Source organism: Macrosteles quadrilineatus, unplaced genomic scaffold, assembly GCF_028750875.1.
Source record: "Macrosteles quadrilineatus isolate MER2022 unplaced genomic scaffold, UCM_ALF_1.0 Scaffold_1__1_contigs__length_201487025, whole genome shotgun sequence".
NCBI classification, from domain to species: domain Eukaryota; kingdom Metazoa; phylum Arthropoda; class Insecta; order Hemiptera; family Cicadellidae; genus Macrosteles; species Macrosteles quadrilineatus.
In genome coordinates, this window is record NW_026542594.1 from 2,449,491 (window position 1) to 2,593,669 (window position 144,179).

The following is a 144,179-nucleotide window of genomic DNA, read 5'->3' on the forward strand; positions in this document are numbered from 1 at the left end:
CTCTACATATTTATCTCTACGAAAATTAAGTCTTTACTTAAAATGGTAGGTTGAATAATTATAAAGCTCGATGGACCAGGTCAACAAAATCCATCCATCCATATATATAATACGCTAAGCCGATTTTTGTAAACAGAACTCCTCCCTCATTTTTGGACCGATTTTGATGATTAAAGTGTCAAAAGAATGGCCCTGATCTGTAGTTTTGCAAAGTGATTTTATTTGTTTGAAATCTTTATTAGTTTGGACTGGATTTTCCATCAAAGTTGGGTTTTCTCCCATAATATTAACACGGGGAATCTAAATATTTAATTAGAAACTTTTCCTCCGCTAATTTAAGAGAACGACTGGGCGTAGAAACTTGGTAGAGGTGTCCAAAGAACGGTCTTGGTCTGTAGATGAGTTATCAAAAGAAAAACGAAGTAAATTCCCTTAGGGCTCTGCCCCAGAAGCCTTTAAAGATCCCTCCACAGATTTGTTTACATTTTGGCCGTGTGGATAATAATTTTTGTTTTTTATGAAACAACTGTTAATTTTTAAATTGTATTTTAAACAACAAACACTTATTGAGAGTTACTGAATTGTCCAAAGGAAGTCTTTTTTGCAATGTTATTTTCTTGAACTCTTCGAGTTCCTTTGAATGTTACTAGCTTAACGAAAAAAGTGTTGTGCATGTTTACTGGCGCTACTCAGCAACAAAAACAATTTAATTTATCTCTAAAAAATATATTCTTAAAGTGCACTGAGCAGCAGCCTAAAACTCAAACTCGCATTGTGACATTTATGATTCGGCTTATATTTCTCCAACAGTTAGTTATTCATCTGCAGAAGAAGTTCAGTGTGCTCTTAACGTGTCTAATAACATCCAAACACACAAACCTTGCCTAAAATGGTACCTATTTTGACAAATTATTTGCAGTTGGGTCTATATTACGGACCGTGGCTCACTGGGTTGGTAACATTATTGAAAGTAACACGATATTTTGGCTGTAAGAGTAAATACTATTTAAGCAGATACTGTCATGACAGAAAGGTCATATTCCTTTTAAATCCTTTATAAGATACGTTGATTAACAATGCATGTAAATGTCAATATTTACGTAACAGCCAATTTACAGTATGTTTTTCGCTTAGGATATGCCACATTGCTATTTCATTTACATTATTTGTTGCCAATGAAGCTACACGACCATATAAACGAGGAGGCCGTCAACATTTTATTGAGGGTTTGCTTTCGGGCTTGGACAATGTAATCCCTTACTTTGATGATATTTTGGTTAAAGCAGGAACAATACACGAATTGATTACCACATTAAGACAAGTATTCACTCGTTTTAGAGATGCAAGGATTACACTCCAAAGCGAAAAGTGTTCTTTGTTATCTACATCAGTTGACTTCTTGGGATTTGTTGTGAGCTCTGACGGAATTCGTTCTAACCCGGACAAAGTCAAATCCATTCAAGATGCTCCTGAGCCGACTAACAAGGAACAACTGCAGGCATTTTTAGGTTTACTTAATTTCTATCACTGTTTTTTACCCAACAAAGCCAATGTTGCAGAACCTTTACATCGCTTATTGGACAAAAATGTTAAATGGCGGTGGGAGGAAAAACATAAACTTGCTTTCAATGCTTCAAAGAAGCTCCTTTCTTCCGATAGTATACTGGCTCATTACAATCCCTCCAGCCATCTTATACTAACTTGTGATGCATCTCCTTATGGTATTGGTTGTGTGCTTAGTCAGGTTCGAGGGGAAAAGGAAGTTCCAATTGCGTTTTATTCCTACGGGTCGACGGGTTTCACCTAGTATAAAATAAACCCTGATGACTCCGCTCAATGTTGTGGATGCCTCTGCGAATGCTACCTAGTTTATTTAATACTAGAGAACCCGCGCGGCTCAATGAGCCGCATAGTATGAAACATAGCGCCGAACAAAGCGTTAAGCTCATATTCGAGTAATTCTAGTTACATCTTAGAGTTACACTTGTTAGAAACTAATTATAAATATCTGTATTTGCGTCGTCAAGGTTCGCCTACATTATTTCTGCTCTCAGTTTTATACTGATAACTTCTAATAAATGCTAAACGATCTGCTTCAGTTCGAGTTAACATTTCGCAACAAAGTTATCACAGCATTGAGAATAAAAATTTTAAAAAACTGTTGCCTCACTGATAACCTGTGTTAAGTAATTTAAGTTGGGCCATTTTATTTCTTTGAATTGAGGCATCCCCTTGATCAAACGAATTTTCTCCGTAGAGAATCCTGAAAAGTGGGGTGATGGTGATATCAACCCTTTCATGTGCTCCATTTTTTACCCACAAACTCTGGGTTACCAACTGGACAGCCATAATCTGCTTTGAATAGGCTAAAGTAACAACAACATTGGGTCAACATTGGGCAAGTAACAAACGCAAATGGGTCGTTTAAGCAACTTTCAATGTTGTTGTTACTTTAGCCTATTCAAAGCAGATTATGGCTGTCCAGTTGGTAACCCAAAGTTGCTTAAACGACCCATTTGCGTTTTTTTTTTTCAATTGAGGTAGAGTGAGTACTTCTAAAGTTTACAATAAAGACATAAGGTCCGCCAAGATTTGGTATAATCTAACTTGAATTTATCACAGTCAAGGCATTATTATGATATATTATGAAATATCTCGATCTGTTAGTGTCAGAAGTAAAACATTTCTTGTATGCATTAATTTGATCTGACATTAAGCAAGTTAACTTTACCACCAAGACAACACTATGTGCTTCATATGTTTTTCACTTCTAAAGTAAGTTGCATAGCAGAACTGGCATATATCTTACCAAGTAAATGTGTATCTGGATGAGTATCTGTTAGAGCAGGCCTATTCTACTCTCCTCATACAGATAAGATATTTTATTATTAATTGTCTCCTCCTACCGTTATAAATATTTCTTATTTGAACTTGAGGCATTTCTGTTCTTCCAACAAAACTGACTAACCTTTTACTAACCTTTTAACTTCGTCTTAATCTACTGAATATTACAATAGCTATTTACATTACAAGTGTAGTAAGAGCGTTTTTACATCACGCAGGTGAATGTCTCTGTCTTAGTCTGATATAGAAGCTTGAAATATATTTTACCTAACCCGCCATGTTAAACTTCCCTATCCCAAGCGTGATGTATATAACTTCGTTACTTATCGAGTGATGTAAAGTTGAAAAAAAAACTCACTCGGTGATGTAATGAAACCCAGTTATAGCTATTTACATTACAAGTGTAGTAAGAGCATTTTTACATCACGCAGGTGAATGTTGTGCAACGAGCGAATGCGAGTTGCATAATTCACCTAAGTGATGTAAACACGCTCTTGCGTAACGTGTAACGTACAAGATTTTACCTGACCCGAAAATATACAGGGGGTTACGTTCAATATTTTGTATTATCCATTTCACTCATCTTCTATAGGTCTCGCCACCCTAAGTTGAGGCAGCCCAAACTGACCGGGAGGGTCGTTACCGGCTGTTCCCGCACGACCCTTTATAATCCGATTAGCGACACTTCCGTGAACGCTCTAGTTCAATAATTATCATTAACAAATTTTAAATCGGATGTATAAATTTAGTAATTTGCATTAATGACTTTGATTTAATACACATTTCCGTTTTCGTCCCATCAAAAACGGACAATGTTTACGGTTTGTGAGCTATAAACAAAAACACTACTTGGTTTTTTGTTTATAGCTCACAAACCGTAAACATTATCCGTTTTTGATGGGACAAAAACGGAAAAGTTTGTTAAATCAAAGTTATTAATGTAAATGACTAAATTTATACATCAGATTTAAATTTTGTTAATGATAATTATTAAACTAGAGCGTTCACGGAAGTGTCGCTAATCGGATTATAAAGGGTCGTGCGGGACCAGCCGGTAATGACCCTCCCGGTCAGTTTGGGCTGCCTCAACTTAGGGTGGCGAGACCTATAACAGTAAGGTTCTTTTACAAACAAAAGCTAGGTTAGGAAAATTCTTAAATCAACACAATAAAATTCAAGCACACAGCTGATTTCTAGCGTTGAACGTCGAGGTATATTTTTTACCTAACCCGCCATGTTAAACTTCCCTATCCCAAGCGTGATGTATACAACTCCTTCACGAGTGATGTAAAGTTGAAAAACATATAAAACATATTTTATATGAAAAACATATTTCTGGTTAGCTGGAGCGGAACCCGAAAGGATTTTTGAGGTAAGAATATGTCTATACGTTAATCGAGGATGTGAGCTATCATCCTGCCAAATTTCAGCCTGGTCCGACAAGTAGTTAGTGCGTGATTGAGCTTCAAACGAACAAACAAACACACAAACTTTCACATTTATAATATTTAGTATGATTAAAGAAAAGAATAGTATTCATATTTAAAAGGAATTACAGAATTTAGTTAGCTGTTTCAACTAAACTGGTTGGTTCTATGATATTCAATACCATTAAAAATTAAAAGATTTACCAACAGAGTGCAGCACTATTATTATTTATTTTTTTATTTTATGACAACAGTTAATTTGAATTAAGCAGCAACAAAAAGCTGTGATACACAATGAAAATTGCAAAGTAGTATTGTTTACATTTACGTATGCATTTTTCTTTTAATTAATAATTTGTGGTATTGTGCGAATGTTTGAAAATTTACTTTCTTCTATTATTTAGGTACAGTGGTAGAACATTATGTCTATTTTAGATTTGTTATAATAAACGCAAAGCATGAGTATAACTGCAATAAGCATTGTATTCGTATACGCCAGCCCCGTACGAAGGACGGATACTCTGCTAGTTTGTTCATATATGTAATTTTAGTTAAAAGTGATGATACTATCGGAGTGACGGTTTGAGGCGGTGTCAAGTTGTCGGCTGCATCGACGCTAAACCGCCACCTCTCACGCTCGCGTCTAGGTGTCACCCAGACAAGGTGTCACCTCCTCTCTTTGGAGGTGACGACTAGACGCCTTCGTACACGACAACCGGTCACCTCGCACGCTCGCGTCTAGGTGTCACTCCGACTACCTGTCACCTCATTCAAACGGTGACGGGTAGTCGGGAACGATGCGCGACAACGTGTCACCTCAAAACCTGTCTTAAAAGGTGACGGTTGGTCGGGGTGACTGGTTGTCGAGGTGACACGTAGTCGCTGTCCCCGAGACAACCTGTATGTAGACTAGACGCTTTGGTTTTTGCTTATTTCTATTAATGTCAATGGTGTTAGTTAATTTCTGTCAACTTAATTAGTACAAACAAGGGAATTGTTCTACTTCCTCACAAAATTTGATATTAAATTCAATGTCGTCTCGCATAGTGAAGAAACAACTCACAATCCACACACATAAACAACTCTACACAACAAGGTTGGTAAGTACAAGCACACTATACACAAGAAGGTTGGTAAGTACGGTATAGTACAATATTTGCAGTCCGAACAACGGGCGCGCTACGGACATACCACTTCCGATACGCCACGAGGGACGCCGAAGCGACGTGGCGGTGGCGGGAGGGCGGCCGCCCGCGCCACGTCACTTGTGTGTGCATTGACCAATTTTTTTACATGGGGAGGCGAGGAACGGACGTATATGTCCTTGCCACGTCCGTGCCACGTCTCCGCCCGACGTCCGTTCGGTGTGAATTGGGCCCTAGGATGATGTGACTTAGTCGTGAGTCACGTCTACTCCCACGCACCTGTCATAGTCAACTTGGGCTCTGGCACATTGTCAGACAAAACCAGAAGACACAATTGAAGTTTGTATATACCGACTTAAAAGTGTATTGTTTTTTAAAGCCAATAATTCAAAAGATACTCTTTGGTATAGGTTGTTTTGTGGCTGGATCTCTGTTCACAGTTTTTACATCTAAACAAATTTGATGTCTAAACAAAATGATCTAAACAAATCTAAACAACCATTGATGTCTTCGGGTACAGCCCAACGTGGAATGGTTTCCACCAATACTTCTGAAATGATTTGAGTCAAGGAAATGGGAATAACTTAACTTTCAATTCTGTTTTGTTAATATAGATAGAGACAATTGATTGTCATATTATACATCATACTAATATATAGTATTATGAATGTGTATGTTTGTATATTTGTAAGTTTGTTTGTTTGGGGCTCAATTACGCATTCTTACTGGTCGGATTGGGCTGATTTTTTGCATGATTGTAGCTTACATTCCCGATTAACAAACAACCTATTCCTATCTCAAAATTCCATTCGGGCTCCACCCCAGTGGTTCTGGAGTTTCAGTTTCCCTTGTTAACCGTATGAGTATTCATATTTAAAAGAACTTAAATTGTTTATAATTCAACAAAAAATATACTTATGCTTCATTTCTGAAACCCACTTCACTGATAGAAGTTTCTTCAAAATTCCTGGTTATATTGTTTACATTACTAAGCACCCAAATAACAGAGCTCAACTGCTGACCAGTGTGCAAAATCTAAAACACTACACACTGTGAACATCATGATTTCTTACAAGCCACCAGTATAGTTGTAGAATGCAGCAATAACACCTATCTTACACTGTCGGCTGTCTACTGTAATCCAACTCATGCAATAAGTAGAGATCAATTTAGAGACTTTTTCTCAACACTTGGTCCAACATTTATTGCGGGTGGGGACTATAATGCTAAACACACACACTGGGGCTCGAGACTAGTAACTCCAAGAGGAAGAACTCTTCACAGAGCTATAACAGAAATTGATTTGGATTGTATCTCTTAAGGTTTGCCTACTTACTGACCAACTGGCCGAAATATATACCTGACCTACTGGACTTTGTTGTTGTTAAAGGTATAACAATGAACTACACGAATATCGAATCACCCCTTGATATTTCTTCAGATCACACCAACTTAAAGACTTTCTTTTTTCATAATAATGTATAAAGATTTATTAAAAAACAAAATTATACGTCTAATAAAACATGTAATAATATATTTACACTTATACTGTTGACTCACAAGAAGATTGGAGTGTCTGATCGAAATCGATCACCACTTACCAACTTTTATATATATTTACCGTCTTGTGAGTCAACAGTATAAGTGTAAATATATTCGCTATTGATTCGCCTATTGGGTCTGATGATAATTGGAGTGTCCGATCGAAATCGATCATCACTTACCAACTTTTATATGTAGGCCCTATTTACCGCCTTGTGAGTCAACAGTATAAGTTTAAATATATTATCACAGGTGTTAAGACGTATATATATTTTTTTCAGGTAATTTAATAACACGTACGATGCTGATCAAGAAGTTAAAGATTTATTGTATTTGTATGTTTGTTTCCCCCCAAAAATAATATCTAGGAAACGGAGTAGCCTGTTTATACAGCTAGTTGCACAACATTCACCTGCGTGATGTAAAAACGCTCTTACTACACTTGTAATGTAAATAGCTATTAGTGAATTACTGATAAAGTCACTGACTTGGATGGAAATAACTAATATTATAGATGTGAAAGTTTGGAGTAGGTATGTGAATAACGTGAAAACTACTTGACCAATTGTGCAGATGTTTTTCGATGAATAGAGCCAACATACCACAGGCTTAATGTACATAATTTTATAGCGAATTTCCCATATCAGGGAATAAGCTATTACCGTAGTACTCATGGTAAAACCTGGACCCGGGGCCGATTTACTTATTTGTTTTGAGGTCCCTAGAGGCCAAGAACACCGTCCGTTCAAATTCATATATATGTGTCCGTTAGCAAGATAACTCGAGCAAAAATTATCCGATGGGGTTTATGGGGTAAAAAGTGGTTATTTTTTACCATAAAAACATAAACTTTTGCAATTTCATTCCAAAACATTTTGTAGAGCTTGAAAAACTATTTAGTATATTGAAGCATTATTGTGCGCCTAATGGTTACGGAGAAAATTTAAAAACAATTAAATTTAAAATCCCAATGTTCTTCTTATGGAGAATAAATAACTGTTGTAGTTTGCTTGTTTGTATTCTGTATATAAACATATTCTGATCAAATTTGGAAAATGCATTTATTTCATACTAAACTAAATACTGTATTAACATTTCACAATAAAACACTTTTAAAGGGAAGGGGTCAAACATTGTAAGCAGGAAGGGTTTGGCAATGTTGTGTGAGTAGGGTGGAGTGCATTTGATCTGGGGCTCAGTTTTCGTGTGAGTGGTGAGTGTGGTGCACCAGAGGACAGGGTCCTTCTGCTGGGGGAGCTGGAGCCCAGTGTTGAGGGTTTACCAAATTTGGGGTTTAGAGTCTTTTCCAAGTTGGGGTTTCAGTTTCTAACTAAATGATTTGTACAGTTCCCTGCCTTTTTGGTGGTTATTTATCTTTGTGTTCTTTGTGTTGTTTTGAGAAATTAATAACGTTGGATTTTGTAAGCGAGTGCTGAGCTTCATTCCTGAGCTACGTCACCCAAAGTGACAGTGGGTACCTCCATTGTGAAATACCTCCGTGTTACAGCAAACCTAAGTACTCGTTAAAATAATGCTATTTAAATAGGAAATAATTTCGAGATATTTTTAATGAGATATTTTATAGTGTAAATCTAATCAAGCAAATGGAAATTCGCTTAGTCTGCTTAGTCTGGGGTATTTTTACTCTTCTACGGGTGTGCCCTGTCGTCTTGCAATTTTTCTATGCCATTATTATTTATAAAATCAATATTAGAAATGCCAAATTGATATAAACCACTTAATTGAAAATGATTTTGACGGTGCGTTATCAAAATTGTGGACCTTATTATTACGAGTTAATAACTTTTCATGCAGCAGATCTATAGAATATAATGATTCTTTAGCGTTCTCTTCTCGTTGCGAAGCACGGATATTGCGGCTAGTTTAGAATATGAGGCAACATTGTGTGTTGCTAGCCTTAGGTGCGGGAGGGACGAGACTCCCATCTACCACTATTAATTTCAGGTCATATTGCCATTTACGGAGGTTGTGTATACAGTGTGTAAATTAAGTATTAAAACAAATCTGTATTTTTTGAACAGCAATAGATAAAAATATTCTGTTTGTAGCCTTAATTGTTAACAAAGTTTCCGTAATTATTTACATAAAAGATATTTTTAACCCCCCTAAAAAAACCTAAGCAGGGGTGACTTATTTTTTTCAAACAGCAACCCCTATTCAATGACCCCTCACCTCATTTTTAAGGATTTGTCAAAAGAAACACAATGATGCAAACTTGAGGTGGATATCTCACCCTTAGACAAAATGGCAGGTATTTCAAAATTTGATTTACTGCATGTAAAAAATCACCAATTTCACAAATATGGAAACAAATCTGTATTTTAAAAACCGAAATAGATAAAAATATTCTGTTTATGGAATTGATTGTTAATATAGGTTCCGCAATTTGTTTACATCAACAATATTTTTTACCCCTTTAACAGGGTAGGGGGTGGGGGTGATTTATTTTAATTAATAATAACCCCTATTGAGTGATGACCCCTCATTTTGAAGGGGTTGTCAAAAGAAAGACAACAACGCAAACCCGAGGTAGATATTTTATCCCTAGCCTAAATGGTTTGTATTCCAAAATTTGATTTATGCGAAAAAACACCAATTTTGGAATACCTGCCATTTTGGCTAGGGGTGAGATATTTACCTCGGGTTTGCGTCATTGTGTTTCTTAATAGGTCACTTAATAGGGGTTGCTATTTGAAAATTAGTCACCCCCTACCCTATTTTTTTTTGTCCTAAGGACGCTAGGCACGAGCCTGGGATTGTTTTTCACATTACTTCAGGCTAGACCTAGGGGTTGCGGCATTATCACTTAGATAAAATCCATTGGTGACTTGACGGGGATCGAACCCGGGACCTCAGGGACTGAAGTCCCGCGCTCTAACCACTACGCCAGCTCGCTCACCCCCTACCCTATTAGGCGGGTTAAACAATTATTTTGGTGTAAAAAATTGCGGAACCTTTGTTAAGAATCAATGCTATAATCTGAATATTTCTATCTATTTCGGTTTTAAAATACAAATTTGTTTCAAGACTTAATTTACACACTGTATAATCATAATGTGTTTAATATTTTCTATGTTTTGATTTCATTTTAAGCAGGGTTTAATGATTGTCACACTCACACAGCGTTCTCAGTCCAACGGGTTAACAAGTTTATTCAGCTTGATGCACAACAGGAAACGTATTACTGTAGTAACCATCAGTACTATGGAACTGAGAATACCAACATACTCTCTAAAATTGTATATGTTTTCATGTAAAAAAGGTAGTTTGTTTAAGTTATTAATTTAGTGTAATAACATTCATTTTTTGCTAATAACTTGTTCGTCTAGCTAGATATCTTATAGGCAAACATCGCCCTATTAGCTTCTGAAGCAGTTTTTAACGAACTTAACTGTTAAAAAAAAGGACCAACAGAGGAACAAATTAAAACCACGTTTAATATTTTCTGTTGAACAGGACTAAACTGAGGTCTTGCAAGGTTGGCATAACCTTTAAAGGTCGCCAGTTTAAACCTCGTAAAAGATACACACACACACACACACACACACGCACACACATTGCTTCAGTGGATCCCAAAACTGATATATACACTCAAAACTCAAACTCGCAAATTTTGACGAAACAATACTTTCTCCATGTATATGAGAAAGTGAAAAACAAAACGAGGAAAATAAAATATACATACCGTATAGTATTTCTTAACATTTATTAAGGCAGTATAGTATTATAAGGCAACAGTAGCTCTTCAACATATATCTTAGTGCTGACGAACACGCTTGTTGTAGAGTACCCTATCACACTACGCTTTATCAGTGCAGCAAATAAATAACTAATAATAACATTCGTTGTAACGAAACCGAAAGTTAATAAGTAATTAGTCCTTAAGAGATAACAACTTAGATAACAACTTAGATCACAACAAAGCGACAACTACATAAAACTCATGTTTTATAATCTATCTGTAACATTTGGTGTTTGCTGATATAAAAATTGTCTTACAATATTACAACATTAGACATTCACAGACAAAAACTTATATTCTAGTCTAAGTCACATTTTTAATTAATTAATAGGAATATTAAAGGTTTTGTTTGGTTTTACACTAGTATTGTATATTGATTATCTACGTTAGCAACGTTTATTTCAATTACGAATTAATTATTCTTCATCAAATTAAAGTACACAGTTTAATTAGACATTAATTAGGTAGTAAATATTTACTTTAGGTGACTTTCCTAGAATATATTTTAAACGTATTAAATCGATATAAATATTAAAGTCTTAAGGGTTTCCAAAGTACTCTAGGGAGTGACCGGATAAAGATTGTCATGATCATTCTTTTTATTTACAATCACTTAAACGTAAAGTAAGGTTATCTTAAATTATATAGTACATAAATCGTCCTTGTGTCCCCAAAATGAACGGTCATTGTTTATTAAGCTCGGCTAATACTTATAGTTAATGCAGTTTTCTATTCCAGTGAACGTTGAAGTTTAGTATTCGTCGCCATCTTCTACTTCGCCATAGTTAATGCAGTTTTCTATTCCAGTGAACGTTGAAGTTTAGTATTCGTCGCTATCTTCTACTTCGCCATAGTTAATGCAGTTTTCTATTCCAAGTGAACGTTGAAGTTTAGTATTCGTCGCCATCTTCTACTTCGCCATAGTTAATGCAGTTTTCTATTCCAAGTGAACGTTGAAGTTTAGTATTCGTCGCCATCTTCTACTTCGCCCTCAGTAGAGTCCACGCCGACCTGTCGACAGAAGAGGTTAATTAAATAAATTATCGAAAACTATTCGAAGAGTGATATATTCAACCCAGTTCCCCTTACCGTTATTTACTCAATTGGCGAACCTATTGCTTAAAGTGGGCTATGAACCACAGGGTGAAACAAATTATACATGACCATACTGAAGTCGGGATTCGAATCCGACTTTCAGTACATAAGCCACGTGTTCTAACCTAGGTTTTTTTATTAGCTAAATTTAACTGAGATTTATATTTTATATTCCAACTAGCTGGGCCCTGTGGCCCTTGATAAAATAAAACACCCTCTTATCAGGAAACTAATTAAGTTTTGGTAATTTCCTTTTTAAATTTAAAACTAATCGGGGTTTCAAAGGGAGCTAGTTCAATTAGAGCGTATAGAGTTTAATTGTTTACCGGTCTCTGTAGAAATCGAATAGAACATTTTTAGGCTAAATACATTTCACACCTTGTTTCAACTTCTGAAACATTCCCTAACGTCTAGCTTTTAAAAACTACCTGCTGAGAAAAGGTGAGAACGTTCTTCAATTACGTATGTAAAGTCGTTAATACCATCTATAAATGGTCAGCACGTTTAATAAAAATAGTATTCAGTGATAATTTGCCTATTAGTGGAGTTATAATAGACATCTTCTGATATACAAATTCACCTTTTGAATACCCTACGTAGTATTGATACCTTCAATAATAACTAGTATTGATCTATTGTAATGGATTGATATGTAGTTCTTTAATACTTTTCAAGTATAATTGGTGTAGGCATAATCCGTGGGAAATATATAAATACACAAACTTTCATCATCATTTCATTAAAATAAAAATAAATCAAGACAGTTGCAAACATAAAGTGTTTTTTGGGTTGAAATGTTATAATTATCCTCAATTTAATCATTAGGTTATTTTTAATTGGATTGGGGTATGTTTGGTTAGGTTAAAACGAAGACACAGACACAACTCAGAAACTACATATGGGACAGTGAATCATTGGCAAATGTCCATATTCGACAATATTATCGATTATTATAAACCAACGTGTTAGGTTGTTCAACGAGCATGTACATTATTCTATAACTTTGCCTATTGACGGACGTTTTGTTAGGTTTGCGGCCTCTTTACCTTGCATTTGTCCGTCCACAGAGGCATGTCCGTGGAACATATCAAGCAAACCAAGGAGTGCAGTAGGAGGTACAGTACGAAGGTAAACTAATTGTACTGATAAAAAGTAGGGGAAAGTACTGTACTAAGATGAGACCCCACGGCATTGCAGCTTTGAGCCCGAAGTCCCTGGTGCTACTGACTCACCGAGAGGAGACAACTGCATCTCTTTGTCATATCGAGTATATAAATAAAATTAAAACTAAAAAAAACGAATGGAGAAAATCAATTTTTGACATCAGCACATTCCTTGAGTCAATGGTTAAACACTTAAGGACCTCTTAACTGTCCAGAGTTAAAGGGGGGTTTACCTCCTCGTAGTCTTTCTCCAGAGCAGCCAAGTCCTCGCGGGCTTCACTGAACTCTCCCTCCTCCATCCCCTCGCCGACGTACCAGTGGACGAAGGCGCGCTTGGCGTACATCAGGTCGAACTTGTGGTCCAGGCGAGCCCAGGCCTCGGCTATAGCGGTGGTGTTGGACAACATACAGACGGCTCGCTGTACCTTGGCTAGGTCCCCGCCAGGCACAACTGTGGGTGGCTGGTAGTTGATACCTACCTGCAAGATTAGAATGACTCTGTATCAACTATTCAGGGAGAGGTTATGATGCCTCCCTGAGCAATGATATTTGCTGGGCTTATGAACAAACTACAAGGTTTGCATTATCGCAATGCATAGTTATTTGTCTTGAACGTAATTCCTTGAGTCGTTAGACACCATGGCTGAAAAGATACTGACATAAAATGATAAAGCAACTGTAAGGCTGTAATGTAGGCAAGACAAAATATCGACTCTTTTGTAAAGAGAAGTTGTTTAATTTAAGTCCACTCCTTACTCTCATGGATCTTATAGAATAGGACCTACCCCTAGGGTTACGTCGCACTTTAAAGAACTCGAAATAAAACTGAACAACCGTAGTCGCAGAAAACGTACCCGTAGTGCAGCATTAATACCCAACCATCAATATGAATACCTTTTCAAAAATCACAAAAAGGACAAAAATGTGCGGTAGTTAACTAATTTTTATCATAAGAACGAACTCAATCGTTTCAGGAAACCTAATAATTTTAACGTTCCTAACGATCTTTGTTTATTTAATATGAATGAGAAACAACAAGTAGTGTAAAAATATACAAATATATTTTGTAATATACATATACACTTTGATTACACATTAATCAAGATACGGTGCAATAACAGTAAATCTATAACCTGTATCTTTTATGTTGTAATGAACAACAATAATATAAGCTATTATCAAGCACAATCTTTATACTGTTCTATTAAAAACTTCGAAAATCAGACGGAATTATCTCTATGATTGTCGTTACTGCACTACAAACCACGACTGTACCGAAGAAAACGCAATTAGGCTCAGATACTATCTAGTGTTTGTTTTATGGGCAACAAAAGAAGCAATCACAACTAACGGAACCTAGCAGCTTCAGGTGCAGCCAACGTCGGCGAAGATCGTTCGTTCATCGATTAAATTTCTCCGCGTCAAAACATTCCTCCTCGTCCGTGTATGTGTCGCGCGTGGTTGGAACACTCAAGGGGGACTAATCTAGCATTGTCACAGTCACACTTTTCCCTACCTTGAAACCTGTTGGACACCAGTCTACGAACTGGATGGATCTCTTGGTCTTGATCTGTGCTATGGCAGCGTTCACATCCTTAGGCACAACGTCACCCCTAAAGGAAGAAGAAAGTCACTGTAGTCTAGTTTGTAGCATAATGTGTATGTATTTGTAAATTCGTATTGTTATTAAGACGTAATAAATGTCATATCAATGTGTATACTTCCTGCCATGCCTCTGTAAATGGAACTTTTGATAGAGAAGTATATCTTCCACTGCTTTAAAAACATCAAACAAGTTTTAAGTAATAATAGAGGATATTTACCATCATAATACGTATGTAAGAATCAAATTGCGGACATGGCAAATGTCCTCAATAGTTTCTTAAATAAAATAAATTCACCATCCCCAAAAATTTACTGAAACAAAGAACCACTTTAGAGGTCAAGTGTAGTAAGGCAGGCCTCAAGCTCAAGATATTTTGGACTCCGATAAACACTTTCAATGGGAGCATAATCAGATGTATGAAAAGCAGGTATTTTTTTTAAACATATAAAGTATGCAAGGCATAGAATAAATAAATCGTTATCATGTAAGGTTTTACAGTTTGGGGTTCTACATCAAACACCAATGAACAAACAAAATCAAGGCTATCAGCTTACCTTAACATTGTGAGAACACCTTGATAGTTTTAATAGCTCACTGCTGTATCAGAATACCCTCTATAAGATAACTCTTTCCACTGTGTTTCAGCAGTTAGTTAATTACCTGTAAAGCATGCAGCAGGCCATGTATTTGCCGTGACGCGGGTCACATTTGACCATCTGATTAGCAGGCTCGAAGCAGGCATTAGTGATCTCGGCGACAGTCATCTGTTCGTGGTAGGCCTTCTCTGCAGAAATGACGGGTGCATAGGTGGCCAGGGGGAAGTGAATGCGGGGGTAGGGGACCAGGTTGGTCTGTAAGAAATAAAGTGTTTAGTAAGCAAGATGTCTTAAAATTATGCAAGGAAAACTAAATAACTTTGAGAAATACACCGAGCTCTCACGTAGCCCGATGTATCATGGACGGCGCAAAAGAGGATGATCCAATAGAGGTGTAAAGTGAATTTCATCTGGATAAAACTAAACTAGTGACTTTGGAAGGGTGAAAGGTGCTGAGGGGTCCATGCGCAATCACTCAAATGTTGGTTTAAATGCAATGGACAAACCCTCGCTGTTACTACATGATTTATGACGTAAACCGGGATACTTGAAACTTATAAAGCTCGCCGTGGAGTATGCCTAAGACTACCCTTTCCTTATGAAAAGGATGGGAAGTGCTAACAAGCATTAGATGTGACAATCTTGATTATTTAATTAAGGTCTTAAATTTACTGCCATGTTACTAACCTGGAACTCTGTGAGATCAACATTGAGAGCGCCGTCGAAGCGCAGAGACGCTGTAATGGATGAGACTATCTGCCCTATGAGACGGTTGAGGTTGGTGTAGGTGGGTCGCTCAATGTCCAGGTTACGTCTGCAGATGTCGTAGATGGCTTCGTTGTCTACCATGAAGGCGCAGTCCGAGTGTTCCAAGGTGGTGTGAGTGGTCAGGATGGAGTTGTAGGGTTCCACCACTGCAGTGGAAACCTGTCAATTCACAATGGCTTAGCTTAAGGTTATATTTATTTCTTCAGTGCATGTTGTTTTTTAATTACCTCTGATTCACTGAGTTAATAAATCATTTTGAGTATCTTGGTGGTGAAAGTAGAAGGTCGCAGGTTTACAACGGAATTGTGCTAAGCACGCGATCCAAGTGTCAATATTTAGGTACTGCACGGGACATTCTGTATTATTTAAGTTTACTTTTTAGTCTGAAAAATGTAAAATGTCTTGAATTACATACACGCACAGCTTTACAAGGATACGTGTTTTTGTCAACAGGAAAAGCCAATCGCTACATAACGTAGTTTTTTGATAGAACATCACAACGTCCATTTCAAAACGCAATTCACGCCAAAGACTTAATCCGAAAAATCTACATACGTATACTGAACACAGAACAGTAATAAAATAATTATAGTTTATACATTTTTACAAAATTAAGACGATGCATAAGGAAAACTATTTCGCCATGTGCTATCTTTGGCTAGCATATTACACTATGCACTATAAATTAAAAAGCCATGAGCCATTTATTTTCGTGAAAGTTGAGTTAAGATTTCTTATCACGATCTATCACAGTAGCCGAAAGAGTAATGGACAGAGTCTTAGGTAGGCATTTTCAGATTCTTTAGGCTTCGTTTCCGATCCTTTTACCTGAGGGGCCGGGTAGATTGAGAACTCTAGTTTGCTCTTCTTGCCGTAGTCGACGGAAAGTCGCTCCATCAGCAGGGATGTGAAGCCAGAGCCAGTCCCACCTCCGAAGGAGTGGAACACGAGGAACCCCTGTAGGCCCGTGCATTGGTCCGACAACTTGCGGATGCGGTCCAGGACGATGTCCACGATCTCCTTGCCGATAGTGTAATGGCCTCTCGCGTAGTTGTTGGCCGCGTCCTCCTTACCAGTGATCAGCTGCTCGGGGTGAAACAGCTGACGATATGTTCCTGTCCGCACCTCATCTACAACACCCCACATGTGGTTGCTGTGTATGAAGAAGCAACATTTGCACGTATTTATAGATTACAGATTGGTAAATAGTAATGCTTACAGGAAGCAGGTTTTAACATCTTATAATGTGCGACGATATTAGTTTATAAATGTTAACCGCGAATCGGTTAGTTGTCGCACTTCAGTTTGGGAATATATTTGACATGATTTGTTTGGTTCTTAATGTGAATTAGTTATCAATGTCAGTTAGACAGAAGCATATCATATAAATATTATAACAATTGATACGTATGTGGGGCGATAATGAAGGCATGATTCAGTTTCATTATGATTCACCTGGTGTGTACCGTTATGTATTGTATTAACAAAAATTGCCCTTATTGTAAAAGATTTTTAATTGAAAAACTATAAATTTTAACAACAAACAATATCGCAAAATTGAATAATCCAAGCAACAACGTCACATTGTCGATGAAGGCCTACATCGGTAGATCATGCGAGTCTAATTCTCTATCAAGGCTGGTAACCAGGACAGGAAAGACAGCTGTTCGGTCCCGCAATTTCGCGATCCTTTATGTGATTTGACACCTTTATTCACAACACCAACTGATTTATGGACCGAGTTCACAGAACTTTGCACAACAGATTGATTCATTTTGCAGGTTACTAACCAGAGTATTGACTGATCTGATTTTTGCGATTTGGTGTGGATTAATCTCATAGAATATCGCCTATCTGTCATCAGAATATAAACGCAAACTCAGAATATAATATACTAGTGTACATGTTGCTCAAATTCGAGCAATTGCAGAGAAGTACAGGAGTTATCTATAAACAAATGACTTGTTTAAAAACTAATAACAGTAATAATTTCCGATGATTTTTAAAGAGTCGACTAAAAGATTATTAACTAACGGAAATGCTCACAATTTACATTACAGTTATATTCCAGTTTAAAGGGTTAATTTTTAAATATCAAACTTCACATGGACGGGAAAAGGTAAGTCAACGAAAAAAGGCTGCCAGCTTTTATAATGTACCATACCTAAGTTATTTAGCCAATTTGTAGACAATAAAGTGTAGGCTATTTTAAACTCTACAGAATAGAGTTAGGCAAAAACTGACAGAACTCTGAAATTGTGTTATTTATCATAGACATACTCATATGCCAAATCCTTAAAATAAAAATTCAATAATTAATAACTTATATCATTAAACGCAAACCGACATCCAAAACTATACACATTTTTAATACAACATAGATAATTTACACATTGACTGTTAACAATTAACATATGTTTTTCTTCTCACTTTAAATTTCTGCTTCGCAACGGGAATAATCTGTTTCATAATCGTTGAAATAGATTTATAAGAAAATAGTGGGGTCGTATAGCTGCATATAGTGGCAGAATATTTCAGTTCTGGCAGACAGGCTGCAATTTTAGGTGGTCATAGTATACAAGTTTCTGAACCTAAAACCGCCCAGACCCCAATTTTTAAGGACCTCGGTCGTCCGTAATGACGTCATCAAAATGGCAGCCGTAAGAGGATGCTGGGTCCCCATGAATTGGCTATAACGACCGAATTCCTGAACCGATTTTCATGAAATTTGGCACACAAGTGCTTGAATACATTATCTCGGCCTGGGTTGAAAATGGTCAAGTTTCATCAAGTCATTTAAAAATGGCGGCTATTCAATACTAAAAAAAATTATGAGGAAAATAATTGTGAATTGTTTTATACAGGGTGAGTTTTAAAAGAGTTCCCCCCTACCCATTTTGGATACAAAAATATTTTTTCAAATGTAAAGATAGGGTTGTGACCCACCGTTCCAAACAAAACCTTTACGCTGAATACGATGCTGCAATCCGTAAAAAAAATGTTGATCCATTCTAAAGTTATGAGAACTTATTATAACTTTATTTTTAGTCCATTATAACATTGTGCGTTTACAAACTAAGGCCATAATCTCAAAATAGTGCTAGATAAAGATAAGTGGACACCACCATTCATTGTTGACCTATTTTCACTCGGTTATGACGGATGTATTTTTTTCAGCCGCCATCTTGGATCCGCCATTTTGAAATGTGATAAATTATTTTAAATATGAAGGGGGTGTTGTGACCAATCATTTTGAACTACTTTTTTATGTTGAATTCAATATTGCAATCCGTTTTTCATTGTCATGTTTGGTTTTTGAAATATTGACATTTTAAATCAAAATAATTGTTATATTTTATCAAGAAAGCTTGATAACAAAAAACGGATAAAATAAAAACTAGTCGAAATGAAGTAATTGCTACTCTACAATTATCTGGCGTGGTTCGGAGTTGATATCTTAAGAAATGTATAAAAAAGTAGGGAGGGGAACTCATTTAAAACTCACCCTGTATAAAACAATTCACAATTATTTTCCTCATAATTTTTTTAGTTTTGAATGAACGCCATTTTGAAATGACTTGATGAAACTTGACCATTTTCAACCCAGGCCGAGATAATGTATTCAAGCACTTGTGTGCCAAATTTCATGAAAATCGGTTAAGGCATTCGGTCGTTATAGCCAATTCATGGGGACTCAACATCCTCTTACGGCCGCCATTTTGATGACGTCATTACGGACGACCGAGGTCCGTAAAAATTGGGGTCTGGGTGGTTTTATGTTCAGAAACTTGTATACTATGACCACCTAAAATTGCAGCCTGTCTGCCAGAACTGAAATATTTTCCTGCTACCCAACCTGACTAAAATAATAATTTATCATAAAGTTTAAGATTGAATAAACCTACCACATAGTTGTTTTATTTTTTCAGCTGTCTGAAATTGTGAAATAGGCATTTGGCAGTTCTGGTTGTTTACATTTAAATATCAAAGAAATTGTAAACATTGTGAATTTTCTAATGCTTCCATGGAAACCAATTATTAATATTCCATTTTTAGCAACAACAGCTGGAGTTTCAAAACAATGATTGTTTCCCATGTTAATCTTATGGAGAAATACGAAACTTCAAAGGGCCCCAGGGCCTCACTCTCTAATTATTTACCTAAAAAGGAAGTTTCCTGCACAACTTCACGTTACGCTCTTTCCAATGACACCAAAAACATGTCAATCGGTTCAGTAGTTTCGGAGGAGTAATTGTCACAAAAATCCTGCTTGCGTATTAAATAAGTATAGATTAGGCTATAATTATATAGAATATACTATTACTATTTTTTGCACAATGAGAGAAGCATACATACATACAACGTGGGGAGCAACGCGTGTGTTTGTGCCGCGTGCTCAGTGCGTGCCTCGTAATCATTTGCTACTCAAACATTGTAGACTATCCGACGTCGATCTTTCTATGCATGACGTTACCGCTTCAACGAAACAATTTCACCTGCTGCTTCTCAGTCAATATAACGGGGATATGCATCCATTCATGAGGAGTTAGACGATTTCAGCAAAAAAATACATCAGAAACATAGTTAAGTTATTTATACATAATTTGCCAGAATCGTCTTACTTAACATCCATATTAATTTGTATGCTCTCGGAGTATTGCTATAAATTACAAATTTATACTAACATAACCTTGCAACATTATCCCTCGATTGGAATTTTAAATATTTATAAGAGGACATGATTTGAAACCGCAAGAAGAGTAAACAGCAGGAGTATTTTTTAATTCCAAGAACTTTTAATAGCCTAAATTAGGACCTTGCGAGTTTGACTTGACCTAATAAGATATATACAACGTTATTTTATTACTTTTATTTGTATGCTTCAATACAGTGTTAAACAATTTACATAGAAGCAGTTCGTGCACTTTAAATTTTACTTGAGTAGGTTTCTTATTCTTGTGTGTTTTCACTTCACTTAATTATCTATTTATGGAAAGCACTCCTTAATTAACAAATTAATTTTGCAGTTAACCTCAATTTTCTTAAATTGAAATTGTACAGTATATTCTTCAATTTAGCATATTTAAAGTAAAATCCCAATGGTTAAAACATCGGCGGACGCTGCATCTAGTGTTCTTAGGATACTTACATTGACTATCAGTCAAAGATACTACGTAAAATGGTTAAACTGACCGACTACGGTCGGCTCTAGGTCGACGAAGACTGCCCGAGGGACGTGCTTGCCGGACCCCGTCTCACTGAAGAAGGTGTTGAAGCTGTCGTCTCCGCCGCCGATCGTCTTGTCGGACGGCATCTGTCCGTCAGGTTGTATGCCATGCTCCAGGCAGTACAGCTCCCAGCAGGCGTTGCCGATCTGCACGCCCGCCTGGCCGATGTGCACCGAGATGCATTCCCTCTGTAACACCAAACAACACATTAACACCACTACAGGACCCCAGCACACAATCCCTCCAGGCAGTACAGCACAGCTCCCAGCAGGCGTTGCCGATCTGCACGCCCGCCTGGCCGATGTGCACCGAGATGCATTCCCTCTGTAACACCACACAACACATTAAAGTGGCTCATAGTATGGACAGTAGGGACGACAAATCGCTCTCTGCAACTTACCAAGCACTTGCAAGTACTTGCAACCAACTTGTCGTATCTACTTTCCCTGTCTACAAGCTGTTTCAAATCCAAATTGCTATTTGAGGGAAGGATTGTGTGCTCGAGTCCTGTAGTGGTGTTAACGCTTGACTCCGAGTAGTCTGACTGGAGTGAGCAAAATAGTAAGGAACGATTGTCGAAGAGAAGATGATAAGGGTAACTAGCTTATCTAGGGCCAAGAAGTGTTGTACTTGAGGGAATGACTACTAGTAGTGTGTTATTACACGTAGCTACTGCAGTAGTGAGATTAGAGACATACTACTGTAACCTAGAAAACTATACTGTACGTTTGAGATATATGACGTTGTATGTTTGAGATATACCTGATTTCAATAAAGAATGTTAACCTAACAGTTTTGAAACATTTAGACAAACGGCAATGGCAAGATAATATTCAAGGAACGACTGTGTTCCGACCTATGTTACCTCATTTAACGGTTGGAAGTGCACAGGCTTTTGAATTGAAAATATTAAACAAAACTTGATTCCTCTCTGTAAACGAAAGTTGAACTGAAATTTTTTCCGAGTCAGTTCAACTTTTACGTCAGACAACGACGGTGTGACGGTCAGAAATTACTAGAGACAGGAATGACTGAGAACTAAATTGATCTTTCCTTAGGATCGAAACATGGTATTTCAATGCGAGATTGTTATACTAATTCATTACCACCGGGGTACCGACATCTATCCTAAATGACAAATAATAATGCATGGTTCATTGTCAGCATTCCAATCTGTTGACGTAGGCTTTCTCGTACATGTAAAATCACCAATTTAGCTTAGAAATAAAACTTGGAAACAATAATTGTAGTTTATTATTCAAAACAACCTCTTGATGTCGTGTTTCCATGTACAGTAGAAGGGCAATGCATCTAATCGTCCTCTACCGCTTGCAACTCTAAGGTTCATCACGCGATGGTTCTTAATGACAAGACCAATGATTTCATGCACATAGGAAAACTAAAATATTTGTAGTTTTAAAACATATAACTTGCAACATAAATGTAGTTGACTTGTTGCTTCACGTAGTAGCCTAGTGAAATACAAACACTTGATGCTTCAGTGGCCTCGATGCATTATCGATCTTTGACAGACAATCTTGTTGACACGAAAATAACTTTTTCTAGTCCATCGAGCTAAATTATCCTTCCTTCAATATGAATTAATTACGTTGCCCTAGATCGGTGTTCCGCCGCGTCTAAGTACGTAGCATGTTTATGAGTTGAATTTAGCAAACATTTCTATGGAAATAACCATAAAGTGTTCATGAATGTCACCCACCGATTAAACCAAAAAGAAAACATTTTTGCGTTCGAACTTAGACAGGTTAGTATGTTTATCAATTGTTAGTTAGGTCTTTTAACTGAACTCATAAACTCATATATTTAATAGTGGCCTACTCATACGTTAAATAGTTTATTTACATTGTATACTCCAAGTGTATATGTACTATTTGGTAACGATACATCCGACAAAACGAGTTATTGCGTGGATATACTGTATGACTATTTGTTTGTGTGGTATCATTGAGGTTTTATGATGTCAAATGTGTCATTTTTTGAAAGTTTTTTTTTAAGAGTCTCTAATGACTTATTGAGAAACTAAATATTTGTATCTCTATACACAGTTAATAACTGTTTAGGACTTAATTGTTTTAGAGAAGTTCTTTATAACTTAGTGTTGCGATGGTAATCGCAAGCCATTTCAAAAGTTACTATTGAGTTTTGGCCAGATGAATTACATTTTCATCCGGGACCTTCTCAGGCTCGAGCCGTCTACTCTGCAGAATATATGAGCTTATATATTAAACTTATTTTATTGTGCCAAACTGAATAGGTTCTATGGCATGTCAAATCAAACCAGCTATATAACTGAACTTCTGATCCAGCTTCCCCCTCATCATATTCCGAAATAATCTATCGTTTTGAAATCTTCAAGCACGTTCAAGATATCATGTTCATTTTTAATCCATCTAATAAGTAAATTACCATTCTTTTGTAAACTGACAAAATAAAAGGGAAGTGCAGCACGGAAGTGTTGTAAGTTATGGCGGGAAGAAGCGGTCATCGTTCCAGTATCTCAGCTGATCTGTACAGTGTACACGCCACAGCCAGCCACTGCCACAGGTCGATGGCTCGATTGCTTCTGTTGGCCCACTTTCCGCGGTCATTTCTGTGTCTCCAATGGCGTGCCGATGTTAGCACCTGGCTGTGAAGGTTTAATTCCCATCAGACACGACAGAAACTGTTACAAGTTAGTTACGCGCCCTTTCTATCACACTTGCCGCCAATCCCCGGTGTGTTATTTGACCATTCAACCCTCGCTCCTAGCATGCCACCAGACTCTGAATTGGATTGTCGAGATTATCAACTTTGGACTTTTATCTGATATTGAGAGACCCGTCTTTGTTGTACATCTATTGTTGTAAGGTGGTAATAAATGAACTGTGCATAAAACTTGTCTTATTAACTCTTACATGTATTTGGGAGTTACGATTAAAGAAAGAACCACCACTCCCAAAAACATGGTGACAAAAACTTATTTTCAAATGATTATTATAAATAATAGACATTCCGCCATTCAGACATTCTGTAATACCTTTAACAAGACCTTCATCTACATAATATAGACATTTCACAACAGCGTAATTACAGTTGTAAAACACGGACAAGAGTATTTCACTCGGTTATGCGTTCAATAACGGCCCTTGTGACAAATCCCTATTGTTCTAAGGACACTCCCTAAACGTAAACTCAACAAATCGGCTGAGTCATAACCATCAATGAAAATAAAAAACAAAACAAAGAAACTCAATTGTCAACAATGTGTAACACTAACACTAGACACGTGCTGGCGAGGTAGAGTCTATATAAGGCAACAATTGAATCAGCTGATATAACCAGCCATCTGGCAACAAACTTGGAACAGCTGTTGAAAAACGTGATTGTTTACTAACAGCTACTCAATGCGTGCACACGATCAATGTGTTAAAAAGCACAGATAGCCAGTCGATGTGTTTACATTTTGTTTAAACTTCGGACGGTCAATTACCTTGTTTTTTATAAATTAGAACTTGAGTAGACTATATATTTTCTATTGAAAAACTATGTGTTGTATATGATGCAGTTAAAAGTTAATTATACATGCTAACCATATTTAACCATATTCATATGCAATCATATTCAATGCTAATCATATTCAATATATTTTATGTTAATCATCCATCAAAGATTTCAATCTTTATTGCTTTGGTCCTAATATTATCAATCCAGGATGGAATACAGTATAGAACTTCGATCTTAGTTTGCAAGTCTGAAAGCAATGCAATTGCTGTTTAACTATCTCTACACAACTGTAACTATCTCTAAAAGTGTACGGTGTACAATTTTAAGTTTTTTTTTGCCCTAACTAACCTTAAATAATAGGTTATAAACTATAAACGTTTACGTTAATGCAAGTAAACAATCTATTGATGCATTCCAAAATATTTTATACAGTATTTAACTCTATTAACTGTATAACTGGCCTTGCCTTGATGCAGGCTTTATGAGGTTACATGAAATTTATCAGAGAACAGTTCCACACGTATTTTTGTTTAGTGAAGTACCGTATGGTTGTCATCTTATAGGATACTATCAGCCATGTTTTAAATATGAGCTGTGATATTTTGATTCTGTAATTCCTCCAAAGCTTCCGCTTATAACTTGAATTATAATATGTTCATGTCAGTTGGTCTGGTTTCCGTAGTTGTTTGTAGTAACTGTGCATTAACCTTAGCGCTGAATAAATTTTTCTGGGGTTTGTACAGTAGTAAAATACAGTATTGAGTCGCACTGTTAAAGAACACGCGTTTTTTATCTTGTATATTGACTGCAATGTTTAAAAGTAGGCGTAGATAAAAATAGAGACCCAATCTAAACCAAGGCATCTAGTTTATAGGTATGGAGAGCATAGAGTAAGACTAAGCTATGTAGCGACAGCCAACAACCACGCGAATGACTGATTGTTATTCCACCGTCACACTAACATCAACATCAACACTACTTGCATTGACCTCTTGGCGTTGGCAGACACATACACATGAAGGGAAACGTCAAGGAATGCATAATATGATATGATGTTTGTTGAAGAGGCTAGCCTACAAAATCAATGCCAGAAACTCCGCAGAACCTCAAAGACTCAAAAATGAAACGCACATTTGAGGAAAAGAAGAAAGATGTACGGGATATACTCAAGCTAAGCGGGTCTCATATACTTAAATACAGTAATACTTTTTGCTCTCAACATGACGACAATGTAGCTTCTGGTTTAAAGAGGCCTAATAGTGTTTACTGTTCTCCCCTCAAAGATCACTTAAATCATCTTTCTTTTAAATTAATGGTATGATACCATGGGTGCAAATCATATTGGGCAAGGCTATGCAAAATTGTACAACTTATGGAATACCTGTTGTGTATATTTAACGAGTACCTAGGTTTGCTTTCACGGGGGAGGTAGATAGATTTTTTCTCACATTTTAATAGCATCGGATCAAATTAATAATTTGCCAAATTTGATAAAAATATATCCATAAACAAAAAAACTACAACAGTTTAATTTTTAATTTTTCTCCATAAAACTCCATAAACTTTGAAATTGACATATTTTAGGCCAAAGTAACCTCACTCGGCGGTACCTATAAAAAGGGTACACGAAACTTGCCGAATCTCTAGATTTATATAGGTTATAGACAGTGTAAGTGGGAGTTTGTGTGTGTGTGTAGGTCAGTATGTGTGTATAGTATGTGTGTTTCAGACAGGCACGCCCTGATGATGAGTTAAAGCACGCATCGCAGGTCAAGAACCCTCAGCCTAATATTTCTTGATGAAAATGTCTTGTACAAGTCCGACTAACTTCTGCTCGGAAGTGGTACACCAAGTCAATAATAATTTCTGCCGTTAAAAGCACAGAACATTTTCAGATAACATTTTAATTTCCAAATCCAATTAAGAATTTTCCATTCTAAAAACTGGGATCGCAGTGTTTCAAATTATCCTTTTATCTTAACACCAGCACACACTATCGGTAGCACACATGGTCAATTGTTTGTATTCCAATACTGGCTACAAATCGATCACAGCTACCTCAATGTGATTTATCTCTAGTCAAAGGTACAGGTAATGAAAAGTATTTGCATAAACGATCGTAATCTCAAACCCCTTGCCAAACCTAGCCACACGATACCAAACTTGTTGACATATTGGGTGCATTGCTACATTGGCTTAACGCCTTGGACTTCTGTTCAAGAGTGGTGTTTCCGGTATATTTACAAATCTGTTTCAAGCGGTGGACTGATTTCCCTTTAAAGCGGTTGATTTTCTGTCTTAGCAAGATTCCCCTGTCGTCACCATCGCAGCAAAGCTAGACCGCAGCGCTAACACCTTGAGTCGCCGGACCCACCCATAGTCCCACGGAAACCCTACACTCTGCCCTTCCTTCAATCCCGTCGCTGTCATCCGAGTCGTAACATTCCACTCGGCCTACTGCAACGTCAGATCGGGTTGTGTCCTTTTTAGCACTGTATAGATTTTACTTTCAATAAACCATGTAGTCAAGTCTGTAGAGAATTCTCGTAAGTTAAATATATGTTAAATTTGTGTCGTATTAGATTTATTTAGTTACAGACTTTGACTATGAATAGAATCCAAAAGTCAATGATACAATGAACAAATATTTTGCATGAAAGTTTACTTCCTAATAGCCAAGTTAAACAAAATGTATATGTTTAGTAAAATAACAATAGTAATATTTATATTATAGCATCGGTTGTCTTTTGTAGAAAAGTGTATACTAGACAGGATAGGATAAAACTTGAGCACATACAAGTATGCCTAATATAGTTACGTAAATATTAAATTCTGTTGTTTAAAATTTTACTTATCAACGATAAAACTTATATGTGTTGCATTTAGTGTTGCATTTAGTGTTGCATTTAGTGTTGCATAAGTCTAATTATCGGTGGACGATTGTTTATTCGAAATACAACAGAGTAATAACACGATCAGTTAATAATTTTTCCTTAATGACAGTTATCAATGAGGAATTCTTTCTATAGTGATCTTGTGTCTAATAGTATAACATTTTCCAAGCATCAAAATTTTAAAATATGATAAATTTTCAAACACTTGTATGGATTTTGATCAAAAAGCCGATAAGAACATGGCAAGTGAATCATGCGTCTATAACTCGATTTTAAAGTTTACACTATTGTTTGCATATGTTAAAAATACCAAACCCCGTCAAAAAACTAACATATGTAACATATTGTGTCGCAGGATGATACCAGGATGATACATGTTGTTGTTTCATTTATGGATGTTATAATGACTCACACTTGACCCTTGCCTTGTGTCGTGACTCGGTAATATATGTCACTGCCGACACATGTGGTCACAGATTACAATGTAGTAATGACAACAGATTATGTCCTAATTAGTGTTACTAACACGCACTGATTGTTAACACACGCAGTCATTACACTCACTCTACACTACTGCACATTGTACCTGTTGACACGGTGTGAGTGTGTCGTGTTGAATTCCAAGTCTGTACTTGTTACAACTACCAAACAAAAAGGATCACTTCATTTTTTGTGGTTAAAATTGGACTATTCGATGAATCTATTTGCGTTACATTGGTTAATCACATTTGTATTAAAATATTTTGTACTAGATGCGAAACCTAACAGCTTTTACATTGGAGTAGAGTGACTCAAAGATGTCGCATTTCGTGTTACAGCAAATTTCAATTCCACTTCAGCACTGGAATAAGCTTTCACTATTTTCTTTTCACGCCAACCTTATGGAAATAAATAAATAATATTTGGTTATTTTCATATTAAGGAAAAGGTTAGGTTAGGTTAGCACTATTTTATCATGAAAGAAGATCGTGATAGGGATAGTTGCTCTATTAAATTATACTTTGCCATAACAATACACATTAAAGAAATTGAATACAAAGCAAATAATAGAAATATACGTTGACATAGCAATCATTAAAACATGACTCATAATAATAAGTTGCGAACAGAACGTCACTAAATCTAAACGTAAAGCAACTTATTACAATAATGAAAAGTAGGATAGTAATGAAGAAGTAACACAGCTTTAAGTGGCGTATAACAGTGCATGTAATATTTAAGGCAAATGACATAGTCTTCCTGAAAGCTTTTAGCTAAGTAACAGCAATGGGATTATTATAAGTCCCTGAGGCGTTCCATCGTAGTCCGAGCGTGAGGTAGGCTATGGGTCGGTGGTTTCATATCTGGAATTGTAGCATCACCAGCAGTGGTCGTGGTCTGTAGTTCTCGGAAGTGGTTATCATCGCGTGGACAGTAATGTAATGGACACAACCAGGTTATTGGAATTACCTTGCACTTAATGACTACAAACAGGGTTGGCTCAGCAAATTGAACAATCCAAATCGTCATTGAACCATCACAATGTTTCCAGCTCAAATGTTATTGAATCCCGGCTTTCACCCATAAGTAAGCAGTTTCAAATTGTCCTAGCATTGCCTGATCATGGAAGTTGTTTTATTTACCACTAATTAATTGTATGACTGCCTATCATAAGCCTTCAATCATTTTCTCGACTACATACTTTACCAATCTTTAACCAAACGGCGAGGTAGCATATAATGAAATATGACTTTATGTAAATGTCTAGTTTATCTTTGCTATTAATTTCTAAAACCAGCGTATGTAATGTAGATTAATTTATTTAACAGACTTGGTGATCAAATGAGTCAAATACAGTCAGTTGGGGTATTTCGTACATCGAAAACAGGCATCAAACAAACCATCCTTAACATAAACGTTGTGCCAGCCATCTTACAATGCTGTTCTATGCTTCTCTAGCTTCTCTTGCTACAATATTTGACTACCTTAATTGGATGCTGATGTGCACATCTTCCACGATTTAAGCCTGTAATTCTGTTCTGTTCCATCCTTATACTCTGGCAGTATCGGATAAAAGATGTTCTTTCTTACTCTCTTTTATTGCCTACACTCAAAGGATGAACCACTCTTCTCTTTAAATTCTGATCAAAAGTATGAGTCATCATCTCTCACTTCGTCTGATCATGAATAGTTGTCCAAATTACTTGGAAAGCATCCGGTACATCTCCGGATGTAGTTTAATGCGACAAAGATCTGTAAATTGACCGAGTTCTGTGAGAATCTTGTCGGAGCTGGAGCCGCATTGCTAGGCCGGACACGGACGCGGATGCAGATATCATGTTCCGTCTGCGTCGTTGTTGGTGGCTGCAGAACAATTACAAGATAAGTCCGCTGCTCGCCGCTCACCGCCCGACCGTGTCCCGCCACGGTCCGGCGGTCCTGCCTAAAAACTTAATGACCATTTACGCTTGATGTTACACTGGTTGTGTCTGTGCACGCAGTGGCATTGGAAATGAACTGCAGTCAAGATTAATCTAAGATAGTTTAACGAGTTGTTGTAAAAAAATACATTGGAAAATATCATAAAGCCCTGTACACACCGGAGCGATACTTTATCGCTGGGGACGCGCGATACTATTCCTAGAATTTTATCTGCGATACTTGGGCGATAATATCGCAGCGAAAACAGGTGCTTCCACACCAGAGCGGGAAAGGGACGCGCGGGAAAGCCAGTACACCTCAGAGGGTGCGGTGGTTGTGAGACTCTCTAGTTGCAAAAGTGTTGTGTTATAGTTAGTGTTTGTATACTGTACTGTGTGTAAACTTAAAACTATGACATGGTCTGATGAAGAAGAAGCTTTTCTGTTAACTAGCCGTGCTATTATAGAAGATGAGAGAGCAAGGAAAATGTGGGTATACGACATAAATAAAGAACGGCTGCGATTTGGCGAGTGCCATATACGCTCATGACCAAGTTAAGAAAAGATTAAACAAGATTCTACATATTCTGGAATTAATCAGGAATGTTTTGACGAGTTGCTGAGTTTGATTTCTGGCATTATCGAAAAGGAAAGTACCCACTACCGTGAAGCGAGTGCCGAAGAACGGCTAGCAATCACTTTAAGGTTGTTTTTCCTAGGACGCTAGGCACGAGCCTGGGATTGTTTTTCACATTACTTCAGGCTAGACCTAGGGGTTGCGGCATTACCAGTTAGATAAAATCCATTGGTGACTTGGCGGGGATCGAACCCGGGACCTCAGGGACTGAAGTCCCGCGCTCTAACCACTACGCCAGCTCGCTCCCCAATCACTTTAAGGTAAGACTGGTATGTAGATATATTTTTCAATGAGTTGACGGATCAATTAGCATTCCACCCACCTCCATTACCATTACCACTACCTACCATCTATCTAGTTCGTCTAGTCTGACTAGCAAAACCTCTACAATATGCTGTGCTATAGCTAATACAATATTGTATGAACTATTAAATAGTAATTTGAATCATCATCAAACCGGTATTAAATACGTTATTCTGTCAGCAATCACCCAACATTGAATTGACAGCGGCACTGGAAAAACTATTGATAATTCAAGTCAAATGTTTAAGTGTTAAAATAATTAATAAATCCAAGATGTCTGAATGTTTGGGAATTCTATTGTAAATTCTTCAGAAAAACGTAGTTTAATAACAAATAATGAAGACGAACCCTATTTTAAATTTCTAGTTGCTAAAACGTGATATAAATCATAGTGCATCGGGTATGTTTAAACAACTTCAAGTAAATGTTCGGTGATACACGACATGTTGTTGTTGTTTTTACACGTACAGAGAAAAGACAAAACTGAGTAGTTCATCGTTTGGCCACATTGGTATCGCCGCGATACTATCGCTACGGTATCGCATTCGCCTCGGTATCGCGTATCGCGGTTCGCTCTGGTGTGTGCGGCTCCATAAGCCGCCATGGTATCGCACGGACCACTGGTATCGCAAGAGAATTTCCAAGAAAAAGTATCGCGCCCGCTCCAGTATCGCACGGAGTATCGCTCTGGTGTGTGCAGGGCTTAAAAAGGAAAAAGCTATTGTCGTTGGTCTTATGGTAAGATCTACAACTGGGCATGATAGGACTATAGGAACGGGGTTGGTTATATGGGGGGTTTTATGTTGTTGAAATTGGGGTTTCCCATTTTTTACCGCAAAATATACAATTTTGCAGTTTTTCCAAACTATTTTGCAAGGTTAAAAACAAATATTATATTACCGTAGTACGTCTAATGGCCGTGGAGAAAATATAAAAGAACTAATTTTAAAATGTCCACGTCAATGTTATAGGGAGTCAGTCAACTGTTGTAGTTAACTTGCTCATGCTGTACGTCACCGGTGATATTTTGATCAAATTTGGTAAATCTATATATATAATACGTGAAGCCGTATTTTGTTAACGCAACTCCTCCCTTATTTGTGGACCAATTTTAACGTTTAAGGTGTCAAAAGATTCGTCTCAATGTGTAGTTTTGCAATAAGGTTTTAGAACTTTAAAATGTCTACTCTTAAGGGCGCGAGACCCTCTCAAAGGTCGGGTTTTTCCCATAAGAAATACATAAACAAATTTAAAAACAAAAAACAGCTGTTTATAAAAAGAAACCTTTTAGCTTTTTGGGAGTAAATATTGATGTTTTAATATTCAGTAGGTTAAGACCAAATTAAACAGTTAATCAGTTTTGTTGGAAGAACGGAAAATGCTTCAAGTTCAAAGAAGAAATATTGAAAACGGGAGGAGACAATTATTAATAATACGATATCTTATGCGTATGAGGAGGGAAGAAAAAGAGAGGTCTGATCTAACACATTCCCATCTAGATATACATTCACTTGGTGAGATGAATAATATTTGCCAGTTCTGCTATGCAACTTACTTTGGAAGTGAAAAAATATATTAAGCAAATAGTGTTGTCACTGTGGTAAAGTATACTTGCCTAATGTCAGGTCAAATGAATGCATGCGAGAAATGTTTACTTCTGACACTGACAGATCTCAAAACATTTAGTACAAACAATAATAATGCCTTGACTATGATAAGTTCAAGTAGTAAGGTTATACAAAATCTTGGCGGACCTTAAGTTTTTATTGTAAACTTTTGTATTACTGTACTCGCTCTACTTTAATTTAGGAAAAAAAACAAATGGATTGTTTACTTCTCGGTTATGTTGCCAGTTCCTCGGACAAACGTATACAAAGTTTTTTGACTGAATTTTAGTGGCAATATTAGACATAAGTGAAGGAATTAGTGTTTATGTATTTAACGATCGATTAGTTACAGTCAAGTTTATTTTTATGATTCAGGAGAGGCAAATAATATACGCTGTTCAAAAAGAGAAAATTAAAATTCCTATCCAAATCTTATAGCTACAAGAGTTATCCAACCTATTTCATGGTGTTGCTGCTTTAGCCTATTCAACGCAGATTATGGCTTTCCAGTTGATAACCCAGAGTTTGTGGGTAAAAAATGGAGCACATTAAATGGTTGATATCGCTCCACTTTTCAGGATTCTCTACGAAGAAAATTCGTTTAATAGGAGGATGTCTCGAATCAAAGAAATAAAATGACCCAACTTAAATAAACACAGGTTATAATTAAGGCAACAGTTTTCTTCAATTCTTAATGCTGGAAAAGCTTTGTTGCAACATGTTAACTCGAATTGAAGCAGATCGTTTAGCATTCATTAGAAGTTATCAATTTAAACTGAGAGCAGAAATAATGTAGGTAGACCTTGACGACGCAAACAGAGATATTTAAAATTAGTTTCTAACAAGTGTTTAAACAACTCTGAGATGTAACTAGAATTACTTGAATTTAAGCATAACGTTTTCCTCGGCGTTATGTTTCATAATATGCGGCTCATTGAGCCGCACGGGTTCTCTAGTTTATTTATAATATAACAAGATAATAACGTGTAAATAAAAAAAAAACTCACTTAATGACATTCCTTGTAGCAGCAAAAATAAGTACCTTACCACACTTATTTAAATGGGGCGTAAATGACATATGTTAAACATATGTTAAACATATGTTAAACATATGTTAAACATATGTTAAACATATGTTTAAGGAAAAGGGTCAGCGGAAATCCGAAAAAAATATTGATAGTTATATATTTTAAATTAAGAATAAGGCAATACATGGGAAAGAGATGAAGATGTCCACCCGAAACAGTTAACGCTTTCCAATTAGGCCAATAAATGAAGGTGTTCGTTATGGTGGTTCATTGTGTAGGTAACATAACCGATATTTTAATTTGAACTCCTTAACCTACCAAATTTACAAATAAATACATATAAACCCGAAACCAGCCTAGAAGTACGACAAATCTCTGGCGCAGTGCTGTCACGGAACTAGGCTACTCGCATGTTCACCTAACTGACAAATTATGGCTGCATCAGTGGCAGTGTCAAGGTCATATGAAGGTCGTGTGACAGGACAGCTACGTGAACCGTTACCAGAACGTGAGTGTTGTGTTCCGTCACGTCAGTCAGATTCGTCACAGTCGCCTTAGTCTAGTGCTGATAGTGAATTAGGTAGGCTTCAAAGGGTTTGAAATTCTCTTAAAACTTAAACAGAAGATGATTACCAAACAAATAAACTAACTTTTAAGGGTCCTTTATTCACCCTGGCAGACCACAGCGATTCACCGTCGCGGTTTTGTAAGTGCATCACCGTACAAGGTTGCTTTTAGGTCTCAGAAGTAGCGGTTTAGCGCGGTGCTTTGTAAATAAGAAACCACTGGCGGCGAGCGGTTCATTCTCATTGGGTTGTGGGGTTGAATATAATGCAGCGGCTTGCCGCGTGACCAATGGTATGGTACAGATGTCGACCGCGGCGTCGAACTACTGCGGCGTGCCACGGTGAATAGAAGGACCATTTTGAGATTAGGGAAAGGACTAAAATGAGTTAGTTAATACTGTAGTTTCCCAGTATCGGCACAACTGGATGACTCTTTGAGACACCACCATGTATTCAGTCCACGACGTGACGTAGGCGTCATTATGGAAAGAATCTCACTATCGTAGCATCCATCACAGCCACAGCCTCAGCGCTGCAGGTCGTGCTACACACACACTCGGGGGTTATCAATTATTTAATTCACTGAGAGATCGTGCGACACGAAGTTGTAACAGCTGATCTGCGCAGGGTGAGAATGCAACTTCGGGAGAAACAGCTGATCACGGCCCTTCACCGCTATCATGTACAGAGTGTGAAAACTTCTCGTCTGATAACGGAACTTCACGGCTTACAGACGGTGAGAATGCAACTTTACGGTGTAATTATTAAGAATAAAAAAATAAGTCACTATTATATACTAGTGTCTTCCTGTATGATCCACTACTTATACGATTGGGCCTAATCCTGATAAAACTTGATTTCATAGTGTTAGGGAAATGCTATAAACAACAACAACAACAACAACAACGATAGCGAGTTTTTAGGATAGCAAATGAGACTACGAGCGTCCTACATTATACGGTACTGTAAATTACCGTTGCATATAGAACTACAGTATAGTATTACAATTTTAAGTTATTGACTATACCCATCAGAGGAACAAGAGAGATTCATTTTATGTAAAAAGTTATGAATTAATTATAATTTTGATAAACGAAAACGTTGTTTGATATTAACCTTAGTTTTATTTTTCGTGCAATTCATCCCAAGATGATCACTAAATTCTAACAAACACACAAACAAATCAATCCAAACTACATTTATTTCAAATATACACTGCTCTAAATTGAACCTTTAATGTGCAGTAGTCCAAAGGAAACTGTTCTATTTTAACAAGGCGTTCAGGTATGCAATTTGAGTACATGTTCATATTGCGTGCATTATTTTGAAGGGACGCTCTTTCAAATTCGCCTCGCGTGTATTTTTTGTATTCTAACTATTTTTGTATTTTATTTTCTGTAATGCTTCTTGTTAAATAGATAATTGATTCAAACTATTTGATGATCAATAATAATTAATTAAATTTATACATACAGTATTTAAATCCTACAAGTTTCCTTCTTAAATAATGTTGAAATATTATCTACTCTGGAACAAATTAACTTGAATCGATTCTTCTTTGAAATGTAATGCTTTAGTTAGAATAACATTATAAGATTAAGTTAATACAGTGATATATTAACTTGTTAATAGTTAATAATTAATTAATAAAGTTACTAAAATTATTAAGATACTAACAAAATATCAATTACACCCAAATACTCATTTTACATTTTTGACTTTAACAGAAACATTAACAAAGGGGTTATTATATTATGTGCTTAATAAAACTTTTCCTGTATTCTATCATGCTGTATTCGTGTTAATTTCGAGCTTCAGTAGTTTATAATATTATCGTTAGTGAGATCAATGCGATGCAACATTTATTACTGATACTGAAATGTGTAGTAATGTTAGCGTTACTCGAAATGGTGTTACTAAGATGTGCAGTTAGTTCTATATACTGTAATAAGACGGCTACATGGTCAAAAGCGAGGCAAGCCTTTTTTCTTACCCCGGAAGTCATGTGTGGCCTCATTCAAAAAACAATCTCAACCTAAGCTGAGCACATCTGAAACAAAATGCACTCTTCAATTTTTAGATAGTTTTTCTGCAATGGAAATTCTATAACACATTTTCAGAGCTCTAAAACTGCCACTAAACAATTTTGATATGGAATTTCATGGCATCGTAACAGGGTTACTCACAATCATACCTTCAAACGTTACCTTCTACAAAAAGTTTGTAAACTATGTTTTTCAATACTGCAATTTAATTTATTCACAACTAAACTCCATACACCTTGATTTTAAAATAAGCACAAGGAAAATGTCCAACAATCTCGCAAGTCAACATTCAAAGTCGCATCAAACCAATTATTTACTCATTTAGAATACGTTTCCCGCCAATCATCAGCGACCCATTAGATGTTTAAGCTGAGTAGAGTCAGATCTTCTGTGTTATTATGTCGTACAATCGGTGTGATTACTTGCTACTGCCATCTAATTATCATAAAAACCACAGTTTCATCCGACAGTTGTGCTACTCGGATGTGTTATAGTTCCAATCAGCTGATGTTATCAGGACCTCAACAGTAGACATTGGCGAGATGTCTACAGCTGCGTCGTTGTCTACTCTAATGTCCACCCAGACTCTGGATCTGGTAGTTGGTCTTATGATGCGGAGTCGTAAACGACTTGGATACGACTATGGTAATGGGTCGGGCCTGTGAAATGGTGCTTAGTATGTTGAACTACTAACGACCATTAACGTTTTGAAAAACAATCAAATCCTGATTTTTTAAATTCAAGTCATGTAAGTAAATACTCAATGTAAATCACAATTTGTAATATGGCTTAAGTAATTACAACATGGTACTAATAGAGATATTTGGTAGAGCTGTGTAGCTAGATACTCGAAGAGTTGCAAAGTGTTTCACCTCGTCTACAGTTCATCGGTGGTATCAGCCTAAATAAAGCTAGATGGAGTGGTGCGTGCCACTGAGGTTGTAAATAAAGGCCAGACAGCCGTCTAGGGGGGTGCTGGGGGCGCATCGCGGCTCTTATCATGGTTTGTGGGCCACGAGGTCGATGGACTAAGGGGCTGTAATGATGGACTACATCGGGACTTATCTATGCCACCTGTAAACCGAAATCGATAAGTTCACTTCGTCCTACATATAAGTTTTGCTCCAACTTCCTCACATTCATTCGCAATGTAGATAGATGCATATGAAACTTTTCCCTGTTTGACCAAGACGTTATAATATAGAGTAGGTATTATTTTTATGGTGACTAAATTATTCATGATCAATAGACATATAAACTGTGATGTACCTTACACACTAAACTTTAAATATATATGAAAAATTTCCCCCTGTTTATGATTTCTAAGCCATGACAAAATTCTCATGAATCGGTTGTAGGTGCATCACTGCATCAGAAACTGTAGAAAACACATAGATATTGTTAAGTGAGTGAAATGGAAACGTCAATTTTACGACATCAGTTAAACATATTGACATTAGTCCAACATACAACACATTGTGCTAAAGTAAGGTGGTTAGGTAGATGTACAATGTTTGGAAAAGGTAATAGCAAACATATCTGAATAGACAGACGAACAACACGGCAATACAAGACACGCAACACGCGTGCAAGTCCTCACGCATCTAAATATGTCAGTGGACGTCCTGGTCCTGACCATCGTGTGTAGCCAGAATAGCCCAGAAAGTATTTTCTACAATACACTTAGTACTTAGTTACTTAGTAGAAATTTTGCAATTTTCGATATTGAGGTTAGTTGTTGAATATTACCCAATCCCTCATTAGTTGTTAGACGTCAATTATAACACAAGATTACAAAAGAAATATTTTATGTAATATGCAAAGCTTTGTGTACGTAGGTGTCGGTGTTTTTAGTTGATCTGTTTAAAGAAATACTTTTGAGGTATTCAAATATTTTTTAGGCCTGTAGACGTAGAGATTACTCAATTTAAAGTAAGTACGATAGCTTTAAAGTAGATAGCTTACGATCTGTACATTTTGAAAAGTGAATTTGATTAGAAACTAGCTATCGTGGAGCACGCTACCAATAGCTTGTCCAACCATTTTATTCCACGAGTTGATTACTGCAATAAACCTGGCATATAGCCCGGTATCCCCACAAAGGTATAAACAGTTATAAATCATGTGAATCTGATTTTAAGGAGCACTTAACCGATATATTAGCCTCAGGAGTATAAAGACGTTTAACGAACTAAGTAGTTCTTGATTCTGTACCTACACGACTAGCATGAAAATTCAACTTTGCAAATCCAAGTTTTAACACATGCAATTTCGGCTTAACAATTACCAACCTTAACAAGTACACACATACGTTCACACCATGTGTTTTCTTTTATACGCGTTTGTTTAGCAGAAACCTACATACCATCCAGAGACATGTATCAAAGAAAGTACCTATTGATGTTAGCTTGTACAAAGATGATAATGATCTCCAATTAAAAGGTAATGAACAATAGGATTCTTGCCTTCTGACGAAAGAAGAACCTTTTAGGCGCCTTAAAATAAGAAAAAAAATAGCAAAACCTAGAAATAATTAGAACACAGATGAAACCATTGTTATTCAATAGTGAAAGGTATTGTGAATAACATATCAAAAGTCTCCAAAAATATCTTTGGTGGAACACCACCTTTTTTCCAAAATGGCGGCCAAATCCAGTTACTTTTTTGCTTTTTATTGAAATTCTGACTTTCCAGTCAATATTGGTGAAAAGTCGTAAATACATTTTATTTTCCTCCTGAAATTACCTTTAAAATAATACCAAATACATGTACCTACAACCAAAAATAACCCCCGTAGAAATAATAAAATAATTCAAATAATAATATTGTTTATAAATTAACGTAATAGTCCTAGTCAGAGAAATATAGGATATGACCTTAACAAAATTGCAAGAAAACGTTTTATGGTTTTATTTTGTAGTGTTGGGTTTGCAGAACAATATACTAAAAGTTGCCAAAAATCGGTGCACGAGAGAACCACTAAAATCACAATTTAAAATGGCGGATTTTCCCAACCTTGGAACAATTTTGAAAAAAGATACTACATGCATTTTGTATGAACATTTTTTGAGAAACTGGCTTGGGACCACCGCCGATATTTATTAGGTCATTAGTACTTCATTTTGATAGGGAACGCGGTTTTGGCCGCCATTTTGGATCCGCCATATTGGACATATATATATATATTTTTTAATCTAATGATAGTATTGTGACATATCATTTCAAACTACATTTTTACACTGGTTTCAATGCCGAAATCCGTTTTTAAATATATTTTTTTAGTTTAGAAGATATGTTCAAACGAAAACTCTCCCCCCATACATTTCTTATGGACGTTTCGTAGTTTGATAATTTGTTTCAGATTATTTTTATATCGAGTTCTTATTAACGGTTGCAGTTCGTTCTGGCCTTAAAATATTCAGTATTGTAAGGGCTTCCATTTGAGCTCTTGAGCATTAAAATCAGACGAGTTAAAGACCAGCTACAAACCTCAGAACAATATCAATTTTAACTTTTTAGAAATATATTTTTATTAAAAGAGTTATAACTCGGGTTGTTAATAAGTCGCCAAGTTCTTTCCGGTCTTAAATTATTCTGTAAATGCTTTTCTTTAATTTTATCAATCACTAAATAAAACCTGAAAAATTTAAAATGAGTCATGAATCTTCATGATTCTAAGTAATCCATAGCTAAAATAAAAGTAAATAATGTTACGAATTATTGAAGACTATAAAGAGTTTTGAGAGTGATTTAGAATTGGGGATATACGTCCAAAAAGACAAATTTAAAAATAAATACATTTTAATGTTAAATTAAGATCCATGACTCATTTTAAAATTGTCAGATTTAGTTTAATAATTAATAAAATCAAAGCCAAACATTTACTGAGTAATTTGAGACCAGAAAGAACTTGGTGACGTATTAACAACCCGAGTTATAAATATTTAATAAAAATTTATTTCTAAAAAGTTAAAATTGATATTGTTCTAAAGGTTCTTAGATGGTCTTTAACTCGTCTGATTTTAATGCTCAAGAGCTCAAATGGAAGCCCTTACAATACTGAATATTTTAAGGCCAGAACGAACTGCAACCGTTAATAAGAACTCGATATATAAGAAAAATAATCTGAAACAAATTATCAAACTACGAAACGTCCATAAGAAATGTATGGGGGAGAGTTTTCGTTTAAACATATCTTATAAACGAAAAAATATATTTAAAAACGGATTTCAGCATTGAAATCAGTATAAGAATGTGGTTTGAAATGATGTGTCACAACACTATCATTGCTTTAAAAAAATATATGTCCAATATGGCGGATCCAAGATGGCAGCCAAAAACGCGTCCCCCAACAAAATGAAGTACAGTACTAACGACCCAATAAATATTGGCGGTGGTCCCAAGTCAATATCTCAAAAAATGTGCAAAAAAGTATTCGGTATCTCTTTTTGCAAAATTTGTCCAATATTGGGAAAAGCCGCCATTTTATATAATTAATTTAGGGGTTACCCATTGACTGATTTTTTGCAACTTTTGATATGTCACTCTGCACACCACAAAAATAAAAATAAAACCATAAAACGTTTACTTGCAAATTTTTATACGATCCGTGTGTCTGTTTTATTAGTTTGCTTGGACTATTACATTAATTTATTGGAAAACTTTTATTTGGAATATTTGATTATTTCTGCGGGGTTTATTTTTGGTTGTACGTACATGTATTTGGTATCATTTTAAAGGTAATTTCAGGAGGAAAATAAAATGTATTTACGGCTTTTCACCAATATTGACTGGAAAGTCAGAATTTCAATAAAAAGCAAAAAACTACTGGATTTGGCCGCCATTTTGGAAAAGTAGTGGTGTTCCACCAAAGATATTTTTGGAGACTTTTGATATGTTATTCACAATACTTTTCACTATCAAACTACAATGGTTTCATTTGTGTTCTAATTATTTCTAGGTCAAACCATATATTCAGGGGCCTATTTCTTTCAGTCAAACAACAGGAGTCATGCAAGAAGTAGTGTTGTCTGGCCGACCACCGCGACACCTGCAGTCATCAGGCGGAACTGCATTGTTGTCATTGCCTTGCAATGCAGACACCACAGCGGGAGAGGTAAGCTAATCATCCCTGACAACCGGATAAAGGTCTGTAATAGCAATGATTGTTTTCTCTGGGGAGAAAATAGACAGAGAGATAACCAAGCCTCTATGATTTCAGAAGACGATTGTCGTCAAGTACTTAAACGAATTAAACATCTCTAATTTATAATATAGAAGCATTTCTATTGCTCAAACCGTGGTTAGGTAGTAACTGGGTTTATTTTAATTAATTTACCGGTGTTTGTATTTTTATTTTGTGTACATACAGTATACGCCTGTGGCAATTTTATGTTTTGTTAGGAAACAGCCCAAACCCTGGTCTTGTTACTATATATAACGTTGAACTTTGTTAAATAGATTATCCAATGACAAATACCATCAGAGTAGTTATGATCTCGCTTGAGCAACTTTACACCGAGTAATTTATTATTTACAGTTTGGAAAAGTAAATATAACAGTGCACTGTTATTTAGTATTACATTTGCAATAAATTATAAGTTAGTATACCTGTTTAGCAAAGAACAGATACGTAGATGAAATAGGAAAAGATCCATCTTCCCCACAATTTCCGCAAGTCACCTCAATGATTGTTGGAGACATATGTGTGTTTAAGTTCACATATAAAATGTAATGTTATGAGACAACTGTTGGTACGAGTATTGTCTGATGATCATTTGAACATTTTAAATGCATTTGTAGGATAAATACATGCGTAGGTAAAATTAGTTTAGCTTATCACATTCGTCTTCCCAAACTTTAATGACTCGATTATCTCTTCTAGCAAATTAAACTACCCACATAGCTCACAAATTTAATGTCTAGAATTAATTTCTTTTCAGATATATTTTTAGAAGTTTAGATTGATAGCAAAAAAGATGTTGCGAATCTTAGTTTTATACGGGGTCGGAATTTCATATGTTCAATAGTATTGCAAGAATGTTTTAATCCAAGCCATTGATGTTAAGACATGGATCAAAAATATGTCTCATTTCCTCTATCTATTTTTTTATTATAATATCAAACTATGTACATTAAGTTATGAAAACAAAACATTTGGACGAAAAATGATAAGAAAATATATCTCAAAAGGTTGCAAGAAGGATCTCTCCATTACATGCATATTTACGGTAAATTATCTGAACATATTGATTGTAGGCGTCCCTATAATTTCATGCAAAACACTAAAAGGTATCATGACGAAGTTTTCTTGTGTAATTTAAGCCAAACTTCAGAGGTAATGAACAGGAATAAAACTATTTATTTTACAATAAACTTCAACCATGAAATAGATCGACTGTAAGAAATCTTCACAGAAAAGAAAACAGCTTCCGCGTAGGAAAACGACGCAAAAATCGAAGAAAGCGTCGCGAATCGGAGAAATACGTAGTGTCACAATTACAACAACTACAGAGCATGACCCGAGACCGACGTTGTGCTGCCTGCTATAGGACCTGGCCTCTGGTGTACCGGAAGGACTATTATAACTGTTTTACATTATATAAATGTTTGATGGACCAATTTTAATATCTTACCGACTTAGCTCTCTGGAGAGGTAGCTATTTTTTCAATATTACATGTGATTAAAAATTAACGGAAGTGTATTACATTAAATATTTTTCAACTTGCGTTATCTCTGGTGGCCTGATGAAATAGCCAAAGAGACGAAGACCAGGCTGAAGAAGCACTGAATTCAATACGAAACGATTTTTATAGTTCGATTTGACTATTTGGAATCATAATTTATTTTGCATCGACACAAAAATTATCACTGAATTTATAAACCAAATCTTAAATCAAAAGTTGTATGATAATCGATATGGGAGTTTTACAGACGTTACAAAACGTTCGTGTAGAGTGCTACACATTGTGTGGTAAGTGTTTAACAAGTAGTTGTAAGTAACGAGTCTAAGAGGTAACCTACTACAACACGTCACTGTTAGAACCCTAGAAACAAGATTACCAAGAAAGTAGTTTACAGCTAAACCTCGAAGCAGTTTAGTCATCCCCTAAACTACAAGAAAGTAATTAGTGACTCAAGTGTCACACATGGTCCTTCGTACCGGATACAAGCACGTGTCCTGCTATAATGACACTAGGTGTAACCAATATCCTCGATGAGGCTCGCTTCCTTCATGTACTACAATCACCGGACGCAATCTGCCAAGACATCCACCCAACCTGAGTTATCATTTGTTCGATCCAAAATTACAGGTTTAGATGTTTGGTGATGTAATTAATATGTAGAGGATGTAATCTTAGAACACTAACCTTTGTAATATTCAATTTGACATGGTAAATCCACCGTTTTTAGCGAATTTCCCTTTAGGGAAGTGGCTAATACCTTTGGTGGCATGGAAAGACCTAGGCCCGGGACCGATTTACTTTTTTCATTTTGATATCTCCAGAGACTAAAAACACTATTCGATTAAATGTCCGTGAACGCGATAAATTGAGTAATTTTTGTCCGATTTTGATGAAATTTGGCTTGAAGGTGTAAGACGGAATAAGCTTGGACGAGTTCGCCAACCAGTAAGATCGGACCATGGGAACGGGGTTTCATGGGGTATGGAATAAAAATTTGAAATAAGATTTGTTTAATTTTTCTCTAACTAGTTTGAAGAGCTTGGAAAACAAATATGATTTAGACGTGTTTTGTACGGTTATTGGTTACGGAGAAAATTCAAAAATATTTCTAACTTAAAATTCTCATGTTATTTTTATGGACTATTTGTAAACTGTTGTAGTTTGCTTATTTATTGGTATATTTTGACCAAACGTGACAAATTTACTTAATATTTTACTAAAGAGCAAATTACTCTCCCTGTAGCAGCAAACCATCATTAAACCTAATATTATTTAAATATATTTAAGTGAAAATAAAATCAGGCAAATGGAAGTTCGCTTAGTCTGCTGATTTGCTGTGGCAGGGGTGCTATTTTATAAAAGTGATCGAAACACGATGTAGTTACCGTTTGGTAAAATTTAACAGTATCCTGTAATTTTGCAATAACAAAAGCTAACTAGATAGGAGGTTTGATTTATTTTATTTTATACGAAGTCATGTTTTTAATCGAATATTGATCATAATGTTGCCATGATTTCTTTGCAAAAATATTATCTATCGATTACCGTTTTAAGCTACAATATTACAAAATGCAACATTAATAATTGAAAGAAACTTTTTAAAATTGTTCTATAGTATCTCAACGAGCTATAGTAATTTATTATAGCTGCCGTTACGAGTTTAGCATGACTTGGTAACATGAGTATCCTTCAAAATGTTAACTTTTATAATGGAAGTTTACAAACATAGGTTTACACTTTACTCTGCATTATCCATACTATAGTCGTTGGATTGGGAAATGTAAAAAATATTTTAATCATAAAAAAACACCATGTTAACATGAGCAAGAAAAACAATGTATTGTTAAAGTAAACAGAAAAAAATAATAACATACGATAAATACAGGTCAAGGGGAAAAAGTCTTCAACAATACTTTCACATTTCTTGGAGGTAGATGTAAGGTTTTAGGGTAAGATAGTAATAATTTTAAGGTTTTAACCTATAAGATATTTAATCCCTATTTTTAATTTGTCACCAGTTTGAAATCAAAATCATCATCGTTGATATGAGCCACTGACAGATTGTGCTGATGTAAACTACTTATTTCCGTCGAATACACGAAATCTTTTAGCAAGCCAAACTGATGGAACGGCTTAGGCACCAGCACATTATGTGACTATATTCTGTTTTTATAAAAAGACTCGACAGCTGTTCCACATATATCTACTTCACCACCAAATAGTCGATTAAAACATTACAAAATAATATTTGAAGACATATAACAAACATAGTCAAAGTAACGGTTCATGTTTTCCATCATATTTACTACATTTATAGTTTAAGTTTTGCTGACTTTTATCGCAGAGTCAACTATAATGTACTGTATACTAATGTCTTTATGGCTCTACATCGTGATGAAGATCGTTTAAACAATGCAAACAAGTAATTGTTAGGTTGTACATTAGTGTTGCCACGCAAGCGAGTGTGGTAGGCCTACTGCAGTAACGGCGGTTTATGCTCTGGTTCTTACCTCGTCTCCAACCAGCAACTGGTCATTACGAAATATTACCACTTGCTTAGCTACTCTTCTACGTACAATATAATTCAATTTATAAACCAACTTCATTTATAACCATTGAAAGCTAGGGTAGAGTAGTTAATAAAACTTTTAGGGCCAAGGCCATGAGTTGGAAATAAATATTGAAATTTAACTTTAAACATCGCAATATAATGATAACTCAGTTGAGCCTCTAAAATAACTGTACATACCTCGGCTATCGTCGCCAACGCTATAATCAGTAGCGATATAATAAGATCCTTGCTGGAAGTCCAGCATAGAGAATTGTGCTCGTCAAAAGTTGCCGCCCGCTGTTTAGAGCAGCATAAATACATATACGTGATGTATTTCAAACGAAATTTAAATAATCTCTTAGTAATGACTCAAAGTAAGTAGTCCAAAGTAAATATGAACATCTTCTTTGATACAGACTTAATCCTATTTTATTGGGAGAGATAAATACATGATCCTAATTTACGACTGGTCGTGTGGCAAATGATATATGAGTGGTGACGTCAAGCACAGACAGGGCCACTCTGTATGAAGGAATGTGACCAGCTGGGTAATATACACGTTCATCAGCTGATCTGCAGACGATAGACAGAGATCAGCTGACCACGACTTGAGCCATTGTTGCAGCGATAATCACAGTAAAATAGACAGAACTACGATAGTTAGAATAATTTGTTTAGTTAATTAACTCGTGTTGTAGTGGTTTTCATAGGAAAGTTCGTCACGTCGTGATGTGGTTATAATCTCATCGGAAAGTTAACCATACAGTAAAGAATGCGCTGGACGTTGTTTAGCATTAACACATCAATAAATATGTTTTAATTAGAATATAATTTTTTTTTTTAGTAAAGTCAGCATTTTAGTAATTAAGTTTCAGTTATTAAGCATTTAACAGTTTTAGTTCTAACTTGAAATGTGCTTAAAGCAGCAAAAGACTCAGGAATGCTTGTAAATCAATCCTAGTTTATTTATATTTTATCTGATTTTAAAATTCAATGTCAAAATCATAATTTGATTTTAAAATAGTATTGTTGGATTTTAAGGGTAAGCGACATTGAATTGGTGGTTGAGTAAAACATCCATAAAGTACTGTAAAAAATAATCGGTCAACGTAGTGTTTTATAATTACTATTTTTGTATCCTCATTTTTAAAATAATCAACGAAAATACTTATTGCGAATAAAAAAATCTAAATATTGTAACCTAACAGATTTTAGTTAATGAAGTAGTTTTTTTAATATAGTGTGCATACAATATTGTTTGTATGAACCTTGACTCCACCTTTTGCAAACGGCCTATGAATATCTACACCAGAATTAAATGACAATAATATAATTTAAATGGGTTAGACGTATGACACAGTTCAGCATAGTTCAAACAATCATAGAAATATCATCTTTAAGATCGTAAAAGATGTTTTAATTGTTTATAGTAAAATTGTAATAAAAAGGCGAATAAAATATTAAATGCATTTGAACTCACTTTGTAATTGCTGTTAATTGATGCACTTATCTAAATAAAAAATTAAAACTAGTTCATCGTTCTATTTGCAGGATGTCATGAGGTGTAATTACAGTATATCGATTGTGGCTGGCCCACTGATCGGCATAGGTCGTGAGGTACTTTATACGAGTATTTCATATCTAAACGCATAATTGTTCTCCATGAAGCACACTTTAAATGTGTAATAATAACTCGTTGGAACTGATACCGGTAAGTGCCAAACATTTTTATCATTCCTAATAACATAATAAGTTAGGGTCTACTTTCAGTATTGTTTACAGTACATTACGTATTTGAATTATGTATTGGGTGTAATTTCGTCCTTTGTATTGCAAATGTTTAAAATATATAAACACTAGCTAAACATGTTCAAATGTGTTTGGTAGTATTTATATTGGTCCGCTCACAGTTCCTTTGATCAAGGCTAAAATGCATAAATACGACGTCCAATGTACAATAATCTACGATATATGTTTTATACTCATTTTATTCAAGATAAAATACTCCTCTTTTTGGAGGCGTTATATCTTTATGATTTACGTCTTTGCCATGTATTTTTATAAAGTTTGAGTTACTATTCATGTTTAACTTAACTCAGTTTAATTCATTAACCTTTTTAGGTTTCAAAACTATCGACTGATTGATTTATCGATTAATAGCACAGGTAGTGTCACCCTGAGCGATATTATAATTTTTACATCCAAAACATAAAATTTCGCAATTTCTACCTATAACATTTTTTAGAGCTTAAAAGAACAAATAATTTAGTACACTGAATGAAACTCGCCGCGACTAGACATTTAGTATAATATAAATATTTAAATAAACGATATCAGCAATCTGACACATACTTTCTCCCATTGGCTTGTCAACAACCCTTATAATGGAATAAGCGGCGGAAGAGACTATGCTATTTTATGGGTAAAATCACAAAATTTGCAATCACTTTTCCATCTATTTTATTACGGAATTGGGGGTTGTGCCATTCTTTTAGAGTTTAAGTGACTCATCACAAATACAAATACAATTTTAATCAAAATCGTTTGTGCTGCTTTGTGAAAATCCGATTTTCTGTTACTTTATGGGCTTTATGAGAAAATTGCCACTAAAATATTTCAAAATTAAAATAAACTACGGGAGATATCAAGGATTGGTACAAATATAATCAAAATCGGACCACAGGTGTAATCTGTAGCTTCGTACACAACCCTCCTCACACACTAACATCATTTCCAAAAGCACTTTTTAGGTTCAGGGGAGCGCGTATCAGATACTTTCAATCAAACTCTGAAATTTGGAAGAAAACAATACTTTATTCATGTACTCTTGGTAGAATGAGTACAAAAGTATTTTTATTAAATACCAGTGATTGAAATTATTCATATTCATCTTTATGTCATTGTGGCGCATATAAACTGACGAGAAGTAACTAAGTAAATGTTTCTGCTTCCACTTAACAACTTTAGGAGTAATACAATCAAAGTTGTAACAAACATTAGCTTTGCTCTGGTATAAGTCGAAAGTCGCGTGCGGCGAACCTGAGAAATGGCTGCGGGTTTGCCAAACAGACATAGTCTCCAAGATGATATTTTACCAACCCTTCCAGCGACATCGCCTGATGTACGGAGTAGACATTTTTCATGTTTTTAAATTTAAGGGTTTGCCGTTCTAAGAATCTGCAAACTTTGTCATCGGCTACAGGCAGAAAAGTGCTGTTCATATTTCGTTGATTCAATGCGCGTAAAACACATGTACACTACGTAATGTATAATACACACTCCATCGGTCTTGTAGACAATTAATAATAGTGTTAATATTGAACTAATATTAAATAGAATAGTTTGTATCCAAGAACATATTTCACCAAATTACTCCAGTCAATTTACACGTTTGTTTGCTTAATAAGCTGAGTGGTTTACTTATAAAAACTCTGTTCCAACTCAATAACTGGTTACGTAGATATTTACAAATGAATATTTCTATTGACTTATGAAACTTTTACTTGAATTCTTAGAGTAAATTATTGCTGGGTTATTTATTTAGTTATGTTTTTGATAGACCCAATTCTACTCTATTTGTTATTATAATGTTTATCTACGCCAGCGGCATTTATTGACGTTTTTGTTAGTGAACGACCGAACCCTGGTCCTTGTTATTACCTAATGTTTACCTGTTGTTAGAAAGAATCATTAATTGATAGCCCAACAAAAAATGGAATCTGGGTCTGTTAACGAACTCGCTTGAAAATAGAATATAATATGGAATAAATAGAATATCTATCTGATTATTATAAACACATACGAGATGTTAGTTAACTCCGCCCATGTGTCTACATTTTAAGTGTTATTAGACAAGTACACCATTTTATTAATCTTATATACCGAAAAACTTTTGCAAACCCTATGACAGCTAATCTGGCCATACTAATGGGCCGAATTAAACGCGGTTGGTACCAAATGAAAGATATTTTCCTGTAGATGTGCAGGATCCCTTTATAAATTAAAATAGGTTCCAAAATAAGGACAATAAACTAATTTAAAATTTAAAAAGAAACACAGCCAATATGCCTACATTGACCACCGATTCAAAAATTGTGAAATAATCGAACATGAGTTAAATTAAAATTAAAATGAGTAATTAAATACTAATTAAAATGAGTAATATAACACAGAGAGTATCTTATGCTGTTTTCATCACTACTCAAAAGTTTATTTAGCAAAATTATAAATTAATTATTATAAAAGTAAACATATAGTAAGTACTTCAGTGTTCATTTAAAAAAATAACTGTAAATCAAACATGTATTAGATAAACTTAGAATTAAGTAGTTAATGGAAAACGGGTCCATACCGCGAGGATTTTTTGTGTCTATTTTATATTTCAGTTAATTTAGTAATATTAATTTGAGAAATTAAGTAGTTAAGATTAACTTTTATGAATAAAAATTAAAAAATATTATATTTATATTGGCTAGTTTACAAAGAAAACTTTTAATTTTAAATTTATTATTTAAGAAGAGTTTACCTCACTTTAACACGTAGTGGTTCCTGTTTTGGAATAAACCATTTCCGCAAAAAATTATATCTAAAATTTGGATGGATAAAGTATGGAATGAACAAACTGTGTATAATAAAAACAAATTGAAGTTTTAAGAGCAGCTCAACTATGGCGGTTTAATGATTCTCTAATGTCCTTACACAGCATAATATAATGCAATAAAAACATAGTTTTAAAACCATTATCTCCAACAAAAATAACATTTTTTCGCCGATTCAGTTCCCATGGTTGAGATCCAAGAAATATCATAATTAATTATCAATTCCAAATGTAATAAAGACTTTTTACAGAATATTTATGGGTAATAGAATACATTAATACATAATTACAAAACATATTTTTACATTCAATTGTTTTACAATTATTGTTTATTTTTCTCGGACTCACCATTATAAATACTGGAGTAAAGCTGCGATGTATATAATGCACAGAGCAGCGGGCACTGTGCGCTCTAGCGGGTCTCTGCTGTACTTATACCGCCGCCGCCATGTTCTTCTTCTTCACGCCTCCTTTAGCAACAATGGTGCAGTCAGCTGGAGCTACGTGCCGTCTCATGCACTGACCTACCATGACCATCGTCTATGCTAAACCACTATGATAACGTTTATACAGAAAAAAATAGGCCTATAAAACGTCCAGTTTGCCGTAGTTTTAAAATCACGTCAAATTTAGCGAAATACTTAATTAATTTTGTAATTAGAAATTTTACTTACTCCTTTTTAGTAAATTCTCTAAGTAGTTCTAAGTAGTTCTCTAGTAAAACAGCGACATATTTTGTAATGGATGATTAATTCGAAACGGAAGAAATTTTCACCTGATTGGAAAAATAAATTTTATGGCGAAAGTATTTTGGTCAATGGTTGTTTTCCCGATTCAATTAATTATATCCCCCAATCAATAGTTTTTGGTTTTGCTTATTTAGTCAATATGATACGAATAACAACAAAATCAAAAAGGACAACAAAATACAACCGATTACCAGTTAGACAGAATAATATTATGTTACGGCCAAGTATGATCATACAGAAATTTGGAAAGTAGCCCCTTAAAAAGTTATAATGATTCCTTGTCAGTCCCTTTACTAGAAATATTTTAAACACAGATACAATCCATTGCTCATAATATATTTTGGTATATTAGGCACCGCCATACTACTATGATTGTGATTATGTAGTTTGAACACGAATGCAAATATAACATGTGACGACTCATCGACCTCTGTCGATTTGCTGTATGCACAGCTTGACACACAAATAATGTGGTAAAAGGGAGGTATTACTGCCTGAAATAAATAAGTCATAATGAAAGCCTTTAAAGACAACAACACTACGGACAGTGAAATTAGACAATAAAAATGTTGTAACATTTTTATCTACAATTATATACCTATGTTCTATATAGGTATATAATATATTCGATAGGGTAATCTTAGTAGCCAATACACCATAAATGCTAACTAAATATTAATCGTATCGATGTACATGAAACTTCAAGGCAGGTTCACTGTCGGAGTATAACAATGTGTAAATGGTATTGTTGATCAAGCATTATTCAGTTTTTAAAAGTACTCTTCCGCTGTAGGGAAGAGTCTATGGCCGTAAGGTGCACGGTATGTATACTGTATTTGTGTGTGCGACCGTCAACACAACAACTCAAGGAATTCTTGGTCCGATTGTCATCAAATTTGGCATGATTGTGTAGGACGAGATAAACTTGCATAAATATTTACAAAACCCAACAACACCACATTGCAATTATCCGAGCTTGTAAATGTTAAATATTATTGTAGAGACATTTGGTTGATCGCGATACACAAACATAATGTTGATATAACAGAATTGAATAATGAACCACTTTCATCACTCGGGTCTACTGTATTTTCTTCGGAAAAATCAGCGGACTATTTTAAAGTAAAATTGACAGCTGATGTCCTGTTAATCTTTCTCTATTCTAAGCACGAAACGAACTTGCACTAGGTTTGACTGAAAAGAGTACTTGGCGATATTTTCAGTAGCCTTTGCGACGTAAACATTATTCAATTAGCTACAATGATCAGCCACCGCAGCACTGATTGCACGATTGCTTGTCCGCTAGATACCACAGTTTTTGTCTCTTTCCATCAGCAACAGCACTAAAGACAGTTTAATGTGTGTCGGAGTCAACGTTACAGCACTTACATCGCCTCGGCTCCAATGTCTTGTCGCTGCCTGACCCCCCTAGTACAGACAGAGGTACAGATGAAGATTAAGCTGTATACTGTATTTAGTTACACAGATAAAACAACTCTTTGCTTCATTACTGTACAATTATATCTGGTCTATCGGTTGATACAACCTAAAACAAATTTAACCCCCTAACCTTTAAACAAAACCCCTCTTAAACAATTTTCCTATCGCAGAACCATTTCCTTTAAGCAATTTTTACCGTGATATAGGGCCTAGAGTGCAATATTTTCAAATGACTGTAATCCTTACATCAGAGGCTTGATCTTTCCAACTAAAATGCTAGTTGTGTCTAAAATAATTTTTCTAGAGTAAGTAATAAGCTCAGCAATAGTAAAAATAAAAAAAAATAGGTTTAAATGTACAAACAACCTTAAAATATCTTCTAGGTGGCCTAATTACTACATAATTTAAGATATTAAAACCACAGAGGCTGAGAAGAACCGTGATCTTGAACGGCTAATTTTACATCGCGTGTTATTAACACAATGATTTAAGATTTACCGCCTTGTAGTAATAATTTGATATGCAACACTCATACTATCAAGTCCTTAAATTATATAATAAACATGATACAAGAGAATGTACAACCTATTTTATTCAACCATTTTGACTGAATGAAAAATATATAAACACAAACATAAATATTATAAAACAATGACATAAACCATGTGTTAAGAAATCATATGTTGTTGACAAATCCTTATTAATCCTCCCCCTCAAATTTACACAGCCGAATGTGGTTAATGTGCCTTCTCCAAACCTGCCCATCGTCCATCTCGATTTGATAATGCACCAATCCTTCTCTCCTTCTTATGTTTCCAAATTTCCACTTTCCGTCTTTTGCGAAATTGCGCACCTGAACCCTGTCCCCCACCCGAAACTCTCTTTTCATTTTTATACATCCGTCGGGCATTTCTGTGTGATCTTGGGGTTTCTTCATAAGATCCAGCCTTGTCCTTATTCGTCTCCCAAACATAAGTTCATATGCCGAGGACCCTGTAGCATTTGTGGCATTCCTTAGTGACATTAGGATGTGATTTATTTTGAAGTGCAAATCTCCTCCATCATTCTCCATTGCTATTAACTGTTTCTTTACAGTCTGAACAAATCTCTCTGCTTGTCCGTTGGTTGCAGGGTGATAGGGGGCAGAGAATTTGTGTGTGACGCCACAAGCTTGTAGGAAATAGAACTAATAATAAACGACACAGAACTGGATGAAGAAGTAAATTACAAGATGGACATTGAAGAAGTATTCATTAAGTTGAAGATTATGTTGAGGCAGTTGAAACCCATTTCACTTTCGAATACAACTCAAGAAATCAATGGTAATGCAAGCAACTCTACTGGCAATACAGCTTCAACATCCCATCCTCGTCGCCAGTTATCAAGTCCTTAAATTATATAATAAACATACGGAAAGTAAATAAAAGAAACGTCTTATAACACTTAAAACATATATTTACGCTTATACTGTTACTCACAAGACGGTAAATATACAAAAACGATGGTAAGTGGTGATCGATTTCGATTGGACACTCCAATCATCATCAGACCCAATAGGCGAACGCCTATTTCTGCGATGATGATTGGAGTGTCCAATCGAAATCGATCACCACTTACCATCGTTTTTGTATATTTACCGTCTTGTGAGTAACAGTATAAGCGTAAATATATGTTTTAAGTGTTATAAGACGTTTCTTTTATTTACTTTCCGTAAATTTAATAACACGTACAATGCTGATCAAGAAGTTATATAATAAACATGATACAAGAGAATGTACAACCTATTTTATTCAACCATTTTGACTGAATGAAAAATATATAAACACAAACATAAACATTATAAAACAATGACATAAACCATGTGTTAAGAAATCATATGTTGTTGACAAATCCTTATTACATACATCAAACGTTTAACGCTTAATCTTAATCTAGAACGGTCCTAATGATAAATGAAATTAAGCTTTACCCAATTATATTAGGAAAAAGTAATTTAATAAAATATTTCAATTGTTTTCTCGTCTAGCAATTTAGGAGGACATGAAAATGATGCTAAATACTGGACTTGACCAATAACCATAATAGATCCTAAATCAAATGCAATAATTATAAAAAAACCTGTCAATTTCATTATTTTGCATTTTTTGAAACTCGAGAGCACAATTTTTATGAAATAATGTTGCTACAAAATAACAATAACTTATTTCCTCCACAGAGGATATGTCCCTGTACCTGGCTCAGCTGCTGATTGTCTGTTCGACTGCCGACGAGTGCCTGCTGAGTAGTTCAGCTGCTGATTGTCTGGACAACTGACGACGAGTGCCTGCTGGGTAGTTGAGTAGCTCAGCAATGTGTGATTGAATGGCACAAGTCATACACCCGCATATCGAGCTGAGGACCATTAATATCAAAGTGGCATTGTTGCTCAGGCCTACTCATTAGACAGCCATTGTACCCACTACCCTGTGATGGATGGTTGTAGTCCTACAAGAATCGCTACTGGTACCGACCTCTACTGTATTTGTAACACTCTTTTACATTCACGGAATAACCTGATTTGCGAGACTTTGGTTTGGTGATTATGGTTAATTCGACAGCTATTAAATTGTTATTAATCTTCGTGTGGGCAGTTTTGAGTTAGTCAACAATCTCTTTCTGGCGTTGTTGTGGGTAAACGTAATACCATGGTAATACATCCAAGTATGCGGATGGATAATTTGAATTTTTCTGGTTGGTTAATCATTACACAAAAATGTAAATACTCTTATTGTGCAAAAAACTGTTTTGGCTCTGCGATTTGTATCTAAAATCATCCATCCCAGATATCTTGTACAAAATAGTTTTTTCAATTGCTGTTACATACCAGAAGTAAAGAATTGTATTCCAGGAGAATAGTTAAACATATTATCTAACTTTTGATTCTTATATTTCACAACTTGTTATGATTAAAATATGAATTACTTTGTTGTATGAGAGGGATTAGGATAGAAAGGGTTTGTATTCATTAAAAGAATAAAGTTATTTAAAAAAATATTAGGATGAAATTTTAAAGAAGAAAATTGCTCAAAGGTATATTATCCTTTTTTTTAGATTCGAATTGGCTGGTTACTTTCCACATACACAAGGTAAATACATAACAGATATAATTATATCCTAGTCGGAAAGAAGTGCTTTTGTGTCCGCTGTCAATCTGGCTTTCCCGTCCTCTGCCAGTGAGCGAGGACATATTATGGAAAACTATTGATTAAAAGTGGTTTGTTGTCACTCTTATGCGTTTGATGTCGACACCCTCCGTCTACCTCATGGTCAACATCGGGACTGGTCAATGATGGTTTAAGACTCGAAGTAGACGGAGGGTCAGGAGATAGGTTCCATCATGGAGACTGTAGGTGCAAAATGTTGGTATTTCAAGAACAAAGTTGAAGAAGAAAAGCTGCAAAATGTATTATAAAGACTGGAGTTTCGCAGTTTCCAGGTGACTCGGTCCAGGATCCACGTCTGTTCGTGGAGATGTCCCGGACCATCGGACCGGCAACCATCAATCTCATCCTGCTGGAGTCACAGGATTGCGTCCACTTCCGTTGCTACGCCTCCGCCTGCGCTTGCTAGGTGTTCCGCCCCGGTGGCGACGCCGACGACGCCCTGGCGAGACCCCGTCACCCAACGTCAACCATCAGGCATCACCCAGCCAATACAACACACCTACATAGTTTACACTTGGATACTGAAGTAGAATTATTTTCTATTTGGCTAGGTGTAGCATTGACTATACACAGAGTAGACTTCCCATCCAATGTAAACATTTGAAGAAAAAACGTGGTGCAATCTGTTGAGATGGTCTACAACTAATGACAATATTCAGTGTCAAGTGGTTAATCAATTAGCTGTTGGCATGGATGTAAATTAACATTTAACTCAATACATTAGTACCCTCTGGTGAGATGGTCCTGAACTGCATCTATTTTCTTGCCTATCTAATCTTGCCTTCAAATTTTTACATTGGATGGGAAGTCTACTATGGCTTAGCCAATTTATATTCAAAATATTCAAAATATAACCAGTTGGAATGAGTAACTCGTGAGTTTGCTACACTCGATGTTATAATTATTTCTCTCTTAGTTTTAGATTGATACTGTGATAGAAGATGTGACATAACAGAGTTGCAAGAGTTTACAATAAGTTCCGTTTGACTTGATTACCAAGTTGGCGTATTCGGGAAAAGTTAGAGACCGACATCACCTCATTCTGTCAGTTAACAACTCAACTACGTTATTCTTTCTAATGATGTCTATAAATACAACATGGGAAATATGATTCCAATTTTACATGAATATGGTGGGACCAAAAGTAACAAGAATGTGTGTTGGATTTATAACACTTCTAGGTTTTAACGTAGTTAAGGTTCTTTAAAAATATCAGTTATATTACACATGTGTATCACGATGGAAAGAGATTAAATTGTAGCAGCAGCATGAAAGGAAACCACGTCGTTTTAGGCTAATATTATTAGGCCTACAATTATATAATTATTATTTTGGCTATTCCGATACTCGAATATGAGCTTTGTCTGTTTCTTTGTAAAATGTATCTCGAAATCCAGTGGAATTATTTAAATACTAAATTTTAGAATTACTTACTTATAAGTCTAAAAAAAAATATTGACGAAAGCCACTACCAATTTCTTTCCTAACCATTTTCTAGAGCATAAAAAAAGAAATAATATATTGAAGCTTTGATTTATGCCTAATGGTTACGGGATAATAAAACAATTTACCTTTAAAATTAACATGTTATTCTTATTGAGAATAAATAAACTGTTGCAGTTTGATTGTTTATGGATATATTTTAATAAAATTTGGCAATTTTGTTTATGTTATACTAAGCTATCGACATTTCAATAAAAAACATACCTCAATATCTTCACTGTAGCAGCAAACCTAAGTAGGCTACTTAGTTACTAAAATTAATGTTATTTAAATAAGAAACATATTTGACAATTTTAAGGGAATATTTTAGCAGATATCCAGCCAGGTAAATGGAAATTCGCTTAGTCTGCAGGTTTGCTGCAGTGGGGGTATTTATAGTTTACATTGGACAACTTTATTCAGTTTAGTTAGTTTTTAAGTTTATTTCAGTTAATTTATTGTATTGTTATTGTATTTGCTTATTGTTCTGCTTTTTGGACAGATTGTAAATTAAATACAAAGTAAAAAAAACTTGCTAAATTTTTGAAGAAAAAAAAACACTATTAACTTAAATCATAGAGAAAGCAACCTTTATCATGTATTCAGCTTAACCATAAGGATGATTTTGATACATCTATTCGGGAGTATTTTTAGGGAGGACGTATGTATGTTGAGGTTTTAATTTTACTTAAGGAAGATTTAGTTTAGGGAGCAAACAAACATATCACACTTCTTATTCAAATAAATAATCGTATTCTTTATAGATTCTATCTATAATTGGAATTTGTCTCAAAAGGTTTATCTGAATGATGGTGTAAACTATCAATAACCCACGAAGAGAGCTGAATCTCCAGGTATCCTATTTCATGCTTTGTTGAGCAATGTCGTTTGTGGATTTTCTATTACAATTTAGTAAAAAAAAAATCATTGAACGAATTTATAAGGAATTTTAGGAATAGAGAGTTTTAGACGTGACAGATTTATTAGTGGACAAGTACCGTAGGGAACTTTGAATTTTTTAGAAAAAAAAAACTCATTAACGAGCACTGGTTTTAGATCAAAATAATTAAAAAAAACAGAAGGAGCCTTTAACTTATAATTATGTCAAAATTGAAAGTAGACTTATTATAACTGGGAGGTTTTAATTTGCACTAAACTATTAACCTATACCAAACCCCAATGAGAGAGCAGAATTTTAATTTATTCAGGAGTAATAGCGCAATAGCGGAAAATCGCTCTACCACCGCGAAATGAAGGCTTAGGGTTACATGATAAAAATTAAACATTAAAGAGACCCATTTTGAATCTAATATAACATTGTTTATTTTATATTTTTCATTTGCTGTAATGTGTTTCTTTCTTTTTCCTTCTTCTTTACTTTACAATCTGTTGATAAGGAATGAGTAAATGCATGCAATCATTGACTATTGGATACTGAAGTTGTATTAATAGTCAAAGATGCAATACCAAAAGTAAGTAATGTAGGCAGGTCCAGAATTGAGGGTCCATAAGTCGATAAACCCTATCTGGGTTATTGAGCACGTTCAATAACGTTCAATGCTTAATGGTTTGGATCAGATTCTAATTTTGAAACATTTCTTTCAATTATTGTCATGATTTCGTCCTTGACAGCTGTAATCTGAGAGCGAGATAAATGAACAACGGGTTTCAATAACTGAAGTAGGATCATATTTTTATGTTTATCTCGATTTAATTTTATGGCATAATTTTACATTACAGAGTTGAAGTTATTTGCACGATTAAAAGTATATAGTTTATGCATGGTTATTAAAACACATTTTGTCAATTATTTAGAAAATATGTCTGTTTATAATATTGTTTCAACTATTAAACCCAATTAACCACAACCGAGCAAGGCTTGGCCCCCCGGTACTAATTGTAAAAATAATGTAATGCAGTTTGTTGGAACACGCCTCTTGATTAAAGAACGTACCTGTAGACTAGGTGAATTAGGTGACTTTTGGGTTCCAAAACACAAGTATTTGGCCAAGAATGTATTGACCCAAAAATGTCCTAATTATCTTGGTCTACAGTTAAGTTCATTAATCAAGAGGCGTGTTTCTAAAACTGCATTGTACATTTTCATCAGAGAACTGTGAAGGCCAATGGGACAAAGGCTTAGGATAAAAGTTGTTGCCCATGGTTTTCCGCTTGGCGAATCTCAAGTCGAACAGAATGAGCCAAACAATAATCTAAAGAGGTTTGTTGTTGGGTTTTTAGCTACACTGTAAAATTATTCCCACATTCAGTAGCTTTATAATGAATTGTCAGTTAAATTTTAATTTAGGTACAGTAAGTGGAGCGACCAAATATAATTCTCAAACCTATGTACCGGGATAATTTGACTCCAGTTAAAGTTGTGTAAGAATGTTACAACCAAATGGCACTTCATTACCCGGAAGCGAACCCAACAGTCTGTGGTCAATAATAAAGTAGTGTTTAACCCCTTGGGACACAAGTTCAGTTGTGCAATGCGCATTGTTAATTTTTTGTATTATAAGCGAAAGGTACGAAAGGTTTTTCGTACATTATCTTAATAAAAAGGCTTTAAAAATACCCCTGCTGCAGCAAACCTGCAGACTAAGCTAATTTTACCTTTTTGATTGGAAATTTACTAAAATATTTCCATAAAAAGCATATTTATAAATATTTTATTTAATGAATACAGTACTTAGGTTCGCTGCAACGGGGAAGGAGAAACTGTTTTAATTGAATGTTAATAATACAGGATAAAATTAATTAATTTGCCAAATTTGGTGAACATATTTAAAAACAAGCCAACTACAACAGTTATGATATACATTTTGTATAATCATGAACATTTTAAGTGTACCTACAGTTTTTTTTTTTTTTTTTTTTTTTTTATTTCCTTCGTAACCTTTGAACTTTTAAACCTTTAGAACAACACTTCAATGTACAACATTATTTGTTTTTTAGCTCTTCTCCATGCCTGTAAATCAAATTGGACATTTTTTTACTTCAATGCTCTATAATAACCCGTTACCATCATTGCCCGATCTGATCAGCCCTACACATTCGTTCCAAATTTCTTTTAAAAAAGAGCAAAGTTGCTTAAATTATCGTTTTCTCGGGATAAATTTAAAATTTGAACGAATGTTTCTTTCAATCTTTGGAGACATTAAAGCTAAAAATTAACTCGGTCCAGGGCTTAGGCCTTTTCGTGCCGCCTAGGTTAATAGCCTATGCCCAAATGAAAATTTGCTAAAAACATATTTTAGAGCTTTAGTAAAAATTATATAGGTTTAATAACGTGCCCTCTATATAGAAACACTACGCAGAATACTCAGAAGTAAGGCGTCTTGCAGAGGTTTTAATGAAGGGGAGTTGTGTTAGTTACCGTAACATCGCCCGCATTTGTTACAGTACTACAGTATTAATAATGTAACACAACTCCTTGTTGAGAACATAAAAAGCTACTAAAATATTAAAATAGCTAACTTTCATCATTGTATCTTTGGTTTTATAAACTTAAAGTAAGTATTACATGATGTTGCTAAATGTTAAAAAATGTAATGGTAAATCAGTCTAAGTAGTGGTAGCGGGTGACCGAGCCATGGCTCGGTATGTTTATATCGATTGTAAAAGCAATAAAGGAAACTCGCGTATGTTGGAAATTTTAACTTGGCAATCTAACACATTAATTCAATTTAAACTAATGTATTAATCTACAAATGTCTTACATTGTAAATAAGTAAAACAACGGTTTAAAAAATAAAATAAGTATTTTTTATATCAGTTCCTATAGTAGGATTTAATTTGTGATCACAGGTTAATACAGTAGAAATTAGCTACAACAGCATTAATACAGCATATTACTTCGTATTTAAGGGGTGTAATTTATTTCTTGGTACTAAATTAAATCTTTATTTTTCTCTTGTCTAAGTAAAACTGCAGCATGAGCATACTCTCTAAAATACTCTCTATCATATGATGGATCGGAAGACAAATAAGTCTGATTTAAGCGTATATTGCTTACTGTTAAGATTATTGTAATACAATGAACTTGAATACTCATTCAACTGAATACAGCTGTCCAAATAATGCAAACAATAAATGAGTGAATAACAGTTGTAAAACCTACCCTTAAATAAAAGTGAAACATTGAGTTGACATCAGTGCACTAAAACGTCACCAATACGAAACACTTTTCCCCAATGTCGAGTAATCTTTAGTGAAATCTTTGCACAACTGATGTTTTTCTCTTTGTACTGTATTTTGTAATTTGCTAGTATCCTGTGGAAGGCTTGTTGTTACAAGTATTTTGTTTACTTTTTCCTTGTTAGTTTGTTCAACCAACATAATTACTTAGCAGCCCATAAGGCCAATATTTAAGTTTTTAATTTTCAAATGAGTTGTCTAGCGAAGTACCAATTTTTCTGAGGTAGTGGCAGTCACCAATACGTTTTTAGGGCTATATGTCCCTAATTCTAAAATTTTGTAAAATCCACCCGCTGGATTTCGAGATGTATATTACAGACGGACACACAAACAGACTTAGCTCGTATTATAGTATAGGATAATATAGGATAAGCAACTTAACAAACAATTTTAAAAATTAGACTGGTATTTTGTGTTATTATCTATAGTTTACAAGAGTACCTCATGTTAATCAGTAAAGATTAACATACGTACGTTTGAAATCCGTAAGGATAAAAATGTTGAAAATGTTGAAGATCAATTTTAAAAATGGTTCTGTCGGAAAATCTTTATTGTTGTTTGCTTTATATATTTTTTTTCAAATAGGTATCTTAAACATTGAGTTATAAATAAATCGTAAATATCTATAGAATTTTACTAGATGTTTGATAATGTAACAAAAGTGTAGAACATCCGCTTCAAATCTTACCCTGAATAATAATACTCTTTAGTCTACCCAAAAAGAACGCATCAATATAGGCTCCAGATTTTTATGATCGGATGAGAAGTCTTATACCAAAGCCAATAGTATAATGTAAACCCTTTTAAGGCTTTACAAGTTTACATTCTTACCATTTGTTGTTTTGGGCTTGTCGAAACAGTGATTGGCTATACAGTATAGAGTTCTATAATCAATGGCAGACCCGCCCAAAATAGGACTCTTTTTCTATATGCATTTCTTTAATCAGCTGTTATAGCAGATAATGAAAACAACAACAAAAACGTCTAGTCACTATTTGTGTTCCCATTTTCTTTTTGTGATCTTTATCATGTCTATTTCTGCAATACACATAGTCGACTTGTTGGGCAAGTCTCTGATATCCAGGAACTACCGCCACAGCCACGAGTCTGATGTGATGGACATGTTCATGCCCGCAATTATGTCCACGGGAGAGATGTCGGCAGCACCGGTGCTACAGGTAGGAGACATCACTTTCGCCTACGTCAGGACCAACAACGTGTACGTGGTAGCCACCGTCAGCAGCAACGCTAACATCTCACTCGTCTTCGCGTTCCTCTACAAAGCACTCAACGTCATGAGAGAGTACTTCAGGGACGTTCAGGAGGAGAGTATACGTGACAACTTCGTACTATTGTACGAGATCTTAGACGAGATCCTGGACTTTGGCTATCCACAAATCACCGAGAGCAACATACTAAAGGAGTACATAACTCAGGAGAGTAGGAAGCTAGGAACACCTAACGTCCCAGACGCTGTAACCAACGCTGTGTCGTGGAGATCTGGTGGTATCGTGTACAAGAGGAACGAGGTGTTCCTGGACGTCGTGGAGTCAGTCTGCCTCACAGCCAAGTACAACGGTGCTGTGGTCACCAGTGAAATACATGGTTCGATCATGATAACGTCAAAACTATCTGGAATGCCCGAACTGCATCTTGGAATCAACGATAGGCTGTTTCGTGATAAGGAATCTACTGAAAACGGAAAATACGTTGACCTGGACGAACTCAAGTTCCACCAAAGTGTTAGGCTGACGAAGTTCGATCAGGATCGTACTATAACCTTCGTTCCTCCTGACGGTGAGTTTGAGCTGATGTCCTACCGCATCAATACGTACGTCAGGCCCCCGGTCTGGGTGGACTGTGTGACCCGACTGTCCAGACAGCGTGTGGAGTACACGGTAAAGGTGACGTCACACTTCAAGAACCGTCGTTCAGCAAGCTTCGTCCACATACTCATACCAGTCCCCGGTGACGTTGACTCGCCCAAGTTTCAGTTTGGTGTTGGAACCGTGAGTTACGTCCCAGAGAGCAATGTGATCAAGTGGTCTATCAAAAACCTGGAAGGGTGTAAAGAGTACTTCATGATCGCGCAGTTTGGCCTTCCTAGTGTCCCTAGTCTGGACAAGGAGACTCCGCGTCCAATAGAGGTACAATTCGAGATATCCGCATACAGCATCTCCGGACTAAGTGTTCGTTACCTCAAGGTGACGGAGAAGAGCGGTTACCAGGCGGTACCGTGGGTCAAGTACTTTACCAAGAGTGGAGAGTATCACATACGACCGCGGGACCCAGTATCTGTCAAAGGAAGCTCTTAAATCTAGGCTTACTGAACAGTGGACCATTGAGCATTAGTTGTACTATGTAGCATAGCAGCTGTTGTAATAGGCTACTGTTCAATTTTTCGTTTGCACCTAAAGCAGGAAAATATACCTACCGTACTCATAAAGATTACTTATGACGATAAGTCATGTTATAAATATAGAAATAGGTACAATAAAACTTTTGTAAAATATATCATATTTATTTACAAACATTTGTCTAAAAATATACATCTCTTATACTAATAGGCTTATTTTACAGCTTTCGTAAACTAGCTTACTTGTCTAATCTGGCTTCCTGCTTACGAGAAATATAAATAGTCTTACTGCTATAAGGTTTTGGCAAAGCTAATATTATTGTATTGTTTAAATGTCGGTTTTATGAAACTTGTTTTGTTTTGCTGGGATGGCAAAATGTCGTTACTAAGGTAAACTTAGTTGGAAAAGATTATGTTTAAATCATTGGCTGTGAAATAGACCTCTTTAGAAGTCATTGGTTCTGTTTCAACTGTTTGGCGGACTCAAGATAAAAAATATAGAATTAATTCCGATTACAAATGTCAACGAGCCAATATTTATTGAATCATCGTGATTTTGACGTCAAATTTTGTAACTTATCGCTCGACTTTAACTAAAACTAATATATGTTAAGCACCTGCCAGGTATGGTCAAACCCTCATCTTATTACCTGAAAATTTTTGCTTTGAGGGTGTAATTAGATTATGCTACAATTAATGTTTGTGATAATGTTTACAATTTATACTAAAGTAGTTTTTGAAGTTTTTACATTCAAATGCTGGTCTAAAATATAGGGCTACGTTCTTTATGATCTATTATTAAATAAAAAAGTATTCAGAAGATGGTTTTGGCAATCATAGTTCACGTTCAAATTAATAAGTTTGATATGATGGCAGTCTGTTTGATTATGGATTATAGATGATTATAGATTATAGATGAGTTTTATGACTTTACATTAGAAAAAAGAATGAATTACATTTCACATAATATAAATAACTATGAGATAGACCTCTATAGATATTGGTACTAATGAAACACGCTTTAAAATACCTTTTCATAACAACATGGCTGAACATTTAACGTCAACATTACCGAGCAATGAGGCAAGATAATTATTGACTCTCGCATTAATATATTCGAAAAAAGTTGATATCCTCTAAAATCTTATTCCATTCCAGATGTTAGAAGTAGACTGGAATTGGTATAAATTACCGAATAACGCAATGCAATAACGGTGTATAATCGGTGTTATTGCGTGAAACATTTCCTACCACACAATACAAACTACAGCTCAGCTCAATGTTGTTTGCCAAATAATTTTAATAATCAACTACTCTCCCTATCAAGTAACGCACATTGTTGTTGTATGCACTGTGATTGCCTGGTCGTTGTTTTTGGTAAAGCTTACATAGCCGAGTAAACTGTCAGGTCATTGTTGTGATGTATACACTGTACAGTGAACAGCCATCAGTCGACGAGGGCTGACTCTTATTGTAGTCACAGGTCTCTGGATAACTAATCTGGAACATTAGATCACATCAGACGTTAGAAATCAACAATCAGTCGTGTGATGAAACCAAAGACAAAAGGTCATCCAACAAAGAGCCTGGATGATCAATTACTGTAAGGCTTCCAAATATTGGTATTTTACATCTCAGTTTCTTCACTGGATAACCTCAGTGGAAGTAGTCCAGTAGACGTTTGTCATAAATTGTAGAAAGACAACTCATATCCCCTTCAAAAATAGACATAGCACAATGATTGGTTTCGTCCCGTACACATTTCTCCTTCGATTGGTAGGTACGCATTTATATTATTGTTGTTGTTATGCTCTATCTGCTGTTATCTGTTCTGTTAAACTTACACTCAAATGACTCGTTCTTTTGCCTTTTTCAGTGTGTATCGCAACTCCGAAGAAGACGACAATGCATTACAAAGGAAAAGAATTTCACTCCTTATCACAAGGCTGAGACTCAACAAGGACGATCCTTCTACAGGCTTTCCTCGAAAAAGGAAGCTCTCTTGTAATATGGCTAAAAACGGTATCTACTTCTAAGTGTTTAAACACAAAGTTGGTAAAATAGATTTTACTTATGTACTTCTCGTATTTTCCCTTTTTTAAACATTTGCGAAGCCTAAACTTTTTAAGTAAAGAATTTTAATAAATCTAGCCACATGAGACTGGTAAGAAACAAAAATTTAGTTTTAGTTTTTGGTAAACATCAGGTAGATAATGCTTACGTTGGTAAATATTAAGCCTAGTTTCGTGGTTACATAATTACTTACGTTAGGCACCGAGGAATGTATCTGGTATGTTAATCTGGTAATCTAGAGTAACTACATCAGAACTGACAAGTAGGTTATGAAACCAACCAGTGTATTTTTCCACTCTTTTAACTACAATTGACTTAATCTTTGAAAGCTACATTAGAATAGTTATTGCATCATATGTTCCCTAGCTATTATAGTTACCAACTCTCGGGTTAAAGCCTACTATGTCTCTAGGTAGCTACTAGCAACTAAAACTCTATGTTCTAGGGCCCTACTTAACTTCTAAGTTACCTCTATGTTCTGGTTCTACGTTCTATGTTATGTTATAAAAGAAATCTAACATACAACACATACATCAAACATGTGTGGCGTCAACTTAGCCACATCTGTGATGCCTTTGGTCTATACTTTATTTAATATTTATTATGTAACAGCTGTTGCTAGTTTTGTTAAACATTTAGTTTGGACTACGTCATGATTTAGTACACTTCATTATTCGTTTGTAAATAAATCATTATCAACTATTCGTTCATATAGTGGTGAATTTAATTCATACAGATTAAATATCCCTATATATTGGTGACCCCGAACAACAACAACCAGAAACACGACATTCCTTCATCAATATTACCAATGTCGCTAGAAGAAATCGAAGCTCAATTGGCGAATCTACGAGCGCAACAAGATGAACTATCTACCAACGTTCAGCAACGCAACGACCCTGGTAATGTATCAGTGAATCGAGTTGCAGTAAAGCTTCGCACCATTCTGGGCCGATCGACCTAGTCTATGGTTTGCTCAGGTAGATTCCCAGTTCGCCATCTCAGGCATCACAAGCGATGACAATCGGTTCCACTACGTCGTTTCTCAGCTTGAAACACGTTACGCAGTGGAAGTAGAGGACATCATCACAACTCCGCCTGCAACGAATCGTTACGCTGTACTTCGTTCGAAGCTTATTGAAAGGTTGTCTACTAGTGAAGAAGAATGTGTACGCCAGTTGATCAGCGACGAAGATATCGGAGATCGCAAGCCATCGCAGTTCTTACGCCACCTACGTACTCTGATCGGTCCAGCCCAACTACAGGACAACATCCTTCGAGCACTCTGGCTACGTCGTCTCCCTATTAACATACAAGCGATCATCACAGCTCAAAATGAACTTCCACTGGATAAACTTGCAGATATAGTGGATAAAGTCATTGAAGTTTCTACAAGAACACCACAAGTATCAGTAAATGCTACGAAAACTCGTGAACACACACAGTCTAATGACGACCTCACTGCTGCTATTTCGAGATTGACGCAAAGGATTGACGCACTCGAAGTATCACTTCAGCACAATCATTCGACCAATCATGACAAGAAAACATCAAAGAACGCGAATAAAGATCAGCACAAATCTACAAGTCATATCTGCTGGTATCATGCTAAATTTGGTGAGCACGCGTCAAAATGTATTTCTCCTTGCTCTTACGCGGGAAACTCCAAGGACGGCCAGTAACAGCGGCAACTGACTGTCAAGCATCCAGCCGCAGAATTTTTGTCTCAGATAAAAAGTCGAATCTCCGGTTCTTGATCGACACCGGCTCTGACGTTTCATGTTATCCCAAACGTCTTCTACGAGACCGTCGCACATCTACAGACTTTGAACTAAGTGCCGCCAACGGTAGTACTATCAAGACTTACGGAACCTGTTCTATGACATTGGACCTAGGCCTACTCCGTAGTTTTGCATGGCAGTTCACAGTTGCAGATGTCAGTGTTCCAATCATTGGCTCAGACTTCCTCAGTTACTACCATTTGCTTCCTGACTGTTGACTGTTGCGACTTCACGATGCCACAACTGGACTTATTACAGGAGGACAACTTTCCGTTACGACTCAAAGTAGCGTATCAATTACTCCCAACTATCAGCAACTTAACTTATGTTCTAGGGCCCTACTTAACTTCTAAGTTACCTCTATGTTCTGGTTCTACGTTCTATGTTATGTTATAAAAGAAATCTAACATACAACCAGTGTTGGGGAAGCTACTTTTAAAATGTAGCTAGCTACAACTACTGCTACATTTCCTAAAAAGTAGCTTAGCTACAGCTACAGCTACAGTTCAGAAAAAGTAGCTAGCTACAACTACAGCTACAATGAAATGTAGCTACAGCTACAATTTTAGCTACTTTTCCAAAGACGTTACTGTTTATTCCACGCACATTAGGTAAATGTAAAATTAATTTCAACTTCATTTTTATTGAACAAACATTTTAACAAAAAAATGTCACATTAACTAACATTACTTGGAAAACAAATTATTCCTAGAGTGTATTTAATTTGTTGGTATTATAAACTGAACATTACAACAACATCAGAAACAAATAGTTGGGTGTCCCATCATATTAAGTACCTACTTATTTTTAAACAACTTATTGCATTATTTTTAAGCAACTTATGTAAATTTCATTAAGTTCAAAGGACACACAACCAAACTATATTTTAAAAGCTCATTTTATTTCTTAAATATAGATTCATTTATAGATGTCTTATATAAACAATTAAGACCAATAAAACTGTAAAACGGTTATTTAAAAATATTTTTTTGTGTTACAGAGCCTAGCCTACTGAAATTGGAGTTTATTGCCTTTCTTTTAATGTTAAAAACGACATTGCTATAACTTTTAAACATAGTGATAAGTTACTTGTTCTATGAATAACACTTTTCAATGTCAAGAAATCGCCCTTTATTGTCATTATACATAGGGCAAATGGTGCTTCAACCTAGTTGGTACAGAAAACAGTATTCAGCAACTCATACTGAAATCGGCTTTTAATTTAAACATGTTGAAAATTGTAAAGTAACAAATTTGAAAATAACATGTAGGCCTACTTGGCTATGTAACAAGTTGGCTATAGTAGGCTTGTTCTTGCAAGGACTAAACAGATATATTCATAATAATTGAACTTGGAACTTGGCATTCTTCTTAAACCATAGCATAGCCTAGGAATAGTCCTATACAAGAGCTGTTAGCAGGAGCAAACTATGCTATTTTTTCAATGTAAGTTTCATGTTATATGGGGATTTTTTCGTTACAATTATCATGTAGTCTAGGCATATCTTAAATCTCAAGTAATTTCCTCTCTGTTAATTTAGTAAACCTTTGAACAATCTTCGTAATCTAACCAAGGAAGGGCTTGTGATGATGAACCAATATCAACAGCTGAAGCAAAGGATAGACCAGCTTTCTCATTATTTTAAGGTTTAGTGTTGGTTTTTGGTTTCCATTAAAACCCAAGTTGAAACACTATCGATGTAATAAAGAAACTAAATTGACTACTAATTTCCCTGTCAATCACTTGCAAGCATTCAATAGCTTCTCTTGTCACCGGTAACGTTTAAACGTCGTCTGTATCTAGCGATTTTATTTTATCTGACAGTAATCATAGAGTAGTAAATTAAGGAAATGAGAGCCAAAAATGTGGATAACACTCATTTAATGGCCTCCATGTCCACACAACGTTGTAATAGGGAATGAAACGGCTGCAACCAGCTGTATGAAGCCAAGAAAGTAGGCCTAATTTTTTTTGAAAATCTCAGTTTGAAAGAGGTTGTTTCACGTAAGGTTGAGGTTATGATAAAAATCGCTATCTCAAACAATGTTAATGTAGCGAGAAAAGTAGCTAAAATTCCGCTACAACTACTTTAAAAATGTAGCTAGCTACAGCTAAAGCTACAAAATCTTAAAAGTAGCGTAGCTACAGCTAACGCTACAAAAAAAGTAGCGCGCTACTGTAGCGTCGCTACTTGTAGCGCGCTACTTCCCATCACTGCATACAACACATACATCAAACACCGCATCTGTGCCTTTTCTAAATGTTTATCCGTAGTCACTACTTCTCCCATCTCTAAAATCCTGCATGAATTCCCTGAAATTACTCGCCCTCCAGGATTGCCTCGAGAAGTGAAGCACCAGACAGTACATCATATACACACGACGCCAGGACCTCCTGTATTCTGCCGACCACGACGACTGGCCCCTGAAAAGCTCAGCATTGCAAAAAGTGAATTTGCCGACATGGTAAAATGTGGTACTGCACGTCCATCAGACAGTCCGTGGGCTTCACCCCTGCATCTGGCGCCAAAAGGAGAAAATGGATGGAGACCGTGTGGAGACTACCGTGCATTGAATGCACGCACCACTCCTGACAGGTATCCTGTTCGACACATTCATGATTTTTCAAATAATCTTTCAGGCTGTAACGTATTTTCTGTTATAGATCTAGTAAAAGCATACCAACAAATCCCTGTACACCCAGATGACATATGCAAAACTGCTATCACAACTCCATTCGGCCTTTTCGAGTTTCCATTCATGACTTTTGGGTTACGTAATGCTGGCCAAACATTCCAGCGTTTCATAGATGAAGTAACCCAAAACCTAGACTTTACGTTCAGCTACATTGATGATATTTTAGTGTTTTCCCGATCAATTGAAGAACATGAGCAACATCTTAGGACTTTGTTCAAAAGACTCCATTCCTATGGCGTTATTGTAAACTCGTCCAAGTGTGTTTTTGCAATGCCTGAAGTGACATTTTTAGGGTACAAAGTTTCAGCATCAGGTGTCTACCCTCCACAAGATCGAATATCTGCTCTTCAGGAGTACCAACTACCTAAGACAATGGGTGGTCTTCGACGGTTCCTAGGTATGATCAATTTCTATCGTAGATTCTTACCTAAAGCAGCAGAACTCCAAGAACCTTTACACTCTCTGCTTGGTGGTGCAAATAGCAAGGGATCACTTCCTGTGCCTTGGACCCCAGAGACTGAGGAAGCGTTTCAAGCTTTGCAAAGCTAGTTTGTCGTCGGTGACACTCCTATTTCATCCGAAACATGACGCCCCTCTTGGACTGTTTACAGACGCCTCTGACGTTAGTGTAGGAGCTTGCCTTCAACAATTTGTTGAAAATTCCTGGCAGCCACTTGGATTCTTCTCTAAGAAACTTTCACCAAAGCAAAGCTCTTGGCCGGCGTACTACCGTGAACTTCTAGCTGTGTATGAAGCAGTTCAGCATTTTCGTCATTTTTTGGAAACCACGGCATTTACCATTTTTACGGATCATAAGCCACTCATCTTTGCTTTTCATCAACGTCGTGAGAAACTTCCACCTGTTCAACTACGTCAGCTTTCATTCATATCCGAGTTTTCTACTGACATAAAACACATCGGAGGTTCAGAAAACATTGTTGACGATGCTTTATCACGTGTAGAAGCTATTTCATGTTCATTGGATCCTGAGTCAATTGCCAAAGCACAAAGCTCAGATGACGAACTCATCAACCTCATAAACAAGAACAATCCGTCTCTCAAAATACAGAAGATCCAAATCCCTGGAACAAACTCATTAATCTTTTGTGACACTTCCACAGGGACCCAAAGACCTTATATTCCAGTTGAACTACGGAAGAGGGTATTTCATTCGCTACATGACCTCAGCCACCCAGGCATTAAAGCTACTGCAAAACTTGTAGCAGATCGATTTGTCTGGCCAAGTATTCAAAAAGATTGTCGTAACTGGGCTCGTACTTGTGAGCGATGCCAACGTTGCAAGGTAACACGACACGTTCATACTCCTCTAGGAACATTTTCTTTGCCATCGTCACGTTTTGAGCACATCCATGTTGACATAATTGGGCCTTTACCACCAGCAGGACCATACAAATACTGTCTTACAGTCATAGACCGTTACACTAGGTGGCCTGAGGTTCATCCTTTAAAGGGGATTACTGCAGAAGAAGTCGCTGAAGGTCTACTCTCGTGCTGGTTTTCTCGTTATGGTGCTCCTTCAAGAATAACTACTGATCAAGGCCGCCAATTCGAATCATCCCTCTTCAAGTCCCTTGGAAGAACTTTCGCCTCTGAAAGAATCAGGACTTGCAGTTACCATCCCTGTGCAAATGGATTGGTGGAGAGATTCCATCGTCATCTCAAAGCTTCACTGATGTGTCATCACGATTCATCCTGGCTGGAAGCTCTTCCGATTGTCATCCTAGGTATAAGAAGTGCGTACCGCGAGGATATTCAAGCATCAACGGCAGAAATTGTTTTCGGACAACAGTTGAGACTTCCAGGAGAATTGTTTGATCTCCCTGTTGACGGACCCAGGCATGAAGATCCTACTGATTATGTTGTACGACTCCGTCAACACATGTCTTCAATCAAACCTGTCCAAGCTTCACGCCACGTCAAACCCAAAACTTTAAAATTTCAGGATCTTAGAAAGTGCACAGATATTTTCCTAAGAGACGACTCTGTGAAACGTGCTCTACAGCCTCCCTACAACGGACCATATCCTGTGATTTCTCGTGATGAAAATCCTTAGTAATTTCACAGAATGGCAAACAAGTGCGAGTGAGCTTAGACAGGGTGAAGCCTGCATATGTGTTACCTGACAAAATAATGTAATCACCCAACAATCAAAGAGGCTTCTCAACCTTCAAACACATCCCTCAAGCTTCCAAACCCGGCATCATTGTTCAGAAACTATACAACTCGGTCTGGTCGAAATGTAAAGCTCAAGCTTCCTGGACTTCCAGTCTCTGCGGGGGGCTGATGTGGCGTCAACTTAGCCACATCTGTGATGCCTTTGGTCTATACTTTATTTAATATTTATTATGTAACAGCTGTTGCTAGTTTTTTAAAACATTTAGTTTGGACTACGTCATGATTTAGTACACTTCATTATTCGTTTGTAAATAAATCATTATCAACTATTCGTTCATATAGTGGTGAATTTAATTCATACATATTAAATATCCCTATACATGTCTCTTATGTCTAAATGTTTTTCATCATCTCTTAATCGTCTCAGTAAAAAAGCATCGTACAGGTTCAGTCAAAGGTTTCTAACTAGAAGTGACCAAGTTAAGGTGGACTGTCTATGAAAATGGACTTATTATATTTACCAATGTTTAAGTTTTAGGTTTAATTGAATTCATAGAGCAAAAAACTAAATTTAATTCCCTATGTCTCTGATGGCTTTATATTCTTAACCACTACGGCACAATAACATGGCCTACGTTATGCATATGTAGTCCAATCCATGATTTTATCATTTTGTGTCATAGACCTAAGAACATTTGTAAATATTGTCAATCCCCATGTCAAGGGATGGCCATGACCGCTGGACGATGACTAGGAAGTGGATGACTAGGAAGGTCAACTTTCACTAAGTTGCTTTCCTCAATAACAGTCTTGCACTTTCATATCTGCACCTCACTCGCTCACACGCCAAGCCAATGATTGACATGTTGCATCATGTTGCTTTACAAGTGCATCTCCTCCGTTAAATAACGTCTATCTTTATTTCGGTCAAACCGACAAACGAGACGGAACTACTAATTTTGTTGAACAGATTCAATGTATTAAGAACAGACATGTATTACATTATGAAAAGTAAACATATTCTTTTTAAACTGCTAAAAAAAATCTTTCAGCAACTATGGACTTTCAAAGTATAATGTTGGGGGGAATTATGAAATATCGCATAAAGAAACCGTTTTAGGATTTTTCAAATTGCCCAGAGAGAGTCTAATCTATCCGGTATGCCAAATTTATCGAAAATCTAAAGTTGTATTAAAAGCTATAAGAAATGTTGACAGTGTAAACACAAACCCCCTATTGTAGTTGATACATTTTCTGTTCAAGTGTTTGGCAGTAAAAGGTTACAAGTTCTGTATAGTATGGATATATCACGGTAGTACCTGCAAAATCCTGATATTTTATTACAAATGATTCATTTTAGTACGTATATACAAAATATATAAAGTATGAAAATAACAAAAATCGATCAAACCTTTTCATAATATCTGGTACAGTAGAAAAAAGTTGCCCGAATTGCTAATTGCTCAGTGATATGTTTTTTGTTACAACAAGTTTGCAAAACTAAAAGATTATTCTATTATGTTGCAAAAGCTTAGCCTGTTAAAGTTATTTCTTAAATTTAACTAAGGGAACCAGGCTGTAAAATGTTGTCGTAAAACGACACTAATTCATTAGAATGTTGAACCTTGAAGACAGAGGTTCCTGAATCTAGCAATTCTATTTGTAGATTTATCATGCCCGGGATTCGCTAAAGTTAAAGTGGATGACAGTCTTGAACGATACAGACGAAGTCGAGTGTCTACTAAAAAAAGTAAGTTTATTGAGTTTCATGAGACTAGGAGGAATAACCGTGCAGGATAACTAACGGACTTGTCATGTTGACCTCTTGTATTTAGGAGGAGGGCAAGTCCGAGTGTCATCAAGGATACCTATATAACTATGTTAAATCATACATTATCTCTAAATACACTCCATTATCTACAGTACTCACTGATGTGCTGGCTGATGACTAGATGGTAGGTGGCAGAGCCTGTTTGCGTACTCTGTGTCTGGGGTCTAGTGCCTGGACAATGGTGGAGCTGGCGGGCAAATTGATTGGCTTGAGGACCAGCAGACCGGCCTGAACACCTTCAGGTACTGAAAAATTAGCAGATCAATGTGAGAACTAATCTCTTGTGACACAGCCAAGCCAGAAACAGACTTAGGCTTAGCAAACTTATGGACACCTTCTGGCACTGCAACATCAGCAGATCAATGTGAGAACTAATCTCTTGTGACACAGCCAAGCCAGAAACAGACTTAGGCTTAGCAAACTTATGGACACCTTCTGGCACTGCAACATCAGCAGATCAATGTGAGAACTAATCTCTTGTGACACAGCCAAGCCAGAAACAGACTTGGGCTTAGCAAACTTATGGACACCTTCTGGCACTGCAACATCAGCAGATCAATGTGAGAACTAATCTCTTGTGACACAGCCAAGCCAGAAACAGACTTAGGCTTAGCAAACTTATGGACACCTTCTGGCACTGCAACATCAGCAGATCAATGTGAGAACTCATCTCTTGTGACACAGCCAAGCCAGAAACAGACTTGGGCTTAGCAAACTTATGGACACCTTCTGGCACTGCAACATCAGCAGATCAATGTGAGAACTAATCTCTTGTGACACAGCCAAGCCAGAAACAGACTTGGGCTTAGCAAACTTATGGACACCTTCTGGCACTGCAACATCAGCAGATCAATGTGAGAACTAATCTCTTGTGACACAGCCAAGCCAGAAACAGACTTAGACTTGACTAACTTATGGACACCCTCTGGCACTGCAACATCAGCAGATCAATGTGAGAAATCATCTCTTGTGTTACAGCCAAGTCACCAACAGACGTTAGGCTTAACAAATCCTGGCACTGCAACTTCAGCAGATCAATGTGACAACTAATCTCTTGTGTTACAGCCAAGTCACCAACATACGTTAGGCTTAACAAATCCTGGCACTGCAACTTCAGCAGATAAATGTGACAACTAATCTTTTGTGACGCAGCCAAGTCATCAACAGACTTTAGGCTTAGCAAACTTATGGACACCTTCCTGCACTGCAAAATCAGCTGTTTAACTGTTTAACCGCCCCTGGTCTTTTTTCCACCTTGTATAACATTCTTAGAAGCGAATACTTATGAGCCTAAAACAGGGAACACTAGTTGGTTCATAGAGATTAAACTAGGAGACCCACCAGTAATTTTACTGACTCGATCATTGGATGTGTCAATTCTCGATACCACCAATAGCTGGACATTGGTATTGGTATTGCGATTTGTTTAACAATAATTACTTAAAAGGAAAAAAACTAATCTGAGTCCATAAATCTAATGTCCATGATTATTCATCAACACACTGTGCAATAGATATCCCGCCACCACAGCGAACCTTCAGACTAAGTGGATTTCCGTTTGTATGTTTGGATTAAACAAGACATATTTAAATAGCATTATATTTACTGAGTAGTGAGTACCTATGTTTGCTGCCACAGAAAGGGAACATTGTTTTTTTTTTTTTTTTTTTTTTTTTGTAAAATGGTAATAGTAAAGTATGAAAATAATAAATTTGATCAAAGTTTATCAATAAACAAACAAACAGTTTACTTTTTCTCCGGTTTGTAGCTACAGGAAATGTACTTATGAATGTTTTTAGTAAAATATAAGTAGAAAATGTGTTTCTTTGTCAAATTTTAATAGTATTGGATCAAACAAATTAATTTGAAAAATGTGATGAAACTTTAGCCATCCCATAAACAAGTAAATTACAACAGTTAACTTTTTATCCTTAAGAATAACATGGACAATTTTATATACAGTTTTTTGGGGAATTTTATCCGTAAACTTTTATTGTTCAATAACGCTTTAATATACGGAATAATTTTTTTTTTTTGCTCTACACTATGGCTGTAACCAAAATTGGACGTTTGAGCGTTTTCAGGGTAAACATCAAAAAGAGCCTATTTTTGAAAAATCCAAAACCTTATAACACCTCGTTCCCATTATCCAATCTTGCTTGTTCGCGAAATTATTAAAAGTTTTTCCAGCCCTACACATTCATACGAAATTTAATCAAAATTGGACCAATATTGCTCGAGTTATGGAGTTATTGTGTTCACGGAGACACACACAGAGAAAGAGAGAGAGAGAGAGAGACATGTAGTGTTTTTAACCTCTGGGGGAAAAAAATAATAACCAAGTAAAACGGACCTGGGTCTTTTACTACCATACCGCCAACTTCATCATTCCCAACGTGGGAAATTCGCTAAAAGAAGATGTTTACTTAGAATAATTAAGCACCGTTCTGGAGTCCAAATTAAAAAGACATATGTATTTTGGTAAATATAGATGGACAATATCTCGTTCGTTACTACAGTATTACACTTTTCCACTTTTACATCTTTCAAAACTGTAGAAAGTATTTTAAACACCCTAAACCCTCTGTAGCCTAGCCTACATTAAAGAAGTTAAACATTTTTGGATCTCTTTGATATTACAATGGAGATAAATATTGGTCAAGAACAAGACAGTGGACAGCCCATTGCAGGATTAACATACTGTAATATGGAGGTTTTGCAACGACGAAACTTTCGATATTTGATGAGATTTTAATGCTTGTATTTCCGTGAGTGTAGTCGCCCTGCCATTAACTTTTACTTTGTTCACGCGACAGACGAATCTCCTGTGTGTAAACTGCGGTTACTCTACAGGAAGATGAATTTAATATTAAGTAACACTTAAACATTTGAGAAACAGTCAACCACAACATAAACATTAAAATTTCAAGCAGGCAAGGTCACTCCTAAGTGCAGCTTGTTCAAGAAGTAAAAAATCAATGGATCAATTGGAGCTTAGCTCTGTCCGGTTTAAGTAAGAAGCGGATTTTATTTTACTATTATATTCTTGTTACTTTTACAACTTTAATAATAATTCAAATAAATATAGCCGACTATACAGTAAGCCAAATATTAATTTTCCTTGGTATTACAAAAAGTATGCATAATGAATAATTGTAAAATCCACCCTTATAAGAGAGGAACATTATGATGACGCCAGTGCACTCAAACGTCACTAAAACGAAACGCGCATCTAAAAGAGGCTCCAGAAAGTCCCTGGAGACTAGACCTTTTAACTCGCTAAACAAATGGTATACTAGATATTTAAACTACCATCACTCCGGTGTTTGACAATGTATTTTTAGATGGTAAATAACTCTTCAGCGGCGGTTTGAAATTAATGAAATTAACATTGCTCTTATGGCGGACAAATCCAAGATGGCTGCTAGCTTCCATGGACTCCTTTGTAGAACATTTATAATCCCACAGTATACTAGAAATTTAAATTATGATCAATTTGGTGTTAGACAAAATATTTTTGGACAATAAATAAACCCTTCAGTGGCTGTTTGAAATTATCCAAGATGGCCGCTAGTCTCCAAGGACTTGATGTTTGCTTAAATTCTAATTAATATAATTTATTTCACTGTTGAACTAAAATGTGGTAAACATTTTTGTTTTGTTTTGGGGATTAAGTAAAACATTCAGTATTCAAACAGAATTATTTCCCCCAATGTCGAGTAATCTTCTTTCTTAGTAATCTTTGTCCAAAAGTTCAATATGGATAGTTTAATTCTATGGCAAAAATTAAGCTTTCCCCCTAAGGCTTGTGCCTTATATAAATACTAGCTGTAACCCGCGGGCTTTGCCCCGTTTAACTTCTTAATTTTCAAGATTATCTCGTTCGCATGGCTCAATCACGTCCTGGTTGAAGTTTGTTCGCTACGCTCACTCACCTTTAGGTTGGAGCTCGTTCGCTACGCTCACTCACCTTTAGGTTGGAGCTCGTTCGCTGCGCTCACTTGCCTTCAGGTTAGCTCGTTCTCTACGCTAACTCGCCTCCAGGTTGAAGTTCGTTCGCTACGCTCACTCACCTTTTAGTTGCAAATTAGCTGTTGTCATAAATGTAAAAGAAATAATAGTGCTGCACCCTGTTGGTAATTTTTGTAACTTTAATGCTTTTGAACATCACAGAACAGAACCAACTTGTTTAATTGAAACAGCTGTTAAGATTCAATAATTTCATTTCTCATAAGGTTAACATGGGAAACTCCAGAGCCACTGGGGCGGAGCCCGAAAGGATTTTTGAAATAAGAATATGCCTATATGTTAATCGGGAATGTGAGCTATCATCATGCCAAATTTCAGCCCAATCCGACCAGTATTTTTCGCGTTCACTTGTCACAAACATACATCCATACATCCATACATCCAAACTTTCTCATTTATAATATTAGTAGGATACTAACACAAAATAAGTTAATTAAAAGAAGAGATTATAACATTGAAACACTTTTGTTGAGCGGAGCGAGCGAAGCGAGCGAAGCTCTTTGGGATCAACTTCAATGCAAACAATATAACACCATCACTCAATAACGGCTGAACACATTTCAGCCAAACTTAACAAGACTACTTAGACTAATAATGAGATGGTTTGCAAACAAATAAATTTCAATTAGATAATGCTAATGCAATTTAAAACGAACTTAAAATTTAAAATTTTTAACATTAGGCTTATGGGACTAAAGTAGCTATGACAGTTTTTTTGTTTACAAGAAAAATGTAAACAAGAGAATCATAAGGTATTTCTGAACTTTCTATACTTTTCTTTTAAACGATTTTAAACCATTCCTATGATTTTAATAAACAAGAAAACGCCGTTAAAACATTTTTTTTAAGGCACGGAATTCACTGAAAATCTAGAAAATATACGGAACTACTTTCTCAATGCGCGGAGCATAAACAAGGAGCGGAGGGATACGGACCGGTGACTACTTTCTTGGGAACCTATTTGTGTTGCCAGCTGATTAGAAACAGCCAATGTTAGAAATCAGGATTTAATAAGCGATATATCGAACCGCATCGAAATCGGTATTTAATCCGATAATACCTCATAGGTTATATTATGTTGAATTACATCGACGGTACAGTAAGTTATTACACTTATTGATAAAACGCAGATTGAACACTGATTTAGGCATGTGGGGAGGTAGGTCGGGGTTTATGAGTATTCGTGACTACATTAAGTGTTTTGAAGTAAGGTTAGATTAGGAAGGTATAGTGTAGGTTATAGGTAGGCGATCGGGTTGTTTATTTGTGTTGCACCATATAATTTTAATCTTTTGGAATGGAATAGTTGGTTAAGGTTAAACGGGGAAACGATTTCAAAAATGCTTGCATATGGTCTTAACTTAACAAACCATCTACAGTATTCTAGCTTTGACTTTATATAAAGTCAATGATTCTAGCAAATTAATACATCTGACCAAAAGAAAAGAGAACATTTGGATTTGTACCTTTGACCATAGCAAAACTAACAATTATGGAATGTGAAAAGTTGTATATCATTATATACTATTCTGTAATATTAATAATTGTTCGGCAAATCCTCATTTTAATGGCTCGGCTGAAAATGGAATCTGCATTTTGTGAAACAGTAATTTGGTAACAATTCAGTCATTTCAAATGTTGATAACAGTAGCCTATCCTATATAAATACTGTTATTTGATTGCCAAGCCACGGACTATACATACGTCCAGTTACAACCGTTGATAAGTAAACCTGGGCTTATAAAAGTACACTTTTAACCACGGTATGGATAATTGTCTAGGCCTGTCCAGAAGTAGGCTACTAATTTCTAATTATTTTATCTACATTGTATATTTAAGGCATGTCTTCCCTACTTATTATATTATTCTGTTTTCACTTAAATCAGCTGAATGCGATGTTTACTTATTACTTATGTTTATGCCTACATTTCAGCGATCTTATTTTATTGTTCATAAGTAAGACTTTTTGCAGTTTTTACGATTTTAAACATTGAAATACATGACTGATAATTCAGTTTATTATAGTCTTTAAAGGCGTTTTACATTTGAGTCTTACATTAAAATAGCCCTACATTTGTAGTAGGCCTATGTTTTATCTTTGACTATCAATACAACTAGACATTCCATCCCCATGTTGAATTTGTAGCCAGCATTTTCATCAAAATCTACTGTATTCAATGGCCAATGGTATTCTTAAGGCCAGTATTAAAATGCCGCTAAATCGTCCTAATAATGGCAGAAGACCTACATTCCAGTTACATTACAATCATATCCTCCATCAAGAATACTTGGTATTAACAATCATAAATTATTTCCAGCAAAGAAAGCTGAGTTTAACCTATGTTTATGCTGCACAGTTGAATTTAAATGTCACATTTCCTCTCCTGTTGTTATACAATACTCGTTTTTTAATAGGTACTGTTTTTTATACTTAAATACTTTAACCAATTGTAAGGGTGAAAAATTAAGTCCAATGTTTTTGTTGTAGGCTACAGTTGAATTTGAATGTTAAATTTCCTTTCTCTTTTTTATACTTTAATGCCCTTTTTGGATGTTAATATCAGATTCCAACTACTGTAATATTTTCCTGGTCAAAACTACCATAATGCACTTCTCGAAGAGGTTAATTTGAATTATTATAATTTTAATCTTTAAAACCAGCATTAGTAAATAAATCTATTGACCTTTTTACATTTAGTTACTTAATATCAAATCACGTTTGTTCCGCTCAACTGGCTTTCACCTCTCTGAAAGCAACCCTAGTATTAAGAAAGAACTACAATAAAATCAAATATAAAGCTTACAAACAGTCAGCTGATCATATGATAATTTTAACATTCAAAGTATAGTTGAGACAGTAATTAGCAGATTCAAATTAATGGCAAAACCATGTAGCCACATACTCCCCTCCCAGTGTCAACGAGGAACGTAACGATGCGGGGGGTGAACACTACGACCTGATCTTGTAAAAATCAGTGTTTTTTTTTAAGGTCAACATCTTCATTTCTGTCTTTGGTCTTGTCTACTTGAGTTTCTCTAGGTTGCATGTCATTTTTTCTTACGTTAATGGTCGTATCGTTCATAGAATCTTGAAGGAGGAATGCCGGTTTGAGTCGGTCAATAGAAATCGACGTAGGTCCTCGTGGAGTAAGAATAGTAAACCACTTGTCAGATCGCGAAACCACTTGGTAAGGGCCATCATAGACAGCTTGCAACTGTCTTCGGGATGAATCGTGACGAACAAAAACATGGTTGGATGTTCTTAATTCTGGATGAACAAAGACCTTCTTAGAAGAATGGTATTTGGCTTCTATTGGTTTGAGATCATTCATTTTTCTTTTCAGATTGTACACTAAATCAGGAACATTTGTTGAGGTATCTTCTGTAGTTTGAAAAAGATCGCATGGCAATCTGATGGACTGACCTAGTGTCATTTCTGCAGCAGTGACATTGTGTTCTGGAATAATATAAGATCTTAGTCCCAGTAGAACCATTGGTAACGTCTGTGTCCAGTTAGATGTGAGTTGAGCCGTTAATGCAGATTTCAGATGTCGGTGCCATCTCTCGATCTTTCCATTAGCTTCAGGGTGATACGCTGTAGTTTTAATGTGATGGATACCGAGATGTTTTGTTAATTCCTGAAATAAATTGCAGTCAAATTGTCTTCCTCTATCTGTAGTAATGTTTTGAGGAACTCCAAATCTAGCAATCCAGGTAGAAAGAAGAGCTTCTGCAACTGTTCCAGCAGTAATATCCTTGATAGGCGTTGCTTCGACCCATCGTGTAAAGCGATCTATGATAGTTAGCAAGTACGTAAATCCTTGAGAAGGTGGCAAGGGTCCAACTATGTCCACATTAATGTGAGAAAAACGTCCATTAATGTTGTTGTAAGCTCCAATCTCAGAAGTAGTATGTTTCCAAACCTTTGATTTCTGGCAAGCTACACATGCTTTGGCCCAAAGTCTGACATCTTTATTCATGGAAGGCCAAACAAAACGTTGTTTAATAAGGTCCAGAGATCCTTTGATTCCAGGATGTGCCAGGTTGTGAAGGGAGTCAAATAACTGTTTTCTGAACTGCTGAGGAATAAATGGTCGTAGTCTTCCAGTACTTGTGTCACAACACAGCTCTGAGCCATTAGGAAGTAAAATATTTTTGAATATCAAAGAAGTTGTGTTTGAGTACTTAAGGTTTTTAAGTTCAGCATCTTGAGATTGAGTTTCAGAAATTTGTTCAAATGATATAGATGAAGGTAGGTCAATAGCACTTATTCTTGACATGAAATCAGCAGGAATGTTTTGTTTTCCTGGAAGATACCTTATGTCGGTAGTGAACTGTCCAATGAAGTCTAGATGACGCAATTGCCTTGGACTAGATGTATCAGAGGGTTTATTGAAGGCAAAAGATAGAGGTTTGTGATCTGTATATATAACAAAACTTCGCCCTTCAAGGAGATAACGGAAGTGCTTCACAGATAGGTATGCAGCCAGGAGTTCCCTGTCATAGGTACTGTATTTTTTTTGAGTTGTTGTAAGGGATTTAGAGAAAAACCCAAGAGGTTCAAAGTTTCCATTACAAATCTGGTGGAGAGATGAACCTATAGCGAAGTTTGATGCATCGACCATGAGAGCTAAAGGAGCATCAGGAGATGGGTGTGCTAGAAGTGTGGCATTGACTAGCTGGCCCTTTGCATCCTCAAAAGCTTTCTTAGATTCTGAAGTCCAAATTATTTTTCGTTTATCAGACTTATGTGTACCCTTACACAAATCAAATAGTTGTTGCTGAATAGCAGCTGCGTTAGGAAGTGAACTTCTGTAAAAGTGTATAAGTCCAAGGAATCTACGAAGCTCAAGAATGGTTTCAGGAAGTTTGCAACTAACAATAGCTTCAACTTTATCAGGAAGAGGAGAAATTCCTTGTTTCGAAACTGTGTAACCAAGAAAAGAGATCTCAGTCACGCCAAATACGCTCTTTGACGTATTAATATTAATGTGATGCTTATTAAGTCTATCAAAAACAGTTTGCAAGTGATTAATATGTTCATCTTCTGAGGAGGATGCTACTAGAATATCATCTAAGTAACAAAAGGTAAACTCTAGATCATGCAAAAGAGAATTAATATATCTCTGGAAAGTTTGTGCAGCATTCCTTAATCCAAATGGCATTTTTAGAAATTCAAATAATCCAAAAGGCGTTATGACAGCAGTTTTTGGAATGTCATCAGGAGCTACTGGAATGTGATGAAAAGCCCGAACAAGATCAATTTTAGAAAATATAGTTTTTCCATTTAACTGGCTGTTAAAATCATGCAAATAAGGTATAGGATATCTATCAGGAACTGTTTTTGCATTTAGGGCACGGTAATCCCCGCAAGGTCTCCATGTACCATCAGTTTTAGGAACTAAATGAAGTGGACTGGACCAACAGCTTTTTGAAGGTCTGCAAATGCCTAACTCAACCATCTTGTGAAACTCCTTTTTAGCTACCGCAAGTTTTTCTGGAGGTAAACGTCTAGCTCTAAAGTTCACAGGCTGACCTGTTGTCTGAATTGAGTGAAAAACTGTGTCCTGTGAAACTTTAAAATTAGGATTTTCTTTCAGTAAATTAGGATATTGGTTGATAAGTTTTGAGTATTTACCTTTTGGGTCAAGAACCAATACAGATTGTTGATTTGAAAGTTTTTGAATTCCAATAACAGATAATTGAGTCCTGTTATCGATTAGTCTTTTATTTTTTATATCAACAAGTAAACCATAATGTGATAAAAAGTCTGCGCCAATTATGGGTTGGGTTACGTCTGCAACTATGAAAGACCAGACAAACTTTCTTTTCAAGCCTAGATCAAGTTTTATGTCTTGTTTACCGTACGTTTTGATAACAGAACCATTGGCAGCATATAATTGTCTATTACTTACAGCACATTTGTCTTTGTTTGTGAGAGGCAAAACAGATATGTCTGCTCCAGAATCCACGAGAAACTTACGACCACAGGGTAAGTTGGTTACAAATAAGCGGCGAGATTGAAAGCCCCTGTCATCCTGAGCCGCATTTAGTGACGGGGCAGGAAGTTTTCCTGTTGTGCATTCTTTTTTGGTGTGAACAAACAAGGTTGAACACATTTTTTAGCATTTTCACCAAATTTGTTATGATACCAGCAAATTTCACCTTGATCATTTCTCTCTTTAGGATAGTAATTGTTCTTATGTTTGACTGGGAAGTTGCGTTTACTTAACTTAAGAAGTCCATCAATAGACTGAGTTAGTTCGCTGACTTGTTTTTCTAAGTTGGCAATCCGATCACTAGATTGCGCAACATCTCCTTGAGCACAAACGTAGTTGTCGACAGCTGATAGTTCAGCTATTTGGTCACCTAATTTAGCTAAGTCATCAAGAGAATTGGTTTGAGAAGCAGCTAGAGCAGTACGAATGTGACTAGGTAGACGTTGTAGAAAAATAACTTTCAAAAAACTGTCAGTTACCTGTGTGCCTGCTAAGGTTCTCATTTCACGAAGAAGAGTTGTCGGCTTCTTATCTCCGAGAAAAACTTCTGTTGTCAGTTGTTTTAGTTTGGCATTTTCTGAAATTTCGTATTCTGAGCAGAGCCTTTCTTTTAAGTCAGAGTAGGGAGTTTGAGACAAAGGTTTGGTAATAAAATCCGAAAGGTGACTTGCAACTTCATTGTCCAGTGAGCTCATTACATAATTGTATTTAGTTCTTTCCTTTGAAATTCCATGAAGAGAAAACTGACATTCAATTTGATGAAACCAAAGTGAAACATTTTTTGACCAAAATGGTGGAATTTTCACTTGAATTGGTGAGATTTGTGAAGCCTCTGGTGTGCTAGGAGTTGGAGTAGAATCTTGATTATTCATTATGGTCCAATTGAATTAATGACAATAAAAAGTACAGTAAGGGGTCACCAAATAAGGCTTGTGCCTTATATAAATATACTAACACAAAATAAGTTAATTAAAAGAAGAGATTATAACATTGAAACACTTTTGTATTAAGAAAGAACTACAATAAAATCAAATATAAAGTTTACAAACAGTCAGCTGATCATATGATAATTTTAACATTCAAAGTATAGTTGAGACAGTAATTAGCAGATTCAAATTAATGGCAAAACCATGTAGCCACACCCCCGTTATGTTGTATTTTGTAATTTGCTAGTATACTGTACAGTAACTTTTATAAACTTAATTTATAAGTTTTTTGTTTATTTTTTTCTGGTTATTTTATATAACCATCATGGCTACTTGGGTTATATTTTTAATTTTCAAACGAGTTGCGTATCGACATATGATTTATCCTGAAGTAGTGGCTTTCGCCGATTGTTTAGGCCTAAGTCACTCCAAACTTTAGGCAAAATAATTCCACTGAATTTCGAGATATATTTTACAAACACACAGACATAGATCGTATTGAAGTACATTAGTGATTTGGCTAAGTTTTTTTTTTTTTTTTTAATCACCTGTGGGGCTGTTTTGCAGATTCCTTTATAATGTGAATACATGGGAGTATTCAAAATATGTGGTAGAATCTTTTTATATTTCTATTTCAGAAACTATTTCCCTTGATTTCAGATCTCAATATTGAAAATCCAGTCTACAAAAAAAACTAATGTCATAACATAGTCAAAGTGTTGATGATAAAAAAAGAAGAGCAATTTACGTGTGCAAATCTCGCTCTGCCACAAACAGATTACGAGGCAGTATAGTTCTCATACGCATAAGCTACTTTCTTGTCTTCTTTGAACTTTCAGCTCTGAGCCATTAGTCTAAGAATCTATTTCCTTCCTGAAACAATTATCTTTGTAAACTAGGAGAAAGAAATCCAAAGAAGTCGGCCAAACAGACCGTTGCGGCCCGCCCGTGTCGTGGCCCAGAACGGCTCAGGTGGACAAGACAATATATCAATTATAACTTAGTTATTTGTCAGTAGTAAACAGTATAATAAACCAGGTGGTAAATACAAATAATTTTTCCTACAGTTACCTAACAATGTACAATGTACATGTTCTCTCACTGATTTGAGAAAGCAAAGTGGCCAATTCGCTCATCAGTGAGACAATGTTAACATTGTCTCACTCTAATTACTTTGTCTCACTCCAGATTTTCAACGTGAAGGCACGAAATAGTAAGCGCGTAACATGCAGGCAACGTCGTCAATTGCTCACTTTTCTCACTAGTTGCACAAATAACTATTCAATGCAATAGGCTTATATAATAGGAAATCCATGGAATATTGTCTTATAATAAAATTTTAAATTTGCAGTAACACAATTTAAATTACGGTTCCTAGAGTTTTATCATAAAACCTACTTAAAGATTTCCCAATGTAGCAGACTTTATTTCTAGGTAGCATTCAGTTCAAAATTGGATACCTTTTGTGGTCAAATTCATAAAAGTTTGACAAATCGTACCACAATAAACCATTTTATTTTTACTTTTCGTACAACACTTAAAACATTACAAACATGTAAGCATTCACATTATGTAGGTACTCGAGGGCAAATGATTGAGTAAATCTATATATTTGTATCATTCGTCTACAACATTTTATTTCAATGTAGTTTTTATGTGGCGCGTTTCCCTCATGTTATCGTAACGGAAAACAATAATATATAACACGTAAACACTGTAAACTGGTTGTTAGATTTTTCGTATTTAACAAAATTTGATTTTTTTCTTAATCTTACGATTTGATCAGTTTTAGTGAAATTTGTAGGAACCAACCTAAGGATTTTTAATGACAAGTTCCAGATAGCCTATGGTAATGATAAGGTTATGAATGTGGCTATTTTGATCGTGGATCTTTTACTACGAACAAATTTCGATTATTGTATGTAATTTGGTTGGTCAGAGTTTTTCTGCTTCTTTGTTTTTTCTGTATGATTCACTTTTGGCAATTCATATTATATGTATTTTTTATTGATCTATCAAATGCCGTACCGTATTGCAAATATATGACTCTTATGGTGCTTTGAAATGAATGGGTTTCTTTTATCAATCAATTAAAGTAAGTGGTGAAACAAGGATGGATTAGCAAAATTTAAATCAAATTCGAGAAAATAATTCACGCATTCAACGCCTAATATATTAATAGCAAACCCCCACCCCACCCCACCGCCATTCATCGATCAAGTCATTCAAGTGATCATATGAAGACTCGATTACAAGTTCGTAAATTAATTATACTACCTAACGTGAAAGTCATCAGCGCCCAGCGGACATGATAATCAACTACATATATAATACATACGTTGTAGCAAGGAGTGATTATTGTTGCAGGAAGTACAGTAACTAGTCTAGCCGTAGCGCGTGAGATCTCCCAGCCGTGGCCGTGGCATTGGAGAGAAACCTGCATTCCTTCCCGCACCCGCTACCATCCACCAGCTGATCCGCTGTATGTGTATCAGTATTCAGTTCAAGGAACGTTATACGTTATACGTTAACACAGTCGGTGAATGTTATACGGCTGATTAGACACAAATGTTGATCAACTTTTGTCATTTTTCCCTTTTCATGATTTAATATTGAATATAACGTGAACTTCACTGTTTTTATTTATAGTTATAATGCTATGTTCTTAACCTCCTTTGTCCTATTAACCACATAACTATCTAGGCATCTACAAGTTAAAACATTTAGGCGCGTATCGATAATCATTTAGGACACAAATTGATCTAACTGTTGTAACCTAACCTCGATGATCTCGAAGTGAAGGAGATGTCTGAGGATTCTTGTTCCCACAAACAGTGTAAGGTTGTGGGTTATTAGCTAGGTTTTTAATGTAAATCCAGTCTCAAATATGCATTAGCTGCAATTGTACCCAATATCACTTATAACTAAATTCTAATGGACTTATTATTACTTTTTGAGGTATTTTACAGTTATTTAGGATACTTTGCATACAATGCAAAATAGTCTAAAATGTTATAATCAGTACTTACATTTAATGTCTCTCTTGTAAGGAGAGCCATACCCCGTTGAGGGAGCGCTGAAGCCCGGAGAGGACGGAAAAGATGGGGGGAGGAAGATACTCGAGGACCCTGAGCTAGAGGGTGGCGGGGGGCCGCTGTAGTCGCCGCCTCCGGAAGGTGCTGGGGCGGAGGCTACAGGAACACCGTAGGAAGTAGACGGCACAGGGGGAGGTGGCGCGCCATAATTACTAGTAGGAGGAGACGGTGCTGGCGCCGACGGAGCAGAAGGAGCGCCGTAGCTACTGGAGGGCGCCGGCGGAGGGCCGTACGACGAGGGAGGTAGTTTGGCGAAAGGAGGAGGTCCGTACACAGGTTTAGGTGGCGCTCCGTAGCCTGTCCCAGGACCTGAAGCTGAAGGAGGCCCGTAGATGGGTTTGTGAGCGGCGTACCCAGTACTGCCTATGCCTACAAATCAGTTTACACGTGAATTTAGTCTAAAATTGCTGTATCACTAAAACTATTTAAACATGCTTTATAGATAAAGTTAATAATTTGGGAATCTACAGTTGGTAAATGACATATGCTACCCTGGACAGTTTAGTAAGCTCTGACAATCGAATCATTGCATCTTCGTCCCTTTTACGCTCCAAGAGTAGTTCTCCTTCAGAATCACAACCCATTTTCAAGAAATCAGTTGTCATTGTCAAGGTCGCATCACAGCCCTGACAGTGAGGTAACCCCAGCCCAGCCACCACAGAGGACGCTCTTTATGATGCAACCTCTAGCTTCACTTTCATCCAATGGGGCTGGCTACCCGACCACAGGAAACAGGAAACCCGTCCGGGCAGTTCCCGGAGAAAGTAACCTTGGACCCGCTAAGGTCAGAGACTTGGCGCGTTCATGATTTCTCTGCTACAACTGCGGGTGTTGGTTGTAAGTAATTTTGCGCAATACCTAATTTTGTGGATTTTGCCGTTGTTATGAGTTGTTTCTGAATGGTATATAAGTTGTCAACGTGAAGCCACAGGAAGCTGTGGTCAGTCATCAACATCAAGTCTGGGCTCAGTCGGTAGCCCTGCCACTACTGTTTATCTCAGTACAGTTCACCCTCGTATTGAACCGGCTCACCCCATGGTTTTCTGGACAAACTCTACGCACATGCCTCTGTGGCCGATGTGGACGGGCAATGCAAGGTGAAAACCCCACCAACCTCAAAAAAAAAAAATAAATAAAACAATCTACAAGGTAACTTATTATAAGATGGTAACTGGTGATTTATTTAAGTGGAGAAACAAATTTATATCCTAATAAGTAAATAAAAATTTAGTCATTCCTATATTCAAGCATTAGACATATTAATTTCTTTCAGGTTACCAGTAGCGCTGAGCCCAGTGGCAGACGGAGGGACGTGCACTGGCGAGAGCAGCGCCTTGGTGGCAATGTGGCGACCGAAGTCTGAGATGGCCTCCCCCTTGGTCTGCAGCAAGTGGCCCTTGGCCGCTATCAGGTGACCTTTCACCTTGATTATCTGACCCTTCAGGGCGATCACTCCTCCGGTGATGGCCTTGATGGCCTGAAGCAGCGTCGAGAATATTGCCTTCTTAAAACTCCACAAACTGAAGGCTTTGTGGTCATACTGGAACATTAATTGTAGTTATTTAGTTTTTAAGAGTACTTTTATGCATTCTAAGAATGTAACAGCACTCTATGCTGCAAAACTTATTTTACCAGCTAATTCTTCAAAAATGCACCTTATAATGGCGATTTTCCATTTCACTATTTTTTTAAAGGGATGTTAAGTATCAGATTGGATTTTCATGCAGTCTTAAGTCACAAACACCTTTTGAAAGAATAAATAATTTTGCTCGTGAAACAAGAAATCATTGATCCTACATAGTATTTCCCATCATTATAAGGGGTTGGAGACATGTAATCGTAATGATGGCATTTTTGGAGGGAAGTGAAAATATGTTGATGAGTTAGGTTGTAATAAGTTAGATAGAGCTTTAGTACCACAATTATATAGTTTATAGTAAAATCTAAATTCAGAGAATCAATTTGGCAAATTTATATTATGAAAATCATTTAACACCTTTTCCTACAAATATATTCATCAAAAGGGAAATTACACAACCATCTGTATGCCTCACTAATCCGAACCAAACACTTTTTAACAATGAAGCGAACATCGCGGAACTTGTAATTATCCCAATTACAGCGTCTACGGCTGCAGGAGAAAGAATCATCAAGATTTCTCCCTTGCACTCAGTCGAGGTCTTCACAACACGAGGCCTAGATGAAGCCATCTATCACGTCATTGTTATACAAGTCTGGGCGGTAAATAACACATCAGGAACATGGACCGCCTCCCATCATCTCCTACACAGTACAAGTAGAGGCCCCGGGCACCTGCAAAGTAAATACTATAGTCTCTAGTCCCAGATATCTCTCTATCGTACGATCGTCCGTGGTCCTTGCATAAGTATCTGGTTAATTACCACACTTATTGTAATTAGGGCCAATGGTTTGTTGACATTGTAATCATTTTCAACTTAATATGTATTTTTTTTATCTGAGTAGTTCTAATAAAATATTTTTAGAATATTTTGTGCAACATTCCTCTGTTAAGTAAAAAAAACAATTTTGCTAACTTATTGAACCACAGAGTTGAATGGCGACCAAATAAGTGGCTAGGTACTGTAACTCACAGTTAGAGTATGGCTGTGACAGTCTGGGGCAGTTGCGGGTATATGAGGATGGGAGGAACTGAGCGAACTCAAGGAGCCCAACAACGAGAACTTCTTGTGCAGCTTGGAGTTGAAGAGGCCGATGACGTCAGAGCGCCGCGTCCTGTTGGTGGCGGCGTCGTCAGTGGACGTCGTCTTGGCAGGGTCGGGGACGGGGACGCTGGAGTTGGTAGTGGGGGCGGCGGTGGAGACATCTTCACACCAACACACTGCGACCAACGCCGACAGTGTTAATATCCTTAGCACCTGCATAACAATACATGGTTATTTGTGATAGCATTTGGTTTTCAATGTAAACAAGTGCAATACCATTATAGTTTACGCCGAAGATACCGAGTATATCAAAGGTATATCTCTACAAATTTACTTATTTTTGGTGTTGATGGAAAATAATGCATCGTTAGTGTATCTTCTACATGGTTCTCTGTATTTGTAACAGAATATTCATACGGAACATCCCTAGAAAGCCCACCTCTTATTTGTTTTTGTTATACAGAAATGGGAAGCTCTCTGTTTTTAACTTTTAAGTTATTAAATTTTCATTAAAACATTTCTTAAACACTAACCTATTGATACAGATTCATACGAGGTGACGTTCATAGGGGAGTCCAAAAAATTGAGCGGAATTAACAGGGCATTATATTTTCATTGACCCTCGTCATTAATCATCGACACATTAATCAGCAAACATAGAAAGAAAATTAGTAAAGAGACCTCAGATCCAAAGCCTAAATTAAAAACAGAATTTGTCTCAGTTGAATACGGAGAAAAAATCACCCACACTCTAAAAATAAATTGAAAAAACACGGAAAAACTGTAGCATTTAGAACATCTAATTAAGTCCAAAATCTCCTTAAACCTAGAGCCCAACAAAGTGTTAAAAACTTGAGTGATAAATCCGGAGTGTACAAAATAACATGCAGTGACTGTGATAAATTCTATATTGGACAGACTGGCAGACCATTTATCAAGAGGTTTAAAGAACACCTTCCCAAAAATAGTTAAACACAACAATCCAATTTTGCCGAGCACCTAGTTATTCCAGCCTGAATGAAAATTTAAAACCTTTACACATTTGTAGAAAAAGTCGAGTAATGTCATCACTAGAGCAATATGAAATTTATAGAGCATCTAAAACCAGCCCCCACAACCTCCTGAACGATAAAAGTACACTACAATCCAACATATTATTCGAATCATTGTTAAAATTGAATGAAACGCCACCTGTAGCTACAAAGGACAGATACAGGACAAAGGTCAACTCTGCAAGTAACGTCTGACCCCAGTCGAGACTCGACACACGACCAACGCGCGTCTACATGTCCGTCGTAGTAACTAAAATAAAAGTAAGCCTACCACACAGCACATAAGGATCGACTGGCGGACACAGGTAATTTAACCTTTTATTGTATGTCATACCGATCCGGAACAACAACAAACAACATAAAATGAAATCAGCAATGGTTAAAAATATAACATACATGGACTTTTTGAGGACTCTTTGTATACTCCACAAACAATATTGCATATCGTGTGGAATTCATTTTGTGTCAAATGTGGTAGTCTTTTTGAAAATGTATTAAGTTTGTATCCGACAATAATGCAGTACCTATTTGACATTTTTATTTATATTCTAAATTGATTCTTTCCGAATATCATTTGTCCATTAGCATGACTAATGTATACGGATTAATTTATGAGTCAAAGTCGTGTTTGGTAACTGGAAAGACCCCAGGATCCTGCATGGTTGGGCAACAGGACCGCATTCTACCCCGAAGTTGCTCAATCCCAGGATCTCTGCGGTCCGTGGCTTACACGTGGTCCTGGTGACCCTCAATGTCACCACTCGCCACCAACCGGTCCGGGACCATCCGAAACGAAGCACTTAAACATTCAAATGCGAAGATCAAGGTAATATCTAATCGGCGAAGTCGTATGTTTAGAAAAATAAAAGAATTCTGAGAGTTGCAACAGCATGGATTAAAGGTGCAATGACTTCAGAGTTCACCCGGACGAGTAACAGAGTTGCAGTGAACAGGTGATTTTGACACATTATCATATATGTATACTAAAAAAACTTTTGCAAAACTTATGACAGCTAGCCTGACCAGTGACCATACTACTGGGCCGAATTACACGCGGTTGGTACTAAATGAAAGATATTTTCTTGTAGATGTGCAGAATCCCTTTGCAAATTAAAAATAGGCCCAAAAATTAGCACGAATTGCAAATTAAAAAAATAATAACATGGGCCTTATTGGTTTCCATGCTGGTGACGAAATAACAACAAAATTTTATAAACAGAAATCCAAACAAATTCCAATCACATGTTTTATATACTGCGTGGAGTGAAATTTGAGAAGTCTGTAAATTACATATTTTTGGTAGAGTATTCGACCACGGGGCGACCTCTAGGAACCAATATAAAAATAAACTTTTCTTATGGAGATTTAACATGGGGCTAGTTTTTAAGCTTACGACAGCTACCCTGACCATACTACTGGACCGATTTACACGTGGTTGGTTCAAAATGAAAGTTATTGACTGTATATTTGCCCATTTTGCTTCGATTTCAGATATTACTCGACTAAATGTTATAAAAAACCGAATTTAAAATATCTATTGACAATTTAACATGGTGTAATATTTTAAGTCCATTAAGAGTGAGATCTGGAATTCTATTGGACCGATTTACATGCAGGTTAATTAACTCTATATTTTCCCATGGGCCTGAAAAGTTTACTATCCCTTTATTTATTATTCTAAAAATTTTTTTTACAAGTATTTATTTACAATCTATTCTATACTAGAACAATAAGTAAATTTTATGACCATTTTAACATGGGTTAGATACACTCCATCAAGTGCACTAATATACAAAAACTTTTAAATAGTTTGACTAAAAACGATTTGGAAGGTCTATTGGTTTAACTCTTTTGAGCCTATATGTAGCTTCACTATTGTCGAGGAGGTTAACTGCCAGGAAATTTGGATGGATTTCTTTGATATTTTTCACTTCGTTTTTTTATTTCTTCTCTAACATAGGGTAATTTTGTATCTTGATGAATAACTTTATTTGTGACAAACCAAGGTGCTTGTAAAATCTTTCTTAGTGTTTTGGATTGAAATCGTTGAACTATTTCTATGTTCGAGTTTGAAGTGGTTCCCCGGAGTTGGATACCGTAGGTCCAAATAGGTTTCAATATAATTTTGTATAAAAGTAATTTATTTTCAACAGATAATTTTGAATTTCGACCAATAAGCCAATTTAGTTTGTTGGTTTTTAAATTTAAATGAAGTCGTTTGTTCCAAATGTGTGAATGACATGTAAGCCGTCTGTCGAGATGCATACCAAGGTACTTAACTTCGTTGGATTGTGGAAGCATGACATTATTCAATGTTACTGGGGGGCAAGTTCTTGTAGACATAGTAAATGTAACTTGAACGGATTTTGTTTCATTTACTTTAATTTTCCAATTCTGTAGCCACTGAGACAAATCGTCTAATGCAGCCTGAAGGTTTGATGAAGCCAGAATAGGATCCTGATTTGATGATAAAAAAGCAGTATCGTCTGCAAATGTTGCAACCGTAATACCCTGAGTACTTGGAAGGTCATAAGTGAACAAAATATACAAAATAGGTCCAAGTACACTGCCTTGTGGTACACCTCATTCAATTTAATGCACATCTGTAACTACATCTTGATATTTAATTTGAAAAAAGCATTTGGACAAATACGATTTCAACACTCCATAGTGTGTATGGGGCAGCAAAGTTTTAATTTTGAACAATCATCCTGTGTGCCAGACTTTATCAAACGCCTGGGCTACGTCCAAAAAAGCAGATGAATCAAAACGTTTATTTTCAAGATCTTCCTTGATTACATTCACTATTCTATGCACTTGCTCAATGGTGGAATGCTTTCGGCGGAATCCAAACTGATGGGTAGGCAACAATTCTTTTTCATCAGTTATAATTTGGAGTCTTTTTAAAAAAAGTTTTTAAAAAACTGTTGATACCATGGGAAGAATAGATATAGGCCGATACGAGGATGCTTGATTTAAAGGTTTACCAGGTTTCGGAATAACAACAATTTGTGAAACCTTCCACTGTATTGGGAAGTATTCGAGGCGTAAAACTGCATTAAAAAGTACTGTAAGGAATACTATTCCTTTTCTAGGCAGCTCTTTCAACACTTACAAAAATTGAATTTAAAATAGTTTCTATTCTTTAATATTGTTTTCCTGATCGTATGAATATATAACAACATCAGCTGATTATAACAAATCACGTTTTAGCAAATTTCCCATATAGGGAATAAGCTATTACCGTAGTACTCATGGTAAGACCTGGACCCGGGACCGATTTACATTTTCGTTTTGAGGTCCCTAGAGGCCAAAAACACCATCCGTTCAAATCCATATATATTTATGGAGGCGTTTTAGTGTAAATCCAATCAGGTTAACGGGAATTCGCTTAGTCTGCAGGCTTGCTGCGGCGGGGAAATTATTGTCATAACATGTTATGTTTATGTTTTAATATACTTTCTTTAAGTAGGTTAGTAGTTATTTTACGTATACTGTATGGTGATACAACGACAATCATCTCGTATATTTTTAAAAATCGGTTTTTCTATTCCGAGTTCATTTGGCTTTTCTACCCGACCGATTTTCATGATTGAGGTCTCAAATTGAAGGTATGCAAGCACAGATTTTCCATCAAGCATTGGCATATATTTATCTATAATCGCACTCGGTGTAAACGTAAACGAAATTTGCTCCTCATGTATTTCTTAAGGAAGTTAAATTTGGTTTCTCATTGCCGAGTTCGTTTGGCTCTTCTACCCGACAGATTTTCATGATTGAGGTCTCAAATTGAAGGCATGCATGCCAAGTTCTCACTTTAAGTATCGGACAATATTTACCTACTGTATAACTCGACCAAAAGACATAATTTGATTTATTTTCGAATTCTTATTACAATTTAATATGTATTTCACCAGTTATAATTATATAATCCCATATATTTTAATCTAATACCTGCTTTCGTTTGAATAATAATTTAAACTAATAACTAATAACGAATATGATATTCAAATAGGACGAGTGAAAGTTACGCATGCTGAACAACCAACATAAAAAATAACATAAGTTTTTTTATGATTAAAAGTCAATAGCTAAAGTATTAAAAAAAATGAAATTTCAATATTTTTAACCTTAGTATTTTACCGCAAAACAATTATGCTATACCCTAAAAGAAAAGAAAATTACGTTTTGTAGTTTTCGGCGATGAGCTGCAGAAATGGGTTGGTTGTTTGTATGATTCCACGGATTATAAATAATAGAAACGGTACGGATCAAAGACATAAACAATAATGACCAAAAAAACATTTTTGTATTATTATTTCATTGCAACTGTCAAAAAGCGTCAAAAAATGGTGTAGACATTATTAGTATTAGAATCCATCCGTGACGTCATCCCTTTATGTTTCTTATCCATACTGTTTCTGTTCTAATGTCCGTTCCTCGATCCCAATGACTAATATGTCGCAACCAGAGAGCATTATAATATTCGCAACAATGCTGGCCTCTGGGGACATCAAAATGTAAAAGTAAATTGGTCCCGGTCTTACCGTGTCACCTACGGTAATAGCTACTTCGCTAACAATCACTTCGCTAACAAACACTACTTCGCCAACAATTAAATTTAATTGTCGGAGAGTCCCACGATAACGAATGTAAACTTCATTAATTTAGAAAAAACAAAACATTTTTATTAAAAGACACTAGAGCTTGGTTGAAAGAAACAGCAGACAGGTCATATAAAATTTGCAGCAATGCTCGTTCGGCGTTTATAATTATTAAATTGTAGATCACGCGTTATGTGAAAGTGTCGCTGACCCCGGGTCGTCTGCCGATGTTTAGCGTTCATCTGGTGACGTAATGGTTGGCCAACAATTAGAAAGTGACAGAGACGATCCTCATTGTCACACATACATACATACATCTCATCCGCCAGTAATAGCGTAATAGACTGGTAACTGGTAATCCATCAGTGATTGCTGCGGAGAAACGAGAAACTAGTCAGATTATACATTGATGTATGCGACAAATGCTCAGACTATCACGAGACTGATACTGTTATCACGAATGTTATACTCTTACATGACGTGCTTCAGTCCAAGCAATTCCTGATTTAAGGCGTAGTCTATCGCCGACCGGCTTCATAAGCTTAAATAGTTTTGATTTATTTAGTCAAAATTAATATTTAAATGTGTTTATGTATGTTTTATGTACCCCCAAGTGATGAATAAAGATATTCTATAGTATGTGTTGTAAAACAGTACTTCCATTAGATAATGACTGGATCTTTGACGACATGTGGGGCATGGCAGGGGTTATTTTTTACCTTTCTCATATTTTCCCCACCGTCCTTGGACCTTAAGTTTTAAAATGAAACCTCAACAGACATTCACCTTTTTTCTAGCTCGAGATGTTTCGTGGGGACCGATTCGCTTACGGAATTAAATACAGTATATAGATTTGGAAGTCGATTTATCGGTGTGGTCCATATAACAAGTTTAAGTATAAGTGCCCATTAATGATTTTCTTCCGACTTCTAGCGGTCGCCCCCCTCAGCAGGTTGCGTATCACTGAATGATAGGGTTAAAATGATTTTGCCCGGTTAACTTTGTGCCAAGTGTTGTTGCTCTACCTTTTTTTATATTCATCTACCCTGTATAAGCAGGACTGAATGAGAAACATAGCTCCCATTATACTATGTCGATGTCTTAGACTTAACATTTAAAAATATGTAACAAATTATTCTTATCTATTCAAGAACGATTCTAAACTAGACGAAATGTTATCCATTTTCTTGTGAATATAAAAAAAAAATACAAAAGTTAGTTTATTAAACACATTAGTTAACATCTATGAAACACAAGTTAACTCATTAGTCACATTTCTAAACTAGCTGCAGATATAATAGACTGGCTAATCCAACACGGCTCATGATGTTAAACAATAGCAAAGAGGAAGGTCAAAGAGCCGGGTGAAACTAAAAGTGAAGAAGGATGAAGTGCTTTCAACCAGCACTTTCTCCCACGGAACTGACACACATTATCAGGTGATTCAGAAACAGCTGTTTGCCCTCTGGTTACCGCAAATTCTGTAACCACCGTCATAGATTACAGCAGTTATGAAACCAATATCTGGTGCGGTACTAAGTTAATATTATTGTAGGCTTTGGATTGCGCGGTTTAAGTGTTTTGTGAATTGCTTCCGGAAGAACTCTTGTAAATTATAATATGCTGCGATTAATATTTAAAAACAAATGGATACGTTGACACAATTTTAGAAAATAAAGATATTTACACATAAAACATGTGTTAATAGAAATATTTTCAAAACATGTAATGTAATTAGGAAAATATAAATTGTCATCGTCATCAATGAATGGCAATCATGCTGGTACCATCTAGCATATTTTTTCTAATCATCAGATCGTCTGGTTCTAATTTATTCTTTACTGAGCCTTCTGTCGCTAAAATTGTGTAGGCCGATTATTAAGTTTTAATTACAGCTAGGTACAGTACCAACGATTACTTAATGCAGCGCAGAAATACTAACATTAATAATTTACTAACTAATTTTATTGGCTACACTATACGTTGTGGTAGATTTAAAAGATTATAATATTCTAATTCACCGAACTCATAATTCGTTTTTGAAAAAGGACAATTTCATCGTATTTTAGATATAGCAAAAACGTACAATGTTTTTGTCAGTCTTTGTATGTACATTTCTCCATAAAGAAACAACTGTTAAACTAAACTGTAAATTGCATGTGTTTGTGTCACACACAGTTAAATAACATCTCCCTTCTGACGATGGTTGACATTATATCTGCTGCATAACGGAGGTTTGAGTAGGTAACTGCTGTTTTGTTTTACGCAATGCGAGTTTAACGAGACAGGTCCTAAACACAGTATTTGTCTCTTGTGCAACTGATGATGCTTGGCCTTCTGCTGACCTATCCCTCAACTGATGATGCTTGGCCTTGGCCTTCTGCTGACCTATCCCTCAACTGGTGATGCTTGGCCTTCTGCTGACCTATCCCTCAACTGATGATGCTTGGCCTTCTGCTGACCTATCCCTCAACTGATGATGCTTGGCCTTCTGCTGACCTATCCCTCAACTGATGATGCTTGGCCTTCTGCTGACCTATCCCTCAACTGGTGATGCTTGGCCTTCTGCTGACCTATCCCTCAACTGATGATGCTTGGCCTTCTGCTGACCTATCCCTCAACTGATGATGCTTGGCCTTCTGCTGACCTATCCCTCAACTGATGATGCTTGGCCTTCTGCTGACCTATCCCTCAACTGATGATGCTTGGCCTTCTGCTGACCTATCCCTCAACTGATGATGCTTGGCCTTCTGCTGACCTATCCCTCAACTGATGATGCTTGGCCTTCTGCTGACCTATCCCTCAACTGATGATGCTTGGCCTTCTGCTGACCTATCCCTCAACTGATGATGCTTGGCCTTCTGCTGACCTATCCCTCAACTGATGATGCTTGGCCTTCTGCTGACCTATCCCTCAACTGGTGATGCTTGGCCTTCTGCTGACCTATCCCTCAACTGATGATGCTTGGCCTTCTGCTGACCTATCCCTCAACTGGTGATGCTTGGCCTTCTGCTGACCTATCCCTCAACTGATGATGCTTGGCCTTCTGCTGACCTATCCCTCAACTGGTGATGCTTGGCCTTCTGCTGACCTATCCCTCAACTGGTGATGCTTGGCCTTCTGCTGACCTATCCCTCAACTGATGATGCTTGGCCTTCTGCTGACCTATCCCTCAACTGATGATGCTTGGCCTTCTGCTGACCTATCCCTCAACTGGTGATGCTTGGCCTTCTGCTGACCTATCCCTCAACTGATGATGCTTGGCCTTCTGCTGACCTATCCCTCAACTGATGATGCTTGGCCTTCTGCTGACCTATCCCTCAACTGATGATGCTTGGCCTTCTGCTGACCTATCCCTCAACTGATGATGCTTGGCCTTCTGCTGACCTATCCCTCAACTGATGATGCTTGGCCTTCTGCTGACCTATCCCTCAACTGGTGATGCTTGGCCTTCTGCTGACCTATCCCTCAACTGATGATGCTTGGCCTTCTGCTGACCTATCCCTCAACAACGTAGATCAATTGTATTTGTAATTGTTTATAACAGGGAGTATTTATGGCACTTTTATCTACATTTTCAAAACATAACACTATTAATCTTAAGAGTCAGTTGAAAATACATGTATAGTTACAAATTCTCCGCTGCATCTTCTATACTCTATCAAAACGACTTAGTAAACACAAATATTCAAAATTATTTTTAATTAGGTGTTTAATACATTAATGAATTTAATTATTGTATAAAACTAAAAATGTTTGGTAATAATACAGATAAAGTTTATTGGTATTTGTTAAACATAATTTTATCAATACTTGAATTAGGGTGAATCTTTTTATACTTGTTAAACGCAAAATACGTCCGAAATTGAATATTTTTGATATTTTAAATGTATTATGCATCATAGTAAAAAATAAATTGTGCTTCACTAACAAAATAATAACAATAAATTCATCATTTCACTTATTTTACATGACACCAAAATTTTTAATGAATAAAATTAAATAACTAAGTAAAATTTTGTATTTGGCGTAACTATCCGAAATATAACCAACTTGTATAAATTAGTTAATCCTGACTGAAATATTTTCTATAATTAAAACACGATTAATTTTACTTGTCATCATGTTAATCAGATCACTATTTATCTAATTCGTAATTTTGGTGGGAAAAGTACGAAAGAGAGTGACCGTTCAACTTTTTGCCGCGAGCTTTCTCGAGTCGCAATACGTCTGGTTGGAGATGAAGGAAGGAAAGTGACTGTCCTCTGTCCAATGTCCTGCGTGTTAGTTGCGTCAGGTCACGTCATACGAGTCCTCCTCCCCATGCTGCGTGCTCATCTAGACCAACTACAATATAATACGGCATGTTTTGTAGCTTCCTACTATATATTAAGGATTTATTTTCCAAGTCAGAGCCAAATTTGAATATGTTTAACTTAACTAAAAGTGTACTTTATACTAAATAAGGTACTCAGAGAATTGTCATTTTGTGTTCTGTTCTTTTTTAGCGAATTTCCCATATAGGGAATAAGCTATTACCGTAGGTCTCATGGTAAGACCTGGACTCGGGACCGATTTACTTTTTCATTTTGATGTCCCCAGAGGCCAAAAACACCATCCGTTCAAATTCATATAAATATATTTATATATATATATGTGTGTGTCCGTCAGCACGATAACTCGAACAAAAATTATCCGATTTTGATGAAATTTGGTATAAACGTGTAAACCTACATTTATTTGAACGAGTTCGCGAATTAGCATGATCGGACCATGGGAACAGGGGTTTATGGGGGATTTTATGGGGTAAAAATGGGTTTTTCCCATTTTTGACCCTAAAAACATAAAATTTTGGAATTTTTTTCCCAACCATTTTGTAGAGCTTAAAAAAGTAAATAATTTAGTATATTGAAGCATTGTTGTATGCCTAATGGTTACGGAGAAAATTCAAAAAAAAAGTGCAAATTTAAAATTCCCATGTTATTCTTATGGAGAAAATGAAAACTGTTGTGGTTTACTTGTTTATGGATATATATTGATAAAATTTGGCAAATTTATTTATTTCATCCCATACTATTGACTTATGGTCGAAAAACGCTTTTTACCCTCCCTGTAGCAGCAAACCTAAGCACTCGTTAAATCTAATGTTATTTAAATTGAGAATAAATATGTCTTATATATGGAAATATTTTAGTAAAAATGTAATCAGACAAGTTGAAATTCGCTTAGTCTGCAGGTTTGCTGCGGCGGGGGTATTAATGTCTTTGTATTTATTATTAAATTAAATCCAACCAGCACTCTTTTGGGAAAAATCGATGTTTTAAAATACAGTATCCTGTATTTATATTTGAACCACAAATATTGACATTTCTGCAATTCCATCTAAGCTATTATTAAACTTTTCCCCAATATATTTGTTAACTACCGTAACAAGAAAACTACTCTAGTAAGTATATGAAATGCAAAGATCTATAATACTATTGCGTTGATAGTATATCTATCAACAATAGATCAACAATTACTATAGAGCAATTGTCTATAGTTTAAACTTGATTATGTTGAGGATATTCTACTCTGATAACACAGAAATACCCCCGCCACATCAAACCTGCAGACTAAGCGAATTTCCATTTACCTGGCTGGATTTCTACTAAAATATTCCCTGAAAATTATCAGATTTATTTCCTATAACATTAATTTTAATGAGTACCTCGGTTTGTTGCTACAGGAAAGGTATTGAGGTGTGATTGAAATGTTGATAGCTTAACTAGTATGAAATAAATAAAATTGCCAAATTTAATTCAAATATGTCCATAAACAAGCAAACTAAAACAGTTTATTTATTCTACAAAAGAATAACATGGTTATTTTAAATTAAACGTTTTTTTTTATTATCTCTATAACCGTTAGACATACAACAACCCTACAATATACAAAATTTTCCTTTTTTTTAAGCTCTACAAATTTGTCTGGAAAGAAATCGTAAATTCAAATTCAAATTCAAATTAAATATATTTATTTGTGATAATAAAAATTTGTAAAATTTTATGAATTATTATTTTATTAATTTTCACCCCCGATAAAACCCCCTATAAGCCCAGTTCCCATAGTCAGATCATGCTGGTTCGCGAACACGTTCGAATAAACGTCGGTTTACACGTATGTACTAAATTTCATCAAAATCGGATAATTTTTGCTCGAGTTATCGCGCTAATGGACACATATATAAATGAATTTGAACGAAGGGTGTTGTTGGCCTCTGGGGACCTCAAAATGACAAAGTAAATCGGTCCCGGGTCTAGGTTTTACCATGAGACCTACGGTAATAGCTTATTCCCTATATGGGAAATTCGCTAAAAGAAATTCAAACTATGCATAGAGGTGAAACAGTCTTAGATTCCTAAACTAAAATATTAAATTGAAATTATCAAACATTTATTCTAGAGTAAAATTTATTTGTTAAAGAATAGAACAGTTAATGTTATTTGATATTTTTAGCACTAATGTTGATTTTTTTAGGTAAACTTTAACTTTTTTGGTAAAATTAAATCATTACAATTTTTTTCCGAATTAACGCATATTTATACATGCTTTTGAATCTTGAAGAAAGCCTCATCATCAACGTTTTTGACAGTATTTGTATGTACATTACTCCATGAAAAAACAATTGTTGAACTAAACTGATCATTTTGCAAATACTCAAATATACACGTTTATTGACAGCTAATAAACGTGTATATTTATATTGGCCTAACTATTTTTAGATATAAAACTAGTTTCAAATCATAGATATGACACATCTATAAAGCAATACTGCATTATTTTGCAAGGTGATTTACAAATTTCCCGATGGTTAGAGGTATCAGTAGTTAGTTGCTCATTACCCACACACTTGTGAGACTCAACCCCGCATTCATTTGTACACTTTCTCCAGTTTGTTGATATCAACACTCTCTTCCTCACTTGTTTTGTGGCTTTTCTCAGTTCACACGGCAGTCTCGGTAGTTAGTCATAATATGTTATCCGTGAGACGAAATGTATTATTTGTAAACATTCGTTAAGGTTAAGTGAATGTTTTTCAAAGATGCTTGCACTTAATTAAACTTTTCCCAAAAATGGTTTATTACGATAGAACACATATACGATATTCTAAATCGTACCAAATTCTCAAGAATAATGTTATGTTTCTACTACGTACATTATTATGTTGCTTGATATGAAATAGAATAAATATTTATTCTATTCGTCTATGATCATAGTGAACGTCGTTGAATTGAGTGTTCCAACAGAATGCGCTGCTGGTACTTATTTTAGCTGTAACCCCCAACTTATTTAACCAAACCAAACTGCATTGTATATTCAATATACATCATCAGTTATATATACTCTGATCAAATATTAATTTTGTTCAAATGTTAGTCTATGTATTCTGCATACGCTTCAAATGGTTTATAACACATGCATCTATCTCACAAATCTATCTCTGTATCAAATATAAGGTACTGAACTATACCGAAGATGGATCAGAAAATATCTCTCCGATTAGCCTCCAGCTTAGACATCGGTTACTGTTGATCGGTCCAGCTCTACGGTGGACGTCTCAAATGGACGGAGGATTCCACTAAACTGGTAAAGTGGAAATGGCGGTGGTAGTGGTGGTGATTTAGTAGCTTTCTAGCCTGGACTTCTCATTGACATCTCAGGGAAATAATATTTCCAATATAAAGTGCGATTTTCACTCGCAAATCAATCGATTGAAATAAAAGTGTATAAGATCAACAACTTTAAGGTAATTTTGTACACGATACAGTCACGTTTTGAGAATCGTTTATAATATTAAGTACTTAGTAAACGGATCATCGCAGATGGGTCCACATCGTATTTCGTTGGTCTTATGATATCTCAACCAAACACTTGTAACAACCAATAGTTCTACCAAGCTGCAATACAGCCAAGTCATTTTATTAGGCACTACTTATCATACCTTCCCTTTTTACGAATATGTAGAGATTTAATATAATTTAATTTAACAAATTTAATTCAAACCTTTAAAACCCTCTATGGTCTTATGAAACAGTACAGATTTAAAGAGCTGTAGTTGTATAAAAATACATACATATTATTACAATTATATTTAGCATCAGCATACTTTGATTTGCCTAAAGAAAAACATACTTGAACCGATTAGATCTTGTAGACACAAAGAAATACCTGAATAAATAAGGAGTTCAGTTGTGTTGATTTCTACCAAGTGTTTGGATCAATTGATATGAAAACGAAAGCTAAAATAAAACACTCTTATTATACAGTAATTACACGACGTTTGTATATTTTAGTTCCAACATTATTTGAAGGAACTTTATTCGAAATAGGACAAAAATAAAAGATTTAAATACATATTATGATTTCCTTTTAGTCAAATCCATCAAAACACGAACTCAAAAAACTAGAAAACAAAACTTTTCAGATATAAATTTTATAATGATTATTTATAGACCACACATCCGTGATATGTAAAGAGCTCCAAAGAAATGTAATAACGTTACGGTGGCACTTTTCTTAATGATGATTTTGTAATCACTGTTGATCCTCTTTTAATGTTTAATATTTTTCAAAAGTTGGGGTCTCCAATGATTTACCTTTTTATACCTGGTATATTTTTTTCTGTCGTCAGTAATGAAAATAAATTTATGAATAAAAAAACTTTTTTAAAACAAAACGTTTTTAAATGCACTAATACCCCCGCCGCAGCAAACCTGCCGACTAAGCGAATTTCCATTTGTCTGAATTGATTTTCAGTTAAATATATTTTAATAACATTAGGTTTAACGAGTACCTAGGTTTGCTGCTACAAGGAAACTAATAAAGTGTGTTTTTGAGTAAAATATTGATAGCTTAGTACAAAATAAATAAATTTGCCAAGTTTGATCAAAATATATCCATAAACAAGCAAACTACAACATTTGACAATATTCTCCATAAGAATAACATGGGAATTTTAAATTTACAATTTTTTTAATTTTCTCCGTTACTAATAATTGAACAAAAATACTTTTATATACTAAATTATTTGTTTTTTTAAGCTCTTTAAAAAGATCTAAAGAGAAATCGGGAAATTTTGTGTTTTGAGGGTCAAAAGTGAGAAAAACCAATTTTACCCCATAAAACCCCCCGTAAAGCCCCGTTCTCATGGTCCGATCGTGCTGGTTCGCGAACTCATTCAAGTTTATCCCGCTTTACACCTTTAAACCAAATTTCATCAAAATCGGACAAAAATTACTCAAGTTATCGCGTTCACGGACGTATATATATATATAAGTCTATATATATATATATATATAAATATATATATATATATATACACACATATATAAAAATTTGAACGAATAGTGTTTTTGGCCTCTGGGGACATCAAAATGAAAAAGTAAATCGGTCCCGGGTCTAGGTCTTACCGTGCCACCTACGGTAATAGCTACTTCCCTATAGGGAAATTCGCTAAAAAGTAGAAAATAATTTATAAATATGTGGGGAGTATAAATACTTGTAAGATTTAAAACGAAAAACGTGGGGTGCATGGAATAGATCATTAACATTTACCTTCACCTATTGAACTAATGTATTACTATCAATTGCATGCACCCCACGTTTTTCGTTTTAAATCTTACAAGTATTTATACTCTCCACATATTTATAAATTATTTTCTACTTTTTAATTTTTAATGTGTGTGGATGTTAAATCTATTTCATGCATCTATATCAGATTAGGACAGAGGCATGTGGGAAATCTAAGGTTTATTTGAGTTTCTTTTCATATAATTATGTATTAGATTGAATGTATGGCCTACCTACTAACTATAAACATATCAATCTATTTAATTTATTGTTTACTTTATAGAATACTAAATAAATAACAAATGACATTATTAACAAACACCATTATTATATCTGCACTCAGATTGTTTATCTTTATTTTGAAATGTTTGTTTGTATAAAGAATCTCTTGGGAGCAGAACCTGTACCTCTTAACCTCTGCGTTTTGAACTGTCAAATTTAAGTATTTATAGCTGACTTTAATTAATTGATATATTTACATTCTTTCAAAATGTAAACATGAAAAATTTGGAAGCCAGTGGGGCGTAGCCCAAGGGAAATATGGAAATTAAATGCTATAATATTGCATTGTCATCCACTTGTGAGCTATGTTTCAAATTTCAAGTCTCTAGCTCATTGGGAACTTCGTTTAAAATCGATATAAAAAATTGTAGGAAAGTGAGCTAATAAAAACAAGCCCATGGGGCGTAGCCCAAGGGAAATATGAAAATTAAATTATATAATATTGCATTATTTTCCATTTGTGAGCTATGTTTCAAGTTTCAAGTCTCTAGCTCATCGGGAAGTATCAAAATTTTCAAGAAAGCGAGTTAATAAAAACAAGCCCGTAGGGCGTAGCCCAAGGGAAATATGAAAATTAAATGATATAATATTGCACTGTCTTCCATTTGTGAGCTATGTTTCAAGTTTCAAGTCTCTAGCTCATCGGGAAGTAAGTATAAAATTGATTGCAAAATTTGTACCGGACAAGAAAGCGAGCTGATAAAAACGTTTTAAAAAAATACTTAATTTCCTAGGTAATGTTTTCATTATTGATAGCATATCATCACCAAATTAATATACGAGAGAACACTATCTGTATAGTATTAAATTTGTTTAAAATAACTTATTATCGTTTAACTAAATAACAATTGTCATTACCTATGATTTTATAGAATGATAGGATGGAAATTACCTTAAAACTACATTAGTTATATTTTACTCCTCGATAGCCTTAAAAATAGCTCTAATCAACTCTCTCCTTCACTACGAGTCACCGAATATAATCATCTTCAATTCAGTGTTGCGTAGACCCAAGTGAAAAGTAACTTATAATTAGCCTTCCGAAATATTTTGGTACGTATGATCATTGATCAAACCTTATAATATGTACACCAAATTAGTACTTTATTGCGTGTGACCATACATCTATACATACCGTGACACTATTTTCGTGCAAGTTATATACGACACAAAACACTTGTTTCGTACCCAAGACACAAGTTTCTTACCCAATCATTCCCTAAGCAGAAGACATAATTGAGACTTCATAGATTTTTATTCTAGAAATTATAATAGAAAACACTGGCAATCTGAGAGATGAGATGACAAGGGAAGAGATTGTATTGGTGAGTACGGCATCGTCAGATTGACGATTTATGTATGGTAATAGATGCGACTGTGACAATGACCCTATGTAAGTAGGTCAGACACACTGCAACAACTGGCCCAGGTATACCTCCTCTGTCTGGCAATGGAATACAGAATTTGTACATCCTTGTGATTTAGTAAAGCTTGCAGTTGAAAAGTCAACAATTAATTATTTTCCACAATTAATTATGTACAGTATACGTTTTCTGAAAATGATGCTAGAGAACTTTACTTGGATGTGTCAATTTTACTTGCGTAAGGAATGAGACTTGTGAATTTTAGTAATACGAAGGTTGTTGTCCTCCAAAACTATTAGGACATAAAATTAAATCTCTTGGTAACTATTTGCTGTTTCAATAAGATAATATATTTGTTTTATAACATTACAAAGGCATCTGTGACACCGGCGGTTGATGTCTCCGGCCGGCCGAGGAAATGACTCTATACTCTTATCAAATTAATAATATTTATAATTAATTGAAAGAACCGCTTTTGGTTATCTAAGGATCTTGCGTATTTTTTTTCTTGTGTGAATGTTGACATAGTCAAATGTTGAAATAAATAATATGTTCCATTTGTTCAGGGATTGCACGCACTTAACTGCTAAATGTCCTATAACACCCTAATTTCTTAGAACTACTTGTAATTTATTCTTGTTGTGTAGCGTGTCACATATTCATTCAGCGAAACTGTAAGGTAGTACTCAATTTAGAACCTGAAACCTTATTGAAAGGAGCCTGCTCGGTCATGTACAGGTAAGACTATAAAGTACACACTCGCGTAATCCTTTGTCAAGGGCGTGAGTGTGTGACGCGATTCTACTGACTTGGCAAGTATTATTTACCTACAGACACCGATCAAATGACATACAACTCTACTGATTAACTCATCAACATGTCAAGTTGGACAAAGGGCCGGAATACTTTCCCTACTTTCCCGCTGGAGCGCCTTTGCCCATACTAATCAGCTGACTTCCGTGTCGCGTGTCGCCGCCCTTATCAGTCACTGAGGCGGGTGGGTTATACGTTGATATCGTCTCACTTTCTCTCCAAAGTTTCAACATTCAACAAAAAAATTGGAAGAGTAAAAAATATGTGGGTGTGGGCCTGTCAGTTAATCGAAATCTAAAAATAGTTGCTCATTAACAATGGCAGAATGGTCCGTATCCTAGTAGTGGATGACAGTTACAATACCTTTCCATCGCGAAAATGTCCAATAAGAGTTCTCCGTTATGCCAGAACTGCTAAGGGATCTTTTTACATGAAATACCCATTCTGATGAATGAGGAAGATGAAGAATATACAAGCCTACACCGAATTCTCACTTTGATAGCCAATATTGAGTCTAATCAACAAGAATTGAATGATGGAGATGTCCTAGATGGTGGTTTTCAGTTCCAGATGGCACCAGTTTTTGGGACAGAAGTCGGACCCTCTCGTCCCAAGTGAGCCAGACCATGAACAATAGTATTAAGTCTTGGTTTCGGTAATTGTTATAAATAAACCTGGACAAATATAGCTACAAACATAATCTTTTTAATTTTTAATGTAATAATTATGCCAAAATTACTTGTTTCCATGACAAATATACATAATTTATTTAAATTTATATAAACAATTTTTAACACAATATATACGATTGATATATTATATTATATAGGTTAGTGTTCAAAAACCTATTTTCTATCCTAATAATTGTGAAACAACAACAGGCTAATGGATTATATAAACTTATTTGACAAAAAACGCGTGAAAAATCAATTTATTTAAGAATTTTTATATTATTTTGAGAATATCTTTTAAACTAATGCATATACGGAAGAAATGAATATGACCATTCTTGTAGAGAATTTCATCATCTTTCTTTTTATAACTTACATTTTTTCCGTACGATGCACGGTTTTCAGTGTAGAAGTAAAAAACTAAAAATTGGTGTCTTTCCCCCCCTCCCCCCATTTAAGCAGCAGGGCCAGGGGCGGGGACTTTTGGTATTTTTATCTTCTAACTACCCCGAACACATTCCCGCAGAAAAAAATTTCCCCCTCACCATGTCCTCTACAATCCCTTTATTGACTGGGCTACTTAGTTTGCGATACTGCGATAGACAATGCTATATAAATCTATACGTTAGGTGAGCTTATTGTCAACATTCGTACTTACGGGGGGCCGTGAGCATCTGCAATAGCTCACGGCTAGTTACACTAACAGTTTGACTTAGTTAAAAGGTGTGGCTTACAACAGAGAGCGCCACTGATAGCAGAATGCATTTATCGGTGGTGTATTTAATTAAACGAAAATTTTTAAAATTGTTCAAGTGAATATGGGGTTTTAAACTTGTGCTGAACATTAAAATGCCACATTACACTATCCACAGTAAACATAAAATCAATACAAATATTATGGAAATATAGACAATAATTTAAAGGCAACCCATTACTCTGGTTTAAGGCTCAACCTTTTAAATTTTGGAACATTAACTCCATGCTAAACGTTATCCAACGACACAAAAATATAAAATAAATTCGGCACAACAACAATTTGTGCAGTTCTAGTCTTTATTATTTTCAATATTTTCTTCGTACATAAAATATTACTTCTAAGATCAACTGCTTGGAAAAAATATAAAAAAGGAAGATCATAGGTATATATAAATTTACACTGTTATAGGTAGCTGTCCAAGTAAAGTTATCTAATCACACCATTTCTTAAATAAACAAGCTTTTACCAAACAACTAGCAGATACAAATTAGGAGGCGGATCTAGTATTCGATTTCGCCTTCGCATTTCATGGCTATTCGTTATTTCCAAAACTAGTTTCACATTTAAAAAGTTAGAATGTTAGAGAACTGGTTCCTTGTCTCTAAACTATGTTCGAGTTGTACAGCGATGGGTCGGGTTCTTTACTTTCGCTGCCGACGCCTCGTTAAGACGACAAAACGCCGTCACACAAACCGCCTCGGAAATGTGAGGTTGAAGTTGCTCAAATACTGGGTGTCATCAAACGCAACCAACATTTTACAATTACAAATTTGTTCTGTTTAGAGAATATGCATTGTTGCATATTGGCATATTGATATTGGGAATTTATTGTGAATAAGGTGGTATTCAGTTAAATGCAACAAATGTTTAATACTGAACCATAATATGAAAAATATAAATATAGCATTTTCCAACCTTACATGTTTATGATCTGTATTAGATTAATTAGTACTGGAAATTAGTAACTAGTAAGAATTAGTAACTGGAAAATTAATTGACCGTTGAAAACTTAATTGGCCACCTATTAACTTAAAACAAATAATTTACTTTAAAATTATTTTTCTACAATAGGTTACATAATCTTTGAACTTGCGAAAAAACAATGCTAAGTCCTATTAACAATAAAACTCCTAATAACACATAGCCATGAAAACAACAATACACCAATAGGTTTGCTGCTACAGGGAACGGATTTTTTTTAAATTTTAATAGTGTAGTATGAAGTAAATTAATTTGCCAAATTTGATCTTTATTCATAAAGTAAGTTAAGTTTATTCATAACAAGCAAACTACAACAGTTTACTTTTCCACCCTAAAATACGAATTATAATAAATTGTACTTTTTTTTAAATTTTCTCCGTAACCTTTAATCCTACAACAACGCTTCAGCATATTAAATTATTTGTTTTGATAAACTTTTCACGATGGTTTTAATGAGACGTATGCAATGTTATGTGTTTAATGGTAAGAGCTAAACAATCCTATTTTTTAGTTTCAAAACGTTCACACTCTGATCTTATGACCCGATATCGCTGGTTTGTGTAGGCCTACTCATTAAAGGGTGTCCAGACCTACATGTGTATACAAACAAATTACTCGAGGCATTGTGTTCACGGACATTATATACATACACATTTTTACGAGTAGAGTTTTTTTTACCTTCAGAGACATCAAAATGAAAAAGTAAATCGGCTTGAGGTCTAAATCTTGCCATGCCACCCAAAGGTAATTTCTTCTTTCCTGTAGGTAAATTCGCTAAAAAGCACCATGAATTTATGGTTGTGCTGGCTATTATATCAAGTGCTTTTAAACCCGGCCCTCAGAACCAATCTCCATCAAAAGATTAGAGTGCACAGTTATATTATTATAACAAATGCATCATCTAAATATAATAAATGTAGCGGTTATTGCTTAACACTGTAGTTTAGTTACATTACGCCAAAGACAAGAAATACAAGATATCGAAAAATAGTAAATTACAAACTTGCTGGCAATTTAATAAGTTTTCATTTTGCATATTACCATAATTTCGCTTGGACGCATGGTTTCTGAGATATCAGAAAAAACCAAAAAAATGGTACCTTCAACCCCCCCCCCTCTCCCACAGCACAAGGGCTAGAGGCGGGGACTTTTGGTATGTTAACCTCCTAAACTATACTAAACAAAGCTACGAAGTCAGAAATTGTGTCCCAAACATTCCCCTCTATACCCTTTTTTTAGCATTCGTTGCCTGGACTATGTTCAGTCTTATTCACATGAGCATAAACACATAGACAACATTTATCTTCATCAGTTTCAGCTGAAAAATATTAAAAATGTAGTATTCCGTTCACCACGAATCAGTTATAATACTCATGGTGTATACTGTATTGGTTGGTAGGTACATCCAACTACACAATAAATACAATTATTTACTATGCGATATTATCTGACACAAATAAGAACCTTGTTTTTATATCTATAGTGAATACACTAACATCGAAAGGTTATACAGATAAATCCGGTTGAGCCCTTGTACACCCTACAATGCAACAAGAAAGAACGATCATTTGTATTTTCACTCAAATACTCAGTCGAAGGATGTTACAATAACTTTCTAAACCGGTCGGTCTATTTTTACCTGTGAGGAAGAGCAAAAAGAAAAAAAGTAGTTACATACTGATTTCCTGTTACAGCAATAAACAATGAGGATTGGGTGAGAGATGACCGCGTTACTTTCCTCTACACGACCTTGATATCATGTAATCTCTAACCATCACCTGGTAGAGGTCTCAACGCCGCGCCGCAGCTAGTTTACATAACCTCCCCGAGAATTACGCCTCATTTACCTAATGGACAATTGAAAACTGCCCTAATAAGGGTCCGTGTCCAGTAACTTCGATTGAAGAGATGTATGGGCTGTAGCCACTCAATTTAAACAATTATGCTTCCTGATTTATAATCTATAGAAAGTGACGTTATTGGGAGGTTTGACTTGATTGTATCACTACATTTCCATGTCCAGTCTGAAGAATTATCACATATGAATCTGAAACGTCCAGACTGTCTTACCACATATTAAGGAGGGGGCATTATACTCTCAATCTATGATCTTACATATGAATCTAGCAATGTATGCAATATTTTTATGAAATGTAACATCCTTGGAGGCTACCGACCATCTTGGATAAATTCAAACAGCTAAGTATACTGTGAGATTAGAAATTTGCTTTTAAATGGTTTTGTGAGTTAGAACGTATAGGCTCCAAGGAATCAGGTTTAGACATATGTTATTTGAATTCAGGATTTACTGAATGTTTAATTACAGTTACTAATATTTCATTTTACCATTTTTTGCAGAGTAGAGCGTTTTTTTATCTAAAAAAATTAAGAAATATCAGATTTTTCATAATATTTATTCCCAACAATGACAACATTTTGAAGGTACTGAGTATTTCAAATTAAAAACATGATAATCATTGCTAGGTGATTATTGTGGTGGGAAACTTCCAATACAGAATAAATTCCTCCTTGCCAAGAGACTTATTGTCTTCAGCTTTGTAGTGAATTGGATCAGCTGCAAGTGGATGGGCTACGATCTACCGAAATGATGGAATCTGCTTTTATAAATAAAAGCAATTTTTTGATTAACCTACACATTATATTTAAATATTTGAAATTTTCTTTATTAATTTTCTTCAATAGTGCACATGTGTGTTTAAAGAGAAACACATAAAGTTATGTTTTTTATATTAAAAGCCTAATATTGTGAGATCAAACGGATTGCAAATTTGATGGAAATATATCCATGAGCAAATTTTTCTAAAGCATTTAATTTACTCTCCATAAGAGTTTAAATGGGACGCAATGTATTGTATTTGGCACTTTGCATATCTTGGTACCGGTACGTATTGATGAAGTTCAAAATTGTTTGACTGTTAAATAATTGGATTTAAGACGTATTCACAATAAACTCCCAATAACACTAAAGCTCATAGATACTCAGAAAATACTCATACTCAGAAAATACTCAGATAACTATGAAACAACGCATATAAGTTGATTGCCAATGAAATAAAGAATACAAGGATAGTGAGCTTGTTTCAACGTTCAACCGCGCCTAGTGTACGTTATTTGTGTTTTTTTTTACCCTGTACAACAGATGCATAGCAATATTCGTGTTATGATCTATGTTATATTGTAATGCACCTGTATCGAGTTAAATAATTCTCTCTGTATGGATTAATTAAAAACATAATGTAGAATAAGAATCTTAACAGCTATTATTCTAATAGGGGTTATTAAGAATTTGAATCATTAGGGTTCTTTTCAGTTTATATAACTAATGATTTTAGTTAATTAGACTCTCTAACCATGAGATTACCAATTTTAATTGCTTATAAGGGTCCAACTAATTCAGACTATAGAACTATTTACTCTCTTCGCAAAAAGGATTTCTCATCACACTACGATGTTTTCAGCCGTTTTACAATTGTTGAGACCGGAAGCTACATATTGCTGTCTATGTCTATGCCAGCTGTCATCGTTATTTGGGGGCCTAGCAGGTTTTTTACATCCCTAGGGCCAAAAATCGGCTGTTCGCTTACTTACTTAAAACATTAATGCATATACAATCAGTATTCATAGCATTGAAATAGACTTGTTTTATTTTCACCGCTGACTAGCAACTATTTTTTTTTTCACCACACTATAATGTTTTTAGCTGTTTTACATACATTAATTGGTGGCTGAAAGTTACGTTTTGCTGGCCATGCCAGCTGTCATCGTCATTTGGGGACCGAGCAGGTTTTTACATCCCTAGGGTCACAAAATCAGCTGTTCACTTACTTTCTTTAAAAATGAATGCCTATTAAATACACAATCAGTATCCATAGCATTGAAATAGAATTGTTTTATTTTGTCACCGCTGCCGAGAAACTATATATTATTATTTTTGCTGATTCCTCAAATTATTTCTTCACATAACCTTAAAGTTGTAGTTGTGTCGACTATCAGTCTGCATTATTATTGTAGTGAATAGTGATAATAGGTAGGTTTATAGAGTGGTGAAAAATAGCGTTCGTCTGATTCCTCAAATTATTTCTTAAGTATAACCTTAAGTTGTTCAGACTGTGTGCATTATTTTTGTTGTGATTAGTGGTAATAGGGTTAGGGTATAGTGTGGTGAAAAGTAGTGATCGTACCACGGACCGAAATGGTTTTGCAGCTCTCGAACGCTTTAAGTTCGAGACGAAGAGGAGAACTTAAAAACTATCTCGAGACGGTTTTCGGCCCTAGGTACGAAACGTACTATTTCATTTTTATGATAAAACGAGGAGAGATGAAAGTTCATATTTAGAATTTCTTTCACTAACTCTGCTTTCGTTGAACAATTAATACCACGGAGATGACGTAGCATTGACGGCGCAACTGTGGCTGCTGTCGTTAGCAAAGCATCGACCACTTTCACCCGGAGGCAAAGTAGCATAATATGTGAGTCCATACAGCTTCCGTCACGCCCAGGTAGTTAAAGTGGTCTAGTAAAAATTAATACCTCAGTAAAAGCAAGAATACCTCAAACTCAGAAAATATTGTACTTTGTGTTTATGCTTGGTTTTGTATAATTTGTTAATTAGAATGGAAACTACATAATTTTTCGCCTAAATTGGAGATCTCAAATGGTTATACTGGTACAATGGCGAAACGTGCAGTGTAAGCCTACTGAAGTAGATAATCCTATATTTTTCAACTTTCAGACCAAGTTTTACCTAATCTGTTTTAATATTTCCATACAAAGGTGGCTACACCATTAGATTTTAATACTACTAGCCTGTTCATTTGTCAAGTTCAATTATTTTTAGAACTTACAGTCAAATGCTTGGTAAAACTTTCTCGAATACTCCAATGCATATTGAAATTTCAAGCACCTATGCACCAATGCATATTGAAATAAACCTGCAGCTATATTCCATTCGCTTCATACAGGGGTGCCCATCCCCCCCAAAGCTCACGTCGCAGAATCCCCCCCAAATTCGTTGTTTAACCCATGCCGGAAGGTCTGGGGGCTAGCCCATAGTTATGTTTATAATGCGGGGAGGGAAGGGGTGCCCCCGATACTTCTTTAAATTTATGGGAATTTAGGCGTTTGAATCAAACTTTTAATCCGATTTAAATGGACAATTTTCCTTTAAAACTCTAGTAGCAAACTTTTTGTTAGTTTAGTTTTAATTTAAATGAGTTGGATTTTTAACATGCACACAATTTGAATCAAAATTGGCCATGTAGTTTTTTTTATCCGATTTTCCATGAGTTAATAGGTTTTAAAAGGGAAAATCACAAAAGTTGCAATAACTTTTGAACCATAATTTTTACGGCATAGAGGGTTTATACAATTTTTGTCATAGTCAAAGAGTATAACATGTTAATTTTTAATCAAAATCTTTCGGGCCAATTCTGAGAAAATTTTATTCATCCATTATTTTATAGGGTTTTATGGAATATCACTATTAAAAATCCAAAATGAAAAAAAAAACATCTGGAGAGACCATGGATTGGTACCTAAAATACCAAATTTCATCAAAATCGGACTCGGACCACAGGCGTGGTCTGTAGCTCTGTACCATACATACACACATACAGACAGACACACACATCACTTCGAAAACCACTTTTTTGGGATCAGGGTTTTTGCATAAACAATTATTTTACCATATTAAATTGTAGGGGAGAAAGTACTTGAAGTTATGTCAAAAAGTTTGAGATATTTTCTAAATTGCCCTTTAATCCACTTCTGAGTTTGGTCCTTTTTAAATAAGTGTAAAATATTCAGTATCAAAAATATTACTAGGCCTAAACTTATTTCGTGCCTAGGGCCAAAATGAGGTTTTGCTGGTTCGAGGTAGTTTTTAAGTTCGATACGAGGTCGAGGACTTAAAACGATCGAGAACTGCAAAACCATTTCAGTCCGTGGTACGAACGCTATTATTCACCACCCCACACTATACCCTATTACCACTAATTCACCTCAATAATAATGCACTGCACACTGATATAGTCAACACAACTACAACTTTAAGGTCATGTGGATAAATAATTTGTGGAATCAGCAAAAATAATAATAAATAGTTGCTAGTCAGCGGTGACAATAAAACAACTCTATTGCAATGCTATGGATAATGATTGTGTATTTAAAACGGGCAGCTGATTTTGCGGCCCTAGGGATGTAAAAACCTGCTCGATCCCCAAATGACGATCACAGCTGGCATGGCCTACAAAACGTAACTTTCAGCCACCAATTAATGTACCTATATGTAAAACAGTTAAAAACATCATAGTGTGGTAAAATAGTATATTACGTTACTAGTCCTGATTCCCGTGCGAGACGAAGTCGAGTAGTGGTTTTTTTAATACGAGTCCGGCCAACACATTTTGGACGAGTGACGTACGATAGTTTACGCCATACTACTAAATCCGTTCAAATCCCTATATTACCACCAACTAAAGGACTAAAATTTTTGTTATAACCACTCATTGCCACCCAAATACAGTATAAACAGCTGATTGGTGTCCGGCAAAACTCATTACAGTACAGTAGTACTGTATGAAACCCCATTTAATTAAGGACAAACAGCTGTTTTCTGGACTAAATCCTTGCATGGGAAGTTCGTCAAAATAGTGTAGTGTGGCGTGAAAAAATAATTATATATCTATTCTAAGACTAGTAAAATTTGTTTGAAGCTCTTTCTAGATTCAAGAAAAGACAATAACAAATAAAATTTAATTAATCGAGGATCATGTGTTTCAGTTCTTGAAGTTAACGTAAACACATAGCCTATCAAAAACCTTAATTAAATTGTCACAGTACTGTATGTCAATTTCTTCCAATGAATAAATGACCCAGGCATAATTATTTGGGAGAGCCAAAATATTATCACAAGCTTTCATGTTGTTATGTTGTAAAAATAGCAAAATGATTATCATTATCATAATACTGGTTTTTTATGAATCAAGAATATATTATAATAAACAAACCTAAAAACCCATCAATAGGTCCTCAAGGCAATGAGACTATTTGAGAATAAGTTCATAATGAAAGGTAAAAACAAACTCAAATTGCAGATACAATTTAATAAGCAACCATAATCCTTTGACAGCAGTTGGCATGGAGTTGTTCTCACTGTCAAACATGATAGAGTCAGAAAGTGGAAATCCACATAAAAGTATCTATATATTTTATAGCAATTATTAAATGATTTATTAATCAAGATAAAATGTCAAACGGGATTTTGATTGCATAATTACCCCAATAATAAATTAAGGAGGTCGTAAAAATTATCTGATTAATCTTTTATGTGCTTTTAACCAACCACTGGCTTGAATCCCCCCCAAAATCATAAAATCCCCCCCAAATAAAATTCTGATGTCGCATTTTGCGACATCAAACCCCCCTGTGGGCACCCCTGGCTTCATATATCTCATAATTAATTAATTAATCTTTCTTTACTTTGTCTTGAACTACTCGTAACACGGCGTCATATATTTATCCTAGTCAAAACAGGGACGACCTACCCATCGCACCAATTGTACAATATTGTACCAATTGTAGGCTACTGGATTTTTGTCATAATCATAAATTAGGACAACTAACTGTTGAAGTAAGGCACATTTAAATTTCATATTGCACAAACGTTTATGGATTTTATAATATTCATGCACATACATTTACATTTCCAATTCTATGTCGTTCTCTGTGTTTGTATTCTCATAAAAATACATGGTACGCTGTGCGATCTTTTAAATCATATCGCAGATCCTACGTTTAGCGATACGACAGCTTTATAACATAAGCCTACAGAAGGTCAGTGAGAAACTTTTACAACAATTGTTTTTCAATATCCACAGTGATATTTTAATTTATAAAGAATTACTATAGCAATAAAATTACCTAAGAACACGAGAAGTAAGAGCTCGGCATATTCCAAGTGTGTTTAGTTGGTTCTGATAATTTAACAAATAACTATTTCCATTTCCTTTGGTTGTATAGCCAAACAGGCGTCCCCAGCTAAGCTTTATTTCACGCCACTGATCTAAATAAATAAACTTATGACGTATTTATATTCAAACTGTGCCTAAATATGTTTATAAAAAGTAAGATAAATTCTTTGATTATAAATCCCAGCAAATTTAACATGATAAGCCAAGTACATTGTCTTAATGAGTGAGTCATAGTAAACGACCTTTTTTACTAGGACCAGTGATGGCATTTTCATTATGCATCGATAGACAGTTAAATTGTTATATTTGTTGATTTAACATTACAGGATTACATTGTATTAAATAATAACATTTAAATTATAAAAAAAATAAAAAAAATATTATATATACCAAGCTGCGTTTAAGATTGTTTTTATTAAATATTAGTTCTGCCTAAGAGAGTTGACAGTAAAAGCGACACACTACACTACAAGTAGTCTCCTCAGTTCATTCATCTCTTGCCTTGTATTAGGCATAAAACACTTAGCCAACTAGCATCTCTGTGTCAATAATTAAGTAACAAAGAAATATTCTAAATAGATCCACAATCGGTCTAAAAATGTCGTTATCGTTAAAGCCATAGCTGTGTATACTAATAGTAGTATTTATCATTACATTTGTATTTACTTTACAGTTCGGTTTATAATTATCTATCCTCACATCTTCTAGGTTTTAATGAATTAATCAAAATAGCATTATTAAAATATGTTGTTTATGATTTGTCAAGATAAATCAATATTATATAAGATAAATCAATAGTGTTGTGTCACTAAGGAGGCTTTACCTTTGATTCCATACTAACGTTTTCTCGCTGTATTTATCTTTGGAAGCATTTAGCAACTCTTCGGGGTTGTATATGGAATTGAAAGGTACAGTAAACTACATATACTTTATCTTCACATTCTTACCCTTAAGATTCGCACATTTCGGAAGGTTTTTAGCCACTTTTGTAAACTACCACATATCTCCACACACTACTATTTATCACGTGTAGCCTAGACCTACCTGCATTATCCTGTCCTCCTCTCTCACTCTACAGTACACAGCCACCACTACACTATCACCGACTGCCGGCGCCCCGTCACACACACTTTCTTATACTCTCTCCCCACCAACCGCCAAAACACACACCAAAATACCAAATTATATGTGCAGTTCATGAATTGATAATAGTTTTTCACTAGAGTTGGGACATAAGTGATGAGTAGTTTGTAACAGCTTGTATTGGCTGTCGTGGTTCGCGTAGGCTTATTAAACATGAGATATGATATATCTATTAACTAGGAGCACAGTGCAGTTGTCTGTTTGTAATGTTGAGGGAAGCAAGCATAATGATACAATAATTTTGGGGAATGTAAAATTATGAGTTGGTTGTTCCTAATGTGCTCGGATTTACATAAATGGGATGTCTACTTGCACTACCCAAAGTCAATAGAGTGTTTACTTGCAGTATCTAAAGTCAATGCTGCAACTGGTTCACGTAAATTAGTTGTCTACATGCAGTTTTTAAAGCTAGTAGTAAATCTGGCTCATGTAAATGGGATGTTTACTTGTAGTATCCAAAGTCAATAGAGTGTTTACTTGCAGTATCTAAAGTCAATGCTGCAACTGGTTCACGTAAATTAGTTGTCTACATGCAGTTTTTAAAGCTAGTAGTAAATCTGGCTCATGCAAATGGGATGTTTACTTGCAGTATCTAAAGTCAATGCTGCAACTGGTTCACGTAAATTAGTTGTCTACATGCAGTTTTTAAAGCTAGTAGTAAATCTGGCTCATGTAAATGGGATGTTTACTTGCAGTATCTAAAGTCAATGCTGCAACTGGTTCACGTAAATTAGTTGTCTACATGCAGTTTTTAAAGCTAGTAGTAAATCTGGCTCATGCAAATGGAATGTTTACTTGTAGTGTCCAAAGTCAATAATACATGTATTTTAAATAAATGGAATGTCTTTTTGCAATATCTAAAGTCAATGGTGCATAGGCTCAAATTTATTTGTTATTTTCTAGTATTTTATGCACAACGGTATTAAACCGATTGTCCTTTCCTTTTGTTCTGTTTTGCAATATGCTTGTATAAATTGCTTGTATAAACTGCTTTTGACAGACATATGTTAAGACTCTTTTGTTTTTATCTTTGTAAATATGTGGTTTCCCTGGACACTAAATTAAAATACCTAGCTCAATAAAATAAAAGGGCAAACTGAATTATTAAACTCAACACTTTTAATTGAACCAACTAAAGAAGACATAGATTAGACTATTTTTGTTTTTAACATCACATTTAACAATTTAACCATCTGGTATTCATCATTGAAGTATAACATTAAAAACAGACATGTGGCAAATATTAAATTGCACTCAACACCCCTCCTCAATTTAATAATTTTACATTTGACACAATAAACAAACAAACAATCCTAACATCTTTCTCAAGAAATGAGAAACGAATGAATAGCTTGATTCCATGCTAATGGTGCCTGTTTCAAGCCATATAGTGCCTTTTGCAATTTGCAAACGGAGCCGGGTTTCCTTCAACTCCTTCAGGAATGGTCATATATATTTCCTCCTTCAGCTCCCCATGAAGAAAAGCATTGTTGACGTATAATTGTTCAAGAATTAATCCACGTTCATTTGCTACAGCCAGCAACACCCTAACTGTTGCAAGACGAACCACTGGAGCATATGTTTCTTCATAGTCAAAACCCTTTCTCTGTGAACATCCTTTGATAACAAGTCTTGCCTTGTATCTTTCAATATTTCCGTCCATGTCTTTCTTCAATTTGAAAACCCATTTACTGGCGATAGCTTTCCTTCCAGGTGGTAGTTCAGTGTAAGTCCAAGTTTTGTTTTCCTTTATAGAGTTAAGTTCTTCCTTTACAGCTTGATACCAATGATCCTTATCATCACGTGCTGCAATATCCTTGTAACTTTGCGGTACATCATCGACAAAGGATTCAGCATTCAGAGCAAGAACTGCATAATCCTGTAAGTATCTTGGCACATTCCTCTTTCTGGTAGAGTGTCTTATTGTTTCTTCTTCACTTACATGATCTTCAATTTCTTCTTCCTCTTCGTCAAGATTTGGTATAGAAATTCTTTGATTTTCATCAGACAATGATCTGGGTTCTTCTTTGTTCTTGTCTTCCTTTTTACTCGATCTGGATTCATGTACATGATCGGGAATCCAGTCTTCAATTGGTGTGCTCTCAAAGTTAAATTTTTCCTCATAAAACACAACATTTCTTCCAGTGATTATTTTCCTTCTTCATGACACCACAGTCGATAACCATTAGGACAATATCCAGTAAAAAAACACTTCAAGCACTTGCTGTCAAATTTACTTGATATTAATTCCTTAGGTAACAGCAAATATGCTGCACAGCCAAAAACTCTTAACTTACTAAGAATGTGGCTTCTCATTGTACCATAAAGCAGCAGGGATCTTTCCTCCTAAAGCTGATGTTGGACTTCGGTTGATTAGATATATGGCAGTTCGAACAGCTTCTGACCAAAATGTCTCACCTAATTCACAATCCTATACTATAATACGAGCAATGTTTGCTTGTATGTATGCTTGCTTGCTTGCTTGCAGAAAGATCTCGAAAACGGCTCCGACGATTTTCTTCAAATCTTGTAAATAGTTAATTTTTGGCCTAAAAACGAGTTTACTGCAGTTAGAACTACCAACAAAAATCTAATTACGGAGAAAAATGAAACTGAAAGTCACATTTTTTTAACATTAGTCTTATGGGTTGCTAAGTAACCATCTTGGCTGAATTAAATAACAAGGAAAAAGTAAACAAAAGACTTGTAAGTTCTAACACATGTGTTCATAAAGGCATCTACACACAGTATACTAGAAATTACTAAATACAGTACAAAAGCAAAAACATCACTTGTTACTATTGAGCAATGATTATACTGAAGCTTACTCGATACTTTGTAGTAAAGGCTAACGGGCTAACTTAGCAGTACGGAGTGTGGGATCTGTTATGACGATTAGATTAAGGTAGATTTCCCATCACTATTGAACAGCTGAAGCCAATTTTATTGTTAGTTCTGTCCGGTTTTCTGTAGATGTCGTGCTTTGTTTACAATTTGTTTTGTTTACAATTTGTTTCTTGTTATTTCAGTAATTTAAAACCTCGTAGTAGTACGGAGTGTGGTAACTGTTTATGACGATTGGATTAAGGTATCTGCAATCCTAAAATGCTATGGGAAGGGAGGGAAACAGGTCCGCGACGTAGGAATTGATCAAGGAAGTAGTAAAGGCGAGCAGTCCGGAGTGTGGGAACTGTTAATGACGATTTTATTAAGGTATCTACAATCTTAAAATGCAATGGGAAGGGAGGAAAATAGGTCCGAGACGTAGGAAGTGGTGAAGAAAGTAGTCAAGGCGAGCAGTCTGGAGTGTGGGAACTGTTTATGAGGATTAGATTAAGGTATCTGCAATCTTAAAATGCTATGGGAAGGGAGGGAAACAGGTCCGCGACGTAGGAATTGGCGAAGGAAGTAGTAAAGGCGAGTTCTTCGGAGTGTGGGAACTGTTTATGACGATTAGATTAAGGTATCTGCAATCCTAAAATGCTAAGGGAAGGGAGGGAAACCAGTCCGCGACGTAGGAATTGATAAAGGAAGTAGTAAAGGTGAGCATCCCGGAGTGTGGGAACTGTTAATGACGATTAGATTAAGGTATCTACAATCCTAAAATGCTATAGGAAGGGAGGAAAACAGTCCGCGACGTAGGAAGTGGTGAAGGAAGTAGTCAAGGCGAGCAGTCCGGAGTGAGGGAACTGTTTATGAGGATTAGATTAAGGTATTTGCAATCTTAAAATGCTATGGGAAGGGAGGGAAACAGGTCCGCGATTTAAGAAATGGTGAAGGAAGTAGTAGAGGCTGACATCGCTGAGTGGGGGATTGATTTCCCCCGAGCAAAGCTCGGTCCCCAGGTACTTAAGTATTAAACAACGAGCCCTTTCAACAATAGTCCTGTTCATTCGTTCTGAGACACCGTTCTGTTGAGGAGTATATCTGATTGTGAACTCATACTGAATTCCTTGCTCCTCAAAAAACTGCTTCAACTCATTTGACATGTATTCACGACCATTGTCACAACGAAATCTGCTAATCTTTAGATTGAAATGAGATGCAGTCAAAGCATGATACATCTTGACATATCTTGTGACTTCCGCCTTCGATTCTAGAGCATAGGCCACCGTGAAATGAGTAAAGTCGTCAATAAAAGTGATGATATATTTCTTACCGTCAAATGAAACTGGTGAGATTGGACCACACAAATCACTGTGAATCAACTCAAGAGGTTTGGTGGCACGTCTCCTGTTCTGATTGTAAGGAAATTGTGATTGTTTCCCTTCAACACACTTTGAACACTTTTCTAAGGGTAATGTTGAAGTATTCAACTCCATCCCATCTACCTGCGACCTGAGACTTTTAATACAACCATAGCTCAAATGACCAAGCCTGTCATGCCACAGCTTCATTTCTGTTTCAGTTGAAGACGCTGACAAAGCTTTGTGTTGCAAAAAATTTAACATATATAACTGAGAATTGTTTCTTTTTGCAACCGCAACAGTTTGATTATCTTTCTTAATCAAGCCACATGAATTTTGAAAGATAACACAAAAACCATTCATTTCCAATTTTCTTACTGAAAGTAAATTGTAGCTAATTCCAGGTACAGATAAAACATCTTTGATTGTTATTTTGATTTCCTTCCCTTCCACAACACTAGTGACATACAATTCCCCTTTACTTTTTGCTTCAAGATAAGTTCCAGACTTGGCTACTTTGATTTTAATAGGTTGGTCTAATTTCTTAAAGTTAGAGAGACATACCTCATTACTGTTAACCAGATGTTCCGTTGCTCCAGAGTCTAATATCCAATTTATGGTATCTGCTGAACAGTCTTCACTTGATGTTCCAAAACAAAATGCATCTTCCTGTTTGGTGTCGACCACATTCGCAGAATTATATTTCTTTGCTGGGTTCAGTGGTAATTTGACTCTGCAGTTAGCTCGTTTGTGTCCAAGCTTTCCGCATCTGTGACAAGTGAAATTGAACGAGTTGCCAGAAGTTCCTTGATTTCCTGGAAAATTTTTATTTTTTCCTTGTTGAGACTGGAAGGCAGTAGGTGGTGATGTACAATCAAATTCAATTTTTTCAACGCCCCTCCTCTTTGTCTCCTCTTCCAGCAGTCTGACCTTCACAAAGCTTAGAGATAAGTCCTTCATTGATAGAGTCTCTATGGCCGTGACAACAACGTCATATTCTTTGGGCATGGTCAGTAATAGGTGACAAACAATGTCAGATTCCTCGACAGTTGCTCCTGTAGAATGTAACTCTCTTATGACTTTGTCAAATTTCAGAAAGTGACGATTTAAAACGTCATTCTTCGCATCAAACTTCATTGTTAGTAACTGCTTCCTTAGTAGAAGTTGGCTAGCTATTCCTTTCCTTTCAAATGTGTTGCAGAGAAATTGCCATGGTTCAAAAGCAGTTGCCTTGTCTTTTGCATATTCCAAATGGCTGTCGGCAATACGCTGATAATCTGCGACTTGCACTTTCGATCTTGTTTCGCTAATTCCAACAACCTTGCTTCCTTCCTCTCTCGTTGTTCATCTGTGTCTTTATCCAGAAATTCAACTTTGGTAACATAAGATTCCTTTACAAAAGATAATAATTCTAATTCCTCCAGCAGAGTTTCAATTCTAAATTTCCAATTGCTGAAATTGGTTCCATCCAACAATGGTATTCGATACTTTTCATGTTCAGTTGCCATATTAATTCAATTTCATTAGCCAGGTAAAAAAATATTAACAAATTCCGTATTTAAACAGCCCTGGGCCCATAACCTGTAAATATGTGGTTTCCCTGGACACTAAATTAAAATACCTAGCTCAATAAAATAAAAGGGCAAACTGAATTATTAAACTCAACACTTTTAATTGAACCAACTAAAGAAGACATAGATTAGACTATTTTTGTTTTTAACATCACATTTAACAATTTAACCATCTGGTATTCATCATTGAAGTATAACATTAAAAACAGACATGTGGCAAATATTAAATTGCACTCAACAATCTTGCAAAAACAATCATAGTGACCAATTAACCCATAAGGCCCATGTTAAATTTGTAAACGTTTCAATTCACGTAAGAAAAAGCCCTGTTGTTCGATTTGTACCATTTCAGATTTATACATAGTCGGTTCCTAGTTACTATGACTGTATCAGTGGCTTGTCCTGTGGTGTAATTAGAAAGTAAAGTGTGTAAACTGTAAAATATACTCTTCTATAGGAGAAACACATTTAGCCGATAACAAACGTAAATGTTTAGTTCCGGGTTTTTGGAACACACACATAGAGTGGCAAAATTGCAAATAACGGTATTCCATGGACTTGTATAGGATTATAATAGAATGAGAAATCTATTCCAATGTTCCAAAGTCAATGGTATAATTTTCAGGAAAACGTTTATATTAATGGCACACTACCAGTAGGACAGCTGTTAGGGTTAAAACGAAATTTAAAATTATTGAATGTTATCAAAACGATACTCTTGAGAAAAAGAAACATACCCTCACCACAGCAAATCTCCAGACTAAGAGAATTTTCATTTGCCTGATTTGATTTTCACTTAAATGTATTAAAATGTTTAACGAGTACCTAGGTTAACTGCATCATGGAGGCTAATGAAGTGTGATTTTTTGTAAAATGTTAATAGCTTAGTTTAAAATAAATAAATTTGTCAAGTTCAATCAAAACATATCCATAAGCAAGGATACTACTAGATGGCGTTCGCAGACGCGTCCACAAAATTGAGCGGAGTCATCAGAAGCCATTGACCCTCATCAAGCTTCAAAATCATTTTACCTAGAATTTCAGATATAGAAAAAATGTTTAGGAATAGATGGTGAATAAAATAGTTACAAAACTATTTCCCAGTGAAAAGAAACAATTTGTCAAAAATACAGAGGTGTTATTATATGGATTTTTGAGACCTGAATTTACATTTTAAGCTTAAAACCTCTGGGGTGGTATATTTAATTTCATTTTAAAACAGGGTGGTACAGAAAAGGTGTGGTGATTACATTCAAACAGTTTTGGCTTCTACCAATTTTGCTCAATTAGTTAAACAACAGATCAGCTTGTTCCTAGAATTCGAATAATAATTTATTATACAACGTTGAATCCATATACCGCAAAATAAAATTATCGAACTACTTATCTAGTTGCCGTTAAACTTTGGTGATCGAAGGGGTCGCCGGAATTTTATCCCCCTGGAATTTTACCCCCTGGGCAAAGCTGACGTCACTATGACGTAGTAACCTGAGTGGCCAAAAGTTTGTTCGCGGCCGGAATTTTACCCCCGCGGATTTGGAAGTCTAATGAAAATAGTCAGAGCGTGATTAATTAGATTAGCGATACAAACCGGAATTTTACCCCCTGTCCATATAACTAGCGTTTAGGCAACTGAAGATGTACGGGCCGGATTTTTACCCCCGGAATTTTACCCCCCGGAATTTTACCCCCTGGCTGATTTTAGAAATTGAATGATTGATTTTCTTATTTCTGTTTTTAATTAATTGTAAACATTTCATTATTTAGTAGCCTATCTTTATTTATTTATTTTGTAATCTCAACTAAGTAAACAGAATTCGCTGTTTTATTTTGATCATATTAACCAACAGTTAGCTTCAAAGATCGAATCCTGACACTCGAATCTCAAAATTAATATTAAAACCCTGTTCGATTAGTTAATGTTACATATAAATTAAGATAGGCTACTTAATAATAAAATGTTTACCATTAAATTAAAACTGAATGACGATAATTAATCATTCTCACTAATTTATATCTGGCCAGGGGGTAAAATCCCGGGGGGTAAAATTCCGGGGGGTAAAATTCCGGGGGTAAAATTCCGGGGGTAAAAATCCGGGGGGTAAAATTCCGGGGGTAAAATTCCGGGGGTAAAAATCCGGGCCGTACATTCTAGGTTTTTATAATTTGATGTGTTCTGATTAAACTCACAACCGTGAAAATATATGTTTAATTCCGCGTTTAATCCATCGAGCTGATGTCGCGAAACTCAAAAGTTCGCGGCCGGAATTTTACCCCCTGGTTTGTGACGTCACGTTTGCCCAGGGGGTAAAATTCCAGGGGGATAAAAATCCGCTACCCCGATCGAAGAATTACTTTTAAAGGTATAGAAGAGCCCCATATAAGCGAGTAGATATAGAAGAGTACGGCTAAAAATCGTACGGGTAATTTATTGTTAGTAGTGTAAAGAAGGGCATGAGAGCTTTCACACTACACGGTTACGGCAATGACAGAAAACCGTGTCGTCTTGCAGCCGTCCACTGCAACTGAACCGGACGGTTGTCGCTCCGTGGCCGTGCGAGAGGCGCGTGCAGCCGGGGCCGGGGATAGTAGGTAGTTGCCATTACAAACTGCACGGTTTTTAATTGAACTGGAGCCTTTTCCATTAGCACTGGAGCCCACCAGCCAGAGCAAAAAGCTTTAGCTGTTCCACTGTTTTTAGTTTACAATCTCACCTGTCAATTGACACTGTTTATGTTTATTGTGATCTTGTATACACATTTATCTCGCCGCACAGTCAGAAACCTTGTAATGTGAAAGAAACAAAGACACATCTTAAAATCGTAGGCCTACTGTTTTCAAACGGACGGCAAACCCCGTATAGCGTGAAAGGAGCCTTAAGCTTATGACAATTAGTTTATTTATTGATTTTCATGTAAACATATAGGTTTTAGCAAATTACATACCTACGTAAAAATAGCAGTTCAAGTTAAAGGTTATGTTCATTATGTAGTAAACACGCACTACAAGCTAAAACTAGCAAAAATAGTAAATAATGTATATATTCAAAATTGTTTGTTGACCGGTCGATTTCAATAATAGAAATCAATAATCTATATCTATAAAAGAGGAACTATGTATGTATATATATGTGTATGTACGTTATGGACTCCGAAACCGCTCGACAGATTGTAATGAAACTTTCAGGCATTATTAAGCATCTTTCAAGGATGGTTCGAGTGAAGTTTGGTGCAGATCCGTCAAAAGGGCTCTGCCCCAGAGGGTTTTAAGTGGGCCAATGTCAGACTTTTTGATCCAGAATGTTTACAAATAAATATAATTTAAAAGCAGATGTTTACTTTCACCAACTGTTTTGTACGTTTGAATAACTACAACATTCTGTATTAGCATTAGTCATGACTAGTGTACATGTTGCTCGAATTAGAGCAATTGCAAAGTATTCTAGGAGTTATTTCAAAACGAATAACAGTCATATTTGAAATAAGTTTAAAAGAGTCAACTCAAAGATTACCGGTGTGTAACTCAGACCATGTTTATCTTCGTTATTGATAAAAAAGCATTCCGGCCGGTTTTCTCCTTCTCTAAATGCCTCGCTGTACAGGCAATAAAGGTCATTGATAGAGGGCCAATTAAGAACGAAAAGTCGTTTTGGGGTAGTGTTAGGGCGCATTTGTAACCTAATAGTTGAGATTGTCCAGGGTCAGGTGCTGACTGATTAGTTAAGCCTATTTTACGCGCCACTGTTCTGCTGCGGTCGTTATCACGATTACGCCTCCTGTCTATGTTTCGTTTTCGTCGCGTTGGAGGCATTTAAAGAAAAAACAACAAATAAACAAATTATAGGTACACAAAACAACAATAAATGCACAAATTTAAGTTAGAATCATGCTAACACGATCCGTCATAGCGACACAAAACAACGATAAATACACCAATTTTAGATACAACCATACTAACACGATCCGTCTTGGGGTTATGTTTACACAAACTCGAATCTATATCTATAAAAGAGGAACTATGTATGTATGTATGTCACGTGTGGCAGGCAAATGGAGAACTGGCTGAGGGTCAAAGTAAAAACATAGACTTACCAACACAAGTAGACTTCTCATCCCATTTAAAATTTTGAAGCTCGTTTTTCATGTCTAGTTCATGTACGCCACACTGGGCGCTAGTGTCGACGAAATTTTGTTTCTATTATTTTAGGGTTAATTCCTTGATTTGTGCTTTACTGTTTGGTTAAATAACTAGGGGACAATTTATTGTTTATGATTAGATCGTATTGATTTGGTTAAACGAGGTTTTAAATGACTGTATTAACGGGAAACAAATTGTAAACAAAACACGACCTCTACATAGACCGTACAGAACTAACAATAAAATTGTCTTCAGCTGTTCCATTAGGATGAGAAATCTACTAAGGGAGTATGTTTTATCTATGGTAAAAAGTAAAGAGCAAAGGGAAATCATCTGATCGTTTTTTCTTTGGTCTCGATTAGAGCTTGGGAACCAATTGCTTTCTTTGATATCAGATGTTATCGAAAATATCTACTTTCTGTACGGTGTGATGAAAAAGAGCTTTATAAGGTCTGGGTCAATCGATCTTTGCAAATTGCACATGACTGACAGATAATTGGTAATAAATTGGTTGAGATAAATAATAACTACAAATAACCAAAAATATATAGTATAAAATAAAATAAGAAAGTTTTCTTATTTGGATCACCATAAAGGCCATCAAAAGTGCTTACATTTGCAAAAAACATCATTGCAAAATTGAGAGATAAACGTTTGTATGCAAAATTAAAAGAATTAAAACATAATTTTTGTGTATTTTGATTTGTTTTGTTCAACGAAAAACTATAAGTGATTGACGATATTTATTGATTTCGTGTGAATTCCGTTTGAAATTCATTCGGTTCCTGTTTTGGGGGTTCGGTTGTGGCTAAGTGTATGCACCGTAGGCGACGTTATCCCGAGCTTTGCACCTATAATCCTATGTTACAGATGTTGTGTACACACGTCCACAATACTGGCAGGTCTCGGATGTGTTCCTTCACGCTGGTCCTCGGCGACCCAGGTCATCCTCACTTCCGTTCACTAATTGGACGAATCATTGATACAGGAGGCACAACATTTCATGGTGAACAACCGGCAACGAGGCTTGACAGGGTTTAGCTTTCGCTCTAATGTTAATCCAAGTATTTTTTTTTATTTACATAGACAAGCCTTCCGGAAATGTTTATCTGGCAAAAATATTTTGGCATCAAAGAAAACGACGTATGTAACATAATAACAGATTATTTAGCCTTTAGCCTTTGACAGATTATCATAATCTTGCAAACCCTTTTTGGTGACGAGTAAAAACCAAAATTATAACATTTTACATATTCAAATAATCTTCAATTACTAGAGATACTACTACTATAGGTCGGCCGCTTAGAAAACGACCTCCTCCAGCATTGGTTTAGCATTAGCGCGCAGGTCGTTTTCTAAGCGGCCGAACTACAGTATAAAACACAACGTCGAGGAAAACGTTATGCTTAAATTCGAGTAATTCTAGATACATCTTAGAATTGTTTGAAAACTTGTTAGCAACTAATTTTAAATTTCTCTTATTGCGTTGTCAATGTTCGCCTACATTATTTCTACTCTCAGTTTTAACTGATAACTTCTAATGAATGCTAAACGCTCTGCTTCAATTCGAGTTAACATGTTGCAACAAAGTTTTTTAGCATGGAGAAAAAACTCTGGGTTTTTGGCAGCCATAATCTGCTTTGAATAGGCTAAAGCAGCAACACCATCGAAAGTTGGTTAACGCATTCTTTAACGTCTTGTCTGCCAGTCACAGTATATACCCCGCCCGCATCAGAACATTCTCACCTTACCTTAATTACACTTCACAGTCGGCGGCAGTCTCAATTGGCGGCACCATTTTGAATGCTCGAAATCGGATGTAAACACGGCCGATTGTTGCCGAATTTCCGGTGCAGGCTGGCCAATAGATGCACATGCAGAGCGCAAATGTCCATCCATAATGCCAATCGCAGCGCTGGAAAGGAGAAATTTAAAAACGGTACTTACTTTTAAAAAACATGCCTCGTATCAAGAGACATATTAACCAGCTGAGACCAACTCTAGTCATGAAAGAAAAGATAGTAACATTTGGACCTGAACAATCGTTTAATGTCCCAAAACTCCAAAACCAAACTCCACCTTATCCTGATAAAAGACCCGACCATATTGAACCAGACCAGCCTACAGAAGTTAACTTTCCAGTTCGCTCTCCACGACCAGTAAGACAACGACGACAGCCACCTTAGTTAAAATAAGAACCATTTTGTTGTTCATAAATAGGCTATGTTCTTTTCAACAAGTGAGGGCGACTGGCGAGTGTCATAATCTTTCGTCTGTTATGGTCCTTGTAATCAAAAACAAAATAGTGCAACCCCTCATTGCTGCAAAAATCATGGTTCAAATCAAAAGTTAATGCAAATTTTGTGATTTTACCTTTCAAATATCATAGATAGTTACTCTCTTCGCTTACCCGATAAAGATTATTGACAAGGTAATGGGAGAAAGTATGTGTCGGATTGCTGATACCGTTTATTTTTAAGTAGGCTAATCCTTTATTGTACTTTATTAACAGCCTGCAACGGAAGTTAATGTGATTGACTTTTATTAATCTTTTTAGGCCTGAAGATGGATCTACAAATCAAAACTAGTTCCCACTACAGTAAACAAGGATTACTAAGTCAATGTATTGAAACATGTCGTTGTATTTGTCCTTTAACTCCATCCCTTCAATTATTAAGTCATTGAGCACTACGTCGGTGGGGCAGAGGACGTTCATATTACGCAATTGGAAACTAAGCACTGCCAACGGCCAACTATCTGCATGATAGAAAGCAACTTCGTGGTCCCCATTGTAAACTTTACCACTCATCGAGATTCCGACCGTGTCTTAGTATTAAGCAACAAACCAACACTCAAAACATCCGCTTCCGATCTTATGTCCGGCATGTTTGTATGACATTAGCGGATCTACTAACAGGATATCTATATTATTAAAATAATTTGTTGGATTTTTCTATTCAGAATATCGACCTCTAAATATTTATTTTCATAGGCATATTGGGTGGGTACCTATAAATGTAAAGCTCTTATCCTCTAGCTCTGCGGGTTTGGATGATATCCCGTGAAAGCCCTTCGTCCTATAGGCTTTTTAGATTTCAGAGTTTGTGCTGAATTCAGTTGTCAATCATTTCGAACATTTTCGAGTTTAGGCCTACCTACGTATGTTTTACGTCAAAAAAATGTCCATTATACAATTTTTAGCAAATGTCTCTATAATAGGGAAGTAGCTATTACTATCTTAGGTGGCACGATAAGACCTGGGCCCGGGACGGATTTACTTTTTCATTTTGATGTCTCCAAAGGCCAAAAACGCCAACTGTTCAAAATGTTATATACTGTATATAGATTTATACATGTGTCCGTGAACGCGATTCATTTGGTGATTTTTGTCCGATTTTGATACAATTTAGTTTGAAGGTGTAAGGCGTGATAAAATTGAATTAGTTTGCGAACCAGCATGATCGGACCATGGGAACGGGATTTTATGGGGTAATAATTAGTTTTTCTGATTTTTGACCATCGAAACACAACATTTTCCAATTTCTCTCTACACCATAATAAAGAGCTTAAAATAAATAATTTAGTAAGGTAAACGCACCAGTAGCTGACAGTATAAGAAACTATACGCACTTAATAATCCGTGGTTTTGAATAAATAGGAACTAAAGAGATATTACGGATTTTATGTGACTCTAAATTTCGTGTTGTTTTTAAATTTGTCATACAAAAAGGGTTTTTTAAATATATTTTATAACATTTTTAAACTTAATTCAACCTTTGTACGTGTTCCAGTGGCTAACAGTGAAAAAAGTGCTTGTACCAGTAGCTGACAGTCAGTTGTCCCAGTAGCTGACACTGGAACTATAAATGTACTAGCTGCTAAACCTTAGGGTTTTATAATTTATAAGACGAATAAAATCTAACTTAATAATTAAATTATAAAATCATGTAAAATGTTATTAAGAAAATTTATTTTACATATTTTAAAATAAAAAATATTTACATTAAAATATATATATATATATATATATATTAAAAAAATATAAATTTTTTTAAAGATAATTTGGCTTATTAATTAAAAGATTAAAATCATTTTATAAAAATGTGAGATCAGATAAATTATAAATAGCATGCAAATTTCAATGGGTAAAAGCAATTTAATATTGTGCAAGTAGCAAATATCCCCTGTCAGCTAGTGGAACTTGTATGGCTTTTGTGTACCAAAGCCTGACAGTGATATCATTTTAAATCCAAAAACCCTAACACCCCAATTTTATCATGAAATTGTCAACAAAGATATAATTGATAAAAATAATGAGCCTAATCATTAATACTATTTAAGAAATTTAGCGAAATGACAAAAACCCAAACTTACCTTCTTAACAATTTCATTAAGGGAATCGACTAAATGTGATGTGTACAGACAGGGTCGCTTTCAAACCACCACCATTCAGCGAGTATGGGCTAAATTTCACTGATTTGTTTGTAAACAAATCAAGAATAAACATATGTTCTTCTAACAATGCAATCATGTGTAAATATTTTTAAGAGACCACATTATAATGTAAAGAAACTCAAACTGTCAGCTTCTGGAGCACTGTCAGCTACTGGTGCATTTACCTTATACCTATTAAAGAGTATTTGTCCGGTTATTGGTTAAGGAATATTTCCATGTTAATCTTATGGAGAATATTGTAAAATTTAGTTTGCTTGTTTATGGATATATTTTTGATTAAACTTGGCACATTTATTTTTTTTATTCTAAGCTATTAATATTTTACTACAAAACACACTTTATTAGCCTCCCTGTAGCAGCAAACCTAGGTACTCGTTAAACCTAATGTTATTTAATGTAATTTAAAATAAATCAGGTAAATGGAAATTCGATTAGTCTACAAATTTGCTGTGACGGGGGTATTTATAGTCATGCGTTGAGCTCGTCAGCAGGGGTTCATTGTACATGAAAATAAGTCACTAAAGGTAGACCAACATCATAAGTTTAGTCAACAATTGTTGAAATATAAAATAATGGTAATTGATATTTTACAATTCGATCTTTGATCTTGTGAAAAACATCAATATATTGTTTTGTATTCTCTAAGTAACAATGTAACTTAAAACACTCTGGGTCGGAGCCCTTTTGACGGATCTGCATATTTAATGGTGAAGCATTGAAACGTTGCTGAATGCGTTGGGGGTGTGCTGTATATTGGGGTTTAATATATTTGGACTTATCCAAAAGTAATATAGTTTTCTGTGCTGCATTCTGTGGTAACGGTGTGCCATTATTTCAAATCCTGACTAATACAGAATGTTGTGATTATTCAAAACTACAAAGCAGATATGGTGAAAGTAAACATCTGTTTTTAAATGATATTTATTTGTAGACATTGTAGTTCCAAATGTCTGACATTGGGCCGCCTAAAACCCTCCCCATTGGCTTTAACGGATCTGTATCAAACTTCACTCAAACCATCCTTCTTTGAATAATGAAAATGCCTGAAAGTTTCATTACAATCTGTCCAGCGGTACAAACTAGATTTTCACGCTGATACTGTATATTCAAACGAAAACTCTCCCCCATACATTTTTTATAGACGTTTCGTACTATGAAGATTTTTTAAGATCATTTTTCTTATATCTCCAGTTCTTATCCACGCTTGCAGTTCAGTATAACCTTTAAATATTCTGTGATGTAAGGGCTTTCATTTGAGCTATTGATCATTCAAATCGAACGAATTAGAGACAGGCTCCGATCCCCAAAACAATATTAAATTTAACTTTTTAGAAATCTGTTTTATTAAAAGATTTATACCTTGACTTGTTAATACGTCACCAAGTTCTTTGTGGTCTCAAATTACTCATTTAATGTTTGGCGTTTATTTGATTAATCATTCAATAAAATCTGAAAAATTTAAAATGAGTTGTGTGCCTTCAATTAACATAAAATTATTTTTATTTTGAAATTTGTCTTTAGTTAAATACATATATCCCCAATTATAAATAACTCCAAAAACTCTTTATAGTCTTAAATAATTCGTCAAATTATTGACTTTTATTTTGGATAAAGATTACTTATTGATTGTTATTTATAATTGGTTCATACTATGTCTTAAACCAAAGACAAATTTCTTAACAAAAATAATTTAATGTTAAATGAAGGTTCATGACTCACTTTAGATTTGTCAGATTTTATATAGTGATTAATAAAATTAAAGCCAAACATTTACTAAGTAATTCAAAATCAGAAAGAACTTGGTGACGTATTAACAACTCGAGATATAAATCTTTTAATAAAAAAGATTTCTAAAAAGTTAAATTTAACATTGTTTTGGGAATTGTAGCTCGTCGCTTACCCATTCGATTTGAATGATCAATGGGTGAAATGAAAGCCCTTACATCCCAGAATATTTAAAGGTTATACTGAACTGCAAGCGTTGATAAGAACTGGACATATAAGAAAAAATGTCTTTAAAAATCTTCAAAGTACGAAACGTCCATAAGAAATGTATGGGGGAGAGTTTTCAATTTAATATATCTTCAAAACGTAAACCGTTTCTACGAAACACTACTCCTCCGTTAATAATGGACGGATTTTTACAAACGATATGTCAAAATTAAGTATCTTTTGTTTAGACGCCCCCTTTTGCCAATTCCTGTAATAAAAGTCCTCGGGCTTTGCCCCACAGGCCATCAAAATCCCAATGCATTTCTTACGAAGAAAAGATTTTATTTACTTACACAGACGAATAATTTGTATTAATTACAGCTGTTCATAGTAAAAACATGATACACACAAGAGCGTTCGTTTTCAGAGTGAGTTCGTTTTTAGTTTCGATAACTGGAGTGGAGTGATTGATTCCATTATCTTTGAGTTGACTCTTTTAAGTCATCGGAAATTATGACTGTTATCATAGATAAAACATACTCCCTTAGTGTTGGTTAGTCTATGATGTTATTCATTTTTAAATAACGCCTGTAATACTTTGCAATTGCTCGAATTCGAGCAACAGGTGCACTAGTATAGATAGATAGATGAATTTATCTGCAGAGGCAAGTGATGTTTTTGAACCTAAGCTTATTTTTAAAACACAAAGAATAATAAACGGTATCATCTGACACATACTTCTCCTATTCGCTTGTCAACAAACTTGATCATCATCACACCTTTTTTTACAGCAATGAGGTTGCACTATTTTGTGCAAACTTTAAAATAAATGTTGAATTATAAGGACCAGAACACAGTAATTTCAATGAAAACCGAATTTGTTCAAAAATCATATTTTCTATTTTAATATATTTTTATTTATTCAGATTTTTATGGGTTTTTTATGGGAAAATAACATAAGTTACAATAACTTTTGAACCACACTTCTTACAGGAATGACAGTTGTACAGTTTTGTCCAGAATTTAAAGTACTATAACATACCAAATTTCTATCAAAACAGTTTTTGAACAAATTTTCTCTGTTATTTTATGGGTTTTTATGGAGAAAACTGTTTTATCAAACTCATTTTTACAAAAACAATACTTTCTCCATATAATATGAATAGGGGGTTTTAAAAGCAAGGGTAAGAGTAATAATAAAAAGATATGTTTATAATTGTTGTGAATTAAATGATTTAATGGAAGAGCACAGCACGTACCTATATTTAGAGTTTTTTAAACCAAGCAAAATTAGGACCACAGTAAGTCCTGATATTCAAATCTCCCAAATGTGAAACAGCATCATTATTACGATGCTACCTCACTTGGGATGGTTATTAGTACGTGAAATACTTTATTTCTAGATACATAAGATCTTAACACTAGATACAAGATGCCTTATACTAGATGTTAACACTAGATACATACTAACACATATTTTCTAATTCATACAGTTGTTCCTGTCTGTCCTAACTTGTCTTTAATTAGTTCACAGTGTTGTTGCAGAACTTTATAGTTTCTTCCTCTTGAAGTTTCATATCAGTTATCCTCCATAGTTCCGTTCGTCTCCCACATTTCATCATGTTCCTCCAACATTTTCCCATAGCAGATTCTTTGGAACTTGAGCAGATTTTGGAACAGGAGGAAAAATGTTATCTTTTGTTCATTTACTGAGTCGATCAGTGATAGAATTAAATAAGTGATTTCTATGGAAACATATATTTACTGTCAACATGCCACAGGAATTATTATTTTGCTGTTCAAGAAGCGTAGACAGACATTTTCACTGTGGATTGGATGGACTGATATATATTCAATTTCTGTTTAAAGTTGAAGACAAATTTGGAATGAAAACAAGCATATTTAAAGTGAGCCTCCAACTGCACTGCTGATGGATCTTATACGCCAAACTTATAATCAAGCAAGCAGAAAGAGCCACTTGTTGTATCTCCAGATTTTTGTTAAGATAGCAGGCTTGCATGAAAGGGTAAAGGTCCACTCCTGCTGAAGAATGATAAAATGTATTTCTTTTACACCAAGACATGTCTCTTTCCAAGTCAACCCTTAATTGAAAATGCTTTCTAAAGCAGTGAAATATCCTGTCTACAACCTTTGAACCTGAAGATATCTCTCTTCCAAACTAGTGTTTCAAGGGAACCCTGATAAATTTTGGGAAATGGTTCCTTATGTCAAAACTAGAAAAAAAATTTCCTACAAGCATAGTTTCTAAACTCACAATTTTTTTATTTATATGTAAAAATAGGTATTTTGGGTTTTCAGTGTATCTGTTGAACATTTTGACCTCTAGATTGAAAATTGACCGGGATGATAACACTAGTATTGCTAGATAAAATATTAAATTTCAAAGAGATTTCATTACTAGTTTGAGCAAGCATGTTGGGTATGACTGAGAAAAATCAGATGAAAAATCTAATATTTACAATGAAATGAAGATCCAATTTTTTTTAGTTTTTGATAGCTCTTAATATTGTAACTGCATTCAAGCTTTTGGCTTGTAACTTTACAAAAAGTTGTAGAATTTAATGGAGAACAAGGAGATATGTATTTATGTGTACCCAAAGAGAAGTAATGTGTACCTTTTATGGACATTAATTTTGTCAAAATCTGAAATATTGTAAAGTATAAAAAAATTATTAAATTAACTTAAATAAAAAAATGTAGGCCCTATATTTAGCTTATTTTTAAACATATAAAAGTTGCTATATTGGTTCTCCCAGTTGAGGAGCGTTGTATAATAGCTTAACATTTTCTTCTTTTCTGTTTTCAATGGTAGAAAACAAGCATACTACCCTTCCTATATTGACCTTTTGGGGAAAAAATCAAACGATGGCTCGTATATTTCTGTATGACACTCGGCATATTTCTGTCGACATTCGTATAAACTGTATGACTGAGCATAAAATTGAATGCAACTATGATCTCCATATCTTGAAAGCCATGCCAAGCTAATTTCAGTACTAAAGACCACTTGTTGCAAATATATGACACAAATAAGCTGTAAAATAACAAACTTAAGCATAATTTCTGCCAATTTGAAACATGTGCTAACTAGATGTGACATAGAAGCAATGACAATAGCAATGAAGCAATGAACGGGACATTAAAAGGGGTTAAAGTTTCAATAAGAGGGATCATCTGAGGAAGGACATTCTCTACAATCTTCAGAAAAATACTAGTTACTTCAAGAACATGTTATTTGGACCATGGGAAAGAGCATAGACACAAACAAGTATTCCAGATTCTGAAATACTCATCGCACTATCCAGCATAGGCACCCACAGGATTACCTTAGGGGAAAGGGACAAACCAGTCTTTGGAGTAATAGGTGGATAGGTTGGAGTAATAGTAATGCCATGTCCCCCACAGACAAAGATTTAAAACATGCTTAGAACAAATCAAAGCACACCTTTAAAAAAGCTTAAACATTCTTTGAAACTGTTAGGTACTTATTTAGAATATACCCTTGTTTTGATAGACACTTATAGAAAATCGAAATGAAGAGTGAATTAAATTAGTGTTTTTTTCAGGTAGGTAATATATTTTTACTAACTGAAACTATCATATAATGGGTAATTACTAATTAGAGTACACAGGTTTGATCGATGCAATAAGAGTTATGTAATCATGTGCTCTTAAACTTTCTTTTAGACCAGTTAAATACACAAAAAGAAAAACACCTGTTGCAATGTAAACAAACACTCATTGTTATACCAATTTAAACATTTCAGTTACTTTTCACTTTTTTTAAATTTTTGTTATCAAAATTTTTTGTTAACTAAATTATAAGTACTATTATCAATTAATTATAGTCTTCAATCTCTCTTTGCACGAAAATGGAATATAATGTAAGTATTTAAACAATTTACATAAATCTTTAAATAGTCACAAGTGAGACTATTAATGTGTGACTATCAGGGACGTAACTAGGCTATTCAGCACCCGGGCAAACACCTATTTTGGCGCCCCCCCTCGATTGGACTGAAACTAATTCCTTACAAATCTTCTTAAAAAAGATTGGCGCCAACCTAGTGACTCATCGACGACAGACAGACAACACAGTATGCTCATCCTCATACTCGCTCCGTACAAGTTCATACGGACCGTTGACATGATTTGTAAACAGTATAGTAACAGTCAGATAGCATACATCATTTCACTTTTTACTTTCTTAGACTAATATAAAAATAAAAAAATATATTGCAACACAAGACGAATTAAAAATGTTTTCAACAATTTTTTTTGAAAAATCTGTGCCTGTGTTGGCCCCCAACAACTGGCGCCTGGGGCTCATGCCCCGCGTGCCCCCCCCCCCTAGTTACGTCCCTGGTGACTATGTGTATTATTTTGTGTGACTATGCCCCATCCATGTAAGTTTAGACATCTAAATCATAGCCCTGCAAAAACTAAATTTAAAATTGTTCAACAATTAAAAACAAATTTCCTGTCATATTGCTACTACTTAACAGAGAGTCAACATATCTCAGGAAGAGATTATCCAGTTGATTATTTATTATTCTAAAATTTTTTACGATATCTGCATGCATATAGTATCGTAAACCTTGGTTACTGTAGTAGTGGCTACTAGCTACTAGTTTCCGCTCTTTATCAGAACCATCACAAGCTCTAAGTACAAGGTGTCAGTAGTCACTTCATTTGAAGTTTGTCAACAGAGTTAAATAAATAACATACACAGGAGATACAGTAAAATAAAATGGATACTTAAAAAAACACAAAATAAACAAAGGTTATAGACAAAAGCAAATAAGACGACTGAAGTAAAGTCTAGTAGACCTGATGATGGTTCTGATAAGGAGCCACAACTCCTGTACAGCTACCAAGGAAAAATGCGGATATCGTAAACCATTTTAAATATACAGTTATCCGGAGGCTGAACAGTTAAAACTTTTATTTCTTTAGTTTTACAGTCTTGAAAACAGACATAATCTTCTGAACGCCACAGGCCATTATTTTGTCCATCTAGAGTAACACGATCAAACCCTCACTTTTTCTATATATTTGCAAGCATAGGCATAGGCACCCCAACAAAAATCACCGTCTCTCTACAAAAACGTTAACAAGGAGGTACCTACCGTACTTATTTAATTCAACAATCTTCATGACGATTTTGAACTAGTTTAAACAAAACAATTTGCACAGTTTATACAGGTGTGACCATGAAAAGAAACACATTTTTAGTAGGCCTACTTAAATAATTTATGCGCGGCAATATTGTTGTCTACAGCAAAACTATGATTGAAATTAAAACTGTAGGTACACTATAATCCAGGCACCAAAATTTTGGCGGTTTGAGGGTAAGAGATTCCATCCCCTCGACCCACTTCACCATAACTATGAAATAACAGCCGAAAGCTGGATCAGCTTATATAAACATTAAGCTAAAAAAAGTGGTGGGGATACACAGGAAATCTTCCCCTTAAACCGCCTAAACTTTGTGAATGGACTCTATAGCAACATTCTATACTTTTATTAGTTGAATTTGCGTTTCTAGCTTAAAAACCCGGGGTGCGTAAGTTGAATCTGACATGGGCTAAGCACCTTGAGTTTGAGTTTTAAAATATCACTGTTTGGGCTTTGGGTTTACCAGTATTGTTATTGCGGCAGACTTTTAGGTCTCGATCAATGACAATACGGTCTTATAAGTTTTGTCTCCCAGGCAGGAGACGATGAAGATCAAGAGTTTTATCATATTTCTATCAGGTTGAGAGTGCAGCTTGATGGTGGAGGTTCATTTAAAATAAACGGTGATTGTGACAGGTGAATTGTTTGTGAGTTAATTGCACCCATCTGACATTTTGCAACTTTTTATTTACTGTATCTTTCTGTATGTAGCCTATCCAACAAGAAAACTAATTTTATAGCTTTTTGCACTTTTGTGTTCATAAGATCATACGATGAGGCCGATGAGGGGCAAATACAGTAAGTAATAGGCACAATTTAAACGGTCTTTTAGCCTGCTTATCCTATCCTTTGTCTCCTTTATTCTCAGGCAATATGTGAAAGTAGGTAAGGCTCCATAATGATGAATGATCACGATAAAGATTCAACACCTTCTCAAATACAAGAGATTCCCATATGAGGAAAAAGAGTTAGATTTGAACAATCAGTTCCCTTTAGAGGTGGACAGACATCCAGGAAAAATGTGTCTACGGAGGCATTGCCTTATTATGGTCCCCTCTTTTTAATGATAATGTAATCAGGCAACCTACAATGATGATTTTCTAGGTACTGTATAACAGGGTGATTCTACAAATGTTATACTAGGGATGTCTGTTGTCACAATCATAGCAAAGAGTAAGAATTTAGTTTTTATAAATACAACTATACTGTAGTGTTATATTTATGTACCATAGTGTATTATATATTTAGTGTACCTACCTAATCCATGAAACAATGTAAAATCTGATAGATTAGTGATATTAGTAAACGCAAGCGCTTTATATATTGGAATCCTCCTTGTACAATACATCATCCCATAACATAATCTGAAAGTAGAAACACTGATCCTTGTGTATCATATAGTCTTGATCAACCATTGTTTAAGTCAAAGAATTCTTAATTGTATTTATTATAATTTGGCCTGCACTACAGTACACTGATATAATTAAGTTTCCACTCCCCTGTACCATCTAATAATAGACTACATTTAATTTATATGTATTTTTCTAGCGAGCTGGAAGTTGTGACAGGAGGGAATGTATCTCCATCCACATTGGTCAGGCTGGAGTCCAGATTGCCAATCCCTGCTGGGAGCTCTACTGCATGGAACATGGTATTGACAAGGATGGTAAACCTACACTGAAAAATGACAAGGTCTCCGGTGACATAACCTGTAGATCTGGCTGTGATGCATTTTTCTCCATCACAGAGAATCACAGATATGTCCCTCGAGCTATCCTTGCTGATCTGGAGCCAACTGTCATAGGTGAATTGGTGAATACTTGATAAACTGAGTTGATGAGGGTAACACATAAACTACATACGGTACCTACCATGTACAAGGTTTGTGTTTTTCCATTTAAAACGATTGTAGGTAACCCTGATGGCGATCACCATATATATCAGAATCACAAATATTTAACTATAACAGTATTTCAATGAAACATTTTTTAAATATCAATATCTTAAATTCATTATGATTGTAGTACGGTAATTTATTTTATCCCTACAGTGCCTATCCAAAGTAGTTTGAACTTCTAGAATTCAAGCGGGTGAAACAATATACTGTATGTATGTGTTCTTTTACCTGAATCCTGAGTGCTGTGCTGCTCACTCCTCGCTTGTCTTGGATACTTTTGACGCACACAGGCCTTTGAAGCCTGTGCGGACGGGCAAGTGTGAAGTATATTTTTTTGTGAGCTTATTTTAACCAATACAAATTCACACTTACAGTGGCATCCCTGATGATTCAACTGATTTCTCCATTGAGTTACAGATGAGGTCCGCACAGGTCCGTACAAAGCACTGTACCATCCGGAGCAGTTACTCAGTGGCAAGGAGGATGCAGCTAGCAACTACGCTCGCTGCCACAACACCATCGGCCAACCCATGAGGGACGCCATCATGCATCGCATCAGCAAGATGACAGAGAGCTGTGACGGTCTACAGGGGTTCTTTGTTTACCACTCCTTAGGAGGAGGCACCGGCACTGGTCTGACTGCTCTACTACTCCAACAGCTAGCAGCTGAATACCCTAAGAAGAGCCGACTTGAGTTCTTGGTCTACCCCTCACCTAAGGTCAGGCTTGTAGAATGTGTTACCTATGAGGAGGTTTTTTAATCTTCAAAAAGTTAATATTCCTGTTCTTATGAATGGTTTTATTGCATAGGCCTATAGTTAGATAGAGTAGGATCTTGTACTGTGACATTTATT

At 35.6% G+C, this 144,179-nt stretch overlaps 4 protein-coding genes across 5 annotated transcripts in view; 2 read left to right on the forward strand and 2 right to left on the reverse strand.

Moving 5' to 3' along the window:
* Nucleotides 1–10,668: 10,668 nt before the first annotated feature.
* Nucleotides 10,669–50,361, reverse strand: LOC128982749 (tubulin alpha chain, testis-specific-like). Of its 2 annotated transcripts, none has more exons than XM_054401716.1 (8): nt 50,344–50,361; nt 21,143–21,365; nt 16,778–17,079; nt 15,869–16,108; nt 15,246–15,436; nt 14,496–14,592; nt 13,213–13,458; nt 10,669–11,732 (listed from the first exon to the last, which is right to left on the reverse strand). In XM_054401716.1, the coding sequence occupies exons 1-8, from the start codon at nt 50,344–50,346 to the stop codon at nt 11,682–11,684; spliced, it is 1,353 nt and encodes a 450-aa protein (XP_054257691.1). In that variant the 5' UTR covers nt 50,347–50,361; the 3' UTR covers nt 10,669–11,681. The 2 variants fall into 2 exon arrangements, with proteins under 2 accessions (XP_054257691.1, XP_054257686.1); XM_054401711.1 differs by lacking the exon at nt 50,344–50,361 and adding an exon at nt 36,109–36,165.
* An 11,736-nt stretch (nt 50,362–62,097) lies between these two features.
* On the forward strand, nt 62,098–63,384 carry LOC128983644 (AP-1 complex subunit mu-1-like). Its single transcript, XM_054403016.1, has one exon. It carries the CDS (start codon nt 62,098–62,100, stop codon nt 63,382–63,384), a length of 1,287 nt encoding a protein of 428 aa, XP_054258991.1.
* Nucleotides 63,385–63,629: 245 nt separating this feature from the next.
* LOC128983698 (uncharacterized) lies at nt 63,630–119,893 on the reverse strand. The gene is made up of 6 exons (XM_054403098.1): nt 119,849–119,893; nt 90,605–90,889; nt 89,271–89,532; nt 87,927–88,361; nt 74,043–74,188; nt 63,630–64,925 (listed from the first exon to the last, which is right to left on the reverse strand). Exons 1-5 carry the CDS (start codon nt 119,852–119,854, stop codon nt 74,061–74,063), a joined length of 1,116 nt encoding a protein of 371 aa, XP_054259073.1. The 5' UTR covers nt 119,855–119,893; the 3' UTR covers nt 63,630–64,925; nt 74,043–74,060.
* Nucleotides 119,894–139,999: 20,106 nt separating this feature from the next.
* LOC128982907 (tubulin alpha-8 chain-like) overlaps nt 140,000–144,179 on the forward strand; it is an 8,392-nt gene continuing 4,212 nt past the window's right edge. Inside the window, exons 1-3 of the mRNA XM_054401972.1 lie at nt 140,000–140,134; nt 142,977–143,232; nt 143,743–144,044. Of these exons, the coding sequence (XP_054257947.1) occupies nt 140,123–140,134; nt 142,977–143,232; nt 143,743–144,044 (570 nt within the window). The 5' untranslated portion in view covers nt 140,000–140,122. The remainder of the gene's footprint in view (nt 140,135–142,976; nt 143,233–143,742; nt 144,045–144,179) is intronic.

What these genes read in the sequence shown, in the direction of transcription:
- LOC128982749 (XM_054401711.1), bottom strand. Translation starts at nt 36,132, where the DNA reads ATGAGGCCACACATGACTTCCGGG. An exon ending in CCTAGAGCCGACCGTAGTCG is followed by an intron (nt 17,080 to 21,142) that starts GTCAGTTTAACC and finishes GGGGTGTTGTAG; the next exon opens with ATGAGGTGCGGACAGGAACA. An exon ending in GGTGTCCAACAGGTTTCAAG is followed by an intron (nt 13,459 to 14,495) that starts GTAGGGAAAAGT and finishes CTAATCTTGCAG; the next exon opens with GTAGGTATCAACTACCAGCC.
- LOC128983644 (XM_054403016.1), top strand. Translation starts at nt 62,098, where the DNA reads ATGTCTATTTCTGCAATACACATAGTCGACTTGTTGGGCAAGTCTCTG.
- LOC128983698 (XM_054403098.1), bottom strand. An exon ending in GTCACAGCCATACTCTAACT is followed by an intron (nt 89,533 to 90,604) that starts GTGAGTTACAGT and finishes TTAATGTTCCAG; the next exon opens with TATGACCACAAAGCCTTCAG. An exon ending in TTACAAGAGAGACATTAAAT is followed by an intron (nt 74,189 to 87,926) that starts GTAAGTACTGAT and finishes CTAATTTTTCAG; the next exon opens with TACCTGAAGGTGTTCAGGCC.